At 36.7% G+C, this 137966-nt stretch overlaps 20 protein-coding genes and 1 long non-coding RNA gene across 29 annotated transcripts in view; 6 read left to right on the top strand and 15 right to left on the bottom strand.

The window, feature by feature from the left end:
- Positions 1 to 13036: 13036 nt before the first annotated feature.
- Positions 13037 to 18467, bottom strand: LOC131790575 (QRFP-like peptide receptor). 3 transcript variants are annotated; one of them, XM_059107795.2, is made up of 6 exons: positions 18318 to 18467; positions 17328 to 17407; positions 15557 to 15694; positions 15184 to 15454; positions 14685 to 14942; positions 13037 to 14420 (listed from the first exon to the last, which is right to left on the bottom strand). In XM_059107795.2, exons 3-6 carry the CDS (start codon positions 15667 to 15669, stop codon positions 14097 to 14099), a joined length of 966 nt encoding a protein of 321 aa, XP_058963778.2. In that variant the 5' UTR covers positions 15670 to 15694; positions 17328 to 17407; positions 18318 to 18467; the 3' UTR covers positions 13037 to 14096. The 3 variants fall into 3 exon arrangements, with proteins under 3 accessions (XP_058963778.2, XP_066026791.1, XP_058963786.2); XM_066170694.1 differs by lacking the exon at positions 18318 to 18467 and adding an exon at positions 17768 to 17966; XM_059107803.2 differs by lacking the exon at positions 18318 to 18467 and adding an exon at positions 17611 to 17675.
- A 3019-nt stretch (positions 18468 to 21486) lies between these two features.
- On the bottom strand, positions 21487 to 25747 carry LOC131789330 (QRFP-like peptide receptor). Of its 3 annotated transcripts, XM_066170695.1 has the most exons (7): positions 25463 to 25747; positions 24425 to 24591; positions 23657 to 23731; positions 23269 to 23405; positions 22895 to 23165; positions 22412 to 22669; positions 21487 to 22135 (listed from the first exon to the last, which is right to left on the bottom strand). In XM_066170695.1, exons 4-7 carry the CDS (start codon positions 23379 to 23381, stop codon positions 21812 to 21814), a joined length of 966 nt encoding a protein of 321 aa, XP_066026792.1. In that variant the 5' UTR covers positions 23382 to 23405; positions 23657 to 23731; positions 24425 to 24591; positions 25463 to 25747; the 3' UTR covers positions 21487 to 21811. The 3 variants fall into 3 exon arrangements, with proteins under 3 accessions (XP_066026792.1, XP_058962413.1, XP_066026793.1); XM_059106430.2 differs by lacking the exon at positions 24425 to 24591; XM_066170696.1 differs by lacking the exon at positions 25463 to 25747 and having other exon boundaries at positions 24425 to 24618.
- Positions 25748 to 26875: 1128 nt separating this feature from the next.
- Positions 26876 to 29823, bottom strand: LOC131790566 (tachykinin-like peptides receptor 86C). Of its 2 annotated transcripts, none has more exons than XM_066170693.1 (5): positions 29803 to 29823; positions 28886 to 29023; positions 28512 to 28782; positions 28030 to 28293; positions 26876 to 27757 (listed from the first exon to the last, which is right to left on the bottom strand). In XM_066170693.1, exons 2-5 carry the CDS (start codon positions 28996 to 28998, stop codon positions 27434 to 27436), a joined length of 972 nt encoding a protein of 323 aa, XP_066026790.1. In that variant the 5' UTR covers positions 28999 to 29023; positions 29803 to 29823; the 3' UTR covers positions 26876 to 27433. The 2 variants fall into 2 exon arrangements, with proteins under 2 accessions (XP_066026790.1, XP_058963767.1); XM_059107784.2 differs by lacking the exon at positions 29803 to 29823 and adding an exon at positions 29271 to 29390.
- On the top strand, positions 29757 to 42622 carry LOC136282786 (uncharacterized). The gene is made up of 3 exons (XR_010718453.1): positions 29757 to 30022; positions 41129 to 41269; positions 42126 to 42622. It is a non-coding gene; the product is annotated as an uncharacterized lncRNA (long non-coding RNA).
- LOC131789341 (substance-K receptor-like) lies at positions 32389 to 35107 on the bottom strand. The gene is made up of 4 exons (XM_059106439.2): positions 34983 to 35107; positions 34219 to 34483; positions 33723 to 33959; positions 32389 to 33033 (listed from the first exon to the last, which is right to left on the bottom strand). The coding sequence occupies exons 1-4, from the start codon at positions 35096 to 35098 to the stop codon at positions 32734 to 32736; spliced, it is 918 nt and encodes a 305-aa protein (XP_058962422.2). The 5' UTR covers positions 35099 to 35107; the 3' UTR covers positions 32389 to 32733.
- Positions 37524 to 41207, bottom strand: LOC131791190 (pyroglutamylated RF-amide peptide receptor). Of its 3 annotated transcripts, none has more exons than XM_059108532.2 (5): positions 40565 to 40664; positions 39997 to 40122; positions 39471 to 39744; positions 38839 to 39093; positions 37524 to 38158 (listed from the first exon to the last, which is right to left on the bottom strand). In XM_059108532.2, exons 2-5 carry the CDS (start codon positions 40107 to 40109, stop codon positions 37859 to 37861), a joined length of 942 nt encoding a protein of 313 aa, XP_058964515.1. In that variant the 5' UTR covers positions 40110 to 40122; positions 40565 to 40664; the 3' UTR covers positions 37524 to 37858. The 3 variants fall into 3 exon arrangements, with proteins under 3 accessions (XP_058964515.1, XP_066026797.1, XP_058964507.1); XM_066170700.1 differs by lacking the exon at positions 40565 to 40664 and adding an exon at positions 41104 to 41207 and having other exon boundaries at positions 37623 to 38158; positions 38839 to 39087; XM_059108524.2 differs by lacking the exon at positions 40565 to 40664 and adding an exon at positions 41104 to 41207 and having other exon boundaries at positions 37624 to 38158.
- A 4288-nt stretch (positions 42623 to 46910) lies between the features above and the next one.
- Positions 46911 to 48112, bottom strand: LOC131790402 (histamine H2 receptor-like). Its single transcript, XM_059107615.2, has one exon. It carries the CDS (start codon positions 48012 to 48014, stop codon positions 47103 to 47105), a length of 912 nt encoding a protein of 303 aa, XP_058963598.1. The 5' UTR covers positions 48015 to 48112; the 3' UTR covers positions 46911 to 47102.
- Positions 48113 to 52249: 4137 nt separating this feature from the next.
- Positions 52250 to 55582, bottom strand: LOC136282855 (uncharacterized). The gene is made up of 2 exons (XM_066170811.1): positions 54512 to 55582; positions 52250 to 54241 (listed from the first exon to the last, which is right to left on the bottom strand). Exons 1-2 carry the CDS (start codon positions 55580 to 55582, stop codon positions 52250 to 52252), a joined length of 3063 nt encoding a protein of 1020 aa, XP_066026908.1.
- Positions 55583 to 58980: 3398 nt separating this feature from the next.
- LOC131789361 (uncharacterized) lies at positions 58981 to 59670 on the bottom strand. The gene has a single exon (XM_059106461.2). The coding sequence runs from the start codon at positions 59668 to 59670 to the stop codon at positions 58981 to 58983; it is 690 nt and encodes a 229-aa protein (XP_058962444.2).
- Positions 59671 to 63391: 3721 nt separating this feature from the next.
- Positions 63392 to 66946, bottom strand: LOC131789368 (QRFP-like peptide receptor). Its single transcript, XM_059106471.2, has 4 exons — positions 66831 to 66946; positions 65972 to 66242; positions 65010 to 65258; positions 63392 to 64228 (listed from the first exon to the last, which is right to left on the bottom strand). Exons 1-4 carry the CDS (start codon positions 66944 to 66946, stop codon positions 63809 to 63811), a joined length of 1056 nt encoding a protein of 351 aa, XP_058962454.2. The 3' UTR covers positions 63392 to 63808.
- Positions 66947 to 72654: 5708 nt separating this feature from the next.
- Positions 72655 to 76273, bottom strand: LOC131789377 (QRFP-like peptide receptor). Its single transcript, XM_059106482.2, has 5 exons — positions 76138 to 76273; positions 75786 to 75976; positions 74919 to 75189; positions 73936 to 74184; positions 72655 to 73337 (listed from the first exon to the last, which is right to left on the bottom strand). The coding sequence occupies exons 2-5, from the start codon at positions 75899 to 75901 to the stop codon at positions 72915 to 72917; spliced, it is 1059 nt and encodes a 352-aa protein (XP_058962465.2). The 5' UTR covers positions 75902 to 75976; positions 76138 to 76273; the 3' UTR covers positions 72655 to 72914.
- A 2030-nt stretch (positions 76274 to 78303) lies between these two features.
- LOC131789385 (QRFP-like peptide receptor) lies at positions 78304 to 81315 on the bottom strand. The gene is made up of 4 exons (XM_059106495.2): positions 81200 to 81315; positions 80371 to 80641; positions 79328 to 79576; positions 78304 to 78726 (listed from the first exon to the last, which is right to left on the bottom strand). Exons 1-4 carry the CDS (start codon positions 81313 to 81315, stop codon positions 78304 to 78306), a joined length of 1059 nt encoding a protein of 352 aa, XP_058962478.2.
- A 4287-nt stretch (positions 81316 to 85602) lies between these two features.
- On the bottom strand, positions 85603 to 90185 carry LOC131790413 (pyroglutamylated RF-amide peptide receptor). 2 transcript variants are annotated; one of them, XM_059107625.2, is made up of 5 exons: positions 90088 to 90185; positions 88534 to 88676; positions 87924 to 88194; positions 87134 to 87400; positions 85603 to 86526 (listed from the first exon to the last, which is right to left on the bottom strand). In XM_059107625.2, exons 2-5 carry the CDS (start codon positions 88659 to 88661, stop codon positions 86101 to 86103), a joined length of 1092 nt encoding a protein of 363 aa, XP_058963608.2. In that variant the 5' UTR covers positions 88662 to 88676; positions 90088 to 90185; the 3' UTR covers positions 85603 to 86100. The 2 variants fall into 2 exon arrangements, with proteins under 2 accessions (XP_058963608.2, XP_058963616.2); XM_059107633.2 differs by lacking the exon at positions 90088 to 90185 and adding an exon at positions 89558 to 89644.
- Positions 90186 to 93868: 3683 nt separating this feature from the next.
- On the bottom strand, positions 93869 to 98562 carry LOC131790429 (tachykinin-like peptides receptor 86C). The gene is made up of 3 exons (XM_059107645.2): positions 98268 to 98562; positions 95096 to 95682; positions 93869 to 94577 (listed from the first exon to the last, which is right to left on the bottom strand). The coding sequence occupies exons 1-3, from the start codon at positions 98293 to 98295 to the stop codon at positions 94236 to 94238; spliced, it is 957 nt and encodes a 318-aa protein (XP_058963628.1). The 5' UTR covers positions 98296 to 98562; the 3' UTR covers positions 93869 to 94235.
- A 788-nt stretch (positions 98563 to 99350) lies between these two features.
- Positions 99351 to 101421, bottom strand: LOC131789401 (galanin receptor 2a-like). Its single transcript, XM_059106513.2, has 2 exons — positions 101199 to 101421; positions 99351 to 100847 (listed from the first exon to the last, which is right to left on the bottom strand). The coding sequence occupies exons 1-2, from the start codon at positions 101419 to 101421 to the stop codon at positions 100033 to 100035; spliced, it is 1038 nt and encodes a 345-aa protein (XP_058962496.2). The 3' UTR covers positions 99351 to 100032.
- A 2628-nt stretch (positions 101422 to 104049) lies between these two features.
- On the top strand, positions 104050 to 106060 carry LOC131791250 (melanocyte-stimulating hormone receptor-like). Its single transcript, XM_059108600.2, has one exon. The coding sequence runs from the start codon at positions 104109 to 104111 to the stop codon at positions 105117 to 105119; it is 1011 nt and encodes a 336-aa protein (XP_058964583.1). The 5' UTR covers positions 104050 to 104108; the 3' UTR covers positions 105120 to 106060.
- A 2986-nt stretch (positions 106061 to 109046) lies between these two features.
- On the top strand, positions 109047 to 111184 carry LOC136282780 (adenosine receptor A3-like). The gene has a single exon (XM_066170689.1). The coding sequence runs from the start codon at positions 109181 to 109183 to the stop codon at positions 110189 to 110191; it is 1011 nt and encodes a 336-aa protein (XP_066026786.1). The 5' UTR covers positions 109047 to 109180; the 3' UTR covers positions 110192 to 111184.
- A 992-nt stretch (positions 111185 to 112176) lies between these two features.
- LOC131789532 (uncharacterized) lies at positions 112177 to 113172 on the top strand. Its single transcript, XM_059106683.2, has one exon. The coding sequence runs from the start codon at positions 112178 to 112180 to the stop codon at positions 112874 to 112876; it is 699 nt and encodes a 232-aa protein (XP_058962666.1). The 5' UTR covers position 112177; the 3' UTR covers positions 112877 to 113172.
- Positions 113173 to 113723: 551 nt separating this feature from the next.
- On the bottom strand, positions 113724 to 126076 carry LOC131789515 (UNC93-like protein MFSD11). The gene is made up of 19 exons (XM_059106673.2): positions 126023 to 126076; positions 125264 to 125393; positions 124250 to 124301; positions 123890 to 123911; positions 123514 to 123621; positions 122919 to 122998; positions 122608 to 122704; positions 122077 to 122135; positions 121392 to 121486; positions 121084 to 121139; positions 120770 to 120813; positions 120077 to 120142; positions 119834 to 119878; positions 118993 to 119070; positions 118483 to 118666; positions 117689 to 117752; positions 117116 to 117187; positions 116356 to 116424; positions 113724 to 114496 (listed from the first exon to the last, which is right to left on the bottom strand). Exons 1-19 carry the CDS (start codon positions 126040 to 126042, stop codon positions 114401 to 114403), a joined length of 1437 nt encoding a protein of 478 aa, XP_058962656.1. The 5' UTR covers positions 126043 to 126076; the 3' UTR covers positions 113724 to 114400.
- LOC131789540 (membrane protein BRI3) lies at positions 125529 to 129880 on the top strand. Its single transcript, XM_059106696.2, has 3 exons — positions 125529 to 125667; positions 126886 to 127032; positions 128592 to 129880. Exons 2-3 carry the CDS (start codon positions 126909 to 126911, stop codon positions 128819 to 128821), a joined length of 354 nt encoding a protein of 117 aa, XP_058962679.2. The 5' UTR covers positions 125529 to 125667; positions 126886 to 126908; the 3' UTR covers positions 128822 to 129880.
- Positions 129881 to 131740: 1860 nt separating this feature from the next.
- Positions 131741 to 137966, top strand: part of LOC131789990 (BAR/IMD domain-containing adapter protein 2-like 1) — an 11675-nt gene continuing 5449 nt past the window's right edge. The window contains exons 1-8 of the mRNA XM_059107169.2: positions 131741 to 131907; positions 131981 to 132053; positions 132158 to 132247; positions 134742 to 134803; positions 136329 to 136400; positions 136690 to 136734; positions 137352 to 137444; positions 137925 to 137966. The exon at positions 137925 to 137966 is cut by the window's right edge and continues 24 nt beyond it. Of these exons, the coding sequence (XP_058963152.2) occupies positions 131848 to 131907; positions 131981 to 132053; positions 132158 to 132247; positions 134742 to 134803; positions 136329 to 136400; positions 136690 to 136734; positions 137352 to 137444; positions 137925 to 137966 (537 nt within the window). The 5' untranslated portion in view covers positions 131741 to 131847. The remainder of the gene's footprint in view (positions 131908 to 131980; positions 132054 to 132157; positions 132248 to 134741; positions 134804 to 136328; positions 136401 to 136689; positions 136735 to 137351; positions 137445 to 137924) is intronic.

The raw sequence follows: 137966 nt of genomic DNA on the forward strand, positions 1-137966 counted from the left end.
TTTCTTCTTCTCTAATATTTAAGTCGCGATCTCTGTAAGTGCAGTCCAAGGCGTTTCGCATCGGAAAACGTTTTGCCTCAAACTTTGCTCATTAAACTACACAAAGAGTTCTTGAAATACGTTGAAAAAAATTTTTGACAGCTCTCAACAATCAAAGCCGCAAAAAGCCCTTTTTTGTCCTCTTGAGACATCGACAATTTCAAAAGTTGACAAGCTCACACACTACATGCAGCAAGAAATCGTTTGCATTCCTAAATTGTGTGATATGTAAGGGATTTGGATAGCGTTTCAATTTTGACATGTGTTTATTCAGAGGTTCACCATAATTTTATTTAAAAACACCCTTTAGACGGCTTTCTGAAATTGGTCATAAGTACTCGTTCTTTCTTGGGGTGATATTTCTCAAGTCCAGAGCAGACCATTGAAAAATTCCGCTTGGTTTCTTCTGATAAGAGGTTTGAAAGCATAGAAATGTAAAAACATGCACTTATTAGTTTTCTTCTCCTTAGTGACTTCAAACTTTAGGTGATTTTGCTAGTGTGACAGCAGAATTATGCAAATTATCTGTTGAGAAGACTCCGACCGTTTATATTGGTAGCCTTATAAATCTTAGATTTTAACGGTTTTAAAAAGAAGGGCTGAGCTTTTAGAATGATAAAATTAGAGAGCTAAATTCTGGCAAATGATTCTGTCTCGTGACAAAAAAGGTGAACAAAACGTATCGAATATCATTTTGATCAGCGTTCGGTCAACGTGTTGATGAGAAACTTTTTCAAAAAATTGGTTTGTGTTCTTTTTATATTTGAATTTAGGCAGCTTAAGCAATTTAAACCTGTATGAACATTTCAGAACCAAACTACAGGATTTAATTAAGTTTAACCAGCGATAACAGCATTACCACTACGAGCAGTATCTTCTTTAGTGCCTTACTCCAAGAGCTTCCGGCGGCGCACCAACATCTATTTTTCTTTTTTCAGCTCTGATCTTTTTTTTACTCGCGCGAAGGACTTAGCCCAAAAGGAGGGACTGCACGTAATCTATAACAGTACATACAGAAATTCACCGTGACCAGAGGCTTAGTCACATAACTCAATTATGTACTTTCCCATTTCAAGAAGGCAGCGATAACGTGATTTTTTGCTAGGAATTTTAGCCTAGTCACACCTTGAGAGCAAAGTTGGAACCATGGAAACTTTTTCTGTCGCTTTTTTGTTGCTCTAATGACTTTGTTCAGTGCGTCATCTGGTGAGTTTATCCTCCTGAACTTTGTGTCTTCTTAAGAATTTTCCATTGACATCTTTTGGCTCCTTATATCCGACTCTAAAGCATAAATGTATATATGCATGTCAGGAGCTCATTAAGTAATGGGCTTCTGTGCATGTTGAGTCACTGCGGAACTACAAACGCTCTGCTCCTATGCGTTCTAGTTCATCTATAGTTCGGAAAAAAAATCTCTAAAGCCATCCGCACCCTCACTATTTTTTAGACTCCACAATGATTTCCTCTGTGTGGCATCTTGAGCTTCTAGTACTCTCCACATGGTGGATTTACTTATCGGTTGAAATTCAGTTTCTTTGCAATTGGCCATGTATACACGTGGCTACTGTGCGCACCACGTTAGACAAGACAAACCTCTCACCGCCTTTAAGTTTGATGGTGCAAGTGCCTTACGCTACGTCTTGATAGTAATATGGCCTCTTTGTGAACTCTAAGAAGTGGTTCAGCTGACGCTGTTCCACACGGATTGTGTGCCGCGGGATTTTTTCCGAGCCCCTCACTCTTTGCTTGTGTTCAGTGCCTTCTTTATTTGTCTATCAAAGAGGTTGTATGTGTTTAAGCGCGTTGGCTAAGAATCAGTATTACCATAAAGGCCAACATAGAAAGCTATCTTACACTCTCGCTCATTATCTGCGACCGCTTGGAAGAACGCTTTACCATCTCTTAGCGCCATGACATCGCACACCAGCTGGCAAGCTTCTCCAGCTTTTTGAACAAACTCAGAAAGGGGCATTTTTCCCATCAATCTCCTTGGGATCCTGGGCTTTTGTACAGCGTCGACGATGCCATCATTGCACGCCTTGAAACCTTGCACTGGATCTTGGACATTTCTTCTGGCTGATCTGAAGTCCTGTTTTTCTCTGCTTCCTTCAAGCGCAAGTATACAAAGTATACTTGCTTTTAATCCAGTGTAATAAGGAGTGCCTTTGGGCTAAAATGATTGATTTCATTCACTCAACAAAACTCGCCGATTCCGCCGTTGACGACAAAGTTTGTATCGAGCAGATGTAGCTAACGTGTAGGCCGTACCCTTCCCCTCCCCCCCCCCCAGTAAAACAGGGGAACGTCTACGCAACCCTGACACTAATCGTGTTCCGTGAAGTTACTTTAATTTATGCAAAATAATATCACTTGATAATAGCGGAGCTCGCAGCACGCGCAGCGTAGCCCCATAAATATACAGAAAAGTAGTAACCCATCAAGCCGAAAGGATTTGGAGTTATGACCGTACGACCGACCGTACAATGTGTTACTTATACCATGCGCGGCCAAGTGCATTGCAGGCACGTTTTTAGTCATTACGTAATGGAAGGGCAATGGAGAAGGATATCCTTGGATACCCCATTAGTGATCTGCCAGAAGACACTGGCAGATCACGATGAGGTGTGCATACTCAAGAGCTGAGCTTAAGTGCAGCGTATCGCGGGCATACGGCTAGGCATTACACGAGGGCTTCACGTGAACTAGTAGATGTGAATAAAGGGGGTAAGTTTCTAAAGAAACTGTGGCGCTGCGTCGGTGAGAGAGTATAGCAGGTAATTTAGTGTTAACAACTGAGTTGAAAACGTAAATTGGCCACCGTAAAGGGTAGCTGACGTTTCGAGCGTTAGCCCCTCGTCCTCGCTCTGACGAAGGGCTAACGCTCTAATAGATGTGAAGCCGCGTAAGCAAATAATTTGCAACACGCGTTTTGAGCCGGAGATCAAACTGGTGGGGTTGTGGTTGAACAGTGATATTCAGTATTTTGCAATTTTTAATCAACTCACAGAGCAACAATACCGGCAGAGCTAAAGCCTTGTCAACCAGAAGAAATTGTTATAATACAAGTTCGTGGAGAGAGGGTTTTGAGTGAAAATAGGCCGGAAAGATAGAGACAGAGCGACCAAAGAAAGAAAGAGGTAAAAAGCGTAGAGCGAGTCGAGAAAAACGTCTAAGGAAGTTAGAAAGGACGCTAAAATAGGCAGAATATGGCGAGAGGAACGCGAAAGAGAACAAAAAAAGGCATAAGTAAAAAGGCGAATATCTAGCGAAGAGCAACGTGAGCAGGAAATACAAAGAGCTCCAAAATACAGGCTGAAAAGGGGTCATCAACAAAGAGAAGGAAACCACAAAGGATCCGAGAAAGAAGAGGAGGTAAGTCGTGTCATATCTGGGTTTTCTCTTACGCTAAGGCCTAGAAAAATTTAAACCTTTTTTTCCCAATCTTCGTTTGATACTAGCTTTAGTTTATAATTCAAATCACGTTTCGCTAAAACAATGACTTTTGCATTCAATTTGCGTTCACCGCTTTAAGACCCTCGCGCCCGTTCATCGCTTGAATAAAATTTCAAAGTGTTCGTATTCTTCAAATTTTTTCTTGTCCCACCTTTTAGAATGTTTAATACAGTCGTGGTGTTTAGGGAAAAGAAGTTATCTTACGGATTATGTTTTGCCTAGAAAGTTTTAAAATGATAGCGAACGGCGTGAGCAGTTTTTTATCATTCTCTCGTCAGTTGGCTATCACAAGGTTTACATTATTAATTTTAAAAAAAAATCGCGCTTTGTCGAAGGTTTGTTGTTTTGTGCTAGGACAACGTTAAATTTTTTTCACTTTCTAGAAGCGCTTGAGGATTCTAAATGAAGATAAAATATTTCCAATAGAAACTGGTATTTTTCAAAGAGAAATATGGAAAAATATCAGACTGCTGGACACTTAGTTATTCGAAGACCGTATCCGGTGAAAATTTTCTTAGTGTCACGGTTGAATCTCTTCGCACTCTGTGTACATGGCCAGCGAAACGGACAACGTTAGAATTTTTTCACTTTCTAGAAGCGCTTGAGGATTGTAAATGAAAGTAGAATATTTTCCAACGAAAAATTGGTATATTTCAGAGAGGAATATGGAGTTATTTGAGAACCATGTCCAGCCGTGTCATTGAAAAGTTTTTAAGTGTCAAGCTTTTGGATGGCTTCTTACTCTGTATACAGGGTCAGCGAAAAACATCAAGTTCGAAATTTTAGGCTGCCTGGAAGTGCTTGAGGATTATAAATAAAGGTAGAACATTTTCGTACAAATTTTTTTGGATTTCAAAGAGAAATATGGAAAAATATCGGACTGCCGGATGTTTAATTATTTAAGTTTAGTCACCTCATTGCAGGAACGTCAGCGACACTGACAGTTTGCGTTACAATATTCTTATTTGCTGCTTTGCATGGACAACAACCTCGACCACTCTTTCGAGCGCAAGCTCCTCTCCACGGGCAGGAAACTTCAATTGACCCTTGGTCCTATTTAACAAGGATGGCAAACTTCAATTAAAAAAATTGATGAATGGATGAAAACGTGGTGGATCAACATTTTCACCTTCTTCGAAATACTCGCAAGGATTTTCGTGTTCCTCTTTAGCAACAACCGATCCATAAGCGTTTACTGCCTGGGAATCTACAAAATCAATGGATTCATCTGATTCCATTTTGACAAGCTCTTCAAATTCATCGGGGAAAACGCAGAAGATATTTAGAGACAACGTGACAGGGTAAAAATAACTGACCAATCAGAGGTGCTATTTAAACAAAAGCGGTGGTTCAAAACAAAACAAATGACCTCGTTGCATAAAGGTTGGAAATGGGCCTCTAAATTACCGAGCGCAAATGTGGTTTGTATTTCAATTCAGAGGGAGGAGTGAATTTCATTGTTTGGTCATGGTATTTTTCAGCGCTATGTTTTCATGCTTTCTACTCGTCTACTCGATTTGTTCGAACTTGAAGAAATGGTTTATCTCACAAAACATGGAGCCACTTCTCTTCGCTCAACATCTCGAGGCGTACCTAATGCTCGGGTTATGATGAACATGCCTGCGATACGATAATTTTTTCCTTATGCCGGAAACTGAAGAATCAATCTCTAAAATTGATAGTCATCACATTTTGCAAGAAGCTTCCGACCTGTGATCGTGTAATTAAACGGGGCCTTAGCAATTTGAGCTCACTAGCACGCTGGTAAGCACGTGGTTAGCGTAAATAGTTGTTTGCAGTTTTCGAATTCGAGAGCAGTTTTTGAGAGTTCGTATCTGTAACCTTCCCGGATATTTTCTGCTGAATTCATTGAGGTACAATCTAGGAATTTCATAAGTGATTATGAACGAAAATTCGTATCGGCACCATAATTTTGGGGAGTTTTGTTAACACATTATTTGTTTACAATTCGTAAACCATTTCTGAAACCTGCTTGGATATTTTCTTGTGGATTAATTGAGTCACACTCTCGGAATTTCATCAGGAATTAAGAACGATAAATCCTTATATGTAGTACAAGTGAAGCACATTTTAAACTTTCCATACCATTTTAGGGAACTATACTTGATTGACTCTCGATAAATTGGCCTGGCATAACTCGTTGATTATTTTATTATTTTGTAGCCCCAAAAGCCCGGCTTATGACTCTGGAGGTACTGAACTTGATATATTTGATACATAGGGTACTCTTCAAGGAGGAAGGTTCGAATAAAATTGCTTTTACGACCGTCTATTGCACCCGGTTTACATATGTAGATAACTGCTTAAATTTACCTATTGTAACTGTATTCAGGAGCAATTAGACATTTAGGTAATATGCTTCTGCTTTATTTATTACAAACAAAACAAAACAAATAAAAACCTTATTTGTTTGCCTACAAACAAATAAATTTTATGTTTGATTCAAGTGTGAGAAGATAAAACAGACATGTTGCAGAGTTCTCTTTTTTTAGGTTGAATTCAGGTGAGAACATTAGTATTTTCATATGCTTCTTCTGAATCTTAAATTTTATTGCCCTGGTTTTTTTTACAATCCCTCTTTTTATCTCTGTTTGCCAGCTAATGATTAAAATCTTAGTAAATAGATATGCTATATTTTAGTAGTTTTTTTTAATTCCATCTTTAAGTTTTTGGCATTTATTGTTTAAAAATTCACAAATAGCATTCCCTTTCTAACCTTGTAAAGAAATATTACACATTTCTTTAACTGAAATCTGAATCATGAAGTCAACTTAATTTCAATGAGTTTGAAAGTTCATTCTACTTATATAAGAACACTTAACTCTTTAACTCCCAAGATCTCATTAGTAATTCTCCTTACTATCTCCCATACAGTTCTTGTGATGTTAGTTTGAAGGATTTGGTATTGGATTATCTTATAATCCCCTAACTGATATTTTTCTTTATTCTCATAACTTGTCTGCTTGATGTTGTATTGATATTGTAAGGATAAATTCTGTCTTGGTCACTCATGGGAGTTAAAGGGTTAACTGGAGTATGATGTTACATTTATTCACTGTCTTTCTGATCACCACATGTGTCTTAACCCTTTAACTCCCAAGATTTCATTAGTAATTCTCCTTACTGTCTGCCATACAATTTCTGTGATGTTAGTTTTGAGAATTTAGAATTGGATCAACCAATACTCCCCAAATTGATATCTTTCTTTATTCTCATTAGTTGTCTGCTTGATATCATATTGAAAGTGTGAGGAGAAATTCTGTGTAGGTCTCTAGTAGGACTTCTTAGGATTAAAATTAGGGACTTAATTATATTGCAATGATTAAAATATTCTTATGCTTTCAAATGTAACAAAAAAAGTGATGAGAATGTGATGTTATGAAACACTTACAATGGGAAAACCTGTTGCTGGTAGCTTATGTCTTCAATGTTTCAATTTTCATGGGAAATGCTTTTCTTTGAAAGCGGGGATACCAGAGTTTTCAAAGATGATAGAAATAAGCTGTTTGCAAGTAATGAAAAGCAAATTGACAACCATACTTTAATGCTTGACATACTCTACAAATACATGTCAGTTGTGTGTACCTGCTATGGTAGAGGTGTCTCTAAGGGCCTATTTACACGGTACGACTTTGTCGCATGCGACAAGCTTACGACAGGCTTACGACACGAATTGTTTCATGTAAATCAAACCTACAACTCGCTTACGATTCTTAAGTCATGTCGTAGGCCTGTCGTAAGCTTGTCGCATGCGACAAAGTCGTGCCGTGTAAATAGGCCTTAAAAAGACTTTTTGGTGCGGTTGTTGTTCTCTGTGGATCTTTGTAGCCAAAAAAGCTACTAAAGGCACTGAACTTCAATTTTTATGTACCAAGACACCCTCCAAGGTGGAAGAATAGAAGTCACTATGGAATGATGTTTACTAGGCACTTGCACTTACGGCAATCACATATTCAAGCAAAACTCTACATATATAAAACTGATTACATGATGTCCCTTTACACCCCAACATCAGTATGCATATTTTCCATACTGTTCTCTATACAATTCCTGATTTGCTGGCAAGGAGAATTTGTTTAACAATCAAAAGGTTCTTCACTTGTTTATCATTTCCTTTATTCTCATAACTTAATATTTGATTCAGGTTGATATTGAAAGGAGAAGTTAGATGCTAGTCACTCTCAGGGATTAAAGGGTTAATAACTGTGCACATTTTACATGCTGCTCCTTGCATTTGTTAGCAGCAATACAGTGTAGCTGAGATTGTTAGGAAAGCAAACAAACAAATGAACAGAAGACAGTGAAATGAGGGAAACTGTAAACTTTACCATATGATAGAAAAAACATCACAATACTTAAGAAGGAAAATTTAAATTGTGCTAGCTAATTTCCTCTTTCTCCCTTCATGTTTTTGATCAAAGAAAATTTAATCAGTTGTAGGGTTTGCCTGCAATGTGTTAATTAAATTACCCTTGTGACCTTGATTCTTCTTGTATATCAGCTGGTAAAAGATAGATACTAAAATTAGATGTCCATAAGAAAAAGTACACATCATCAGAAAATTCACAGTTAATCCTTTACACCCTAACATCATTATGCATATCCTCCATACTGTTCTCCATACATCTCCCATGGTGCTAACAAGGAGAATTTGTTTAACAGTCAAGAGCTTCTTTAGTTGGTGATCATTTCCTTTATTGACCTTAATGTATGATTCAGAGGTCATATTGTAGGAAGATATTAGATGCTAGTTACTCTTAGGGGTTAAAAGGTTAAGTGGTGGCGAGATTGATTTGTAATACTTAGAATGACAGAAGCAGTAAAAACACATTGAGCTTTTTCCTATTCACTAGTAAGCTAATTAGATTTTGGATTCTACATTCAAACTGGGTGAGATTAAATTTATTCATATCATGCTTCATTATGGTTTGTTTACATGGAAAGGTAATTGTTATGATAGCTTCACAGATGCTTTGGTTGCCATTGCAATGAATATTCGTAACAAAGTTTCATGTAACAGAATGTTTCAAGAACTTTCTTCTTCTCTCTTCAATACCATTTACTATTTCTGGAACACAATTAAAGGAAACAGATTACTCAAAAATTTATAAATTTTGATTCAGGTAATTATATGAATATGTGAGTAACATTTGATTTTTTCACATGTAACAGGGTGAGCGAGCTGAAGATACCCTCAAAAAGGAGTGAACTCCCCTGTAACAATTAGCTGACTAATTTGGAAACTGGAGCACTAGGTAAATACACCTTGACTTGCAATTCTGATGATTAAAGTTTGCTGAGGTAATTAAAATGTCAGTCCCCATGTAGGAACTTTCCACATGACCTGTACAATAATATGCTATGAGATAACTTTAGAAAAATGTATTTGTGTTGGTAGAACTATTGTAAGTACAGTACCACCTAGTGACAAGAATTAATGATTTCTTGTAAGCAGGAACATCTGGGAGAAGGTATAGTTGTAATTGACCCTTTCTTTGCTAGGATGCATAGGGTCTGCTGATTGTAATGTATATCTAAGCTTTCAAACTTTCAACTTTGTGTTAATTGTAACTGTTTACCAATTATCTATTTCTCTGTACCTTAAGCCCTCAAAGTTGAAGCAGGTGAGTCAATAACCTGACTTCCTTTGTTTGGAATTGTGTGATTATATAATTTTTCTGTGTAAGTTACCACATTGTAAAATGTAACATTATTATTTAGATTGCATTAAATACTCTTGCTCAAGCTTTCATTAATGTACGGTGTTTCTTATTAATGCTCATTCCCAACCTAAACATTGATATATAGAATTAATCACAAGATATGTGAGTTTTGAAGGGTTGGAATCTGGAAAGGCAAGGATCCTCCTTTAATTAGGACTGAAATTATTGGGGGACCCTCCTTTTTTAATTCATGTTTTTACTTTTACCTGCCTCCTTCCCCATAATGTTTAGGGCACATAGATGAAGAGAATGTTGTTTGTATTTTAACACACGAAAGTTAAATTAATTGGCATCCATATAGTGCAGAAAGCAAGAATATAAATGCCTTAGCTTTATAGGTTAAAAAATAAAAATAGGATAGTTATGCAGAGTATATCTTACTTTTTAGCCTCCACTGTATATTTATTCAAATAACACAGTCAATATCAGTCTCATTCACTCTCACTTTCCACTGAGCTTGTGGAAAGATGATAACCTCAGTCTTTCTTTAAATGAAGAGAGGAGAGCATGCCCTCTTACCACAGATAGCTCTTTTGTGCATTATCATTACAAACCTGGCCTTGGTTGTTTGAAGGTTGGCTAGCACTATCCACTGGATAAAGCTCTATCCCATGGATAACACTATACATTTTGCTATCACTTATCCACTGGATAGCAATTTATTGGTTGGATAGTGTTATTGGCCCTTTATACAACTGTGCCCTGGTCTAATTTGTACACGAAGGTGATTGTTCAGGGTAGGCTAACCTGATAAATTAGTTTCTTAGCCTGTCGTTGTTTGAATATTTGACTCAATTTTACCACACTAACCTAAACTGAATAAATAGATACTTGAAATTTGTTTGTTATCCTTTTGAGGTGTGCATCAAATTTTGAATTCATCAGAGGTTTACAGGAAATCTGCATGTGGCTGTTTTTTCAACATATAAAACTGGGATTGACTCCTTTGAATGACTTTACTACCTGTTGTACAGGTACAGGCAGGTGTTGTAAAAATGTTTGGTTCGCTTTTTCATTAGTACACATTTCTTTTTCTAGGAATCTTAATTATTCTGCCTATGCTAAATTCTAATTTTTCAACCAAATTTTCTTTTCTTTTGAATATTCTTAGATTTCCTAGCATCAGTTAATATTCATGTAATTAAAATAATTACATGGATTGAACTCTTACAGATGTATGGCACATTATTTTTTTCCCCTGATCCTACTGATATTTTGTTGTGTAGGGATTGGTATTGGCTATAAAAGTATAGTCATAGTAAGGTTTTGTGCACAGCCTATGCATCAAATTTTTGAAATAAAATATTATATCTCTTCATCTAGTTTCTGGGTTTGAAAAAAGTCACTGTCCATTAAAATCCTCTGTTCCTTTGTCCTGACAGCCCAACCTCAGCAAAACATTGCCAACAGGAGTGGACAAGAGAGCCTATTCCCATATACACCCTCCTCAATCCTGTTAGCTTATTATGGACATGGCATGTCAAACATGGTGTATATGCCACAAATTTTCCATTATTAATTATTAATAAATGTAATAGTGTTTACAACTTGTGGAAAATGGTTGGGTTGAAATGTAATACAAAGACTTGCCAGAAGATAGTGAAATGAAAACTTTTTACATACCAATAACATTTATTGTTGTGTTTCATGTTAACATGTTGCAACAACTCTACCTTCCAGTAAATTCAATTAATGGCAAACATGACAAAATACCATCTAAAACTTTTCAACCTATTTAATATAGCCAATAACAACATCAACTCAACTTTTAAACTAAAGAGAAAACTTGATTGAAGTTTGGAATTGACTTCTGTGATGGAAAAATGAAATCCAGGTAGTACCTCAAGTTTTCTTAAAGACACCCACATTGTATGCAGTTACAGCAGAGATTAACGAAACGCTAGGGAAAATCGGTTGGGCAGGCAGTCATACCTGGCAACATCAAGAGAAGATGTAAGAGAAGCCCATACGATTCTGGCGTATTGTTTTACTGACTCACTGTTCTCACTCCTCAATAGACCAGTAATGTCTCAATGCAAAGTAGTTTACCGTCGTTTCTTTCGTTTTTGGCTCAATTTCCCAAACCGAAATTATAAGTAATGCTCAAAAGAATGTAACTTTAACTGATAATGACATCATACACTTCATCTGAAGAAGAAAACATTCCCTATCTTCGAAAATTTGCTCAAAACATCAGGAACTACAACAAGCTTCCTGAGCTGTTTGAAGATAACGCTGACTAGTATGCGTGTTTATCGCCTTCAAGTTGTGTGAACATCGTCACCAGGTTCCAGACCTCCTCAATTGTTCCCCCTTCCCCACCCCCCGGACTGGTCTCTAGATCCCTTGGAAGAAACCCTTCTACAGCCAGTGCTGAAGAGCTTTATTTCAGTTGTTATTCGGAATAATGAAGGGCTAAAAATAAATTAACACGAGCTCCGCTTTTAGGCTTGGCTAATTCTATATATTGTAAGTGATAGAGATAAACAACAACATCGAAGTGAATTCATTCTCCATTTTTCGGGTAAATTTGCAATTTAGCGTCCGAGTTCAAATGTATACTCTGCTTTAAAGATATAGGAAAAGACTGTGAGCGGTTTTTGGATAGGGTTAGAAAAGGACGATGTTCGATTACCATCGCGCTTACGAAACTTCATTTCAACGTCCACGCGGTTTCTTCCTGCATTTATAACCAGTGTCACGGTCGTCTAAAAATGTTGGATCATTTGCAGCAGAATCTCAAGTTTTTACAGATTTTTTTAAGAGGTGGTTACGCTGCAAGGGTGAAGAAAGAGCGACTCTTTTCTCAGTTGAAAGAATCGCTGCAAGAAGCAACTAACTTTACCACGGGTACGGTAACGCTTTCGTGATTCGCCGAATACATCCCTACCTTCGTTTCCATTTTTCATAAACATATCTCGTTTTTCCAGCTGGGCAGTATTTTTAAGCAAAGACGTCAATTAGTACCTCAAGCCGATGAATGACTTACAAATCCTCTTTTTTACCTCTCTCTCTCAAATCACTTTGGTTGACAGAAAATTATTTGTTTTGAAATGAATTTGTATACGCTAAAGTGTCATTCAACTGGTTGACAAGCTGCCCAAAAACCGTCTGTAATTAATTTTAATCCTAGACAAAAAGTACCTTGAAAGTTAAAACGTGAGGTATTTGACTACAATTGAAATAATAGACGGAACTTTCATTCATTTAATATCTGTATTCTCTCAAACAATTTATTCGTAATAAAAGGGCGAGCGAAGTTTTCAGTTCTCCTATAAAGATACTTTCGGTCAGTCTTTCCAGGCCCGTTCAATTTGGACATTTGCACCAGTAATTGCACGACAGAAACTGAAGGAATTCATAAAGAAAAAGCCGCATTAAATTCCCTTGTGTCTAGTTGAAGTGTCTCATTCGAATTTAGTTTTAGTGAAGGAAAGACCAGATTTACATACGCCATTGCTGTAAACAAACAAGCAAATTCTCACAACTTCAAAATAAAAAATTTGTTTTTACTTACAATTACTTTCCTTGTCATTTACTTACTGAACAAAGGTAGATCTTCGTACATTAATTAATCGTCTACTAGAGTGAATAATACTTTCCGAAAGATCATTGACTATTTTTGAAGAAAACATTATTGTGATAGTCCTTGCCGAACTAGTTCCGTTGTTTTTTCAAAAGTGTACTTGCCCTTTTTTTTTCTTACGCTCTCTCTAATTGACAGATACTTGTAAAAACAATGTTTCAAAGTTTGTCGGAAACCTTTTAAATCACTACCATATATTATACAACTGAAAATGTTTCGATGAACCTCTCTCTTTAATTTGTATTACCTCTATTTTAACAACCATTAACTCACTCAAAAAATTGTTCAGGTTATGGGAGATCTTGCCGTAATTACAGCCCTAAATCATTCGGGTTCATTTGGAGAGAATTTCGTTGAGTTTAAGAAATAAAATTTTTTTTTTCTGCTTACATTTGTAAACAGTGCCACGGTCGTCGAAAATATTTTAATCATTGCAGCAGAATCTCAAGTTTTTACAAATTTCTTTAAGAAATAGTTACGCTGCAAGCAACAAAAGAAAGAGCTACCCTTCTCTCAATCGAAGGAATCGCTGCAAGAATCTACTAACTTCAATTTAATAGCTTTGCAGCGCTGTTCGCAAAGAAACCGAAAGTTGAAGGCCTCTTGGCCCAAGTACATTAAGATAGTGCACCTGGTCTCCTGTGAGAGCTTTAACGGGCGGCACAGTAAATATAGTAACCGGTTTCATCTAAAAAAGAAAGGCGATCGATTACCGGCGCTGCTTGATATATTGAAGATTTTCCAAAGCCAGTCAAACGGAGACATTGTAACCTTTCGAAAAACATATCTACGGCTTTCTGCTGTTCTTCTTGAAATGTTTCTATCCCAAAAGTCGAGCAAACTTGCCTTAAAAACCTCGTCATGGATACCTGTTGTCTGAAAAGTTGACCATGAAAGCGTTTTGTTCACCAGTTCGTTAGTATGGAAATAAATTACCAAGCAAAAGAGGTTAACCAATAAAAAGTCATTATATATTTTCTTGAAAAAGAGTGACGTCACGGAACATGAGTAGTGTCAGGTTTGCGTAGACGTTGCCTCGCTTTCGCTTCACCTTAGGGGGGAAGGGTATGGCTACACGTAGGCAAGCAGATACTGTTTTTTGTCCCCTTCATTTCACTGCTTGACTAAGCTCCCTTTTTAAGTAAACGTGTTGTTGAAATTCTCTTTCCACCCTTCTTCTTCTCTAATATTTAAGTGAGTTTATTTTACTTTTAAGACCTTTAACATATCGATGGTGGGACTCATCTGCCATATAATAAGCAATGTTTTAAGAATCACATTTCAGTAGTGCGTTCATGATCAGTACTTCGGCTTGTGTTTTCCTTTCCTCCAGTCCTGGGTTCCGGTGTATCATTACACCAAATCACTCTCTTGATGTTCTGTCTGAACTGATGGTTCAAGAGGGCATACACGAATGGGTTGACTGCTGAATTGAACAACACCATCATATCAACAGCTGCAATATGTTCAAAGCTGATTTTGAGAGTCGAAAGAGTCCTCAAGACGTATTCAATTGATTCTGCTCCCCAGGAAACTGCAAAGATGATACTGACTGCTATAGCCATCAAGGTAACACGTTTCCGAACCTTTAAGACGCCCTGTGAATTGTGAGAAGGAGAAGGATCCCAATGAACTAAGATATTGTAATGAAGTATGTCGTTAAATTCATTATGAGAAAAGCGACACTTCTTCACTACAAGGATATATACCCCTTTCTTAAAGATATTCTTTGAGAGGAGACTTTTTCAACTAAAGGTTCACTTGTCATTTAGATAGGATTCTTTCTAATTTTAGCCATAGTGACAGCAAAATTGTTTCCCTAAGTCTTCCTGTGTTTAATTTTCCCCTATTTAAACACTAACTTTTTGCTGATAGTTGATTCCTTTGTTTCCATTGCGTTTGAACCACAATGTGCACGCAACAATAGAATAAAGGAAAACCATAATTCCCACGGAAACGACAACCAAAACCAACCACGCCAAACAATAAGCCGTGGACATCCACCTCTCAGGCCAATTCTGAACACAGTTTTTGCTGGTCTTCTCCTTGTCGAAGGTCCTAGCTAAGAACAATGGTATGTTGAAAAATGCTGAGAACACCCAAGCGCCAAGAACTATTATCTGAAAAAGAAAGTTAAAGGAGAGGTTACTAAATTTGGTGAAATTTTATGCGCACAATGACTATCGTGAGTTCAGAGTTCTTCTAAGCTCTTTAGCAAGTGATTGGCAGTTAGATGGACCGGTGGCTAAATTGATGGATGACTGCGCCTTGTCGGACAAATTGCGCATTTTGAATAGGATTGGGAGATTTTGGGCATTTGGAAGAGTCCGTTGGTTTTTTAGGGTTGATGCATAGACTTGCCTTCAGTTTGCGCCGTGAAAGATTCTTTTCTCTGGCAATGGGATATAATACTGAGTAATATCTTTCAAAGGCAATTGCAACCAAAGTGACAACTGACGAAACTCCTGCAACCCAGGCTATATTTCCACCTGTCAAAAGCTTGCAAAGTACCACACCTGCCAATCCGTCCGGGTGACTCATGTTGAAGCTGACGATAATCTTTGGTGCGATGAACAATGCGAATAGGATATCAGATATGGCCAGATTCAGAAGTAAATAATTTATGGGATTTCTGTATTTAGAGATGAAAAATCCAAATTATAAATGATCTAAAGCAGAACTCAGAAACACTCGGACGAGGAAGAAACAAATCAGTAAAGAATGTTTCTCATACTTTGTGCGAAGGTATCGTTTTATGATTAAACAAACAAGTGTATTGCCCACAACGTCCACAACAATAAGTATCAATAGCACAGCCGTTATTGCAACACCAGACGAATCAGGCATGATTGGTTACCGCTGATCACCAGAACTGAGGAGACAAAGAGAAAGGTATTTAAACGGAGTCAAAGCAACAATTTTCAAATGTGGCTCGCCCACTTTTAATCCTGTAAGCTTCGTATTTATTTATAACTCCACAGAGCTTTAGATGTAAAGGAAATCATTATTTTGTATATCATATATACTTTTTCAGTTTTTCAGCAATTCATACAGTTAAATTTGAGAAATAACTTTTTAGACTAAATAATGATTTTAATGAAAAGTCGGTCTTTTTTAGCACTGTTCGTTTTGTGATCACTTCAATATAATATTGATTCCTATATAGAAATAAAGCTGATTAAATAACAAACAGCGGAAGTCGAAACAGTACTTTATATATCTTAACGTTTCAGTTAATTACTGAAATAATATTACTTTTGTAATCATGGTGAGCATGACGTAAAAAGAAAAACAGAATATAATCAAAACAAAGTAAGTGTTGTATCAATGAATTGTTCTTCCTCTAGCATTTACGTATATCCGCCAACTTTTGTTCAACAATAGCTACATCATTCCAAGTCGCTTTAAGAGTTCTCTCAAACTTTGACGACGTCCTTGTCCCCCCCCCCTCCTGATCACAGCGTATGACCAGCTGTTAACTCTCCCAACTGATGACACGACACATCACAAGACGAAAGAATGTCCAATTATCTTCTCTTGTACATTAGTAATGTAAAAATTATTATTAATATATTCTATTCTTTGTTTTGCTATACGTTTTGATCTGACTTTTGAAAGCCAATTGAAATAGGCCAAGAACAAACCTCGGTCCGCTTGCCACCACAAAGATCATTCTTTGTAAGACCATAAACAAATTAAATACGTTATCAATTCCTGCTTTTGTCTTGCCAGCGCATTTTTAATTTGAGGTCAATTGTGGTTTGACTTCAGGAGTAATGCGACAGAGCTTGTTTAGTATTCCTGTATAAATAATTAAACTAATTCGATGGATTTTGTTCAAAGACTTTGGGATTTGTTGAAAAAAAAACCTAAACCGCCTTATCTTTCAAAAGAAAAAAAACAAAAATCTTGTCTCGTGACGGACAAGTCTCGAAAGTTCCGGTGAGTTGTTGCACGTAGATCAAGTTTTATATCAAAATAGTTATCCATTATAACGAATTAATGCTTCGTTGAGTTTTTTTTGGAGTGAAGTAGAAAGCGTAACTACCCTCACTGGAAACACAGAGTCGCCCTTCCTTATGGTATACACTAAGAAATTATTTAAATATCTTCAAATAAGCAGATTCCTTGAGTTAATTCCTTGCTCTTTCTACTGCTACAAACCAAACAAAACTTTTTTCCTAAAATTGTCACGAGCTGTATAAGGATTAATCAGAGCCATCCTGCAGGATTCAAATTCTAGCCTAGTTATGTAACTTAAAGAATTCGCAGTCGATTGCTTTCTCGAAGAAGAAACAGAAAGTTCTGTGCGGAGTAAGAAAGATGATAAGGGTATTTCAGTTAAAAGCGTTTCCTGTCCATTGTCTTCTCAGCCTGAACATAAATAACATGATTTCAGACAGTGTGTATTGGCCACGGATGGACCTGAGTGGTTTAATTCCAATAATATCTTGGGGAGAATAACTGAGCTCGAAAGACGACCTAAATCTACGTTACAATCTTACCTTTCTGCGGCTTTGGTTTATATGAGAGGTGGTCTCCGGTGCGGCGTGACAGTTCTATGAATCCTTAGGCTTTGGATTGGCTATTAATAGAAATAGAATTTAACAGTATAACGTGCCTATGCAAGTCACTCAAAGGGAATGTAGTAACGGAAGATCAAAAGGCTGCAGTTATTTTCTGTTTCAGCGTACATAAACTTTTCAGCTAAAAAGGGAAGTGCTGCCTCTTGCAGGAAAAAAATTAAGCGGAGGTTTATTAACAGTTTCAGCTTAAAATAGAACTTACGCAGACGCCTACTTTGTGACCTCGAAAACGTGATCACAGTCGATGGAATTTCCGTATGAAATTTAGCTCTTGCCCGTCAGAAAACTCCGCAATTTTGTTGATGCTGTCCGGGATTGTAACAGATACGATCCAAATTCGTTAAATTTTCATATCGCACCTCATTAATGAAGCTTTTAAGCCAGCACGTCATCGGCCCTTGTACCATTGCTAAAAATCGGACATTGAAATTTCAAATTCTAGCTGTAAACAGGAAGTTTGACGTACCGAACTAGCCATGTAATTACGCGCTTATCACGAACAGTTGCAGAATACATTGTCATGCTTTAACTAAATCCATCCTTCACAGTCAGAACCAATAGCAAACAATCCAAAAGAATGTTAGAAAAAAAATTAAGAAAAGCAATCGCTCTCGATGAAAATTAACTCTTGAGAAAGTTTCTACGCGATTTTTTAAGACATGAAATTGATAACCGATTATGCTGCTTTGTAAATCCACAGACTGACTCAAAAACTTCCTTTTCCTTGTTGACAATAAGACGAACCTAGCTAGCGCGCTCACCAACAAGTTTTGTAATTATAGAAGCCTACTGCATGCAATAAACAATAATATTATTGCTTCTAAAACAGAAAACAAATGAATGAATTCTCAACGTTGATTCTCCATTGGCACTGATAAGTATTAAGATATTTATCAATATACCACTTACCGAACCTTGCTTTCAAGTTCACTGACAAACCTGCTCAGCAATCGCGTTTACTTCTTTGGTAGGGCTTTAGCAGGTCTATGCAATATGACACCGGAAATTTAGATATCTAGACACCGTTTTGACAAGCTTAATATTTGGCACTTCCCTTCTTCAAGGAATTACTTATTGACTTAATGAAATGATCTATATCAACTTAAATTAGAGAAAAACAAAAGGCAATTAAAGAAAATAAATAAGAAAGAAGGAAAAACGTAGAAATCTTAATGTCGTCGTAAATACTGAGAGCGGGAAAGAGATAGCGTCGGGACGAAATTAATTAGCTGTTGCGATAAATTATTTTGAAAGATTATCACAAAAAAGTTCAAACCTTTCCAAGAACGGAATTTCAAAGATTTATTTCACAAAGATGTCTAGCCGAAGGAAGTTGTTGGGCAACAGTTTTATATAATGAAAAATTATTCCATCTGGCTGTAAATCTGAATTCTTATTATTGTTTTTGTGTTTTTTCCCAACTCCTAATGCGGATTTTCGGCTTTGTCAGTCTTGTTGTTTGAACAGAGTCGGCGATGTTTGATAGTTATTCTACACAGTTTGATTCACACTGCTCATGTATGTGCATCGACTCCATTTTTAAGCACTTAAAGTTGCGTGAACGGTAGTTCACAATTTCGTTACTTGTAACGCATTTTCTTTATTTGAGTAAATCGCCCTTTTGAAGTAATTATAGGGTTTGTTTTTTTTGCCTTCAAATAACAATTAATGTCGCTATTAACTCACTGAAGCAGTTTCTATGGTTTGGTCGACCCGGTTTCTCGAGCGTTTGAAGAAGCACATCATTTCTTTAGTTTTCTCTCTGATCTGTCTGTTTAACAATGCATACACAAACGGATTGACAGCGGAGTTGAACGACACCATTATGAAAGAAACGGAGATTAAGACAGGGCTTTAGGATGTAAATTTCCTTGAAAACAGAGATAACTGACATGAGTCCATAGCAGATCTCAAAAATGACAGTGACAATCATGACCATAAAAGTTATTCGTTTCCGCACCCTGTATCGAAAAAAAAAGAAAGAAACCTAATATTTCCTACTCAGTCCCTAATATTTACCTTTCCTCCAGTCCTGGGTTCTAATGTATCACTGCACCAATCACTCTTTTAATGTTCTGTCTGAACCGGTGGTTAAGGAGGGCATGCACAAATGGGTTGACTGCTGAATTGAACAACACCATCATATCGACAGCTGCAATATATGGGTGGGCGTGATCGAGAAAGTCTTGAGAAGACATATCCTTCCTATTCGAGAAGCAAAGGGAAAAAAGACAAATGAAGTACGTTTTTTAAAGGATGAATAAATACGAGCAGCTGTAGTCGAGCGCAGCAAAAAGAAGAATTAGTGGCGATACTGTTTCACGGTCAGAAACACTTACTTCTCTTCGAATTTGACAAATGTAGCAAGCAGAACTTGTCTGGCTTTGACTTTTAACAAACTTCAACTTTTCTCAGTTTCATAATATCTGTTTCCACAGATTGGTGTCACTACAGAAAGGAGCACAAACGCCGCTGTTCAAATGAATACAAAATCTTAGACCAAAACCTTGCAAAGTTTATTGTCGCACCAAAAACACAATAGCCGAAGATCACAGCGGCTTAACTCTTTTAGTTCTTTGCAATTTTAAGAGAGATGACCTGAAGAAAACCACTGTACACTTGTATCACTTTGTTTAGAGTTACAAAACGACAACAAAGTTATCGACGTTGCACTGAAAATTATCCGCGTTACTGACGATGAGAATATTTAGAATAAAATTTGCAAAATTTTTGGCAAGCCCGAGTTAGATAGAACTCAGCTTAGTTTAACATCAAAGTAGAAGAAAAAAAGGTGAAGAGAGGAGCATTCAACCCCTTCTTGGTTTTTGCAATCAGCAAAAGTCGATAACACACAAAAAAAGGTAAAAAAAACAAAGCAGCTCCGAAAATAAAATCAGAATCTTCCGCCGAGCTGGCAACATAAACCAGTGATTGTATCTTTTCACCTTGTAAAATTTGAGTCAGCACAAGCTGAATGTATATTAACATTTATCCAAGTTTAAGACAAAGCAACAAAAAAGCTCAAGATTGCACAGCTGAGATCTAGCTTTGCTTGGTTTCCGCAATTCATCACAAGTAGCCAAAACGAATGTACTCTTGGATATCAAAAAAGGTCAGTGTTACAAAGCAATACCAGGCACATAACTTCTCAGCTTCATTGACGCTAAATAAAATGGCTTTAAATTAAAGAAGTTTGAACCATAGCTCTGTTGTACTTTCGTCGTAATATTCTCTTCTGCCATGATCGAAGTTCGATTCAAGTTAAGTCGGAAGTGGGCGTGATTTCTCTGAGTCAGTTACAATTCATAGCTAAGAATAGCGACAATGAGCCTTACTAGGACCATAGCCTACGTCAAATCAAATTTCCGCGTTTGTAAAGAGGGTAAAGAACTCGCATTTGAATTATTTGGAAGTAAATAAGCTTTCAATTCTTATAAACTTTGTTGCTTTACAAAATCAAAAATCAGACATTCCAGCCGAGAAACAAACTCGGTTGCAACACGTGTGCCACTGTTTGTTTTGGTCACACTGTTTCACTACTACTGCGATCTTTCACTACACTTGCATGTGTGCTCTCGCTGGGATGAGATTGCTATAAATAGTAACTGCGCTAATAATTTAATGAATTCTTATATTATATTCTTGACCCAACCATGCATGTACATCCAATTGACGATGTGTCCCCTAATTTTGCTAAAAATTCCTTTTCATGGTTTCATATCTCTACTCATGTTTTTCAGTCATTCACTTTGCTTTCGTGTCAAATCGAGATTACTACAGTTGTGTTGGAGCAAAGATGGGAATGTTTGGAGATACATTATGTAATACTAGAAATCTATTCGCCTTTCAGTGATTTTTAAAATGCACTGAGCCATTTAAAACCATACCGGCACGTAGAAAGCTTGAGAAAGTTGTGTGACCCATCCGTTATTCTGGTAATTTATGCCGAAAGGATGCTTGCAGGGAATTATTGTCTAACTCCTTAAGTACGATTACGAATGATACAACGATGAAAATTGAAAATTATTCGAAATTTTTTATTCTTAAATCTTTTAGATCTACTTTCATTTAACCTGGTTCTTGTATTATGTATTGTAGTGGCGGTCAGTGATCCAGACCTTGTGCTGAGGGGGAGGGCCGGTTTTTTGTGGCTTGCCCTGTCGGCTCTTCTTCCTTCTGCGGTTCTTTTTCTTCTTTTTTTCACCCAAAATAAGGAGGGGGGCCTCCCCTAGATCCGCTACAGTATTACTTTCCTTTGTGGTGTTGTTAAATTTCTTTTTCCACCTGTCTTCTTCTCTAATATTTAAATTATTTTAATGTGAAGTGATTTTATTTTATCTAAAAAATATGTAACATATTGATGGTGGGGCTCATGTACGAGAAAATAAGCAATGTTTCAAGAATCATATTTCAGTAGTGCGTTCATGATCAGAACTTCGGCTTGTGATTTCCTTTTCCCCAGTCCTGGGTTCTGGTGTACCACTACACCAAATCACTCTCTTGATGTTGTTTCTGAACTGATGGTTCAGGAGGGCATACACGAACGGGTTGACTGCTGAATTGAACAATACCATCATATCAACAGCTACAATATGAACAAAGCTGATTTCGAGAGTTGTAAGAGTCCTCAACGCGTATTCAACTGATTCTGCTCCCCAGGAAACCGCAAAGATGAAACTGACTGCTATAGCCATCAAGGTAACACGTTTCCGAACCTTTATGACGCCCTGTGAATCGAGAGAAGGAAAAGGATCCCAATCAGTTAAGGTGGCGGATGATGAAGTGAAGTATGCCGTTAAATCTGTCATAAGAAAAGCGACTCGTCTTCATTAGAAGTACATTTACTCCCTTGAATTATCAAAAATCTTTCTTAAAGATATTAACTTAAAAGAGAATTTTTCAACCAAATGTTCAATTGTCATTTAGAAAGAATTTTTTCTAATTTTAGCCTCAATGACAGCAGAGTCTTCCTGTATTTAATTTTCCCCTATTTAAACACTAACTTTTTGCTGATAGTTGATTCTTTTGTTTTCATTACGTTTGAACCACAATGTGTACACGACAGTAGAATAGAGGACAACCATTATTCCCACAGAAACGACGACCAAAACCAAACACGCCAAACAATAAGTCGTGGACATCCACTTCTCAGGCCAACTCTGAACACAGTTTTTGCTGCTTTTCTCCTTGTCGAAAGTCCTAGCCAAGAATAATGGTATGTTCAAAAATGCTGCGAACACCCAAGCGCCAAGAACTATTATCTGGAAAAGAAAGTGAAAAGAGGGGTTACGACATTGTGCAGATTTTGTTTTTTTGCACAATGACTATCGTGAGTCGTGAGTCATTCTAAGCTCTTTACCAGGTGATTGACAGTTAGATGGACCGGTGGCAAAATTGACGGACGTGCATTTTGAATAGGACTGGAACTGAGATTTTGGACATTTTTAATAGTCCGTTGGATTTTTAGGGTTGATGCATAGACTTGCCTTCAGTTTGCGCCGTGAAAGATTCTTTTCTCTGGCAATGGGATATAATACTGAGTAATATCTTTCAAAGGCAATTGCAACCAAAGTGACAACTGACGAAACTCCTGCAACCCAGGCTATATTTCCACCCGTCAAAAGCTTACAAAGTACCACACCTGCCAATCCGTCCGGGTGACTCATGTTGAAGCTGACGATAATCTTTGGTGCGATGAACAATGCGAATAGGATATCAGATATGGCCAGATTCAGAAGTAAATAATTTATGGGATTTCTGTATTTAGAGATGAAAAATCCAAATTATAAATGATCAAAAGTCAAACTCAGAAACACTCGGACAAGGAAGAAACAAATCAGTAAAAAATGTTCTCTCATACTTTGTGCGAAGATATCGTTTTATGATTAAACAAACAAGTGTATTGCCCACGACGTCCACAACAACAAGTATTAATAGCACAGCTGTTATTACAACACTAGACGCATCAGGCATGATGGTTACCACTGATCACCAGAACTGAAAAGGCAAAGAAAAAAAAGATATTTAAACAAGGTCAAAGCAACAATTTTCAAAAGTGGCTTGCCTACTTTAATCCTGTAAGCTTCAAGTTTATTTACAACTCCACAGGGATTTGGATGTAAAGAAAAACGTGATTTGGTATATCATATATACTTTTTCAGTTTTTCAGCAATTCATACAGTTAAATTTGATAAATAACTTTTTACACTAAACAATGATTTTAATGAAAAATGTTAAAGAAAACTTACTTCTTTAGGTTTGCCGGTCTTCTTAGCACTGTTTGTTTTGTGATCACCTCAATATTGATTCATATAGAAATCAAGCTGGTTTAAATAATAAACAGCGGAAGTTTAAAAGATCGCCGAGTTAGTCATAAACAGTTTTACATTGTTATACACAAACCATTGATCGCAATCTTTCAGTTTCTGGACCATTTTCCATTTCACTGAATAATAATATCGAACACTACCAAAAAACAGATCCTCAAAAATGGAGAATATCGTATCTTGAGCACTACGTCAACAGTACTTTATATATCTTTACGTTTCAGTTAATTACTGAAATGATATTACTTTTGTAATCATCATGAGCATAATGACGTAGAAAAAAGACCGCAGAAAATAATTAAGACAACAGAAGTGTTGTACCAAAGGATTGTTCTTCCTATAGCATTTACGTATATCCGCCAACTTTTGTTCAACAATAGCAACATCAACCCAAGTCGCGTTAAGAGTTCTCTCAAACCTTGACGACCATGCCCCCCCCCATCTCTGATCACCGCGTGTGACCAGCTGTTAACTCTCCCCACTGACACATCACAAGACGAAAGAATGTCCCATTATCATCCCTTGTACATCAGTAATTTAAAATTATTATTATTAACATATTCCGTTCTTTGTTTAGCTATAATTTTTGATTTGACTTTCGAAAGCAAATTGAAATAGACTAGGAACAAACTCTGCTCCACTTGCAACCACAAAGACATTTCATTATAAGACCATAAACAAATTAATTACGTTATCAATTCCTGGTTTGTCTTGCCAGAGCATTTTTAATTTGAGTTCAGTTGTGTTTTGACTTCAGGAGCATTGGGACAGAGCTTGTTTGGTGTTCCTGTTCAAAGAATTAAACAACTTCGATGGATTCTGTTTGGATATGTCGAAAACGACTAAATTACATCATCCTTCAGAAGAAAAAAAACAAAAAACATTAATTGTCTTGTAAGGGACAAGTCTCGAAGGGGCCGGTGAGCTGTTACACAAAGATCAATTATTATGTCGAAAGAGTTATCCTTTAGAACGAATTAATCTTCGGTGAGTTTCTTTGGAGTGAATCAGAAAGCGTAACTACTATCACTGAAAACAAAGAGTCGCCCTTCCTTATGGTATACACTATGAAATTGTTTAAGTATCTTCAAACAAACAGATTCCTTGAGTTAATTGGTTACTTTATCTACGGCTGCAAACCAAACAAAACTTTGTCTAAAATTGTCACGAGTTGTATACGGATTAATCAGAGCCATCCTATAGGATTTGAATTCTAGCCTAGTTTTGCATGAATTCGCGGTTCATTGCTTTCCGAAAAAGAAACAGAAAATTCTGTGCGGAATAAGATGTATCAATATAATTACGCGCTTATCACGAACAGCTGCAGAATATATTTTCATGCTTCAACTAAATCCATCCTTTGCAGTCAGAACCAACAGCAAAGAGTACAAAAGAATATTGGAAAATTAAATTAACAAATGATATAAACCAATCTTTCTCGATGAATTTAACTCTTGAGAGAGTTAAGACCTTTTAACTGATAATCGATTAGGCCGCTCTGTAAATCCACAGACTGACTCAAAAACTTCATTCTCTTTATTAACAATAAGACGAACCTGGTTAGCGAGGTTATCGACGATTTAATTTAACACCACTATAGAAGCCTACTGCCGGCAATAAACAATTGTATTACTGCTTCTCGAAAAGAAAAACAATTGAATGAGTTCTATACGTTGATTCCCAACCGGCACTGATAAGAATTAAGATATTTATAAATATACCACTTACCGAACCTTGCTTTCTGCGCCACTGACTAACGTGCGCAGCAATCGCGTTTACTCCTCTGGTAAGGCTTCAGCAGGTCTATGCAATATGACACCAGAAACTGAAGTATCTGGACAACGTAATGACAAGCTCAATATTTCGCATTTCCCTTTTCCAGGGAACAACTAATTGACTTAACGAAATGATCGAAGTGAGACTACTATAGTTATCGATGTCAAGGTAAATTAGAGAAAAACAAAAGACATTTGAAGAAAATAAACAAGAAAGAAGAAAATTTTAGAAATCCTACTGTCGTCGTAAATGCTGAGAGCGAGGAAGAGATAGCGTCGGAACGAAACTAATTCGCTATTCCGATACATTATTTAAAGGATTATCATAACAAAACGGTTAAACCATTCCAAGAGCGGAACTTCAAAGATTTATTTTCTTTATGCATACTACACGCGAAGGTGGCTAGGCGGAGGGAGCTGTTTGGTAACAATTATATGATGAAAATTATTCCATCTGGCTGTAAATCTGAATTCTTGTTATTGTTGTTGTGTTTTTTTTTTCCAACTCCTAGTGTGGATTTCGACTTTGTCAGTCTTACAGTTCCAACAGAGTCGGCGATGTTTGATGGTTACACTACACCGTTTCATTCATATTGCTCATGTATGTGCATCGACTCCATCTTTAAGCACTTAAAGTTGAGTGAGCAGTAGTTCACAATTTCGTTACTTGTAATGCATTTTCGTTCTTTGAGTAAATCGCCGTTTTGAAGTAATTATAGTGTTTTTTATTTTTAGCCTTCGACTCATGTCGCCATTATGCCACTGAAGCAATTTCTATGGTTTTGTCAACGGTTTCTCAAGCATTTGGAGAAGCACATCATGTCTTAAATTTTCTCTCTGAACTGTCTGTTTAACAATGCATACACAAACGGATTGACAGCAGAGTTGCACAACACCATCATGAAAGAAACGAAGACTAAGACAGGGCCAATGTTGTAGGATGTAAATTTCCTTAAAACATAGATAACTGATATGAGTTCATAGAAGATCCCAAAAATGACAGTGACAATGACCATCAAAGTTACTCGTTTCTGTACTCTGTTATCATCCTGTATCAAAAAAACGAAAAAAAGAAAGAAAAATGAGTCAATTCTGTTAACTACTTGTCTGAACCGTGAGTAATTGTCATCCATATTAACGATAATGAGCAGTTCCAGTAATATATCCAGAGGTCCTTTGACTGAACACGCCAAAGAACAAACAAATTTAAGCAAGGCAAATTATCACAAAGTATACTTAGTTTTAATCCAGTGTAACAAGTCCCCTAATTTTGCTAAAAATTCCTTTTCATGGTGTTGGAGCAAAGATGGGAATGTTTGGAGATACATGATGTAATACTAGAAATCTATTCCCCTTTCAGTGATTTTCAAAATGCCTTGAGCCATTTAAAACCATACCGGCACGTAGAGAGGTTGAGAAAGTTGTGTGACCCATCCGTTATTCTGATAATTTATGCCGAAGGGACGCTTTCAGGGAATTATTGTCTAACTCAGTAAACTAGATACGATTACGAATGATGCAACGATGAAAATTGAAAATTATTCGGAATTTTTTATTCTTAAATCTTTTACATCTTCCTTTATTTAACCTGGTTCTTGTATTATGTATTGCAGTGGCGGTCAGTGATCCAGACCTTGTGCTAAGGGGGAGGGCCCGGTTTTTTGTGACTTCCCCTGTCGGCTCTTCTTCCTTCTACGGCTCTTTTCCTTCTTTTTTTCACCCAAAATAAAGAGGAGGGGTCTCCCTAGATCCGTTACAGTATTACTTTCCTTTGTGGTGTTGTCAAATTTCTCTTTCCACCTGTCTTCCTCTCTAATATTTAAGTTCTTTTAATGTGAAGTGATTTTACTTTATCTAAAAAATATGTAACATATTGATAGTGGGGCTCATGTGCGATAAAATAAGCAATGTTTCGTTTCAAGAATCATATTTCAGTAGTGTGTTCATGATCAGAACTTCGGTTTGTAATTTCCTTTCCTCCAGTCCTGGGTGCTAGTGTATGACTACACCAAATCAATCTCTTGATGTTCTGTCTGAACTGATGGTTCAAGAGGGCATACACGAATGGGTTGACTGCTGAATTGAACAACACCATCATATCAACAGCTGCAATATGTTCAAAGGTAATGTTGAGAGTTGTAACAGTCCTCAAGACGTATTCAACTGATTCTGCTCCCCAGGAAACTGCAAAGATGAAACTGACTGCCATAGCCATCAAGGTAACACGTTTCCGAACCTTTATGACGCCCTGTGAGTTGAGAGAAGGAAAAGGATCCCAATCAGCTAGGAGAATGTAGTGAAGTATGCTGTTAAATTTATTATGAAAAAATTGACTCTTCTTCACTACAAGGATATATACCACGTTGAATTACCAAAAACCTTTTTAAGATATTACCTTAGAGGAGACTTTTTCAACTAAAGGTTCAGTTGTCATTTAGAAAGAATACTTTCTAATTTTAGCCACAAGAATTGTTTCCCTAAGTCTTCCTGTGTTTAATTTTCCCTTATTTAAACGCTTACTTTTTGCTGATAGTTGATTCCTTTGTTTCCATCGCATTTGAACCACAATGTGCACATGATAATAGAATAAAGGACAACCATTATTCCCACAGAAACGACAACCAAAGCCAACCACGCCAAACAATAAGCCGTGGACATCCACTTCTCATGATCAGGCCAACTCAGAACACAGTTTTTGCTGGTTTTCTCCTTGTCGAAAGTCCTAGCCAAGAACAATGGTATGTTGAAAAATGCAGAGAACACCCAAGCGCCAAGAACTATAATCTGAAAAAGAAAGTTTAAAAAGGGGTTTCGAAATTTTGTGAAATTTTATTTTCACAATGACTATGGTGAGTTCAGAGTTATTCTAAGCTCTTTACCAAGTGATTGGCAGTTAGATGGACCGGTGGCTAAATTGATGGATGCGCATTTTGAATAGGACTGGAAGATTTTCGACATTTTTAGGTGTCCGTTGGTTTTTCAGGGTTGACGAAAAGACTTACCTTCAGTTTGCGTCGTGAAAGATTCTTTTCTCTGGCAATGGGATATAATACTGCGTAGTATCTTTCAAAGGCAATTGCAACCAAAGTGACAACTGACGAAACTCCTGCAACCCAGGCTATATTTCCACCTGTCAAAAGCTTGCAAAGTACCACACCTGCCAATCCGTCCGGGTGACTCATGTTGAAGCTGACGATAATCTTTGGTGCGATGAACAATGCGAATAGGATATCAGATATGGCCAGATTCAGAAGTAAATAATTTATGGGATGTCTGTATTTGAAAATGAAAAATCCAAATTATAAATGATCAAAAGTCAAACTCAGAAACGCTCGGACAAGGAAGAAACAAATCAATAAAGAACATTTTCTCATACTTTGTGCGAAGATATCGTTTTATGATTAAACAAACAAGTGTATTGCCCACAACGTCCATAACAATAAGTATCAATAGCACAGCCGTTATTGCAACAGCAGACGAATCAGTCATGATTAGTTACCGCTGATCACCGGAACTGAAGAGGCAAAAAAAAAAGGTATTTAAACAGAGTTAAAGCAACAATTTTCAAAAGTGGCTTGCCCACTTTAATCCTGTAAGCTTCGTATTTATTTACAACTCCACAGAGGTTTAGATGTATTGAAAAACGTGATTTGGTATATTATATATATTTTTCAATTTTCAGCAATTCATAAAGTTAAATTTTTAAAGTAACCTTTGAAACTAAAAAATGATTTTAATGAAAAATGTTAAAGAAAACTTACTTGTTTAGGTTTTCCGGTCTTTTTCGCACTGTTCGTTTTGTGGTCACTTCAATATTGACTCAGTTATAAAAATATAGCTGGTTTAAATAATAAACAGCGGAAGTCTCAAAAAATTGCGAAAATGAAACAAAGCTTTGTCATAACCAGTATAACATTGCTATACACAAACCATTGATCGTAATCTTTCAGTTTGTGAGCCATTTTTCGTTTCACTGAACAATAATGTCGAACACTAAAAACAGATCTTTAAAAATTGAGAATATGGTGTCTAGAGCACTACGTCAACATTACTTTATATATCTTTATGTTTCAATTAATTGCTGAAATACTGTCATATTAGTTTAGTAATCATGGTGAGCGTAAAAAAAAAAAATAGAAGATAATTAAGACAACGGAAGTGTTGTATCAATTATTGACCTTCCTCTAGCATTTAATTCAATCACTCGGATGGCCCCGGGTGGTTTAATTCCAATAGCGTCTAGGAGACTGACTGAGCTCGAAAGGGAACCTAAATCTTATGTTACAATCTTACCTTTCTGCGGCTTTGGTCTATAATAGCTTGTCTCCGTTGCGTTGTGACAATTCTGTGAATCCTTGGGCTTTGGATTGGCTGTTATTAACGGTATAACGTGCCAATGCAAGTCAATCAAAGAGAATGTAGTCACGGAATATCAGAATGCCGCAAATATTTTCTGTTTCAGCGTACACAAACTTTTCAACAAAAGGAAAATGCTTCCTCTTACAGGGAAAAGGTAAGACAGAGGTTTATTAACAGTTTAAGCATAAAATAGATATTACACAGACACCTACATCATGACCTCGAAAACGTGACCACAGTCAGTGGAGTTTCCGCGTGAAATTCTCGCCCGTCAGACAACTCCGAAATTTTGTTGATACTGTCCGGGAATGTAACAGATACGATCGAAATTCGTTAAATTTTCTTATCGCTTTTCATAATTGAAGCTTTTAAGCCGGCACACCATCGGCCTTAATACCGTTGCTAAAAATCGGACATAGAATTTTGGAATTCAATCTGTAAACAGTAAGTTTGACATACGAAACTAACCATGTAATTACGTGCTTATCACGAAACAGCTGCTGAATATATTTTCATGCTTCAACTAAATCCATCCTTAGCAGTCAGAACCAACAGCAAACAGTACAAAAGAACATTACAAAACAAATTATAAAAACTAATCGTTCTCGATGAAATTAAAATTAGTTCTCGAAAAAGTTTGCTACGCGACCTTTAAAGACCTGCAATTGATAACCGATTAAGCCGCTCTGTAAAACCACAGAGACTGACTCAAAAGCTTCCTTTCCCTTATTGACAAACAGACGAACCTAGGGAGCTTATCAACAATTTTTGTAATTCAACACCACTATAGAAGCCCACTGCGTGAAATTAACAATAATATAATTGCTTCTCAAAGAGAAAACAAATGAATAAATTCTCAACGTTGATTCTCCACTGGCACTAATAAATATTGAGACATTTATCAATATACCGCTTACTGAGCCTTGCTTTCTGGGTCATTGACAAACCTACACAGCAATCGCGTTTACTCCCCTGGTAGGGCTTCAGCAGGTCTATGCAATATGACACCGGAAATTGAGTTATCTAGACAACGTAATGACAAGCTAAATATTTGGCATTTCCCTTGTTCAAGAAATTACTAATTGACCTAACGAAATAACCGTAGTGACACTATTATAGTTTTATATTTATATTATATAGACAAAGAAAATAAATAAGAAAGAAGGCAAAACGTATAAATCTTACCGTCGTCGTAAATGCTCAAGCAAGGAAGAGATAGCATCGGAACGAAACTAACTAGCCGCTGCAATATTATTTTAAAAGATTATCATAACAAAACGGTCCAAGAACAAAACTTCAAAGATTTATTTCCTTTATGCGTACGACACACAAAGATGTCTAACCGGAGGAAGTTGTTGGGTAACAGTTATGCAATGAAAATTATCCCATCTAGCTGTATATCTGAATTCATATTATTGTTGTTGTTTTTTTCCCAACTCTTAATCCAGATTTTCGACTTTGTCAGTTTGCAGTTTCAACAGAGTCAGCGATGTTTGATAGTTACACTACACCGTTTCATTCACACGCTCATGTATGTACATTAATTGCATCGACTCCATTTTTAACTCGTGAATTGCGCGCATGCGCAAGAGCGAGTTATAGATACGATGTGGGGAATAGCATTCGCTCGCTCGATTGGTAGATTCCTGTAAACTTTTTTTTTATTTTAGGCTTTTGAGTGCATTTGATAGTTTTTGGCGAGCAATAAACAAACAAAATGGCGACCTTTGTTGCTAAGAATAGTGGTGGGGTGAAAAAGAAGCCAATGATAATCTTAAAAGAGTTTTTTTTTCGTTTTAGTTTCAACAAGCAGCGCCAGCGACTGGCAGGCATGCAAGGATTCACACTGAAATAACAGAACAACCTTCGTTTTTCATAAAATTGTAATTCACAATCCTTGAACTGGAAAACAATCGGAAGATTCATTGAAAATATCACTTACTGCGAAGCGCACGTAGTTTACAGATGTTCAAAAGCTTTTTCTGTTATAGCGTGAGATTGAGGACAAAATCGATCATTACGTTTCGTATCGTGTGTTTTTCCTGTGTGAAGCAACAAAAGATGCCGGGGACTGACGAAATTACAAGTTAACACGAAAATCATAGCTAGCGATTTTCAGTGATTTTTAACGAACAATCTTCTTGTAAGTTTCAAGACAATTTGAAGATTCAAAATACGTATTACGTACTAAAATGTGGAAGTTAGACACCACAAAATTGGTAAATAGGCCTGAAATGAAATTCTATCTTGTTATTGATTATACGTTGCCTAGCACGTGACTAAAATCTACCCAGGCGGAGATCCAAAATGACGGTGGCAGTCTTGGCTTAGTTATATCACTCAAAACTCGTTCTCGTTTGTCTCATTTGATAAAGAGGGAATCGTTAATGTTTTCATTAAGACGTTATTGCCTTGATTTTCTAATTTTTACAATGATAGACAGTAAATTTCACTTTTCACCCAATTTACTTCCAACCTTTTCTTTTGAACCAGAAACAAAAATGATATACGTTTAAAACACATGACATCATCCACCCTTGTCAAATGTAATAGCATGATCATTTCAATTTCAATTCTTTTGTTTCTTTGCTACATTAGCGAACACTGAACTATTGCTTGTACTCTAGATACGACAATCAACCAAAAAATTCCCTAAACCAGTTAACATTAAACATAATCCAAAAAATCATGTGTCAATTCACGAGTTTGCTCATAGAGCACTTTGATTAAGTTCTTCGAGTTGAGTGGAAAGTAGTTCACAATTTCGTTACTTGTAATGCATTTTCTTTATTTGAGTAAATTTCCGTTTTGAAGTAATTATAGGGTTTGTTATTTTTTGCCTTCAAATAACAATTCATGTCGCCATTATGCCACTGAAGCAATTTCTATAGTTTGGTTGACCCGGTTTCTCGAGGATTTGGAGAAGGACATCATTTCCTTAATTTTCTCTCTGAACTGTCTGTTTAACAATGCATACACAAACGGATTGACAGCAGAGTTGAACAACACCATTACGAAAGAAACGGAGACTAAGACAGGGCCAATGTTGTAGGATGCAAATTTCCTTAAAACGTAGATGACTGACATGAATCCATAGCAGATCCCAAAAATGACAGTGACAATCATGACCATCAAAGTTACTCGTTTCCGCACTCTGTTAACACCCTGTATCAAAAAAACAAAAAGGAAGAAAAATGAGTCAATTCTGTTAACTACTTGTCTGAACCGTGAGTAATTGTCATCCATATTAATGATAATGGGTAGTTCCATTATTATATACAGAGGTCCTTTGATTGAGCACGCCAAAGAACAAACAATTTTAAACAAGGCAAATTATCACAAAGTATACTTAGTTTTAATCCAGTGTAACAAGATGTGTCTATGGGATAAAATGATTGATTTCATTCGCTCAACAAAACTCGCCGTTTCCGCCATCTTGCTGACGACAAAGTTTCCATCGAGCAAATATTGTTTTTTGTCCTCTTCATTCCACTGCTTGACTAAGCTTCCTTTTAAGTTAGCGAAGGATTTATTGTTTAGAAAAGATTTTTGAGTGTGTGTGTGTATTTTTTTTTGATGAAGAAAATGGCCTTACTTCTGCAGACCCATCCACCCTCTGTCCTCGCTGGCCGCTTTACACTTTCTCAATATCTCTAATCACAGGAGGAAATAGGACAAAGATGTCCTTGCTGATCGTAATCTACTCTCGAATCTCCAACATTATATCTCATTGCTAAAAAATTCTTTAAAAAAATCAGGAAACCAAGAAAAATTTAACAAAGAGCAAAGAAAGGAGATCACTGGTTGAAGTGAGCTGATATGAAAGACCTGCTAACTAATTTCTTAACTCTTACCCTCTGTTGACGAGAAAGAGGTTTGAACCACAAAGTGCTTACAACATTGCAGTATAACCCGGCCATGACAATCAGAGGAAGGACAACCACAAGTAACCAAGCCACACTGTAAGCCTTTGACATCCACTTCTGTGGCCAATTCCATACGCAGAACTGCTTTTTGTTGTCGAAGGTTGCAGTGAGAAACATGGGAATATTGAATGCAACTGAGAAGATCCAAGAAACCAGGACGATCACCTGAAACAGTTAGCCCGGCATATTTGAACACGACTGAGAAAATTTCACCGGTGAAGAAATGGCTGATCAAATCAACCATTTCACTTCAAAAAAATTATTTCCATATTGATGATTGATTCTTTGAAATTAAGTTAAATTGTGTATCAATGACCTTCAGATACCTATAAGAATCTTAGCCAAGATAACAAACAATCTTATCAAAGTCACAAGGAAGTTGTGCAGGTTTGATATGAACGCAATAACATTAACCTTTACACACCTTCAACTTAGGCTTCGTCAAGTTCCACCTAAAAGGATAAATCACTGAATAATATCGTTCAACAGCAATTGCGATCAAACTGAATATTGAAGAAACTGCTCCAATCCACCCGACGTTTCCACCTGTTACGAATTTGCATAAACCTGCAGCAATCACTCCTTCTGGGTGGAAGGAAGTAAGTCTGAGAAGAACGGAAGGTGCGATGAAAATGGCGAATATCATGTCTGCAATTGCCAGGTTCACGAGTAGATAGCTTATGAGAGTCCTATAGAAATGATAATAGATAAAACAGTCAATAGCGAGACTCAATTGCCACATAACAAAATCCGTTTTAAAGTCGCAAAATTGTCGCTTTTTAAAAACCGTAGGAAATTCATCCATTTTATTTTGCCTTCTTTGTCTTTCATTTTCTAGCAATTTCATTACTTTTAAGCCTTGAAATCTGATTAGTTTCTCAGTTAATTTTTCCTTTTTCAATTACAGGGGAAAAGCTGCGATTTAGAACAAAAATAATACGATCCGTAACTATATCGCATTGTCGAGAGCAAATCCGATTGCAAGGACGGAATGGAATAAATATTGTTATTTCCTTTCGTACAGGAATCAACCTAGGTATCTGTCAAGATATCTGGCGAGCAATTAAACTTTTTCTCTTGTCGCTTACATCGATGAACTTAAGTTCCTTCCTTTAGCGAGTTATTGTTCATCAAATGCAAAATTATCACATAATATCGTTAACATCATAAATTGGTAATCGTAATAACCTCATGTGTAGGTTTCTCTTAATGATCAAACACACAACAGAATTTCCTGCGATGTTTACGGAAATGAGTGTGAAAAGTACCGCGTTTATGGCAATGTTAGTCACTGATTCACTCATGCTTGTATGAAACCTGGTAAAAAGATTTAAAGTAAACAAAAAGGCATTTAGAATGTACTCAAATAGTGATGAAAACGTGGGACAGGTGCGTGCTAAATATGTAAAATCAAGACAAATTAACATCCCCACAAAGTCTTGATGGGAATTCATTCAAGCCGGAACTACTTTTGCAACTCACTGACGTGACATGGAATATCCAGGGTAGGCTTGGAGTTGCTCAGTAAGAACTAAGACTACTCTATTATTCTCCAAGGTTTTATTTCAATAGCAAACAAATAATATACCTCTTAACTATCAGCAATGATTTACCCATACAAGAAAAGAAACGTTACGAAATAAACAAAAATGGTGAACTTATGTTCACCTAACGTCAAAAGGTTGTTAAATGAAGTTAACTGATGGTTAATAGTGAAAGATGCTCTTGATATCTTTCCAGCTCTGTTTTATATTGAAATAATTTCCATTTTAAAAAAATCATTAGCGCTATAATTTAAAAAAAAAACATGGAAAATGAAATAAGGCAATATGTATCGATGCATTGGATATCCTCCGCCAAAAATTTTTTTACATTACTTGCAGCAATCCAGACCACTCTAAGAGTTCTCTCAAGCTTTGACAATTACCTCGATATTAGTCAAGCTCCACTGATGATAACGCAGGATAACCTTTTACCCTTGGTTTCTTTTCCTAATACATCCGTAATTTTGACATTATTACCCTCAACCTTGGAAGGTATGAATTCGTGTGAAAACCATGGAGAAAAATAAGTCCACAAGCAATTACTACGGGAATCCATTTCGACCTCAACTAAACAGTCCTCATTTAACTGTTGTTTACCCTCCATGTTTACCTTGTAAAAGTATAATTATTGTGTGATTTCTTTCAATTTCACCTCAAGCATATTGTGGCAAAGCTGGTTTAGCGTAAATGTATAAATTATTGTACAACAGCGATAGATTTTGTTAAGAAAGTAATCAGTACTAGTTTTAACGTAGGGAAATCAGCAGAAATCGCGCCGTCTCGATCTCTTTCTGAGTGGCAAGTTTCGACCGGAAATTTGTCTTTTGTCATGATCGAAACATTTCCCGTGAACTGTTGCACAAATCAGACATAGTTTGAAGCTACACTGGTTTGCAGATTTAATGAATGTAAAAAGGACCTCTTGTTGCAGCGTTTAGATCACCCCTGATGAAGGCACTAGACAGGAGTGTCGAAACGTTGGGTCTATGAATTGTAACTTCTTCGGTTACATTCATTAAATCTGCAAACCAGTGTAGCTTCAAACTATGTCTGATTGTCCACCTGGTTGCCGTGTGAACTTTAATATATTTTGTTGCACAAATATTAAATTTCCAATCAAAAGAATTATTCATCATAACAACTTCTACGTGAAGCAGGCAGTGTAGCCTACAATTACTGTAAACAAAGAATCGTCCTTCTATACCGTATAGAACGTGAAATTCTTTTAAGATTTTCGTTATGTATACTGATACAAATTAAAGCAAAGGAAACTTTACTAAATTTGTCATAAGTTGTGTGAGAGAGGATAATTTACAGTGCAATCTTACCTTTTTGCGGCTTTGAGTTTTCAGGGTCTATCTTGCCTCGGGGTGGGCGTGATAGCTTTTTGAATTGAACGGTATAGTGTGCCAATACCAGACTAAGGAAATGTAGTCATGGAATATTAATAGGCTACAGGTTTTTTTCCGTTTCATGGTAAAAAAAAATTAATATAGGAGTTTCTGGCCAACTTTCCGACTGGCACCAAAAATGACAAACGCAATATTTAATTTCTTTTTTTCAAGAAAGGGTAAAATGACCCCTAAGAAGAAGTTGTAGTTTTGCCATGATTCTAAGAGAAAAGGAGAGAGAAGAATCATTTGATGACGAGAACGAAATTTTTTCAAACAAAAAAATCCTACGTAAATGCTCGAACTGAAACGAAATAGACGACTTTCCTTGTGAAAAGGACATTCAAAAATTTTTTACCGAAGGAATTTTCTGGTTAAGAACTACTTAAAGATAATATTGCAATTTATTTCAATCTAAGATACAATTTTTGTTGCTGCTTAGATCCCTGCTCCAAATCTGGGCTTTTAAGTTGGTCAGTTTTGTTCTTTTAACAAAGTCGGCAAATGCAGCTCTCCAATGATTTTCTCTTCTCCTACCGATCATTGATATTAATCCAAAGATGTCCAGAAGTAAAACTGAAACCAAAAGGCGCAAACCGAACTGCACTAGATCATGAATTGTTTGCTCTTTCCAAAGAAATAATATCAAAGATATCTGCGTCCACGATAATTGGATTCAACGAATGACTAAAGCCGAGGGGCGCACTTGAATTTTTACTTTAGCTTATTTGGCACAGTTGTGTAAAGTTATTTTCTTCAGAAATTGTGTACACTAATGATGACTATCGATCGATGAAAACGCGACATTTACGAAAGTTATTGTTGTTATTGTTTTTACATACCACACGTTCTGAATAAAAGAAACACAAAAGGAATAACGCATAATTCAACCTTCATGCCATTTCAAAATTGGCTTAAAACAATAATTAAACGAAAAACAAGTATTCAAGTGACGGTATTATTTCAGTTGAAGACTAAATATTCAAGCCAGAACACTATAAAGCTGACAGGGAACTTGAGTTCTACATGAGTGATCTCAAAAGCCGTTGCAAAAGGATTGTTCCAAGGGTCCTGGAAAGAAACAAGTTAAGAAAAGGGAGATGATAAACTCTATATCTCCATAACTCTATCATGCCAAAGACGCAAACTCTGTGGTCTCCTCGACCTTGCTTCCTGAGCAGTCGGAGAAGCACATCATTTCTTTAGTCTTCTCTCTGAACTGACTGTTTAACAATGCATACACAAACGGATTGACAGCAGAGTTGCACAACACCATTATGAAAGAAACGGAGACTAAGACAGGGCTAATGTTGTAGGATGTAAATTTCCTTAAAACGTAAATAACTGACATGAATCCATAGCAGATCCCAAAAATGGCAGTGACAGACATGACCATTAAAGTGACACGTTTCCGCACTCGGATAACACCCTGAGAAAAGAAAAGAAATTAAAAAAATTATGTTTAGGATTGATCTGAACAGTAACAAGTTATTATCCACTTCGATCACGATAAGAGGAAAAGAAAAGAAGAACACTTGATAAAATTATTTTTATCAGTGAGTTGTTCCATTATTTTTCACAGCGATCCTCGAAACGAGTAACCCAATAAAGTAATTATCAATGACCATACTTAGCCTTCACCCAGTTTAACAACGATTCTCTATTTATTAATTTGCATGATCTTATCTACCCAATAGAACTCGAAGAATCTGCCCTCTTGCATGGAAGCCATATTTCTGAAACATTGGCTTTCTCACATGCTTCCTATTTCCCCCTTTTTAAGTTGACGAAAGATTTAATTTATACAGATGGTTTGTGTTTGTTAGTTGTCGTTAACCCTCGGAGAAGATGAAGAAACTGGCATGAATTCTGTAACTCAAACTGCCCCCAGTTCTTGTGCTTCTTTAATTGCTCTATTAGAAGCAATTGAGGGAATGACAATCAGAATTATCCTAATCTACTCTTGAATATCCCACGATATTCTTCCCGCTAGAAAATTATCTTACAGACTCATGGAATAAAGTAAAATTAATCAATAGAAAAGAAATGGTATTATAGGTTGAAATGAGTCAAGGGGAAATATCTGGAAACATATATTTTTACTCCCACCCGCTGTTCACGAGAAAGGTGAATGCTGTGGTGCTTAAACCATAAAGTTCTTGCAACACGGGAGTATAACCCGGCCATGACGATCAGAGGAAGGACAACCACAAGCAACCAAGCCACACTATAAACCTTTGACATCCACTCCTGTGGCCAATTCCATACGCAGAACTGCTTTTTGTCGTCGAAGGTTGCAATGAGAAACATGGGAGTATTGAATGCAACTGAGAAGATCCAAGAAACCAGGACGATCACCTGAAACTATATTTGAGCATGATTAAGATCATCTCTGTGAGAAGACGTAGTTAACCAAATTAAATTAACCGTTAAATACCATGAAAACATAAATACATTAATTTTCGTTTTGATCATTGATTTCTAAACCAGTTTTAGTTAGAGGAAGTTTCCTTGGTGAAGATTTTGTAATTAAAATTGGCGATTAAAAGGAACGAAGTTTCGATTTCTTGGAGGTCATTTTCAAGTTATTGTAGAATATTCAAAAATGAACGTATAAATATAATATTCTAAAACAAGTGTTTTGTTATTCTAACTAATGACTTTAGCAAAGCTGTAGGAACGTGTACGCGGTTCATTCTATTTTTATTGATAAGTTTGCAATAACATTAACCTTTACGCACCTTGAACTTAAGCTTAGTAAAATTTCTCCTGTTACTAAAGGGATGCATCACAGCGTAATACCGCTCAATAGCAATTGCAACCAGACTGAAAATGGAGGAAACCGCTCCAATCCACGCAACATTGCCGCCTGTCACAAATTTGCACAGACCTGTAGCAGTCATGCCTTCTGGGTGGAAGGAAGTAATTAGTCTGAGAAGAACCGCGGGGGCAATAAATATGGCAAATATTATGTCTCCAACTGCCAAGTTCACGAGTAGATAATTTACGATATTTCTGTAGAAATGATAATACAAAATACAGTTAATAGCGTGTACGGTACCTTTTGTAATTTTGCGAATTTTTAAATAATAGTATTTCCGTTCGCCCGGGAATGAACTTGATATCTATCTATGGTTTGTGGTTAAATTGCGTTTTTTTTGTCACTTAAACAACAAACTTATGTCCCACCCTTGGCGAGTGGCTGTTTATCGAATGAAAAATTATCGCAAAATGTCACTAACATCATAAATTGGTATTCATAACAACCTCATGTCTCGGTTTCTCTTTATGATCAAGCAGACAATAGAATTTCCCGCGACGTCTACGATAATTAGTGTGAAGAGTACTGTGCTTATGGCAATGTTAGCTGATTCACTCATGCCTCTCGGAGACCTGGTTTAAAAAAAAATGAGACATAATTCAATAAAATGACATTAAGCAATGACAATGCGAGAAGATTTTAACAAAACATAAGCGTATGGTAGGTAATTTAGTGTTAACAACTGGGTTGAAAACGTAAATTAGCCACCGTAAAGGGTAAAAAAGCTGACGTTTCGAGCGTTAACCCTTCGTCAGAGCGATTGAATCGATTCAATCGCTCTGACGAAGGGCTAACGCTCGAAACGTCAGCTTTTTTACCCTTTACGGTGGCTAATTTACGTTTTCAACCCAGTTGTTAACACTAAATTACCTGCTATACTCTCCCACCGACGCAGCACCACAGTTTCTTTAGAAACTTACCCCTTTATTCATAAGCGTATGGTAAATGCGTAACATAAAAACGAATAAACATCCCCACAACCTCTTAGTGCGATTTAATTTAAGCCAGAAGTACCTTTAGAACGCTCTCATATGAAACGATGGAGTTGCTGCGATAAACGTAGATACGTGAGCATTGTCGATAAAACTTTATAGAATAAATGTCAAACACGTATCACTAAACCGAACCAGAGGAAAGTCGGAGCATGGTTTTTCAATAATTAAAATCCATGAGAATCTAACATAATATGACGAAAAAAAGTAAACCATAGGCTCTAATTAACACATGCGAAGGTGTCGATTTTAGACGCGTACGGGCACGTAACACTGAATAGAATCACGTTTGCCACGGTAGCGAACTTTAGACTTTGTAAACATTAAGCCGGTCTCGATGACTTACATTCTAATCTACATGAAAATCTCACAGAAATATGGAAAAATATATCACATCTACAACAGCGGCTAATATATTTTCGCTTGAAAGGCAAACAGCAAACGTTCAGTTTATATTATTGTGCGTCACTTATGTAAACGAGGATGCCAATGTCCCTCAATTTTACAATACAGCGTTTTTATCTTCACCAGGCAAAGGCATTGTCATTTAAGTATCCTTACCTCAGGTTTTTCTTTTGTTTTGCAGAAAAAGCAGAGAGCTTCCTCAACTCCTACGATTAAACGACGTATTCAGACTAGTTTGCAGGTCTCAGTCTATATTCAGAAAGAGGTTACAACAGCTTATTAACACTGATTCAGCAGGGGAATACGATTTGAAACATATGAGGTAGACAGTCGTCTTCTTTCCTCTGTACTAGCAAAGTTATACACGACTAAACCGAATTAACTTTTTGAATTTTGTCTTCGCCTCAGGATGAGTAGGAGGGTTCTAGAAATAATAAGAAACTATTTTTTGTAATCGGATATCAACACATTTGTGACAACTAATTTCCGATTTAACAATGCTAGTTGTGCGTGCTCTGGGATTTTTTTTTTTTTTATCTTTTTTTGTTAGTAACTCAGTGCTTTGTAAAATGATTAGAATCGTCTGATTTGATTAGAAATCGCTCAGAAGCAAATTATTACTGATCTATACAATCTCTTTTCCAATTTGTTTTTGGCTTTCCATGTTAGGACAGGTGTTTGAATTTATAAATACCGCAATTGACATGTTCCTTCACGAGGTTTCAGGTCCTTCTTCACAAATTTCTGATTCTAATCATTTCAAACAAAAATTGTTTTCAAAAGCATATGATGCCGATTTTTTTCTTTTTCTTCCCTTTCAAAAGGGCAAGAAATTTCCATGGATAGATTTGTAATATTAACCTTCATTAATTTTCTTCGCAGGCAAACTAGTCAACTAGTTTGAGTTGTCAGTGCAGTTTAATTGATATATTTACGTTTTAAAATGACACATGAACCGAACCTAATTATATCGGCGATGTGCTATAAAAATGTTCAGTTGCAACCGCAAATTGCGCTTTGAGACGACAATAACCGACGAAGACGGTAGATAGTTATAAAAGTATAAATATGATGAACAATTAGACTGCACAAGGATATCCTCAAGTTGGCAATAATGGAAATGTATTTATTTTCTCTTTGCTTTTCTTTTCGTTTTTTTTTTCCTTTGCATGACATAGGTATCATGATACACTGATGGATTGACTGCTAATAAATTCCAAGGCACCAAAAACAGATATAATTTTAGCCATGCATGCCGTACTGGTGAGGCATCATGAGGCGGAAACAAATATCTATGGCTGCAACATGTACATTATTGGTGGCATTAAAAAATTTAACAGAGTGCCTGTCACTCCCTTCCTCTCTCTCCTATCTAAACACTGAAGTTGACGAGGTCTCCACTTTGTTATTACTATTGTACGCGACCTTTTGGTTTTTTTTTTTTTTTCTCGGCCTATCCTTTTTCTTTTCTCTCGTTTTCGGGAAGGAAATGTAATAAAAAAAATTTGCATTGGCGAGAAGAAACTTGACAGTCATGAACAGAATTTGCTCATTTTTCGTGGTGTATGTTGCCTAAAAAAAAAAACACCTGCCAAGGGATTACTCAAAAACACTTCAAGTCGTGACGTTTTCACTTTACTTGATGGTTCTCAAGAAGTTTCAGCATCAAGTACAGCGTGTGCACCTGCCAAGGAGAACTTACTAATTTCAATAAAACATTATTATTTTGCAGTATATTATAGTGGACTTCATTTTAACAGGGATCGTGCGTGGCATTGATGGACTGATAGCCATTTGACCCTTGACATTATAGGTATAGGAAATCGCATGAGCGAAAGTACATTATATCTCTTCTTGCAATATAAATTACTACAGTGGACTTAATTTAACAAGGATCGTACGTGACAGGGATAGACCTGATGGCTCTGTGGCCCTCGATAAAATTATAGGAAATCGCATGAACGAAGGTGCATTCTAACTCTTCTTGCAATATATTACAGTGGATCATTTTAACAGGGATCGCGCGTGACAGTGATAGACCTGATAGCTTCGTGGCTCTTAATATAAGCATAGTAAATCGCATGAGCAAAGGTGTATTCTAACTCTTCTTGCAATACATTACAATGGATCATTTTAACAGGGGTCGTGCGTGACAGTGATAGACCTGATAGCTTCGTGGCCCTGAATATAAGTATAGGAAATTACATGAACGAAGGTGCATTATAACTCTGATCGCCGTATATTACAGTGGACTTCATTTTAACAGGAATCGTACGTTAAAGTGTTAGAACTGATAGCTCTGTGGCCCTTAAAACAAGTAATGAACAAAGGTGCATAATAATTCTTCTTGCCACTTCATTTTAACAGGGATCGTATATGACAGTGATGGAGATGATAGCTCTGTGGCCCTTAATATAAGTACAGGAAATCGCATGAACGAAGGCGCATTCTACCTCTAGTGTCCTTTGATTCCTACAACACCTCAGTCATGTTTCTCAAAGTCTTTAATGGTTCAGTTTTTGAAAGTTCGTTCCTCCCCCGTCGGCGAGGTTCTTGCACAAAGAGCAACGTAAAACTACCTTTTTTTCTTCTTAAAAACGACTTCGAAGCTTCATCCGAAATAAATAAGTTCTAGTGAGTTCCAAAAATATCAAATCAGTTATACGTTCTACGTGTAAGGAAACTATACAATTTATTTCGGAACACAAAGTTTCAACGACATCGCAACAACGCTTCACTCAAACACGTGTAGTACTTGCACCACTCCATTTCACCTAAAAGTGAGTACAGGATCAACCAAATATATGTGTATAGAGATATAAATGAAGAAGAAACAATGAATCACAATCTGATTTCTGAGTGAAAATAAGTTTACACATGCAAGCTCTGGTGAGGTATATTAAAAATTTCTGAAGTAGTTTAGTAAAGTATTCTTCAAAAATAGTCTAGGTATGCACGTTATACGAAATGTTTTTCAAAGTACACCCTTGCAGTATCTATTCTCTTATCATGTTGAGTTAGTTGAGATTAAAACACTTTAATAAGATTCATGTCCTCTGTTGTCTTAACGCTTTGAAGTTTTCTCCCGCTATAGTGTGGTGTCGGGTTAGTCACACTGTTTGTCCCGCCTAGTTTCTGGGGCTCTGTTTCAGGGTAAATCCTGTTATTTGGGCGGCAGGGGAAAGAGATAGTACCTTTGATCTTCTCCCTAAATCTCTGGTTGACCGGAGCGTATACAAGGGGATTGATGACAGAATAAAGCATTATCATTATAGACGCTGCGGCATATGTTACATCGCCTAAGGAGTGACTAGGACTCAAAGAAGACGATCGAGTCTGTAAGCCAATAGACTCCGAAAATAATACTGACAAGGATCGCCATCAAAGCGCTCGTTTGCGAACTTTCGTCACTCCCTAAATACAGAGATCAGTCAAATTCAGTCCTAGTAGTATTTGCAGAGTGTTCGCAAAGGGATTATAAGACAAATACTCTCCATTTTGGTTATTGATGGACTCAAACGCTAAGGAATTATGTAAAATCTACCTTAATAAGTCATATTGGTGCTTACTTTGGATCATAGCTAGCAATATATTTACGCTTTAGATGTTAATTATGCACTGTGGAAGTGAGTGGAGGGATGTGAGTAGAGGGATGTGAGTAGAGGGATGTGAGTAGAGGGATGTGAGTAGAGGGATGTGAGTAGAGGGATGTGAGTAGAGGGATGTGAGTAGAGGGATGTGAGTAGAGTATGTAAGCAGAGGGCAACGTTGAGTTTCTTTAATTCATTTCATTTTAGGCAAATTAAAAAAGCAAGCAGATAAATGACAGATTTTAATAAAATGGAGGTTCCCCTTCAATATAATTCTCTTTAAAGAATTTTGATACATTTTACCAACCTGTTGCCAGTTGGTGTGATCGATAGGCGTTTGATCCACAATCTGTACACCACTCTGTCTGGAAGATAGTATAATCATTACTGGCGCTGGGAAAACTCCAAGAGCAAACCACCAAGTTATAGCATAAGTATAATTATAAGCTGGATGATAAGTAGCTGAAGTCTTCACCTCAGCAACACGAGGATCTAAGCTCTTCCAATTTTGAAGCACTTACCTTGGAATATACTTCAACGATATGAGCTACGGTCTGTGTTGTTCCATCACGCGCCATGGTAACAAGTACAAATAATGACAGTTCATTGGGATACGTATGTATCCTACCGTAGATTAGCTTTTTGCGCCTGTATTATTTATATGTCAAACGATTTCAAATTTCATAAAAAAGGAAACCAATAGATACAGAGCAAATAAATTACTTTTGCTACATGATCACTCACACGATCAAAGTTTGCTTTATGACTTCAAGTTCGACTTGGACGTGTGTCAAAGAAAACAATTGTCAATTGTCGAACTGTCAATTCTAAATAAACCGAAGGGCCTTAGCGTATTTTTTTGTGAATCGCACTCTCGTTTAAGGGATTCTTGTACTTCCAAATTCAGTAGTCGTTTGTAGTCATCTCACAAGTATGCCTTCGTTCTTTACATTCAGGCTACTCTTACTTTACTCCCGCCGCAGTTTCTAACTCAGTATTCTCAATTCTCATTATTCTCCCAACCAATTTTACATGAATGCGTTGTAAAGCAAAATTGTTTTTACTTTGTTGTTTTTTTATCCGGTTTTATGATCGTTTTGATTATTTGATATGTTTGGTTTACCTTGAGAATCTATAACGACCTTAGCCGAGTAAAAACGTGCTTTTCATAAATTCGATACAGGTGGCTGTATTTGAAGAGAGCGGAAGGTGTAAAAGAGACTTCAAGATAACATCGTTTTTGAAACAAAGCATCGACACAAGCTATAGCGTTCGTTTTTTTCTAGCTTAGACGTGCTGGTGCACGGAAGACTAGTTTTAGCTTTTAATCATATCACATGTTATAGTATCCTCTATGCATTATTACCATTTCATATTGTTTGTCTCCAGCTCTTGGTCTGTGTTATTCAGTTTTTTTCTTGTAATTCAGAAAACTTGTGAGCAAAACAAAAAGCAGATACGGAATGAAACAGAGATGAAAATAGAGATGTAACTTGTAAATCCTCCTTATTTTCATTATTGCCCTCTAGTTAATCATAAATATAGAAAGCCTGCCGCAAGAGTGGATACAAACGTGAATTAGAGAGATCTTAGGTGAAGTCTTCTCAAAGTGAACGTACGATACATTGGATTTATTGAGAAGAGACTGCGAAATGTGCTATTGTCTTTTTTATCCCTTACAACTGCTGGTAGAGGCGAAAATTGTGAACAAAATGTCCTTCACTGTAGCAAAATATAAATTTCGCCTTAAAACGCTCTTTCGAGCTGAGTGTTATCCATGCATTGTATTAAAAGCGGTTGGCAAAAATCGCAAATTAAAATGTCCTGTAGATCTTTAGAAAAGCAGTCGGTCAAAATACTCTACGCCCCAGAATAAGTCGTGTATTATACGAAAAAAAATACCTTATTACGTTTTCAAGACATGATGTTTGGCCGGAACAAACATCTCAAATGAAAACTCTCGAAATGATCAAATGCTTTTATTCAGTCCGGTGGTATCCGTCTGTTTTAAGGACCAATGTATTAAGAAGAGTAATTAGACTCGAAAGCTAAGCCTCACATCCTTTTTTCAAAGAAAGTGAGACTTAATTTTAATTTCAACACACAAAGGAAGCCCTTGCCAAATGCAATACAACGCAATGTTAGAAACTGAAACACTGAAAGATACACCTTGGTCAGTTTGTGTTTTCACAATCTGTTTGATTCCCACGCAAGCAGCATGCGACCGCGTAAACTGCTACCGTGGCCTGCTAATTAACTGCCAGAAAATAATATTGACAAATGAAGCAGTACAAGTGTTAACCGGCAATACAAGTAAATAGATAATAGCACACGTTCATTAAGTCAAGTGTTTATTATGAAATCTTTCCTTGCTAGGCTGAGAATATTGAAACATTACGAAGAATTCTCCAGTATGAAAATTTACCAGAAAATCAGCTTTGCCAAATAAATGCATTTGGGGCTGTTACCTTTTTTCTGTTTTAGAACTGAGAAGTGAATAAGCTGTCACCCAGGATGAAAAATTGATCATAACCCTAGCTGAAAAATTCTTTTTCAGGCTGATGTTTAGTGTACGGGCAATTTTCTCATCATTAACATCACTTTAGAACGGATTTCTCTAATTCGCCAACAGTAGACGAAAGGATTTATAGAAGAATTAAGAAAAATTACAAAAGATGTTAGATTTGTTGATAACACTACTGGGGAGCTATATCCCAACAATGCTACCCCAACTATGGCACAGAAATAAGGAGTGTAACATGCTACAAGAAATCCGAAAACTGTCAGCATACTGTTTACAGATTTACGGTACAGAATCATGTTAAAAGTCTTTCGAGGTTGCCTTGTGGCAGCCTCGTTTGTTACTCTTGTCTTTGAAGCCCTCAGAGTTTGATATATTCTAAAATAGCACGAAGACGTTATGACAATGGAGGAAAAGCCAAGAATAATGGCACTAATTTTATTGATTCGAATATTCCACATTCGGGAGACTGCCCAGATAGAGCTGCAAATCCACAGAAGTACTACAACCAAAGTGACTTTTTTCACGGTTGTAATCAGTCCGTATCGTATTCTGAGTCTCAACGCCAGATATCTTTCAATGCTTATTGCTGTCGTGGTTGAAAAAGACACGGCACAGAAGAAGTAAGCCACTACAGCATAAAACGGCTGAATCGAACAAAACAATTCAAGATTACCGTGGAGAGCCCCCAAAGCTGTGGCAACTTGTAACGGTTGAGCGACCATACCAACTCCAAAATCAGACAGAGCTAAGCTGTAAAAAAGAGCTTTGGACGACGAAGAAATCGTGCGGCACTGGAAGAGGGCGAGTAAAATTATCGAATTTTCAACAGTTGCAGAAATTGAAAAAACCACATTCACAACGCACAAGAACACGTACCAGTGACGAGGCGATTTGCGTATAAACTGGTACTCACGAAAATCTTGATCAGAGCAAGAAGTATTGTATACTTCCATTTAAAAACTGTTTGTAAAATTGCTTGATCGCCTTACGTCTCCGGAGAATTACTAAAAGTTTTAGAGGCTCAGAGAGATTGTCAGCTTATCCCCATAAAGATGTTGTGCCTGATGTTTCGAGGTTTAATTAAAAGTCTTTATACACCTATTGATGGTTTTTCCATGTCAACATGAACAAAGGAGATGTCAATGGCGCCAATCAGATTCAAGCTTTTGACTTTCAACTAAAAGGAAAATATTCATCAAGCCAGCGTTGTTTTATTTTCCTCTAGAGATCCGGGAAGAAATTAGTTAATTGACGACAATGAAAACGAGGGGTATGTAATTGCGATTGTACTAAAGAGATGCACAAATGTTTGCGACTTCGCAAGTATGATTACTCTGAATTGCAAAATGCTGTACCTCTTGCTAAGTACCGTATGAATTAAGTCTAACTGTGTTCATGAGAAAATGAAAAAATGATCGTCAATCAATAAAATTATCGTACTTTTCTAAATTGCTCACGAAATGGCCCTATTTTTTTACAGCACGTGTAAAAGCCAGATCTGATTACGCTGTTCTGACGCATTTCATTGAAGATTCAATGTCGTTAGTTGTGCAGTAGTCGGCGGTTGGAGCCCAATTTCACAAATTGTGCTCAAACTCGCCAACCACTATTCTACTTACCATATTATGGTTATTATTTGATAAAATTATACTATAATAAAGACATAGAACTTCGAGAACCCAAGGATGTTTTCATTTCTCAGAAATTGACGAACTACTCACGCACGACGTCATTGAATAAACAGGAACTTGCTGACTCATCCATGGGACTTTCCTGAGGAAGTTGTTCGTCGCATTTATATAGTCCAGCTGGCATCGACCAAAAAAAAAATTCGTTCAAATTAATGATAAAAGCATGAAACTTTGCTACAACACTTATGACCCTAAGACTGACATTTTCTGATATGGGGTCGATTCAAAATAACTTCTGGAGACGAGAACCACGCATGGGAATTCTGTTATTGGTATGCTGGAAGCTTCATCTTTGAACTTACTAATTACTTCCTTGTTTGTTTTATCGAAATATCATGAGTATTCTGGATATTCGCTGTCGAATTTATTTTCATCGCTTCAGAGGTCTTTTTAAACGTCTTCGATTTCGATTTCATAAGTTAGACTGTCTGTATCAGTAAAGAGTAATTTTCTTCGCTGTTGTGTTTGTTTTGATGTCATTTGCAATGGAAATCGTACATTAATGTTCTAGAAAGATCTAGAATGCTCATTCCTACGTGTAATGACACGGGGAACAACCAGGATAAGAAACTGAGACGTTGAGCCTTGCCGCAGTTTTACTCGCAATTTTATATTTAATAATCTATATACACTCATCGATGGTTTTTCTATGTCAACATGAACAAAGGAGATGTTAATGGCGCTAATCAGATTCAAGCTTTTGACTTTCGACTGAAAGGAAAATAAACATTAAGCCAGCGTTGTTTTATTTTACTTTGACGATCCGGATCACAATCGGAAAGAAGTAAGTTAATTGGCGACAATGAAAACAGGGGGATGTATAATTGTAATTGTGGGTGTTTTTTTTACCACGCAGACACCTGTTTCTTTGGACTCGATGATTAAATGTGTGCGACTTCGCATGAATGTATATTCTGTGTATTGCAAAACGCTGTACCTCTTGCTAAGTACCGTATGAATTAAGTCTGACTGTATTCATGAGAAAATGAAGAAAATGATCGTCAATTAATAACTTTATTATACTTTTCTAAATTGCTCTCGTCATTGTCCTCTTTGTATTTTACAGGTCGAAATGAAGTTTTCGTTAGTAGTACAGTAGTTGGCGGTTGGAGCCCAATTTCACAAGTTGTGTTCAAATTCGCCAACCACTGTTCTACTTACCATATTATGGTTATTAATTGGTAAAATCGTACTAAAATAAAGACAAAGAATTCGAGAAATCCAGGATGTTTTCATTTCTAAGGAATTGACGAACTACCCACGCATTGACGTCATTGAATGACAGGAACTTGATGCCTTACCAATAGAACTTTCCTGAGGAAATTGCTCGTGACATTTAAATAGTCCAGCTGTTATCAACCAAAACACTAAATCGTTCAAATAAGTATAGGCAATAGAAGCAAAGCGCGCGCATCAACTGCAAAAATAATTTACTCAAAGCCTGCAAGTGACTTTGTGCGTTCGGTCAAAACAACCGTGTACGATCAAAACAATAATATACAATAGTATTTTGACATCTTCAAGGCGCAAAAAAGTTCAAAGTCCGGCTAAACAGTATAAGGAATTGTTCAGTCTGCGTCAGAATCACTTTCGATGAAATGGAATCATCGTTTCCGCGGTTTCACCATGTTTGTTTTTAATTTCAGCGTAGTATCGCTCGAACAGAGTGTTAAGCTGGGTCGGCTCGTAATTTTCGATTTCCTTGGCAATTCCCTTCTCTGAACACCACTTTTTCCAAACCGAAAACCAAAGAGCAATGCTTTTTACAATGGTTTCGTTGTTAGAGCTGTTTTTCAGCTGCTGTATTGTTGTTGAGGTAGCGAAATAAACCTAAATAAATGCCGGCCATTGTTTTGCTCGCAAATTTTCAGCGCATCCAAATGTTGCGATATCCAAGGCCCGCACTCAATTGGCTATCTGTGAGTTTCTTTGTTTATTGACCAATCAGAATGTCTGGTTTGTTACATCTTTGCACTGAATTAACTCTCTTCTGCACTGAATTACCTGAAAACTGCATTTATCCTAACCAATCAGAATTGAGTGATTTTTTTATATTCATTATTAATGATAGAGGCATGAAACGTTTTACAGCACTTATGACCCTACGACTAACATTTTTTCATATAGGTCCAATCCAAGTAAACTTCTGGAGACGAGAACCACACATGTCAGAAATTCACTAACATGGCTAAGAATGAAAATCCTCTTAAATGACAAATGCTTTCCAACATAGCCCATGAGTCATTTTCTAACCATTTGTATTCATCTTATCCCATCATGAGACTATCTTTGATATTTATCACAATATTTGGGTACCCTGTGGTCAAATATCGATGATGAATGGTGTGTGAAATATAAGAAAACAATTGTAGCGATACGAAACAACATGGCTCTGAAGTCCCGCTCATGGGTCACAAAGCTTAAGAGTAAATGTCAATAAAAATCACAGATTATCGAAAAAGTCGCGGACACGGTCGAAAATCGATTTGGTTCATTTTTTGCCTGTGGGTAGTCTTATCTAGTAAACAAAAGGAAATGGGGTTAGATTTTTGAAATATGCACTTTAGCGGGAATAATTTGCTTTAACATTTCCGGGGTTAAATAGCTCAAATTTCACCAAGCGCGATCCTGAAATTATGCACTTTTCGAGCACTTGTCGTGCTAACAAAAATGTAACGGAAGAACTTTTCTAGTTATAGAAATATTGAGTTGGACTTGCATTATCGAGGCAAAGTGACAGTTTTTGTCACATGTTATTCTTGGCGGAGCTACGTCCCTATTAAGAGACGACATCTTCGGCCTTTTGAAATTAAGGCAAAGGTGGCCTAGAATAGCTTGGCAAAAATACATGTGGTAGTGTCTCAAAGTTTACAATAACACTACCAAGAAGCCTTGAAAGATAGTTCTTTACGATTTGGGTTTTATTTCTTTGGGACCTTTGACTATCAAAAGATGACCACCAGCCGAATTTCGGTTAAATTACTATGACGCCATAATGAGATGCATAATAACAAAATTAAATGCGTTGGACACAAATAACTGTTTTGGTCAGTTATGTCTTCACACTAAATGACTAGAAACATATTAAAATGTCTATAACTACACTTATCTACGGAGACAGGAGAAACAATTTTCGACTTTGCTACCCTGAGAATCACGCCATAATTCTGCATAATCTATCACACAACAGGTTAAACAGTTGAATTGCACTCAACAGGTTAAATGTGGCTCAAAGCCGTTAGTTTACGTTTACTTCTCATCCGGTGAACATGGATTCGAGCATTTGCATCCCCTCTGCGCCTTCTACACTCGCCAGTTTCGAATATACTGAAAATCGTCCAACACAAAGGTAAGAAGGTTTCACAAGCAGTGGTGGGCTCGAGTGACTGAAATCCGATATGTAGGACTCTGCTGTCACGCAACGCCTTCTTGTAAATAATACACGCACCGCTTTTATGATCAGCGGATCAGTTACTCGTAAAACGTTCAGTGCTCAGTTACTTGGAAGAGCAGGTACACTCTTGGACTAATTGTGTGAGTCGTGCGATGAATGGCTTTTTCCTCTTTTGAGGTGAAATGTCAGAAATATCCAGCCCAAGGTCGACGCACGTGTCTCTTAGCCTATCCACTCTTAAAGTTGTGATTGTACGTTTTTGTACAAGTTCGCAGATGTTAAGATCGAAAGATACAATCGGATGCTGAATAGCCACATCTCTCATCACATTTGCACACACTGCAGATAGATGCTTCTCAGCTTCGGCGGAGATTTCGTCCTCGTCGACGCTCCCCATATCCACTTCTGAGACTTCACTAGCTTTTGCTTCGTTATCGGCGGCTGTAACTTCTAATCGCTTCTTTCCTGAAAGACGGCTGAAGAAGCCACTAATCTGCTGCGACGTAAGGACTTCATAAGGTTGAAATCGGCGTTCCCCCGCTTGGTCTCTTGCTAGGCTCATGGTTTTCGAAACTTCCTGTGGATCGCTTTTCCGTCCACTATACTCCCCTTTTTGAAATTGGTCAGTTAAGAATTCGGTCTGTTCCTTTGTAAAACGCACCTTTTTCTTAATTTTCTTCAGGGCCCAACCCATTGGAAGAGGAGGCAAGCCGTCACGCTTTGATTGTGCAGCAATTTGAACGCTTGGTATTCGACTGCGTCCCTCCGTCAGCTTGGAAGAATATTCTCTTTTAGCTTTATCGTAGAGAGTTTCCTGTTCGAGCATCATTTGGTGTTTTCCAGTATCTAGGTGTGTCTGGAGGTTTGCAAAGCGACTGTATGCTTTTACACATCCTTCTTCTGGACACGGGAAAAGCATGTCATCTGGCTTATATTCCCCAATACAGCGTCGATCTTGGTTTTCGCTTTCAGTTGAGAAATCTGTTTTGACAGAGCTTTTCTTAATATGTCGGTGTCCCACAATCTTGAACGTCGGTGAACCACTTGGATTTGGCGATAGCGGGTCTAGGATTTCCAATTTTTCGGGCTGCTTCATGACTCCTTCGAACTTGGCCCATGGCACTACTTTACCGGAACCCACATTGAATGCTCTCCACACTCGTACGCCACTTTCATCGTACTCAAAATTGTTGAGTAAGCTTATGCCATCCCATTTGATATTAAAGGTGCATGACGGTTTGGCAGTAACATAACTTGCTTTCACTCCTGTGGTTCCTTGGCCAGATTCAATGGCTGTTTTGAACTGTAGAGCGTTGATGACATCATTGCCTTCGTTTACGTACCTTCCAACGTCTCCCTTGATTGTTGCCGCTTTGCGATCACATACCCCCTTTCCACCTTGAGGGTCCGAAAAGTCGTTTCTTACAACAGCCACTCCCACGGCATCACCGGCCAGCTTAGCTGAGATGATTGAATTTCCGCTGTGATAACAGCCAGCGTTATCTTGTTTGTAATAAGCCATTTCCAGCTCTGGAATTTCCTTTTTCAGGGTAGTGAGGCAGTCAAGCATTATCAAAGCCACAGTCACACTGTCTTGGGCGCAGCTTTGGAATACGTGAACAAGTGTTTGCGATTCAAAGTGCTCAGAATCCTCTGACCGTCTTATGGCAACGCTAATGTGCCATGGCAATCCTCGCTTCGCAAACCAATCTGACTGTGCCTCTCGATATTTTCGGGGCATATATTTCATTGCCCAGTCCTGGACTAACAGCACCGATCGGCTGTCGAGTTTGGCTAAAACTGAATGCTTTGCCTCAGCTTGGTGGACTGAACGTAGCTGATGGGCTTTCCAGCTGATGATATCATCCCTTGCCTGTTTAATGGTATGCAGCATGTCAGCTTGATCTTCTGCTGACGAGAGCGCACTTGAACACTCATCTTCTATGGTACACAATACTTCTTGTAAGTCATAACACTGTTCACATGACTCATTGTGGAGATGGTCGCAGGAGCCCCGAAATTCAGCATTGCTTGGGTCACTTAGCGCGAAAATTCGACAATGATCGGGAACCTCACAGGCCTCCACTGCATGTACCTAAAATAAAAAGTAAAATGACGAGCGCGTGATGCAGTGTATAGTTGCAAAGCAACGCATGCGCATATGATCGACATTTCAAAAAGATTACTTAACCGATTCTCAGCGTTGTATACATGTGTGTAAGCGTATTACAGTGAATTTTAAACTGTTGTTTCATAAATTAAGCATAAAGAAGACTTGGAGGGAAAGAAAGAGGTAGCCGTGAATCATAGTAAGAAGTTTACTGCATTTGCAAAGGCAACGCATAATTATAAAATATGCACCCACTTTGTAGTCGCCCTTTAGGTACTGCTTCGACAAACGAAGTTGCTGCTTAATTTCCCTCGCCCATTGCTGAGTCTTGCCACAGTCAACAAGCTTATCTACGAGTTTTTCTAAAGCATCAAATGCTTCCACCCCTGATGCTGAAAAGTTATCAAGTCCTTGCAGAGACTTCCGAACAGATGAAGAACACACGGCCAAAACTCTCTGTAGCGTTCTCTTACTCATAGGCTCAAAGTTGGTTTCACAGCAGTATTGTTGATACTGCTGAACAATACGCTCTGGTATCATTGTTCTGATAACATTGGGTGTTTTTATGATCTCGCCAGTCGACAATTTCAGAAGTTTTTTCCCGAAAGGAACATCTTGAATAACGTGTGGACTTGTTATAAAAGAAACAAAATGTTCTAATTTTACAGGTTCAATTCTCATTCTCCTTTTCTCCTGGTTTGGAAGAGGAGCAGCTCTTCCATGTATCAGCCTGTGGCGTCGGGCAATGTTGTAGCGATAGCTAGTAACGGTTGGAATAAACTCCCTCATCTCCTTAAGGGATAACTTGTCTGCCATCAAAGAATGTATTTGCCGTCTGGTGCTCCAATGTTGTGCGTTCAAGTAGCTTTCAGCAAATGCATTAAGAAGGTCCGTCTCTTTTTCACTTCTGCCCTCGACCACAACCTGACTCTCGTTACATACAGCGTAACGATCACAAAGCTCCGTCCACAGTTCTTGCGAATTTTCAGGTGCCAGGACATCCAGCATTGCAGAAATACATTGTTGAGCTTTCCGTAGGTATCTACGTTTAGTACGCTCGTGCGCTGTATTCCACGGCACTGATAACGTGTGACGTACTGGACTGACGTCTCGAAGGTGTAAGAAGCGATTTAGCTGCACCTGGGACTCGTTGTCTAGACTCGAGCTTTCATCACTCTCTTCGCAATCTTCTTGCGGAACAAATAGGCTCTGCCGTTTGGATGTGAAACCTTCTGGTAATGTTTCATCACCAACAGTGACAGCACAAGTGGCAGGAATATCAGAGTCACTCCCTTGTTCATCAACCTGACGAAAAAGTGAACACATTGCTTTGGATGGCTTCAAAATGAGATCAACCGTATACACGCGCGGGGTGTCGCATGCAAGGCGGAAGTTTATAGTCGATGATTATTTTCACCTTATAATATAACTGACTAATAACCTATTCTGATATCTTTATCCAATTACTTCTCAGTATTATTTTCCATTTGGAGCATTTCGAAAAAAAAATGTGGAGAAGCCATATAATAATTTAAAACCTTTATTATTTGGACATATCCTGGAGTGTGAAATGCTATCTGGGTAGGGCACGCCTATCCAATTCTTGTGCCATGTATGGTTTTGCCAAGTCGTTGACGGGCGCAATGGCGGCGTTTGAGCATGCGCATGCAAGTTAGCCTGGACACGCCCTTCTCCCACCTGGGTTGAATCCCTAGGCATGAAAAGGGCGGAGAAGGGAGAATTCAGAGAATGCGTTAAGGTTTTCCATTTTTATTAATTATATTGGATGGAAATTCTTCATAACACTTTGAAGAAACTCACCAAGGTTAGACCACTTAGACCTTCTGTGATGTTTTCCACACCTCCTGTGGCCTCCAAGCTCTGCGACTGTAACTGATTTTTTATTTTTGCTAGGGACTGTCGACATCGCACACAAATTCCTTTAATATTTTGAGAGAAAGAATTAATTTATACTTTTAACCTTGCACATCCTCCTTGAACAAATAGCTCTGCATGTGGCAAAGAAAAAAACTAGGCAAAAGCCCCACAAATCCCAAACTGATGACGCATTCTGTAGTTAACCTTGTCACGAGTCAGTATTTTACATTCCGTTCCTTTTTTGTCGGCATTTTTAAAAGGAATTCTAATATCTGTGAAGATTTCAATTAGAGCGTTCTCCACGCCACTAATTAATTTTGACAGGAGCCATCACTGGTTTTGAACAAATTTTGAAAGAGACGAAAATGTTGAGTGAACGCCAGTGTTTTCCGACGTAAAAATATTTGCAAAAATCCTGAAAAGACATGAAAATAAATTTCCTGTCAAACTTGGCGACTGTTTTACGCGACAGTGAAGTGGTTTGAGTGGTAGTTCATGCAAAGACGGCCTGAAAACTGCATAATTTAGAGCTCGCACGCACTCATTTTCGATCATGCAATTAGTAACGGTTTATTTTCGTTAAAATGAATATTTACACAAACTAACCTCACATCACTTTAAGTAATACCTATAGCTACCTGTAAACAAAAAAATGAGACAAAACGATTTTTGACCGTGTCCGTGATTTTAAAATTTTTCTTTGATTTTTAGAGACATTCACTCTTAAGTTTTAACATCAGGGCCGATGAATCGTACAGCTTTCAAGATGGAACACTGTCTTTTATTCATTCATTCAGAATGTTCAGAGACATGTGTGTCCTTCTATTCACGCATCCAGGTTGTCAAAACTGTTCACAATGTTACAAAAATCGGTGAGGAACAGCACAACTCGTTTAATTGTCAATCAGCGGTTCGTCGAGAGAAGCAAGCCTGTTACACAACCTCTCAAGAAGAATAATCTTCCCACTTTCACTTCGACGAACAAGAAGACAGTTTCAAAAAAAAAGGCGAAAATAGGAGTTTTGAAGGAAGACTGTGCTTTATTTTTGCGGCTTTACATAGCAAAGGAGTCAAATATAATCTTAAATCGTAACAAGAAAATCGCAGAGGAAGTTTTACCAGAAAGCCAGTGTGGCTTCAGGGCAGGCAGATCTACTATCTATGTGATATTCACATTACGACAATTACAAGAAAAAGCAATTGAAAAAATCAGCCCCCCTACATGATTTTTGTTGACAATTCCAAGGCCTTCGACACGGTTGATCGGAAGACACTTTGGAAAGTTCGGAAGCTATATGGTCGCCCTTAGAAAGTAGTGCAGATCATCAAGCCCTTCCATGAGGGAATGGCAGGTGCTGTTAGGATCGCCGGAGACACAGGTGAACCCCTTCACTATCAATCACGGTGTCAAGCAAGGCTGTGTACTGACACCAACCCTCTTTTCTCTCTATCTTGCGGCTGTCCTAGAATCAATGTGTACCAACCTCAATTCAGGAGTGTTCATCAAGACAAGAACAGATGGTAAACTTTTCAACCTTGCCAGACTCAGAGCTTCTGCTAAAACAAGGGAAATCTGTGTAAGGGAGTTATTATTTGCCGATGATTCTGCCCTTGTTGCAACAAATCCTACTGTCATCCAAGAAATTGCAGACAGGCTCTCCTGTGCCGCTCGCCACTTTGGCATGAAAATAAATGTGTCTAAAACAGGACTGCTCTATCAACCGGTCATGTGTGTCGTATGTCTGACAACAGAATCCCCAAATATGTGTTTTATGGAGAATTCAGCTCTGGAGGGAGAAAACGCGGTGGACAAAAACTGCGCTTCAAAGATGCATTGAAGAGATACACGAAGAATGTGGGAGGAAGAAGCAATGGACAAAAAGAAGTGGTGATCAATGGTCCATTAAAGCATTGCCGCTGTCGAACGGAATCGTTTCAAGAAATATCAAGCAGCTCACAACAGGAGGCTCACACCAACAACTGATGGTCTTAAATGCAACCGTTGCACGCTGGATTTGTAGCGCATCAACGCTCCTACAGCACGTAACCGTTTCTCAGTCAACATCGCCTGCAGTGGACTGCCGCCGCCGATGAAATAGCGTGTCAATTCATGATGGAAACTTGAAAGACTTCTTCAAGTATGAGAACCAACCATGGCCGCCATCACTTTCGCATCTTGGACAGCTTAGAGGAGGACAGAAGGCAGACTTGGTGAAGTGTTTGCCCAACGCATCAGCACAGATCGCAACTCAACCAGTAGCTGATGCAGTTATTCTTGATGGAGCTGTTGATGTGCATATGCTACAGCCAAGAACAGCATGCACCTTTGACTAATAGTCACGTAATGGTATAAGATGAATACGATTGGATAGAAAATGACTCAGTGGTTATGTTTGAAAGCTTTTGTCGCAAATTTCCCCAAGCAATGTCTTTTAAGAGGATTATTTTTTCCTAGCCTTGTTGTCATGTTAGCAAATTTCTGCCATGCCTGGCTCTCGTCTCCAGAAGTTAATTTGGATCGGCCCTGTATCAGGAAATGTTAGTCTTATGGTAATAAGTGTTGTGGCAAAGATTCAGGCTCTTATCGTTAATTTGAACAGTTTTGGTCGACAACCTTTAGACTATAAAGGAAGTGGGAGAGTAAAGCAGGTAATTTAGTGTTAACAAATGATTTGAAAACGTAAATTGGCCACCGTAATGAGTTCAAAGGCTGACGTTTCGACCGTTAGCCCCTCTTCTCATTATTATTCCGGTTGTCAAGTGGTGTTCCCTCATAGGTCCTCATTGATCGGCTGTTGTGTTGTTTGATCGTGGGTATCCAAGCTACAGGAATTGATCTCCCTGTTTCACCGGTATACACATTGTCGCATTCGCATGGGATCTTGTAAACGACACCGTCTCCTTTTGTTGCCTTGATGTTGTAGGCAGCGGCGAAAAACCTCTGATACACCATTTATGTTAGGGAGAACGGCAATAGATTCAAATTCCTGCGCGGGTTCTTTGCTGGCTGTTACCCTCGCTGTCTTTACGAGTTTTCGTACAAATGAAGAAGGATAACCATTAGAAATAAGTACAGATGACAAGTGTCTCTTTTTCTCAGAGATAACTGACGCTTTCGTTGTGAGGCGTTTGGCACGGTCATATAGACACTTAACAGTAGCACGCTTTACTGACTGAGGGTGGTGTGAATCATAGGCTATGTACTGGTTAATGTGGGTGGGTTTTCTGTAGACAGTAGTAGTGACAAGACCGTTTGAGTCCCTTGTAACTGTTATGTCGAGAAAAGGAATGGTGTTATCTTTCTTGATTTCCATGGTAAAACGAATAGTAGACTGTTGACAGTTTAGATGTTGTAAAAAGTCGTCGACATGGTCCCGGTCTGAGACTGGGAAAGTGTCATCTACATATCGTTTCCAGATCTTAGGTTTGCAAGTCGCATTTGTTATCGCATGTTCCTCAAATTCTTCCATGTAGATGTTAGCTATTACTGCGGAAACAAGCAGGGCTTCCCATAGCTGTTCCGTCTTGCTGTTCATAAATTGACCCGTTGTATTGGAAATATGTCGATCTTCAGACGAAATTCAAATGGTGGGCAATTTGTGTGGGTGTTAAGTTTGTGCGGTGAGCAAGATCGTCGTTGTTCTCTACTTCTCGCAATGCAGGTTGAACTGCACCCTCGATAGTGCATTTTTAAACAAAGATTCCACGTCAAAAGGTACCATGAGCTCGTTATCGTGTACTTTCTCATGACTGATAGTTGACACGAAGTGCATAGAGTTAATAACTGAGTAGTCTGACTTGCCTGTCAAGGGGGACAGGATATTGGCTATGAAGACGCACAGTATTGCAGTCGAAACGTCGCGATCAACATCCAAAGTGACTCCATAGTGAGACAAACGAATAAAGTTTATCTACTATCCTGCACCACGATGAACAATAAACACATATTTTATTAAAAAGAAAGTCGTTCGCCAGATGTTTTTAAAAGTAAATTTTACTGTTAAAGTTTACCAAAAGCCAAATTGACCAGCAAATAGACTATAGGTGTTCTAGAAATAAAAGGGATTCTTTATCTTACTTCAAAGTTTCAAATTCATCTGTCTCTTAATTTCACATGTCACAAATTATATTTTCAAATCCTAAAATAAAACAACGGAACCTAACATATCTTCCATCTTTTCAAACAGATATAGAAACTATTTTGCAGTTGGTTTTAACAGCGCTTAGAACTAATGCCTCTCTTACAATTCTGATATATATTCGATCCTTCAGAAGTTATTTATAATCAAGATAAACGTATATTGGATATCACCGCTTTCTATTGTAGTGATTCCCTTCTTCGAGACTTGATAGCAATAAAGAGATAAAACAAATAGGCTGAGAAGACGGCTTCTTCTTACAGCACTTTTTTGCAAGACGACAAGAAACATGTTGTAGGCGTGGTTTTTGTAGACTTTCGTAAGGCGTTTGACGCAATTCCCCACTCCATTCTGCTCCGAAAACTTCAAAGTCTTGGTGTAGCTGGGGACTTGTGGTGTTGGATAAGAGATTACCTCTCTGGAAGAACGCAAGTAACGACGATTAATGGGTGTCAATCTCAAGCTATGCCAGTTACTTTTGGTGTACCTTAAGGGTCGGTGCTGGGCCCTACCCTGTTTTCCATCTTCTGTAATGATCTGCCCAATATCACTGAGGGAATAGATGGTGACCCACAGCTTCACATGTACGCAGACGATACCACCGTCTATGTCTCAGCTCCGACCTATGATCTGGTGGCCTCCAAGTTGAATGAAGTACTAGCAAGGCTATATACATGGTGTTGCGAGAACTGTCTCACTCCACATCCCACCAAGACGGAATATATATTGCTTGGTGGACGCGGAAAATTTACTGGGCCAAAACAAGCTATTAAGATAGGTGATTATGTTGTCGGGGAGGTTGTTTCTGCAAGATGCCTAGGTGTTCAGATAGATAATGCTCTTAAATGGGATCATCATGTATCGGAATTAGCTAAGTCATATACGCAGAAGTTGAATTTACTTAAATCCTTGTATTTCCTTCCTATACAGGCAAGAATTGATTTCTATTTTAAGGTTATTCTGCCGTCTGTGACATATGGTATGTTAGTTTGGGGCTCTTGTGGTCGAGTATTTTTCTCAAGCTTAGAATCTATACATGTTAGAGCGGCGAAAATAATATTTAACTTGGATTGGTGTACTCCAAGCAAGGAGGTTCTTGCCACAGTAAAATGGAATACCTTAGAGATTATGTATGAGAAACGATTACTAATCTTAGCGCATCAGGCTTATTATAATCTTTTGCCACGTCCTATGAGCCGTCACTTTGAAAAGTATGTAAGTAGCTACGACTTCAGGAGGAAAATGACATTTAAGTTACCTAGACCTAAGACCGATATGGTCAAGAAATCATGCTCATACAAGTCAATTACTCGGTGGAACGCTCTGGAAAATCAAATGAGATCAATTCAAGACGTTGACGCTTTTAAAAAGTCACTCAAGTGTATTTTTAAGCCACGTATGTTATAATGATGTACTATGTAGAATTTTTATTGTTGAAAATATGTAGAAATCTTACATTAGTCTTCTTATAATTAGTTAGGAATTTAGTTTTATTGGATTTAGTTAGGAATTTAGTTTTTATTGTCCGTACACGACCACATCAGCTTTTGCTGAATTTTTTATCGTGTTTAAATAAATGCTGTTGTTGTTGTTGTTTTATGTTTAACTCGAGAATAAATATATTTGTAAGTTATCAATAATATACAAACAGAAGTGTTTTTTCTTTCTCGTTCGCTGCTTCAATCGTCTAAAACATATGTAACAGGATCTACCCAGGGTAATAAAACACAGCTTGGTCTCTAAGAAGTTCGATTGATCGCAAAGAAATGTATTTCAAAGAAAATTGCTGTAAGTTCGAAGGAGAGAAAAGAAGCTCAAACTCCTCCTTACTGGCCCACTTCATTTCTTGGTTTTTAATCAGAACAACACAAACCAGGGTGTTTCCCACGATGTCTGTGATTACCAGCTCAGAAAACATAAAAGCGATCACGGTCTGGGCTGAATCGGTCAACATGATGGATTTTCCTTCTCTTTGCCGCTGCAATTTTCACCAAAACGTCATTGTCCTACGGGCATAAAATTCATGCTTTTGGATGTTAAGTTCCAAAAAGAAAAATTGTAATTACAATTTGCAATCTACGTACTTCAATTTGTAGGAACAAACCGTTGCTTATGGTTTAAAGACTTGATTGTAAACAGACATCCAAAATATACCATAAACATAAAATTTAATTTTGAATTGCACTTTACCTTATCGTCCAAGTAGGTCCTTACTCAGGATTCACGAATTCAATACATTTGTGACAACATCGCGTTTCTCGGAAGATTGGAAATAATTGATTTAATAGTACGCACTTCAACAAGCTGTAAATATAGCGATTGTCAGCGTAAAACCTTTTCATAATGAACGCCCTGGAAAATTATAATCTCAATACACGAAATCTCTTGACCAATGAGAATTGCGTTGATATATCTCTACTTTTTATGCAGACCTGATAGTATTTAATATAATTTTTAATGGCAAGCTCTTTGTTTTCAAGAAAATGCAGTGCCAGGGGTTTAATTGACTCAGAATGTTTTTATTCAGAATTCAAATACTAGAATGGCATCTCTGGATTTTTATATTGCAAAATTAAAGTCCAGTTGGAATTTCAAATCTTAACTGAACGGTCTAACAGAATATAATAACAAAAAAATTTTCTTTAAATAATTTTCATGAGTCATTTTTCCAGCCTGTTGCGAGTTGGTCTGTAAGTCAAATTTATACAAAAAATATCCCTGCTTCTTATCTTACCGCCGGTGAACGGTAAACTTAGTACTATCGGTCTAATGGTAATCTTCATATGTCAAAGAAAATGAGATAATCCACATCCTGTAAAAATTGAGATGGATTCTTCTTTGCCAAAACTATCAGTCAAGCACATTTATCACAAAAAAGCTAAGAAACGAGCTGTCAGTTCTAAACAGACCAAAGAACCTTAGCGCATGTTTTTTTGAATCGCACTTCATTTTGGGGATTCTTTAGTCGTGCACTTCCAACGTCAGGAGTCGTTTGTAATCATCTCACAAGTATGCCTTCGTTCTTTACATTCAGGCTACTCGTACTTTTCTCCCGCCGCAGTTTCTAACTCAGTATTCTCTTCATCTAAGCCCTCTCAACCGATTTTACATGAATACGTTGTAAAGAAAAACTGTTTTTTATTATGCTGTTTATTTATCCAGTCTTGCAATCGTTTTATTTATTTGATATATTTGGTTTACCTTGAGAATCTAATGACCTTAACCGAGTAAATACGTGCTTTTTATAAGTTCCATACAGGTGGCCGTATTTTAGGAGAGCACAAGGTGTAAAAGAGACTTAAAGACAAAATCGTTATTGAAATAAAACATCGACAAAAGTGATAGCGTTCGTTTTATCCGGGTCGGACGTGCGGGTGAACGGAAGACTAGTTTTAGCTGTTAATTATATCACATGTTACAGTATGCATCATTATCATTTAACCTTGTTTATTTCCAGCTCTAGGTCTGTGTTACTGGACATGGACTTGATTCAGTGTTTTATCGTAGGTTTATTCTGGTTCCATGGCGTGTAATCTTATTCCGGATCTCCCGGTTCCACAGAATCTCGGATAATTTTAAGAGTAACTCCGTGTCGGCTCAGAGGCTGAATATCTCCCTGGATGGTCAAAAGATTAATCCCTCTTGTTCTCGAGGTATCATTGCCTCTTCCCATGGCATAAACTCTGTTTTTGTCAGCACCACTACCATGGCAACTCAACAAAGCCTTAATATGCTTCCTGAAGCGACTGTTCACATGGGCGTAAATAAAAGGATTAACCATTGAGTTACACACCACTAAAACAACGGAAATGACGTCAGCCGCGTCACCAAGGCTATGCTTGGAGCCGAAGTGTATCATGGCATAGATGACGAGGTCTGGAGTCCAACAGAGTCCGTAAATGATGCTAACTGCAACAACCATTTTTGTGACGTGCTTACGCACTCTTATGACACCCTAAAGCAAAAAATTGCAAAACATCATTTCAAATTCAATTTATGCTTTGATTTTGACAATAGAATCCAGTTTCGCTTTGAGGAGCTTCTGGGAAGATTACTTGCTAAAAACCAGTCTTTCTCTTCAGTAGTTATCACCCCCAGAGAAGATTTTAGATATATGAAAATTCACATATTTGCACTGCGGTGGAGAGATGAAATTAAGAGATCCTCGCAGCTAAGAACACTACTGAAACGAGTAGTTGTAAATAGGACCTGAAAAAAAAAATTCAGGCCCGTACGGGATTTGAACCCATGACCTCTGCGATACCGGTGCAGCGCTCTACCAGAGAACTTAGGCAATCCTAATAGTTTTCATAACTATGTATGGTTACCATTCCTGGCGGCGCCAGACTTTCTCCTGATCATAACATATTCGTAATTGGTTTTCGGTTTTCCTCTCAAGACTACTCGTGGGCGCTTTCAGGCTATTGTTAACCATTACAAACGAGTAGCTAATGTGAAGAGTTTTCAAAGCACGTTCAAAGTTATTGCTCCGCAACTTTTCGCGAAGTAATCGTGTTTTTCCTTTATCTTCCCCCATCAAGTAAGCACGGCCAATTTTTAAATGGCACTTGATTTAAAAATCTTATGACCTTGGTCTACTGAATCTAGTTCGTCGGAAAAAAAAGAAAAAAGAAAACATTTTGTTCAAGTAACTTCACTCACAGACCGGCTTTGAGTAATGACATTTGGAGAAAAGCTTGATACGGTATCAATTCAATGCGTTGTATTTTAGTTACCTGTTGAGTTCCACTAACACGTTCTTCGTCTTTGATCCACAGAGAATAGACAACTTTAGAGTACAGCCCTATCATGATCAACATCGGCAAAGCTCCAAGCAGCACAAACCAAGCTACACTAAAAGTCTTGGGCATCCATTCCTCGGGCCAGTGCTCCGCACAATATTGGTTTTCTTCATCGAAGTAGGACGTCAAAAAGAGAGGTGTGTTTAAAATCAAAACAAAAATCCAAAGAACAGGGATTATAACCTGTAGAAAGGTTTCAAACCAAGCTTTATTGAGCGTTTTACAGTGGTAGCACCAGCAACTTGTGCTTTTTTACTACTTGTCGGACACCAAAACTCTTGCAACGACAGGTGGTTTATTACCTCTTAATAAGAGTTATGAAAATAGTACTTGTCTTGAATATTTCTCACCTTATTTAGGCTCTGACATGAAGAACAAAATCTGCTCTTTTTACTGAGACAAATCTAGGAGCTCTGAGATCCATAGGAGCAGATCCAGGAATATTTTAAGGGGAGGTGGGCCACCTCCCTTAAAAATATTCTCGGATCTGCTCTTGTTTTTTTGAAGAATATCAACTTTCTCTTTTTTAGCTCAAGAAACATGGCGCTGAATTTTTATGGGCGCTAACTGATTGATTTTGAGCCTCTTATCAGACAAACAACGGATCAAACAGAGTTCGAGGACCTCTATGACTAGGTGCAAAGTTCTATATCGTCAATCGTTTCGTCATTAGCTGCAAGAGTGATAGCGGAAATTAAGTTTAGTTTTTCCTACGCCTTTTTGAGTGGCTTAGCTCTTTCTTTGTTTTATTTGAACATTGAACACAAAGAAACAGAGTAAACGGATTTGAATTTGTCTTCCTTTTCAAAACAGAAATCTGAAAGCTGAAGTTTTTTCTTAGTGCAGCAAATGAATCGCTCTTAATTATATAGCTTTTCAGAAAACAGCATACTCACCTTAAGTTTTCTATGTGTTAGTTTCCTTGTGTTACTGTAAGGGGGCATTACAGCAAAGTAACGCTCAAATGCAATAGCGACCAGACTAAACGCAGATGCAGTTGCTCCTGTCCACATCAAGTTTCCCCCAGTCAAGAATTTACACAGGAATGATCCTACAATTCCGTCAGGATGCTGGAAAGTGTGGATCAGAACAAACTGTGGCGCTATAAACAGCGCTACCATGATATCAGCAAAAGCCAAATTGACCAGCAAATAGTTTATAGGTGTCCTAGAAATAAAAGTGTGTTTTTAATCTTACTTCAAAGTTTCAAGTTCCTCTCTTTCTCTAAACTTCACATGTCACAAATTATATTTTCAAATCCTAAAATAAAACAACGGAACACAACATATCTTCCATCTTTTCAAACAGATAAATAGACTATTTTACAGTTGGTTTTAAAAGTGTTTAGAACAAATGCCTCTCTTACAATACAGATATATACTTGATCCTTCAGAGGTAATTTATAATCAAGATAAACATATATTGGATATCACCACTTCCTCTAATAGTGATTCCCTACTTCGAGACTTGATAGCAATAAAGAGATGAAACAAACAAGCTGAGAAGACGGCTTTTATGTTAAACTCGAGCGTAAATATATTTGTAAGTTATCAATAGTGCACAGACAGAAGTTATTTGAAATGTTTTTTTCTTACTCGCTCACTGCTTTAATGTTCTAAAACACATTTGACAGGACCTACCAAGGGTAATGAAAAACAGCTTGGTCTCTGAGAAGTTCGACTGATTGCAAAGAAACGCATTCAAAGAAAATTGCTGTAAGTTCGAAGGAGCTGAAACGTCCTCGTACTGACTCACCTCATGTCTTGGTTTTTAATCAGAACAACACAAACCAGAGTGTTCCCGACGATATCTGTGATTATCAGCACAGTAAACACCACAGCGATCACAGTCTGGGCTGAATCGGTCAACATAATGAATTTTCCTTCTCTTTGCCGCTGAAATTTTCACCAAAACGTCAATGTCCTACGGGCATAAAATTCATGCTTTTGGAAATTAAGTTCCAGAAAGAAAATTGTGATTGCAATTTGCAATTTCCGTACTTCAAATTGTTGGAACAAACCGTTATTTATAGTTTAAAGACTTGATTGTAAACAGACGTCCAAAATATACCCCAGACATAAAATGTAATTTTGAATTGCACTTTACCCTATCGTCCAAGTAGGTCCTTACTCAGGATTTACGAATTCAATAAATTTATGACAACATCGCGTATCTCGGAAGATCGGAAATAATTGATTCACTAGCTACGCACTTCAACAAGCTGTAAATTTAGTGATTGTCAGAGTAAAACCCTATTCATAAAGAACGCCATGGAAAATTATGATCTTAATCCACATAATAGGCGTCATATCCCTTTCGAAATCTCTAGACCAATTAGAGTTGCGTTGATATATCTCCACTCCTTTATGCAGACCTAACAGTACTTAATGTAATTTTGAATGGAAAACTCTTTGTTTTCAAGAAAATGCAGTGCCAAGGGCTTTATTGACTCAGAATATTTTAATAACAAAATAATTTTCTTTAAGGAATTTTGATGAATCATTTTTCCAACTTGTTGCAAGTTGGTTTGTTCAAGAGGAGTATTTTGTATGGACCACAAGGTGTACACCACTCTGTCTCGAGGATAGTATAATCATTACTGACACTGGGAAAACTCCAAAAACAAACTACCAAGATATAGCATAAGTATAGGCTGGATGATAAGTAACTGAAGTCTACACCTCAGAAACGCAAGAGGATGTAAATGCTTTATAAATTTTGAAGCACTAATGGTCTGTGCTGTTCCATCACGCGCCAGGGTAACCAAAGGCTGCCCAAGCTCCAGCTGTGAGATGATCATCTTACGAAATAACAGCCATGGCGAAATTATAAGAGTTTGTATGGGAATATTTACGACCGCTCTAACGAATAAAAAAATATGTCAAATTCTCACAAAAAATACCCCACCTTAATTCCACAGTGCATTGCTTGACCGCTTACTACGTGTAAGGGTAACCATTTTAGCGGGTTATCTCATTCGAGGTTTTCTACGATATTTTTTGTGAGAATTTGACTTAATTTTTCATCCCTTAAGGCGGTCGTAAATATTCCCATACAAACTCATATAATTTCACCATGACTGTTATTTCGTAAGATAATCATCTTACAGCTGGAGCTTGAGCCGCCTGTGGAGTAACATTTACAAATAATGACAGTTCATTAGGATACGTATGTTTCCTACCGTTGATTAGCTTTTTGCACCTGTATTATTTCGATATCACTCGACTTCAAATTTCGTAAAAAAAAGGAAACCAATAGATACAGAGCAAGGATATTACTTTTGCTACATGATTACTCACACGATCAAAGTTTGCTTTACGACTTCAAGTTCGACTTGTATATCGGAAAACTCGCACCATCAGTCTAATGGTAATCTTCATGTGTCAAAGAAAACAAGATCCTCCACATCCTGTAAAAATTTAGATGGATTCTTCTCCGCCAAAACTCTCAGCCAGACACATTTATTACAAAAAACCAAAAAACCAAATGTCAATTCTAAATACACCGAAGGACTTTAGCGAATTTTTTGTGAATCGCACCTTTGTTCGGGGGATTCTTTACACGTGTACTTCCAACTTCAATAGTCGTTTGCAATCATCTCACAAGTATGCCTTCGTTATTTACCTTCAGGCTACTAGTACTTTTCTCTCGCCGCAGTTTCTAAGTTAGTATTCTCTTCATCTAAGCCCTCCAAACCGATTTTACATGAATACGTTGTAAAGCAAAATTGTTTTTATTATGTCTTTTATTTATCCAGTTTTATAATCGTTTTGATTATTTGATATGTTTGGTTTACCTTGAGAATGTAATGACCTTAGGCGAATGAAAACGTGTTTTCATAAGTTCGGTACTGGTGGCTGTATTTGAAGAGAGTGGAAGGTGTAAAAGAGACTTCAATACAACATCGTTTTTGAAACAAAAAATCGACACAAGCTATAGCGTTCGTTTTTTTCTAGCTTAGACGTGCAGGTGCACGGAAGACGAGTTTTAGCTGTTTATCAATCACATGTTACAGTATCCTCTATGCATCATCACCATTTCATATTGTTTGTCTCCAGCTCTTGGTCTGTGTTATTCAGTTTTTTTCTTGTCATTCAGAAAACTTGTGAGCAAAATACAAAGCACATACGGAATGAAACAGAGATGAAAACAGAGATATAAGGTGTAAATCCTCCTGATTTTCCATTATTGCCCTCCAATTAATCAATGTCTACTCAATGACTCATCCATGGAACTTTCCCGAGGAAGTTGCTCGTCACATTTAAGAGCTGATGTCATTTTCATCAGGCAAACAGCGGCAAGTCACCCAAAATTTGCCTTCACTCCTACTTTCAATTTTTGTAGCCCGATATGTTCTTATAACTGAGTTGTAGTTTTTTCGTGAAAATATATTTTAGTTTTCGAAATTTTAATTTTTTTTTGTTCGACCGCTCAAATATGCAAATTTTCACCGTGAATATTACTCGAGTTGTGTGACGTCATGTAACGAATATAATTGACCTCTGGTATTTCTGACACCATAATCCTTTGTTTTATCATCTAACTTAATCCCTTGTCATTTTTGAAGCTGGCAAAGTAATATTTATTTTTTGGTGAATATTTTTGTCCGACGTACTTTTCCTGTGTCGAATAGTAGCATCAAAACAAAGACAATTTTTAGCAATGACAGATATGAGAGGATCTATTGAGCTTCAACCTTTAAAATATAGACAAAAGGATGGTTATAAATTTATTGTAAAAATTTCCTTGTGTATTTGTGTTGTTCTATCTTGAGACGAACTCAAAGTCCGGCAAAATTTACTTGCTAGCGATTATGAGATAAACATGGTGTGCCTACTTGTCGCCACCGTTTACTGGCATAAACCACTACAGTTTGTAGAATTTAATTTCATCGTTTGAAACCAACGGTTGGAAGATACTGACTCACAGCTCAACCATAGAGATTATTAGCTTCCAAATACATGACATACATTGACGGTGCCCTCTCATCGAAGTTTTTCATATATTTATAGTTTGCTTTCCATATCTGTCAAAAAATATATGAGATACCGCCTGACATTCCTTTTTCGATGAATTGAAACATGTCAATGTCAGTCATCAGTTCTAATTTTATATCAGTCATTTTTAACATAGCATCTCAAGACAGCCCAGGAGATGTGAAATAATGAAATGGATCAATATTATAATATCGCAAGCAGGTCGTCCTGAAATTCTCAAATGCATCAGCGAGTAAGAGAATATCAGATTTCAGATAAAGATCATGATACTGACCCATTGTCTTGAGATTAAATCTCTGCCACACATTTTGAGCATGTTTGTATTGCTCATCAGATATGTACTCATCTTAAAGAATGCTGTAAAAATTCATTTTTTCCTGGTAGTTTTTCATCAAACTTACCAAAACTATTCATATGGATAAACACCTTTTTGCTTCAGAAGTTTGAATTTTTCATCTTTTAAGAATTTTGATGTTTACTTGAATGCTTCATCAGGGAGACTGCTTGCTAATCTATGAAGACTTGAGCTTATGAATTGGAAGCTATCAAGAAATATCGAATGCTTGCCCAGCACGAAGGCCATGTATTTTTGCATATTATTTGGAATTGCCTTAATTTCCATCTGCTTGCCTTCACCTCTATTTTCTTGTATGTAAATTTTTTTGCTACTTCACTAACCTCCCGCATAATAAAACGACTGTCATAAACTCGTAAACTTTGGAAGATAACTGGTATTTTTATTTCATCAACCCATTGAACAGAATGCCTATTGTTCTCGCGACATTTACTTGCAGTGGCGAAAATATCATAGATCTGTAATATTGGCGGCAAAGCGTAAACGGGAAGGCTCTTATCGGTCGAGGATAACGCGCGCTTTCCTCCTGCCTTAGTTCATCAACGGGTCAATGTGAAGCTAAGAAACAACGGTCTCGTAACTTATTGTTTCAGCTCTTGTTTCTGATATCACACTTAGCGCGCGCATATTTGAACCTGGCTATTTCGAGCGTTGGATTTGTGATGGCCATATGGGTTCGATTTCTACCGTAGAAAATTACTTTTTCATGTCTCGCTAAAACTTAATCAAAATGCATTTCGCTTCATATCAAGTCTACCACAATTTGATAAACAGCAGGTATTTTCTATTTTTCCCCACTTAGGATTTGATTGTCTCATCATAAGTGAAGTATAAAATAAGGTCTCTTAGTCGCTCAAATGTAAGTTTTTTCGAATCGAAAAAGGAAATAGCGAACGAAGTAGAGCATACGAACTAACTCGCTATTTTAGGACCACAGTTTCTATCGAGCTTTTTATGCTCGTGCTATCCCTGGACTGGAACTGATCATCAGCTCCCGATCGCATACAGATTGCAGTGCGATTGGGGATTCAGTGAGCTCTGAAAAGGGCTCCCAATCACTAACAGCTTGCTGGTCGATGCACGCCGTCATGATCTGTAAAGCGAAGGTTTGACATCTGATTCACAGCAATTGTGAATAATTTTACAAGCGAAAAGTTTCAACAATGGGTATTGTTTAGTTTGACACGTTTATTGTTATTAAGGGCTAGGATGAAGACAATGGCTCGCTCGCTCAAAACGCGCCATTTTTGAACGCAACTTCGACATGAATCAAGTCCATGTCCAGTGATGGACTTGATCCAGTGTTTCATCGAAGGTTTATCCTGGTCCCGTGACATGTAAACATATTCCAGATATCCCGGTTCCACGAAATCTCGGATAATTTTAATGCTGACCCCAAGTGAAATTTCAATTGACTGGACTTCCCCGAGAAAGATCTTTGACTAAATCTTCAGTCTAAAATAGCTTTTCTCTTGTTAGATCCACGCTAGTGATCTGTTTTTGACATATAGAGCAGATCAGTGTAACTCCGTGTTGGCTCAAAGACTTAGCATCTCCCTAGATGGTCGAAGTATTTATCCCTTTTATTCTCGAGGTCTCATTGCCTCTTCCCATGGCATGAACTCTGTTTCTGTCAGCACCACTACCATGGCAACTCAACAGAGCCTTAATATGCTTCCCTGCTATACATCGACACTCGGAACACTATCTGTCTAAAGGTAATCTTCATGTGTCAAAGAAAACAATATAATCTACATTATGTAAAGATCAAGATGGACTCTTCTCTGCCAAACTATCAGTCAAGCATATTTATCACAAAAAAGCTAAGAAACGAGCTGTCAATTCTTAATAGACCAAAGAACCTTAATGCATATTTTTTGAATCGCACTTTCACTTTGGGGATTCTTTATTCGTGCACTTCCAACGTCAGGAGTCGTTTGTAATCGTCTCACAAGTATGCCTTCGTTCTTTACATTCAGGCTACTCGTACTTTTCTCCCGCCGCAGTTTCTAACTCAGTATTCTCTTCATCTAAACCCTCCCAACCGATTTTACATGAATACGTTGTAAAGCAAAACCGTTTTTTATTATGTTGTTTATTTATCCAATCTATAATCGTTTTGTTTATTTGATATGTTTGGTTTACCTTTAGAATCTAATGACCTTGGCTGAGTAAAAACGTGCTTTTTATAAGTTTGATGCAGGTGGCTTTATTTGAAGAGAACGGAAGGTGTAAAAGAGACTTCAAGACAACATTGTTTTTGACACAAAACATCGACACAAGCTATAGCGTTCATTTTTTTCTAGCTTAAACGTGCAGGTGCACGGAAGACTAGTTTTAGCTGTTAATCATATCACATGTTACAGTATCCTCTATGTATCATTATCATTTAATCTTGTTTATCTCCGGCTCTTGGTCTGTGTTACTGGACATGGACTTGATTCAGTGTTTTACCGTAGGTTCATCCTGGTTTAGTGTTATGTAAGCTTATTCCGAATCTCCCGGTTCCACGGAATCTCGGATAGTTTTAAGAGTAACTGTGTGTCGGCTCAAAGACTGAATATCTCCCTGGATGGTCGAAGCATTAATCCCTGAATTTGTTCTCGAGGTATCATTGCCTCTTCCCATGGCATGAACTCTGTTTCTGTCAGCACCACTACCATGGCAACTCAACAGAGCCTTAATATGCTTCCTGAAGCGACTGTTCACATAGGCGTAAATAAAAGGATTAACCGTTGAGTTACACACCACTAAAACAATGGAAATGACATCAGCTGCGTCACCAAGGCTATGCTTGGAGCCGAAGTGTATCATGGCATAGATGACGAGGTCTGGAGTCCAACAGAGTCCGTAAATGATGCTAACTGCAACGACCATTTTTGTGACGTGCTTACGCACTCTCATGACACCCTGAAGCAAAAAATTGCAAAACAATATTTCAAATTCGGTTGATGCTTTGATTTTGACAATAGGATTCAGTTTCACTTTGAGGAGCTTCTGGGAAGATTAGTCGCTAAAAAAAACAGTCGTTCTCTTCAGTAGTTATCCCCCCCAGGGAACTTACGCAATCATAATAGTTTTCATAACTATGTATGGTTACCATTCCTGGCGGCGCCATACTTCCTATTGATCATAACATGTTCGTAATTGGTTTCGGGTTTCCTCTCGAGGTTATTCGAGGGCGATTTCAGCCTATTGTTAAACATTACAAACGAGTAGCTAATATAAAGAGTTTTCAAAGCCTGTTCAGAGTAATTGCTCCGCAACCTTTCGCGAAGTAATCGTGTTTTTCTTTTATCTTCCTTCATCAAGTGAGCACTGCCAATTTTTAAATGGCACTTGATTTAAAAATCTTATTACCTTGGTCTACTGAATCTAGTTCGTCGACAAAAACAGAAAAAAAGAAAACATTTTGCTCAAATATCTTCACTCACAGACTAGCTTTGAGTAATGACATTTGGAGAAAAACTTGATACGGTATCAATTCAATGCGTTGTATTTTAGTTACCTGTTGAGTTCCACTAACACGCTCTTCACCTTTGATCCACAGAGAATAGATAACTTTAGAGTACAGGCCTATCATGATCAACATTGGCAGAGCTCCAAGCAGCACAAACCAAGCTACACTAAAAGCCTTGGGCATCCATTCCTCAGGCCAGTGCTCCGTACAAAATTCGTTTTCTTTATCGAAGTAGGACGTCAAAAAGAGAGGTGTGTTTAAAATCAAAACAGAAATCCAAAGAACAGGGATTATAACCTGTAGGAAGGTTTCAAACCAAGCTTTATTGAGCGTTTTACAGTGGTGGCACTACTGACTTGTGCTCTTTTTACTACTTGTCGGACACTAAAACTCTTAGAACGACAGATATAACCACTTGATAAGAATTACGAAAATTTACTTATCTTGAAATATTTTTCACCTTATTTAAGCTTTGACATGAAAAACAAAATATGCTTTTTTTTCTGAGACAAATCTTGGATCTCTGAGATCCATAGAAGCAGATCCAAGAATATTTTAAGGGGAGGTGGGCCACCTCCCTTTAAAATATTCTTGGTCTGCTCTTGTTTTTCACGAAAACAGAGACACAATTGAAGAATATCAACTTTCTCTTTTGTTAGCGTAACAAACATGGCGCTGAATAATTATGGGCGCTAACTGATTGATTTTGAGCCTCCTATCAGACAAACAATAGATCAAACAGAGTCTGACGACCTGTATGACTACGTGCAAAGTTCTTTATCGTCAAACTTTACGTCATTAGGTGCGAGAGTGATGGCGAAGATGAAGATTAGTTTTTCCTATGCCTCTTTGAGCGGCTTGACTCCTTTTTTTATTTTATTTGAAGGTTTAAAACAAAGAAACAGAGTAAACGGATTGGAATTTGCATTCTTTTTCAAAACAGGAATTTAAAAGCTGAAGGTTTTATCTTGGTGCAGGAAATGAATCGCTCTTAATTATAAATTTTCTTAAACAGAAAACAGCATACTCACCTTAAGTTTTCCATGTGTCAGTTTCCCTGCGTTACTGTAAGGATACATTACAGCGAAGTAACGCTCAAATGCAATAGCAACTAAGCTAAACGCAGATGCAGTTGCTCCTGTCCACATCAAGTTTCCCCCGGTCAAGAATTTACACAGGAATGATCCTACAATTCCGTCAGGATGCTGGAAAGTGTGGATCAGAACAAACTGTGGCGCTATAAACAGCGCTACCATGATATCAGCAAAAGCCAAATTGACCAGCAAATAGTTTATAGGTGTCCTAGAAATAAAAGTGCTTTTTTATCTTACTTCAAAGTTTCAAGTTCCTCTCTTTCTCTAAACTTCACATGTCACAAATTATATTTTCAAATCCCAAAATAAAACAAAAGAACATAACAAATCTTCCATTTTTTCAAAAAGACATAGAAACTATTTTGCAGTTGGTTTTAACAGCGCTTAGAACTAATGCCTCTCTTACAATTCTGATATATATTCGATCCTTCAGAGGTGATTTATAATCAAGATAAACGTATATTAGATATCACCTCATCCTCTAAAAGTGATTCCCTACTTCCAGACTTGATAGCAATACAGAAATGAAACAAACAAGCTGAGAAGACGGCTTTTATAGTCAACTCGAGAGTAAATATATTTTCAGGTTATCAATAGTACACAGACAGAAGTCGTTTGAAGTGTTTTTTCTTTCTCGTTCACTGCTTCAATCGTCTAAAACACCTGTAACTGGATCCATCCAGGGTATAAAACACAGCTTGGTCTGTAGGAAGTTCGATTGATCGCAAAGAAACGCATTTAAAAGAAAATTGGTCTGAGTTCGAAGGAGAGAAAAGAAGTTCAAACTTCCCCATACTGACTCACCTCATGTCTTGATTTTTAATCATAACAATACAAACCAGAGTGTTCCCAACGATATCTGTGATTACCAACACAGAAAACATCAAAACGATCACAGTCTGGGCTGAATCGGTCAACATGATGGATTTTCCTTTCTGTTTTCGGCTGCAATTTTCCCCAAAACGTCAGTTTCCACGGGCGTAAAATTCATGCTTCTGGACATTAAGTTCCAGAAAGAAAAATTGTAATTGCAATTTGCAATTTCCGTACTTCAATTTGTTAGAACAAACCGTTACTTATTGTTTAAAGACTTGATTGTCAACAGACATCCAAAATATACCACAAACATAAAATGTAATTTTGAATTGTACTTTACCTTAATGTCCAAGTAGGTCCTTATCGAGGATTTACGAATTCAATACATTTGTGACAACATCGCGTATCTCGGAAGGTCGGAAATAATTGATTTACTAGCCACGCACTTCAACAAGCTGTAAATTTAGCGATTGTCAGAGTAAAACCTTTTCATAATGAACGCCATGGAAAATTATAATCTCAATACACATAATGGACTGGCGTTATATCCCTTACGAAATCTTCAGACCAATTAGAGTTGCGTTGATATATCTCTACTCTTTTATGCAGACCTGACAGTATTTAATATAATTTTTAATGGAAAACTCTTTGTTTTCAAGAAAATGCAGTGCCAGGGGTTTAATTGACTCGGAGTGTTTTTATTCAGAATTTCAAATACTAGAACGGCATCTCTGAATTTTTATATTGCAAAATTAGCGTGTGGTTGGAATTTCAAATCTTAAGTGGACGGTCTAACAATATATAATAAGAAAAGAACTATCTATAAAAAAAAAAAAATTGGTAAATCATTTTCCCAACCTGTTGCAAGTTGGTTTGTAAGTCAAATTCTCACAAAAAATACTTCATCTTACTTCCACGGTGCATTGCTTGTTATCTGACCGCTTACTACGTTGAAAGGAACCCATTTCGGCGACTTATCTATTTCGAGGTTTTCTACAGTATCTTTTGTGAGAATTTGACATATTTTTTTATCCCTTAGGGCGGTCTTGAATATACCCATACAAACTCATATAATATCGCCATGACTGTTATTTCGTAAGATAATCATCTCACAGCCGGAGCTTGAGCCGCCTGTCGGGTAACATGTACAAATAATGACAGTTCATTAGGATACGTATGTTTCCTACTGTAGATTAGCCTTTGGCACTTGTATTATTTAGATGTCAAACGATTTCAAATTTCACAAACAAAAAAAAGGAAACCAATAGATACAGAGCAAGGATATTACTTTTGCTACATGATTACTCACACGATCAAAGTTTGCTTTACGATTTCAAGATCGACTTGTACGTCGGTAAACTTTTACGATTTGTTACAAAAAATTGTCTAAGTTAAGTCCTATAGAAAGTCTAAAACCCGAAGCCATCCAGACGCGACCTTCTTGTATAAGAACATTCTGGAACATTCTATTTCTTATGTAATTACTCAGATTTAGAAACCGTGTTAATCTACTAAATTTAGTTCTTTAGAGAAGTTTCTAGATCCTTGTGCTTTATGTATATAAGAGCGATAGTTTCATAAAAAAAAACAGAGAAGTGTAAAGAAGCTTGGCGCTGTATATTCGAGAAGTCAACTGCGTGAAAATAAATCAGTTTGTTGCTGTTACCGACGATCCTGAGTTTTGTCTGGGAACAACCCTGCTATACATCGACACTCGGAACACTATCTGTCTAAAGGTAATCTTCATGTGTCAAAGAAAACAATATAATCTACATTATGTAAAGATCAAGATGGACTCTTCTCTGCCAAACTATCAGTCAAGCATATTTATCACAAAAAAGCTAAGAAACGAGCTGTCAATTCTTAATAGACCAAAGAACCTTAATGCATATTTTTTTGAATCGCACTTTCACTTTGGGGATTCTTTATTCGTGCACTTCCAACGTCAGGAGTCGTTTGTAATCGTCTCACAAGTATGCCTTCGTTCTTTACATTCAGGCTACTCGTACTTTTCTCCCGCCGCAGTTTCTAACTCAGTATTCTCTTCATCTAAACCCTCCCAACCGATTTTACATGAATACGTTGTAAAGCAAAACCGTTTTTTATTATGTTGTTTATTTATCCAATCTATAATCGTTTTGTTTATTTGATATGTTTGGTTTACCTTTAGAATCTAATGACCTTGGCTGAGTAAAAACGTGCTTTTTATAAGTTTGATGCAGGTGGCTTTATTTGAAGAGAACGGAAGGTGTAAAAGAGACTTCAAGACAACATTGTTTTTGACACAAAACATCGACACAAGCTATAGCGTTCATTTTTTTCTAGCTTAAACGTGCAGGTGCACGGAAGACTAGTTTTAGCTGTTAATCATATCACATGTTACAGTATCCTCTATGTATCATTATCATTTAATCTTGTTTATCTCCGGCTCTTGGTCTGTGTTACTGGACATGGACTTGATTCAGTGTTTTACCGTAGGTTCATCCTGGTTTAGTGTTATGTAAGCTTATTCCGAATCTCCCGGTTCCACGGAATCTCGGATAGTTTTAAGAGTAACTGTGTGTCGGCTCAAAGACTGAATATCTCCCTGGATGGTCGAAGCATTAATCCCTGAATTTGTTCTCGAGGTATCATTGCCTCTTCCCATGGCATGAACTCTGTTTCTGTCAGCACCACTACCATGACAACTCAACAGAGCCTTAATATGCTTCCTGAAGCGACTGTTCACATAGGCGTAAATAAAAGGATTAACCGTTGAGTTACACACCACTAAAACAATGGAAATGACATCAGCTGCGTCACCAAGGCTATGCTTGGAGCCGAAGTGTATCATGGCATAGATGACGAGGTCTGGAGTCCAACAGAGTCCGTAAATGATGCTAACTGCAACGACCATTTTTGTGACGTGCTTACGCACTCTCATGACACCCTGAAGCAAAAAATTGCAAAACAATATTTCAAATTCGATTGATGCTTTGATTTTGACAATAGGATTCAGTTTCACTTTGAGGAGCTTCTGGGAAGATTAGTCGCTAAAAAAAACAGTCGTTCTCTTCAGTAGTTATCCCCCCCAGGGAACTTACGCAATCATAATAGTTTTCATAACTATGTATGGTTACCATTCCTGGCGGCGCCATACTTCCTATTGATCATAACATGTTCGTAATTGGTTTCGGGTTTCCTCTCGAGGTTAATCGAGGGCGCTTTCAGGCTATTGTTAACCATTACAAACGATTAGCTAATATAAAGAGTTTTCAAAGCCTGTTCAGAGTAATTGCTCCGCAACCTTTCGCGAAGTAATCGTGTTTTTCTTTTATCTTCCTTCATCAAGTGAGCACTGCCAATTTTTAAATGGCACTTGATTTAAAAATCTTATTACCTTGGTCTACTGAATCTAGTTCGTCGATACAAAAACAGAAAAAAAGGAAAAAATTTTGCTCAAATACCTTCACTCACAGACTAGCTTTGAGTAATGACATTTGGAGAAAAACTTGATACGGTATCAATTCGATGCGTTGTATTTTAGTTACCTGTTGAGTTCCACTGACACGCTCTTCACCTTTGATCCACAGAGAATAGACAACTTTAGAGTACAGGCCTATCATGATCAACATCGGCAGAGCTCCAAGCAGCACAAACCAAGCTACACTAAAAGCCTTGGGCATCCATTCCTCGGGCCAGTGCTCCGTACAAAACTCGTTTTCTTTATCGAAGTAGGACGTCAAAAAGAGAGGTGTGTTTAAAATCAAAACAGAAATCCAAAGAACAGGGATTATAACCTGTAGAAAGGTTTCAAACCAAGCTTTATTGAGCGTTTTACAGTGGTGGCACTAGTGACTTGTGCTTTTTTTATTACTTGTCGGACGCCAAAACTCTTGCAACGACAGGTATTACCACTTGATAAGAATTGCAAAAAATTTACTTGTCTTGAAATATTGAAATATTTCTCACCTTATTTAAGCTTTGTAATGAAAAAACAGAATCTACCTTTTTTTCTGAGACAAATCTTGGATCTCTGAGATCCATAGGAGCAGATCCAGGAATATTTTAAGGGGAAGTGGGCCACCTCCCTTAAAAGTGTTCTTGGATCTGCTCTTGTTTTTCACGACAACAGAGACACAATTGAAGAATATCAACTGTCTCTTTTTTAGCGCACTTATGGGCGCTAAATGATTGATTTTGAGCCACTTATCAGACAAGTAATAGATCAAACAGACTTCGACGACCTCTATGACTACCTGTAAGTTCTTTATTGTCATTCGTTACGTCATTAGTTGCAAAAGTGATAGCGAAAATTAAGTTAAGTTTTTCCTACGCCTTTTAAAATGGCTTGGCCCTTTGTTTGTTGTTTGTTGGCGAAGATGAAGATTAGTTTTTCCTATGCCTCTTTGAGCGGCTTGACTCCTTTTTTTTATTTTATTTGAAGGTTTAAAACAAAGAAACAGAGTAAACGGATTTGAATTTGTCTTCCTTTTCAAAACAGTGATCTGAAAGCTGAAGGTTTTATCTTGGTGCAGCGAATGAATCGCCCTTAATCATATAGGTTTTCTTAAACAGAAAATAGCATACTTACCTTAAGTTTTCCATGTGTTAGTTTCCTTGTGTTATTGTAAGGGGGCATTACAGCGAAGTAACGCTCAAATGCAATAGCGACCAGACTAAACGCAGATGCAGTTGCTCCTGTCCACATCAAGTTTCCCCCGGTCAAGAATTTGCACAGGAATGATCCTACAACTCCGTCAGGATGCTGGAAAGTGTGGATCAGAACAAACTGTGGCGCTATAAACAGCGCTACCATGATATCAGCAAAAGCCAAATTGACCAGCAAATAGTTTATAGGTGTCCTAGAAATAAAAGTGTTTTTTTTATCTTACTTCAAAGTTTCAAGTTCCTCTCTTTCTCTAAACTTCACATGTCACAAATTATATTTTCAAATCCAAACAGATATAGAAACTATTTTGCAGTTGGTTTTAACAGTGCTTAGAACTAATGCCTCCCTTACAATTCTGGTATATATTCGATCCTTCAGAGGTGATTTTTTAATCAAGATAAACGTGTAGTGGATATCAGCACTTCCTCTAATAGTGATTCCCTTCTTCGAGACTTGATAGCAATAAAGAGATGAAACAAACAAGCTGAGAAGACGGCTTTTATGTTTAACTCGAGAGAAAATATATTTGTAAGTTATCGATAGTACACAGACAGAAGTTGTTTGAAGTGTTTTTTCTTTCTCGTTCACTTCTTCGATGTTCTAAAACACCTGTAACTGGATCTACCCAGGATAATGAAACACAGCTTGGTCTCTAGGAAGTTCGATTGATCGCAAAGAAACGCATTTCAAAGAAAATTGCTGTAAGTTCGAAGGAGTGAGAAGCAGCTCCAACTTCTTCATACGGACTCACCTCATGTCTTGGTTTTTAATCATAACAAAACAAACCAGAGTGTTCCCCACGATATCTGTGATTATTAGCACAGAAAACACCACAGCGATCACGGTCTGGGCTGAATCGGTCAACATGATGGATTTTCCTTCTCTTTTCGACTGCAATTTTCACCAAAACGTCAATTTTCTAAGGGAAAAAAAATCATGCCTCTAAAAATCATGAAAGAATGTCCCTGAGAGTAAAATTGTAATTGCAGTTTGCAATTTTGGCACTTTAATTTGTTGGAACAAACCGTTAGTTGTGGTTTAAAGACTTGATTGTAAACAGACGTCGAAAATATACCACAAACATAAAATGTAATTTGAATTGCACTCTACCTTGACGTCCAAGTAGGTCCTTACTCAGGATTTACGAACTCAATACGTATATGACAACATCGCGTATCTCGGAAGATCGGAAATGATTGATTTACTGGCCACACAATTCAACAAGCTGGAAATTTAGCGTTTTTCAGAGTAAAACCCTACTTATTATGAACGCCATGGAAAATTATAATCTCAATACACATAATGGACTGGCGTCATATCCCTTACGAAATCTTCAGACCAATGAGAGTTGCTTTGATATATCTCAAATCTTTTATGCAGACCGGACAGTATTTAATATAATTTTTAATGGAAAACTCTTTGTTTTCAAGGAAATGAAGTGCTATGGGTGCCATTGACTTTAATTATAGAATTTAATTATACAGAATTTCAAATACTTGAACGATATCTCTGGATTTTTATATTGCAAAATTAGCGTGTGGTTGGAATTTCAAATCTTAAACGAACGGTCTAACAATGTTTTCGAACTAATGTTACGAAACAGAGGCAAAGATACGGAACGAAGTCAGCTGTTGTTGTGTTTCATAGACAAGAGCTCACAAAGGCAGGAGGTATATCCGAAGAAAAAAATTTAAAGAAAGAATTTAAATTTCAGACTCGACTTATAATAATATATTTGCTCCACACACTTTTTATAGCCCTTAAAACCTAATCCAAGCCAAATTTTATCAATATAGGAACGATAACTAATTGTATTTTTCCATATATAAACTCGGGGTATAGCTTTATCACTCTGAGAAATGAGATCTATCAAAATTCGTAGTTATCCCTGAGGATCAATCTCGGAAACAAATTGCATGAACAGATCACGTTACCTTTAGATTTATCCAGCAGCATTCATTTCGCCCTTGGGTGAATCGATTATATCGCAAGAAAATGTTTTTCGGCCACAATCAGAACGAAAAGGTAAATGATGTCAACATTATAATTTCATTTCCTTGTTTCCATCGTTCTTCACTTCAAATAAAAGAGACACTGCGTATGGCCTTTATATAACATTTTAATGCCTGAAGTAACAACTGATTGAATAACGGTGAAGATTTTGAAGTCAACGTCTTTGTTCAAAAGAGGGTTAGGCAGGCTTTTAAATGTTCAACAATTGCAAGGTGCCAGTTAGGGCCAGTTCTATTCGAAAAATTGGACGATATCTTATATACTAGTTAACTTTTCACCTAGGTGTCGAAAGCAATCCAGTTTCGTTTTGGTTTTGCCGTTACTACACTACATAATTAGTCTTGGAAACTTGCACGCTTTACTCGGCCGATCACTCATGATGTAGCCACGAGCGTTTTTTCCGTTTATAGTTTTGTCGTTTGTAGTTCTAATAACATCGTCCCTAATAGATAAGTTGTGTTCAAACATCCAACTTGAATGACAAAAGTAAGATGGATAAATTTCCCTGCGAACGAACCGTTAAAAATACAAGATAATTTTGTTTTAACAGCTGAGTTGATAATGTAAATTGGCCACCGTAAAGAGTTTCAAGGCTGAAGTTTCGAGCGTTAGTCCTTCGTCAGAGCGAATGGAGGAATTGTGAGTTGTGCATGTGTTTATTTGAAGAAAATGGAGCTACGCTAGGTGTACATAGTAACGAGAAAAACAAGAATAAGTTGGTTGAATTAAAGGCATATGTTGATAACGTGGGGATTAAGAGTGCCGATTTGAAAGATAAATTTTTGTTCTAGAGCTTTGCAGCTTTCTAAAATTCCTAAATGTAGGGGAAGGACACAGACTATCATGTGCTCAGAATGATTAGGGATGTTAAAGAGTATAGCGACTGGTTTGGATGCGTCCTTGTCACTATCGTGTTTAACGTTTTTACGTGTCTTTTATTTTCCTCTATTTTGTTTCTCGTTTGTCAATTTCCCTTCGTATAATTGTAGTAACTTATCATTTATAATTTCATTTTGGCAACCGCTTCGATTGTTCAGTTCGCATCAATAATTTGATTTGTTTCGTTTGTTGGAATATGTTGTTGAAGAATATTAGAAATCGTGTTTTGGATTTGTAAGAGTAATTTTGGCCCTAAAAAAACGCTATTAACGATCTTGAAGTGCACCAAAACATTTTCAAAAACACTATTAACAATCTTATGACCACCAAAATATTGATCGTTAGAAACTCTTTATGGTGGGCCATTTACATTATCAACTCAGTTGATGAAAGCAAATTATCTTGTTATACTCCTCCACCGGAGTAGCACCTCAGTTTCTTAAGCAAGTTATCACTTTTATTGAAATAAACTAATTTGGCTTGCAGTCATTTTAGGGACATATCACTATGTTTCACAACCAGCAGGGAATTAAACTATTTTAACTTGACAGCTGTTTGAGTGTAAACCCTACAAAAAACCTTGAAATTTTTAGCAATTTTATGGGTATCACTTTGTTTTCTTTTTTTTTTTTTGAACCAACGTTTCAGAGTCTTCATGACGCCATTGTCCTAGTATGTGTTAGGATTATGAATTCTGCGAGTATTGATTAAAACCACTTTCAGGGTTGGTTTTAGTTCTCTGATGAATAGCATCTCGTGCACTAAGCAATGGAATTTATTTTTGCACTTCTTAAGAACATTGAAGCACCTCAGTGGGTCTTATCCTAGTTTTTCATGCAAAGTTATTGCAGTTGTTGATACTCCCAGAATTCATTATCCTCACATTTACCTTGACAATGGCGTCATGAAGACTCCAAAATGTCGGTTCATATCGCTAGTTTTTATGTGTTTATGTATAATTTAGCTTCTAAGAGGAGTAGCCATGTTTATAATGTTTCAAACGTTTGCACCAGAACAAAACTTCCTCAGAAAAGACTATTTCGGTATGCAAATTCTATGTCATACCCTGTTTAGTGCACTGGCAAAAGATTTCTATTATCTCTAGCCTTAACTCGTTCTCTGACTGATCCTTCGGAATACTAACCGTTTTCTTGTCGAAAAATATCCATGCAAAATATACCTAACACCATATATACCGACTTGAGAATAGGATTGTACACATTATTATGCTCCATGTTTCACACTATTACATGTCGTTTAAATCACAAGCGGCCCAAGCTCCAGCTGTGAGATGATCATCTTGCGAAATAAGAGTCATGGCGAATTATAAGAGTTTTATCCATTTTTGTACGTAGTAAACTTCGAAATGGATAACTCGCTAAAATGAGTTCTTTTTAGCATAGTAAGCGGTCAAATAGCAAGCGATGCACCGTGGAAATAAGGTGAGGTATTTCCATTGAGAATTTGATCGTGTTTTTTTAATCCTAAGAGCGGTCGTAAATTTTCCCATACAAACTCTTAAAATTTTGACATGACTCATTTCGCAAGATGACCATCTCACAGCCGCCTGTGCTCATATAACATCACTAATACGCTCCGTTATAATTACCGGTATCATAAAAATAGCTAATATGAAGTCGAAGTGTACCATGAAACTCGCAGATTCAAATTATCAAGCTTTCTCCGGTTCTTAAAAAATAAAACGAGTGATACAACAAATGGATAATTACTCAAGGGGCTGGGACTCCTTGTTTCTTTTAAGTCCAAAATTATTCCTCCATTTCTAACAAGTTCTTTGATGTAACGACCGTATTCTTTGATGTAACGACAGGCTTCTTGCATCCTTCACAAATAACATCGTCTACATCGATCGCCCAAACAATCACAAGACTCGAAGTCGTTTGTACAGTCTTTGCTTTTTGAAAATAACTTCCTTCCACACATTACACAACAATTTTAAGACTTTGCCGCTTCCATCTAAGTTCCAGAGGGGAAAAATGACAAGAAAGGTTGTCTCAAATACACGACCCATTGCTGTTTTTCGACGTATTTTCCTCCTTCTTTTCTTTCGCGATTCTCGAGCGGGAAACCGTTGCAAACGCATACCAGCGGTTTCTCGCATCAAACTAAAATTTACAGAACATGTGCAACAAAATGCCTCTCTACTGGTTTGCGTATATTTTTTATAAAACACAATTGAAAAGTCAAAGAATGTTTATTTTATCTCATTGTTTCTTATTTTTTGTTTATCTATGTATTTCATTTATTTTTCTGCACAATTATTCCAGCATAATGCCTAATTCTCAAAATTATGCCGGCATAATGTGGACAACGATACAGAAGGGTCTGGCATGTTAAATGTCAATACACACTACGGTTCAAATTGATTCGCAACCACATACCAAAGTTACTGTGCTCGAAAAACAATTGCATGTACTCTAATTGAGCGAATACAACCATTTCTTCTAATCACGATAACCTTGCAAGTCCGCCCACATTATCCCTGCGACACGAGCTGCAGATCCTGCGAGATTCAAGACGGCGAACAAGTCAGGCGTGTGAGAGGTTTCCAAGGAGTCCAGCACTCTTATTTTGGAGGCAGATCCCTGACGGACCTCTCGCGCGCTCACACCTTCTCAAAGCGAGCGTCTCGCCGCTCGTGACGCAGGGGCCAAGTTGAACCTAATCGCGGGATGAGTTCAATCCAAATTCGAATCGCTTGAGCATCTTAGTTCCGCTTGTTCATTGGCATAATATAACTCATTGCTTTAAGTTTTTTCTGTCCTCTTGCATGCCATCTGCGGTGGACTCTAAACTTCCCGTTCGCGGTTTGACTCGTATGTTGGATACCACGGTAGGTTGTGTGACAGCGTCAGTGGGATCGTAGGTATTATTGGTTGACTCAATGAAGGCCCCAATTCGGTTTCCGCAGGTCTTTTCACAACATAACAAACTTCTGACTTTTCTTTGAAATTTCTGGTTTACAAAGACGTAAATAAAAGGATTGACAGTAGAATTGCACGTAACTAGAACGATACTGGTGATGTAGGTAACATCTCCATAGTTCTGCGAAGGACTGAAGTAGTTGAGCGCGTAAGTAGTCAGGTTTGGCAACCAGCATACGCCATAAATTACACTCACTACAAGTACCATTCTGGTGACACGCTTTCGCACCCTTAACACACCCTGAAATAACGAAAAAAATAAAGTTTAACATTCTCATCTACATCATATGTAAAGAGCATCGATATAAAACAACTTGTGCCCTGTAAACTTCGCAGGTGTCAAAATTTCGAACAGGCATTTCTTTATGTTTTGCATGCTAAAACGTCAGTTGTTTAAAATGACTAGGGCTAATAATTTCAGAGTGTAATGATCTGTTCAAGGAATCAGCAAGAAGCCTAATAATTTCAAATGCTCTGACTTTCCGAGTCGTTCAGAGCTGGAGGGGCACCACAAGGTTGGATCATTCGAATGAGTCCTTAGCAAACTGATATTTGTTCGCCTTGAGTAGGAACCTATCTTAAAAATCCGCAAGAGTTAATGAACCAAGAAAATATGAATTCTACAGGGTATAACCACTTGAGACTCTGTGTCATTATTTGCCTTTGGTTTCAGTATCAAACCCGTGATGAAAACAAATCCTGAATCACCTTTGGGTTACAATTGGCTGAGACACACAACAATAACTGACAAATGCAGAAAGAGATATACGTTTAAAGTACAATGTCATATGCTGGAAATTTACACTTAAAGGATTAAGTCATTATATAGTCGATAGTGTGTGGGATACCTGCCGGGTATTTTGCGTGATGTTTTCAACAGTGCCATCCTCTTTTTGGAACCAGAGCACATATACTACCCTGGAATACAACATGATCATCAACAGTATCGGAATGAGTCCAGCAACAAAGAACCATATGGAGCTATATGCCTTCGGAAGCCAGTCAGGTGGGGGCCAGTACTCCATGCAAAAGTTTTTCTTCTTGTCAAAATATATTGTCAGGAATAGGGGAATGTTGAGGATACCTGCACCAATCCAAGATGCAGGAATGATGATCTGTTAAAAAAGTATGATTAATGAAATAACTGTGTACACTTTATTCAAAAACCGTAAGACGTCGGAAGCAAAAAAGGCGCGAAAGATGAACGTCAATCAATAAAACCATAAATACTTTTTAATACTGAATGATAAAAATTATAAATTGAAGGATTTATCTTGGCTTTAATTTTGTTTCTTAGATAAATTAATCGCACCTGTCCTGATGTTTCTGGGAGAAGTAACCTTAATTTTTCCTTTATAACGGTATAGGTCAGTAATAAACTTATCCGCACCATCTACGCCTCTCTTTCGTTTTAAAGTAGCTATAGAACGTTCGCAGATCAATTCAGAGAAGTAGCTCAATTGAGGTCGTAGCTTTATTTTCTCGTCATTTAACGCGGGCTTGAAACGCGCCTCGTAGAATTATAGGCTTCGTAAACCGCTGGCAAAAAAGAGCGTTTCATAATTGTTAGTTTGTTACTTGTCTTGCTGTTACCGTGGTCGTTTTTAAAACAGCGCCTACTTATGTATATACTTCTACCTTTAGCTTGTCGTATGTAAGTTTCCCTTTGTTGCCGTAAGGATACATCACGGCATAATATCGCTCAAACGCAATTGCCACAAGGGTAAAGACTGATGCAGCACCGCCAGTCCAAGTAAGGTTTCCCCCAGTCAGAAGCTTGCAGACCCATGTCCCTGCCTGTCCATCTGGATGTTCGAAGGTGTGGATCAAAATAAAGCGCGGAGCGATGAACAACGCCACCATGGCATCTGCTACAGCCAAGTTTAGAAGTAGAACGTTCATGGGAGTTCTGAATAATCATAAATAATAACATCAATACCGGTTCATTGTTAACACAATAAACCGGACACAAGACTCGAACGAGATTCAATTCCTTGACCCATTTTTTAGTTATTTAACTAACAGACTCAAATCATGTTTTTGTTTCCTTTGTAAGTTCAAGTTAGCAGGGTTCTACAGTAGCAGTCTACCTTTTTCAAAATAGGTATTAGTTGAGACCAGTGTAAAGAAATCTGAGCATTTTAATTAATGCAGTGTGATATTCCTTGTTTAAGTTGTGTGTTGTGAAAAGAGTTAAAATAACGATGAGTGCAAGCATTATAAATCCGTTGCAGTCTTGGTGAAATACCTCATATCTCGGTTCAGTATGATAACCAGACCCACGATTGTGTTGCCGATGAGATTCGTGCTGACCAGAATGGAGAACATGGTAGTGATCCCAATCTGTGCTGAATCTGAATCCGTGTAGAGCGACATGATAATTCTGATTTACTGCATGATAAATAAATCGTATAACAAAGGTCCTTAAGAAAAAGAACATTAAGTGTGTCTCTGAAGTGGCAGAAGATGACTGGGACTTAAGATTTCAAAGGAAATTTAAGGAAGAATTCCCATGGCACGCCGTGAACAAGGCTATTCGCTCTATTTGATCATCACAGCAGGTTACTTTTTTCTGCTTATTTGCAAATGCAAACAGGAAGGAGGACTTCTAAGTATTGATTAAAATATATGGTTATGTTTACCTAACCTTCTTTACAGCGAACCTTCTATTTTAAACCTAACTTGAAGTAGAAGTGTGTTTTCTGATAACGTGTTTTTTTGCTTCCTTTTTTTATAGTTTTCATTTTCATTGACATTTTTTTTGTTGTTTTTGCCAACTTTTGAAAACAAAAAATACTTCAACATAAAACAGAAGTCGAACATACGCAGAGAAGAACACAATTTTCTGACTAGATCTAAGAAATTGCCTCAAGAAATTTATTTTACTTAGATGACGCATGCGCAAAGACAGTTCTTACGGAAGAAATACATTAGAATCTCGTGCAACCACGTTGCAGAGCCGAAGAAAACGAAAATTCGGATAATTGTTGCCTGAATTCCCCAGCGCCAGTCCTCATTTGACTTGCGTCAAAGACAATAACTGTTTTCTTGAAGAACTGATTTTAACACATGCCATTCACTGTGCCGATTGTTTAGACCCGAAATAGATCTAGAAACAATTTTTTCAGGTCTCATAAACGTGCAGAGTCTCTCAGGGAAAGTCTGATATTTTACAATTATGACTGTTCATATAAGACAAAAGTGCGGAAAAACTTGTAATAAAAATATCTTAATTTTCAGCTTTTAACGTTACGTTATGATAATGAACTCACCCAGTTTTATCAAAGGCATGGAAAAGCTTATTCTCAAACGTTATTGATGTACATTCACCTATTTTATCACTGAAAAGTTTCAATACACGTAGCCCGTTTTTCATTCTCAATCAGTAAATATGTTGCTTGTAATTTTAATTCATTATTATTAGAACTCTGCGTTAATTGCAAAAACTTAGGGTGCCTTTTTATTTGTTTATTTATTTTGTGCTATTTTCTTTTCTGCTATATTTCAAGCTACGAAAGTATAAATTTTCATTTTTTTTTTGTTTTACAACTTTTTGATCAATTTGAGCATTCGAAGAAAGCAAAATAACGTCAATTTTAAGACAAAAAAAAGTATTTTAATTGCCGACATCGCACAATTTACATTCATTATGACAACAGATAATCTACCCAGCAAAGAAATGGCGAATAAAATAAACAGCAAAGTGAAAACAGCGATCATATTTCACAAATGCATGAAGACATATTAGAAGAATTGCTATTTCTTGGCCTAAGCAATGTTATTATGTGAGTTCCATGCTTACCTGTCCTTAGATCAGTAAAAATTTAATTCAACAGACTTCTTATTAAACAACTCTTCCGCCAACTGCCAGGATGTGTTTTTTGACGTTATATCTCTACCCGTGTTAAACAACTGATGAAACAATCAGGAACCCTTCGACAAAAATTCATATCAGTCAACGCTTAGATAACATATCACTCTTGCGTGCAGATAAGTAATTATAATAAATATTGACAAAGTATCTTTTGTATCCTGGGTCCACGCGGCTTCATAGATATGAGAGGGGAGAAGATTATGTTAATTTTGTAAACCAATTAATTAAAGTTTCTGTCCGAGCAAATGTTGTGACAAGTAATAAAGAAAGTAATTTCCTTAATCCCTTTTGGACTAAAATAGCAACCACCTCCTTCTCTTTTTTTATCACAATTTTTTTCAAAGGGTATTTAGGATTGACTCTGAAGATTCACAAAAGGAACAAATTCACCCGTGACCATCATCGTTAAAAGTTAAATGAAAATTGGACGATATCATTTAAAGATATTTCAGGGAGAAGTAAGGAATTATCTTGAATATCTTTGGGACATAAAACATCATAAAATCCTGAAAATATCCGATTTTTTAAAGTGAATTGACGAAAAAAGTTAAATTCAACCATTGTTTTATATTTGTGAAGAATTTCACAGTATTTGTAGAGCGAATAATACATTTTGAGACAAATTTATTGACTCTCGGTAAGATCCACCGTCTGAGATTGATTTCCAGCTGAGATAAATCCACAATTTACGATAATAATGGCTGGCTTTATTTTATCCATAGTTTTAGCGAAAAAATCTAAGCGGATCAACAATTTACAGGTTTAGTTACAACTTGTGGTGTTAGCGTAGAGAAATTTTATTTCGTAATTTTGCGCATCAGTAAATGAACGAATATGCCAATGATAAATTATGTAGAATTCAAAAAATGACGTGTTAGTGCAAATACACCAGAAATTTACAATAAAAGAAGAACAAGAGATAAGATGTATTTTATCGTCGCCACTTTTTTCAGACCTTACTTTGTCACAACTTTTTACTTGTAATTTAATTGTTCAAATTAAGGGTCAGTGAAACAAAAGTTATCTTTAGGGCGTACGTTCCTTCTCCGGAAATGTGCAAGAAATATCTCATACTACCTGTTTTCAAATTTGGAAACCCGTAGCTTTTAACTCATCTACTAGATTACGTAACAGAGTGTTTGATGGTAATGAAATGGTTTGAAACTTTTGAAGCACAGGAAAAAACACTGCCAGACTAGGTTCTCCCCCAAACCCCTCTCCTTTACCCCAACTGGCCCTTGTATGATAAATGCTGTCAGTGAACTTTCAGATAATAAAAGAAGGTTAAGGAGTTTCTGAAAGACTCATTTTTCACCATCTTGGTTGAAAATGAAATTCGTGCCTGTACCTAAATGAATTATTTATGTAATTATGGTGTTATTAACATATTTGCATGCAAAGAGTCTCAAACTGATTTCTTCTGAAATGATTCCCATATCATTTTCAAAAAATAAAACTACAAAAACTGAAAATTTTACGAGAATGTTCTTCACTTTGTTAAATGTATCATGTTATTTAAGATCTCCGCAAACTGCTATTTCTTATCCCAATTTACCAAACAATGCTTGAGGAAAAGAATTACGTAATTTTACTTCAAGATGAAGGTATCGATGACAAAGTAATCCTCTCGGAAGGTGTCCCCAATTTGTTTTACAAACACCTGATATTTGTGTATTTTGAATGTATATTCTGGCCTGTTTTTCAGTATAAAAATCGTCTGCTAAATATATCTAAGCTGAGTTGAAATCAACAACCAAAGCAATATAAGCAAGCTTTAAGTTAGTGAAATATGTAGCGTTACTGATTTGGTTATTTCTGGTAGAAATTCCTGCTGAGAAATATGAAGTACAAGTTTAATTAAAAATGATTTCTGCTCTGACTGACTATTCAGGCAGCGACAAAATTGAATTAAGACTTTTACTTCCTATCAGAAAATTGAACAATGCAAATTCATAAAAAGGAGGAAACACAGCATGACTTGTTTCTTTAAATGCATCAGTAATTTAACTTGACGTTTTTATATGGAACATATTCTGTCATTAATGATACTTTTCCTAAATTTGTTTCTTTGGGATCTTCTGTAACTTACCTGCTACAGAGTTGTTGGGACAATTGAGATGTTTACTTACCGCTCTCCCTGTCGGCAACCCGTAAAATAGCTGTTATCAGCGTTATCAAAACGATGCAGTTTTGGTTTAAACTGTGCTATGAGATGTTGAGTAAACAGGTGTACAACATCTATGAAGAAAAAGAAGTCTTTCGACTTGTTGACCCCATAGCAACAGTGGAAATAGATACTTCATTAATAAGGGATTTCTACTGCACCTTTCTTCTTTCATTTTATTTCAAAATGGATAGCCTCATATCCCTTGCGAAATCTTCATACTAGTAAGAATACCGTTCAATATATCTTTTTTTTTAAGCAACAATGGAAATGGATATTTCATTAATAAGGGATCTCTACTGCACCATTCTTCTTTCATTATATTTCAAAATGGACAGGGTCATATCCCTTGCGAAATCTTTAAACCAATAAAAATAGTGTCCAATAGATCTTTTTCCTTTAATGCAGACCGAACAATACTCAATATATACTTTTCAATAAAAAAATTATTTGTTTGCGAGAAATGAAGTGCAAGTGGCTGTGTTAATTCAAAGCGATTCATGATTCAGAATTCATTTTAAAATCTCGAATAAATTTTTTGGATTTTTAAACCAAGGATTACAATGAAGCTGTCATTTCAAATCTTATGTGGTTATACAATGATTTAGAATCATCAGTTGTGTAATAGCTGCAAAGTAACGGTAGGGAAATAAACTTTGTTTATTGGTGCATTTGTTTGGGGAGATAAATTATCCCAAAGATATTTTTATTTTAATTTTAACTTCGGAATTGATTTGATTGTCTCATGAATTCCTTTAGCCCTTGAAACCTACTCCAGGCTAACATTTTTCAATGATAGAGAGGGATTTTGCGGCAAAAATTAATTGACACTTCCCAAAACTCGCTAAATGACTTTATCATCATGAACAATCACAACTTGTAGTGTTTCCTGCGGATGCATGTTGAAACAGACTACTTTGAAAGGGAATTTTCAATTTATACAAGTTAACTTTAAGTTTTAACTTTAACCAGCAGGAATCCTTCACTCTCTTCGAATCAATGGCATCTCTAGTTTATCTGGCCATGATCATGCAGACCAGAAAGAACTTGCTTTTTTGGCATTCTTCCTTTTCGTAGCACACTTGTCAAGAGTCGAAAGAAGAATTGAAACACTTACCGTGTTCCCATTTCGTAACAAGAATAATTCTTGCCAGAAAATATCTTCTACTGGCCTGATCAAGGCGATGCAGTGTTGGCTAAAGTCTTTTTCCGAGGTATAGCGCTCGTAAGCGCATAGCATCGTAAAAGAAGTCTTACGACTAACTGGCACCATGGCAACAGTGTAAATGGAATTTTCACCTAGGCGCTTTTAAAAAAATGCATCAAGCTAAGTCTCCAGTGATTCGTGTCTGATAAAAATTCACCGTGTTCCCATTCAGTAACAAGAATATATCTCGCAAGAAAATATCTTCTTCTAGCCTGATCAAAGCGAAGCAGAAATGGCTAAATTTTTTCTCCGAGGTATACAGCTAACACGTGTGTAGCGCCGTAAAAGAAGTCTTACGAAACATTGACACCATAGCAACAGTGTAAATGGAAATTTTACTTCAAAAAATGCCTTAGGCTAAGCCGTCTCCAATGATTAATATCTGATGAAAATTCACTTTAATGTATTTTCTTAAGTCACGCAATGGCAGAAGTAATAATGATGCAGAATTTTCCAAAAGCGATGAGGTATGGGCAGAAAGGAATAAAGATACATGGGCCAAAGTTTTAAGTCATTTGAGTAAACAAACACTCCTGGTAAATGCAAAGAAAAGACTGCAATTTACTTTTCGGTAACGATTGGTTATCATTGGTCATGAATAAACAATAGGCGCCAATACAACAAACATAAACAAAAAACATCATCACAAAAAATTCACTATCAGTTAACGTATGGATAAATCCAAGCTAATCACAGCGGACATTGTCATAGGAAAGGCGCAATCTTAGTTGTAATTGTCGTCCAACGGCACCTAACCAACTTGTATAGATTTTGACGAAACTGTTGACTTCGGAGACTGTACACCACAGGGTTGATAGAAGAGTTGATGGTCGCGAGTACTATAGTTGTCTTGTGCGGAACAGAATACATAGACTCTGATGGAATAACATTGGCTAAAAAGTAGATTATTAACGTGGGTACCCAGCACACGACGTATATAGCACTCACTAGTAAGACCATGGTGGTAATTCTTTTCCTGGATCGGATGAAAGCCATTTGAGAGAGGTTTTTACCAACAGTGCTATTGAACCAAAGGTGACGTGCCACCTGGAAGAAAGTTTTATGCTGTTAGCTTTCTCTTGATAGATAAATTCACGTTGAATCCTTCCGCTTGGACGTAATCTTTTGTTATTAAGTTAGACAGTCAGTCAGTCAGTCTCAATAAAATAGTCAGTCTCTCTCATAGTCCATCAGTCAGTCAGTAAGCCTGTCAGTCAGAAAGCCAGTCATTTAGTCAGTCTGTCAGTCAGTCAGTCCGTCCGTCCGTCCGTCAGACAGTCAGTCAGTAAGTCAGTCCGTTGGAGAGTCCGTCGGTCAGTACATCAGTCAATCAGTCAGTCTGTAAATTAGTTACTTACAAGTTATTAGTTAGTTAATTGGTCAGTTAGTTAATCGCTTAGTTTGTTAGTCAATTAGCTATATATTTAGTTTATAAATTAATCAATTCTTATAGGCGGATTTAAGCTGTGTGTATTGATTGACATGTGCATAACAACCCATGGAAGTCCCTCAGCCCCCTTCTCTGGGATTTAATGAAAATGAACCTGATTCACTTGATATCTCACCTTGAAGTAAATAACGCTCATGACAACAATAGGAATTACACCTCCCACAATGATCCATCCAAAGCTATAAATCTTTGGTAGTATAGAATGAGGCCATTGTTCTGCACACGTCTTCATTTCATCGTTGTATGTGACTGAAAGGTATAGTGGAAGGCCCCATAACACTGCTATAATCCAAATGACCACAACAGTCGCTCGAAGGCTTCTCCCCTTACCCACTCGTCTCTTAAAGGGTTGAAAAGTGGCATAGAAAACTTCAACAGCGATAGCAACCAGGCTGTAAATTGACGCAACTGCTGCAGTCCATGCAGTGGTTCCCCCAGAAATGAATCTACAAAGATATTCCCCTATTTGTCCCGCTGGATGGGTAAACGTTGGGCCAATCACAAACTTGATCCCCATAAAGATGGCTACCAAGATATCAGCGATCGCCAAATTGATCAAAAGGTAGTTCATAGCTGTCTTCATGCTTTTGTTCTTGAGGATAACTAAGATGACCAGAGTATTGCCAAGAAGGTCTGTTATAATCATGAAGGAAAATGCCACAGCGAACCCAATGTATTCTGAGGATACATTCTCTGGGTCTCCTGTGCGCATAAGAAACTTCATTTAAAATTAAGTATCTATCTAGAAATACCAAATTATTTTATGCTAAGAATATGCTTATTTCATGTCTTTTAATCAAAATATTTGGGGTGCGGGTAGGCTTTCATGATTAGCTCAGCAGGACGCACGTTTTTCCGCCCGTAGGAAGATTCGAGACAGAACAGGAAGAAGTTTGCAAGGTTTGGTACTAAACATACGTGGGCGGCATGATAATACATTTTTGGACCGCCAGAGCTTATACAGTTAACATTATGGTGATTCACTTTTGAGTCATTAAGAACAAATTTTTACATAGACAGATGTGTACGGCTTCCAAATACGACTCTGATTTTGCTTTATTTTTATCCTCATTCTCCAATCCATTAACAATAAAGAAATTATTTCTCGTCAATATTTGAAGAAAATGCAAATATAATTCATTTTTGCCAAGAATTATTTATGAGCTGATGGAAAAAATTGGGTCATTGCCGTTTTCTTTCGTCATTTGTCGCACTTTGTTGGTCATTAACTCTCACGTTAGATTAATTGAAGGTAAAAACAGCGCACACCAATTAAAAAAGGAAGCGGACTAAGCAAGTATTTTTTAGCTACGCAAACGGAAAAATGTCTTGAGGGACATCAATTTGCTCTGCGTAGATTGTAGAAAGACACATTCGTTTTATGATGATAATTTTACGTTATTGTCGCTTTTGATAGCTTTAGAATCATGCCCTCTTCACTGCGATTTTCTATACATGGCCAAAAAAATTTTCACTTTATTAATGCGATCTGATCAGTTTCAAACGGACGACAACAAAAACATGGATGCAGCGATCTATATAAACATGAGCACTCAGACATGTCTGGTTTCCTGTTTTCATTTACCCTAAACCTTAAATTGCAAGACGCTTTTCCAAAAAAAAAAAGAACTGTTTCCGTTGCATTTGCACTTTGAAACCGTATTAAACCTTGCGTACAAGCATATAGAACATTTTTCAAATTTCTTCCATATCATGTTCTGTTTATAGACTGTACTCACCTAAAAGTCTGCTGCACCCTAACAGTGAGATGTGAACGACAAAATAATAAAAAGTAACTCAACGTAAAACTTTTCCAAAATTAGAGGGTGCAATGTTTCGTTAAGGTGATTAACATCTGCTGTGTTGAAAAAGATAAATCGATTTTGGTTCGCTTTTTTTCTTTTCCTTTTTTTCAATATGAAGAGCTTGGCGGCGATTTAATGAAAATGTAAAAAAGTATACAAAAGATTGGGGAAAAAAAGTTAAATAAGTAATTTTTCTTCAGTGAATTGGAAGATATAATATTTCCCTTCAAACTTATGTGATACCGTTCTTAAAGATCGCGAGGGCATATCAGCTGTCTTATAATTAATCTTTCCAAGATTGCACCAGGGAAAATTTTAAGCTTAATCTGTATTACTGACAATGATATCATTAAGCTTAGGCCAAAATAGATTGTGGAATGAATTCTTAAAATATTCAGAAAATAAATTGATTTTTATTTTCTTTTTCAACTTCACGGCATGCCTTATTTTACGATTTGGGCAGAAAGGAAACTCAGACCTCAAATACATTATTTCACGAAGAAAGAAAAACTCCCAATGTTTGCTCTTTTTCATACGCGATTCGTTTAAAATGCTACTGTTGATAGATATAGCTAAGCTTTCCTCAGCCTCCAGTGAAATATCACATAAAGATGTAATCATTAACACCAGCAAACATTTTGATGGAGGTACCCTCTTTCAGAGAATCGAAAATAAATAATTACCTCCAAAAGGTATATGATAAAAGCACGTGAAGGCCATTAATGAATCATGCTCTGGGAGGTAGTAGATCAGCTTAATTAATGCTCTGAGAGATTTCATTTGGGAAAGTTTCAAAATTAAGCTGCATTTTATAGCAATATACTCCACAAAGTTAGGCAAAATAAAACTTAAGATGAATCAAATATGTCAACAAATTACGAAATTATTCACCTTCCAGACGCACTATATTTTTACCTGTGGTCAAAGCGGAAATAAGTTTGCCACTAAACAAAGGAGAATCCTATTTAAAGGTTTTCCGCCATTATCTCTGTTTTGATCGTAGATGTCAATAGCAGTCTGTCAGTTTTTTTTTCTTTTTTCCATGTTAAGAGATGATTTTTTTCTCCTGAACTCGATTTTGTTTGAAACAACGTATGTTAAGCTCAAAAAAACCATCTGCCGTTTTTTTTCGTTGAAATAATGAGAAGATTAAAACTACAAGCACGACTCCCCTCAGCCTACCATGTTTTTCAAGATAAATTGATCAATCTAGGTTCGCCATACTCGAGTGCGTTGCTCAAATAGAACTTTGGAGGCTTTGGAAAAGGTTTGGAATCAATTTTAAATGAAGAACGGCTACATCGATATCTGTATTCTTGACTTAGAGAACAGGCGCACCCCGCGACCATCATAATTTTTAATTTTCCATGTTGAATTTTAAATGTTTTGTTCTAAAGAAGAGAGAAACGAGAATGTTGCTTAGTTTAAAATATGTTTCCTTAAATCACTATTAATAAACGTAAGCTATTAAACTCCACTAACCTGCTGAAGTTGTTTCGTTCCATTTCATTGTTAGACGCCTTTACAACCAACTCAACATCACATCAAACTGAAACAGTGTGGTTTATAATTTTATGAGCTCTACAGCCAGACCACTGAGAACGTCACGCTGTAGAGCCAAAAACCTTCCAAATGTGTAATTTCCCTCAAGAAAAACCACAATCTGCTTGTTGGTTTTCAATCGAATGTTTTCCGTTCTAAATAGCCTTGACCATCAATAAAATGGATATATTTTTACGGCCTTTGATGTAAATGTCTAGATTAATATCCTTCTTAATTTGCGACGTAAGTCTTCTCGAAAGAACGCAGACTAAAATTCAAATATTTGTTTTCTCACACACTCAGTGTATTTTTTAATTTAAGACATTACGCTTCCCATGAATAACCAACAGCTTATATCTATTATGCAATATGAAACTAAAAATTTGATTTGTCACCAACAAATTTCAACTTTTGCCTATAAGAACCGTGACACAGTTCGAAATTTAATGACCTTAAAAAGACACACGATGTCCTTCGCATGTGTGCCTATTGGGTAATAGAGAATCATCCCACCGACTTGCTTCATAATTGTTTTAAAGCGCCAGAGAAAAATGAGTTTTAATTGTTACGTTAGTGGCGTGCATCTAAAGAGAGCAGTTTTGACAAACTCATTAAAAAGGTATTGCGATCCAGTCTCGTTATGATCCTTTAACAACTCCAAAATACAGCATTACCATATTTCGTGCGAGCGCAAACGTTCAATGATCAACAAAAAAAAAAAAAGGTAGCCGACGGGGAGGAAGGAAGAGTAATAAATTTTAGAGATGTAAGTAGCCACTAAAAAAAAAAATGTTACACATCAGTTCGACGTTCCCACTACTTGCGAAGCTTATGAAAAAAGAATTAATTTTCTTTCGCATTTAAAAACGAAGAAAACAATCTTATATTTTCCGTTGTTTCATCTTTTATTATTCATCTATTCTTGCCTAAATTAATTCAAGTAGGAATGAATGGTTAAGAACCAGCTGAAGCTATCCCGTCAATTGTATTGTCATAATAAGAAATATGGAAACTATCGCGCTCGTTGGTTGAGAGTCTTATCAAATAAGAGTACTAGAGTACTTGTTTTTCCCATGTCTCTCTTGATTCAAAGATGATGTTAAGAAAAAGTTTATGATTTCTTTAAAACTTCATTTTTGGTATACGTCTTTCCTACCCTACCAATCTATTGCAACACAAATATGCTTGGAAGATTAGCCAAGGTGAACTGATAAGAGAATGCTTTTCATTTTTTTTTATAATGGTAACAGCAATTAAGCTGTCTATCTTTGTCCATCGGTCATCAAGTCATGCGTAGCTTACGAATCATATTGAATTACGTAAAATGGATCTTGTATTTCGCAACGTTGACTCTTGACAAGATGAATTTCTACCTCAATTTTTAATGCAGCCCTACTTAAGATTCGGCAAAACAAGAAAAAAATCAGCGATATCAAAATTGTATGGGACCCACAGATGAAATAAGAATTACACTTCATGGGAAATTCACAAAGAAAAAGAGTGTCTTAAGACTGTTACATAACAGTTAGATAAACCAAGCCTCCCGCCTTCTTCATAATTTAACGAGGTACATGTTCTTCGAACCAATAACCTAGTCATTAATCCAGGGCGAAGATGAAAAGTAGAGAGCAACATCAAATAGCAGAGCAAGTAAGTGGTGTACAGACGCTAAGAAATGAAATTTGAGTGCGCTAAATTGGGATAATCAAACGGTGTTGTCTAAAACCATTTCTAAGTCTTTCACGATATCTTTGCTCCTCAAGCAGTACGAGAAACTTTTGAAAGGAATCTTGGCGCTGCAGCAAATTCTAAAGGAAAACAATTTTCGAAATTCTTTGCGAAACTCCTCGTTTGCCAAACAGTATATCCATGGATTTATACACGAGTTCGACAAAGCCAAAACCAAAAAGTAGTCGCTTATTGGACTCGATAGAGACGTCACTTTAAATATACTAAGGATATAGTTCAGTTGATCTGGAAGCCAACACAGTGTTAAGAAGAGTGCTGTCAAAACACACACGTGTAAAAGTCTAGTTTTTGTCTGGATACCGCTGGCTGTATTCATTGCGGGTGATTTCCTCACGCTTATCCAAATATGGAGGAAGGAAACCCATGTTACAAAGCCTGGAATAACAAATGTGACGAACATGTATGATATTACCATTGCTTTCAGACTGATTGGCCTAAGCGTTTCCTCTGCCCAACGACATCCATCTTCGCTTGGAATTCTCCGAGACAGACGGTACAATTGTAAGACACAATTTGAAATCCAAATTGTAGTGATATAACACGCCAAACGTCTACTCGAAAACTGTATTCTGTACTGTAGAGGTTTAACAGACGCGAACCATCGCTCAATTGCCAGGCACATCACCATTAGAACAGAAGCTTTGCCCATGGTGAAGATAAGGAACTTTGTGTCAATCAGATGACAGAATAAGCTTAATCCAGTCATACCTGTAGGATATGGGAATTTATCTACCGGTACTATAAAACACGGTGTAACTACGATAACAGCACCTGGGAATAAAGAAACAAATGACCGTGAATAAGACATTATATATATATATATAAATTCTAGGTAACGGTATCTAGATCATAACAATGTGCATTTTAGGAAATGAAAATGACATCAGCATCAAACGACAACAACATAAAAACATAGGGGCAGCTTCAGCACAACCATTAGATTCTCAGCGTACCACCCACATTAATGGATGACTTGTGGTGAAAAGTTGTATTGTCAAATTGTTGATCAAATAGCAGAAATAAAGATTACATGTCTATTTCAAGGTGATTAAAAAATTGGATACCAATATTCACCAAGAGTACAGGGATTACTGTAACAATTTTACTTTCCAAAATTCGTACCTGTAACCATATCCGTCATTGCCAAAACAATCAGGAGGATGTTGTAAGCCTTTTTTAGAAGATATCGCTTTCTAAGTAGAACCACACAGAAAAATAAGTTACCAAAAATTGAGAGAAAGGCGATTAATCCAAAAACAGCTTGCAGGAAAACTCCAGAACAGTTCCCAGGAGTCAAGAACAGAGAGGGCGTCACGTTGATGAAAGTCGTTGGCAGAGTTTTCATTTTATAACTAGAGCCCTGTTAAGGTAAGAACTATAGCATTCTTCAGTCCAACATTACGGCTGGACTTTTCTTAGCGACAACTACTAAATTTCAAATGAATCTGGCAGCTTTTAATTATGTACTGCTTTACAAACACAAGCGTAATTGAAATTAATCAAACATTCTTATTCGGTTTCCAAAGGCTGTAAAGTAGGTTTTCAAACGCCCTAGCTGTGGTTGGTCCATATCGTGTTTTTCTTGGTTTTCAATTTGACCTGTCATAATTTATTTATTCAATCTTTTTGACTATGTTTCTATTTCTGTTATTTTACGTAAATGAAGGTAAACATGCCACAAATTCAATGTTTCTTTTTCTTTCTCTTTTTTTGGTTTGCTTGTTGTTTTTCCTATTCTCTTTTCCTATTGTCTTTTTCCATTGTCTTTTCTGTGATTTTGTCCTCTGAGAATATTCAGTTATTACTCGCGCCGAAAAAATTCTAAACATGAATTAATGCTAAATTTACTGCCATTTGCACATGCACTGAAGGCTTTTTAGCGCATTGGCCATTGAAATAGTATAAAGTATTTAAACAAAAGTTTCCATTTGACGCTCTGAAATTGTTCAGCGTCACACATTCAGAGAGGCATTTTTTAAAAACCGGAGAATAAGAGCCTCAGACCCTCATACTTTGGCACTAATGATTCATTCCCGGATATATCTGGAAGCGATGCATGAAACTCAGTATATACACGCCAGTATCAATGTCTTTCTGGGCACCAGGAGGGAGAGAAAGCCTAATAACGAGAAAGGAAACTAAGCTGGTACAAATACCGCGTCCGGAAAATAATCAAGGCATCTTTTCCCTAGATTGACCATGAATGGGATTAGAACCAGTAACAAATATTTACTAAAGCACGTTTTCTAATGCTTCAATTGCTGACTAAGTATCATTTTTATATCGCGCGACACAAAATCAGGATTTATTCAAGAAGGAGAGCTATTTAAGATATTTAGCAGAACTTGTATGGCTAAAATTTCTGTGAATAACTTATTCGTGAGTAAGCTGATTCTTGAAATGAAAACATGAATAAAAATAGATACAGGTAATATTTTGCGATATATGATGTACTGATTCCATAAAAGGTCAAATAGACTTTGTTGGGGGCTTCAAGCCGGAAATTGACGAAAAGCTTATTATGAAAAAACAATTATAAGAGGAGGTATTGGCAACACTTATGATAGCCATTTAAAACTGGATGAATGTTTCCATTAGAAGACCTCCAACAGATGAACCTTATCTGTCATACATTTGATAATATCTTGAGATGACATGATAATCACAGACTTTTCCTGCCTTAAAAAGGCATTTCAATTTTTGCTCGGAAATTTAAACGTCATCATCTGACTTGAAACAGGTCTTTACTTTTCAATAAATTTCCTTTTCTGTTTTTTACCAAAACAACGATCGTTGAATTACGTCCGCTTAAAAATGTTGGTTTTATAGATTTCCAGATCAAATTATCATTTTATATGCGAGCTTTTGATTTTAAGAAAGCATCATTTTGACTATTACTTCCGAATAACTTCCTAAATCAAATTGTTTTCCTTGGTGTTTTTGTTTTTACACAAAACAAATTCTAGATATGCTTTTCATTTTACGGTATTCTTCTAAGTAACTGAAATCGTATCTTTGAATCGATTTTCCTCCCAAGATTCTTGTGATCAATTGGAAGCAAGATATAGCATCTAAAAGACAATTTTTTGATCTCTGAACACGCTAACTAAAAAATAGCTAATGATCTGACTATGGGGGAATACAGAGTGAAGCGTTTTGATCGTGGACAAGATAGTTTTCTAGAAGGGCTTTTTCTTTTCTGTTTTATTCAATCCATGGTAGAAATCAAAGAGAGCAAATAATGGCGAATACATTTAAAACTTATGCAGTTTATCTCAGACAGGAGATAAGTCTTCTTCTTTCCTTTCCTTTTAGATCTTCTTCTATTTTAGTTTTACCTCTCACAGGTGAAGTCCTTCCCTGCATTCTAGTTAAGGAGAAGTTTACCTCACTGTCTAGCTATTGCTTTCTTTTGAATCTTTCTTAGACAATTTTCCAACACTCCTAGGCAGACAAACGAAACCGTCATTAGTAGTTGTACCTTGGGGGTAAGATGAGGAATTCATATCTTTATATATCAAGCTGATTTATGATTGACGAAATGGAATAAAAATTCATACAAGCCCTTTCGATTCGCCATTGTCAAAGAGAATTTCAAAACTGCTTGAATCATGCAATAATACGAAATCAGAGGTAAAGGCGTCTAGCTCGCTGCTTCAACTCCGAAGAACAAAAAATGTTCTTTCTCATGTTAATGTCTTTTACGCAGAAACCACAATAATTTGTACGTGCTTTATTATATTTTTCCCCTTTTTTTCCTCAGGGTTGTCATGGGTGACGATGCACTTAATCTCAAAGTACGCAGTACTCTTCGCGTGCGGTTTGTTTATGTCCATTCTTGCAAAGTGAACCGGAAAAATTGTATGCAATATTGCCTCAGTATAAATTACCCAAAAACAATTTTAGCCATTTTCCTTCTCGGCAGCTGCAAGAATAATACATGCGTACACAGAAAGTACAGAGTATATATTCCTGGTTATTTGGAAAACGAGTCAGTAAGCAAGAAGGGTCTTATGAGTTCAACATCACTTCATGATGCTGAACATATCATACCAAGGTGGTAACCAGAGCTTTGAAGAGGCAACGCTTTGTTGCAGGCATTTAGACGTATTTTTCAGCAAAGCCGATAGCGATGTCATCCTGTTGTCAGACACAATTGTCTGTGTGATTAATTCTGTGTTTAGCGTAATCGCCGTGTTCGCCAACATACTCATCTTGTACGCTTTGTACAAAGCCTCGTCGCTGCACTCTCCATCTAAAGCGTTACTATGCAGTCTCGCTTTGTCAGATCTGGGAGTCGGTGCTATAGTACAGCCATTATTCGTGGTCTACAGATGGGCACAGATCAACGGAATTCTTCACAAATATTGCAAGGAAGGAATTTTCTCTCATATCGAAGGAAGTCACTTCTCGGCTGTTTCATTTCTTACAATGGCAGCTATTAGTATCGACCGGCTCCTTTCGCTGGTCCTTCGCGTACAATATCATTCCACTGTCACCCTAAGAAGAGTTATTTTCCTGCTAGCTTTAATTTGGATAAGCGGAGGCTTATGGTCGTCATTTTGGACCAGAAAACAGGATTTATACTCGCTTATAGGCATGATACAAATTCCAGTCTTTTTTTCCATAACATTCTGCGCTTACTTAAAAATCTACCTCTGCCTTCGCAAGCAAGCTTGTAGGATGGGAAGGCACGTGAACCCACTGAAATGCATCAGAAAAACACATGGTATGAATTTCGCTCGCTACAAGAAGTCTGTAGTGAGCATGTTTTACCTATTTTGCGCTTCAGTGGTCTCATTTCTGCCATATCTTTGTCACAAAGTTGCAGTAGCCATTTCTGGATGGAATACTTCAACTTCGGTTTTGTTTAGCTTTGCTCTCACCATGGTTTACGTGAACAGTTCTGTGAATCCTTTGATATACTGCTGGCGGATTTCAGAGCTGAAGCAAATTGTACTTAATGTTCTCTGTCGTAACCGTTCAGTAGTGAAAGAAGTCAAGTTCGTAACCTCTAGAGACCAAGTAAAAATTCGGTCTTAGAGTAGCTCAAAGTGATGATTTCCCGCACTTGAAGACAATTCTGGGATATGGATCAACATACCAGAGATTATTCTCCCAGCGTTACCTCCGTGATGTCACAGAAAGAGATGTAATTGCAAACTACTTTACTAACTGATTTTAACAACCCGGTGCCTCAGGTTAGCCGTAAAAATCTTGGATCTACAAACACGGCTTTTTAGGAAAAGTATTCTTTATGTTGGTCTTTCTCTAAAGTAGCCCTCTTAAAATAAAAACAGAAACTTTTAGCGCGAGAAAATTTTAACCAATTTAAGATTGCAGTACCGCGGGATCGCTGCTACTGAACTTGGACTGTATAACAACCCCAGTTCATGTTTATTCCAAAAGTTGCAGAGTCATTGCTATAAATTCCGAAACATCAGAAATTGTTTTCGATAAATTTAGTCAAAACGTCAAAGCGCTCGCTCATTTTCAGTCTGAAAGGTAATTGCTGAAACTTTGTAGGTCAGTTTTCAAAGCTAAAACTGAACTTTAATAAATCAGCTTGAATAAGCCTACAGAGGTTACCATCTGTTATTTCAGCGACATTATTGAACTTTGTGGACGTAAGGCTCAAATAGAATTTTAGCGATCGAAAGATATTGGTCTTCCAGAATTGTTTACACTGTTTGATGCATTTCCTGTTGACCATATATGCTTTATGACTTTCATAGAATTACGTGATGATTCGTGATTTTGTGTAGTTTCCTTGTTTGTGATCACCAGGCTTGCGCAGCCGGCAGATCCTACGGAAAATGAAAGGGCGCGAAATCAAGCATTTGTTCTCTGCTCGAAGCTCGCGGCTCGCTGCTCTTTGTTCTCTGCTCGAGCAAGAAGCTCGTAGCTCCGCTTCTTGATTCTTGCTAACGAAAACGGGTTGCAAAGCTTCAAGTTGAGAAGTAGGTTTCTCTTATTATTGCGTTCCACGCCTTTCGCCGCTTCGCTGCTTAACGTTTCAAAGCGCACATTAACTAGTAATTATATTATTACGTAAGTATATTTGAATAAAGAAACTATAAGCGTGGATCTTAGGTATATCTTGAGGTCTCCTTCAGGCAAAAAGTAGTTTGGTTTATTAGCGGGCTTAGAATATCATAATGTATTTCGTATGACATTTACCTGAGACAAACTTGGTCATCACTGAATCCGCCAAATGTGAGCTTTATTTCAGGTGCAAACAAAACTATTGTTTCAAAAACAATGCGTCATCCTTCAGTAATATTGGCTCTCTCTTATTCATTTGGTGAATATTCAGAGAGTTCTAAGGAGGATCCATGTATGTGTATCACTAAGTTGGAAGTGATTCAAGAAATCAAAAGCCTAGATGTCCCCAACGATAGATCACAAGTACGGCAACCTTACAGAGTATGTTTCGAGAATGAAATAAAATGAATTTTACGGAGCTAACACTTGCTGATGTCGTTTGTGGTCAGTTAACAATGCTAACCTGTCAATATTTTGAAAATCCAGAACGATAAAAAATACCATATAATCATATATACAATCTCCCGTAACAAACGATTATAATCGAAAAGAGCAGAATCAATATTTCATATTAAGCCGAATAATGATGCGTCAGCACGCACGAGCTTAGTAGAGATGTATGAACTGACTCTTTGGTCTCTAACATCAGTATACGTAGTCCCTAAAGTCCTTGGTGTAATTTACCCAAAAACCGGTCTTCTCTGAAAACCCCCGAAACCAAATGATTGTGTCAGGGACTCATTTTAACTCTTTTCAAAATATTACTTTTTTATATCGTTTTAAAATAAACTTTTATTCATTGCCAGCGTTGATTAACTCTTTGACTCCCAAAAGTGATAATCGTGTAACCTCTCCTTATAATAGAAGTACATTATCCAGGAACCAGGTAATGAGAATACCTAAACTTATCAGGTAGAAGTTGTTGTCTTGATCTAACACCTAATTCTCATTACTTACTTACACGGAAATGCGTAGCAGCTACAATCAGATCTTGGGAGTTTAAAGGTGAAACAAATGGCGGCTTTTAGTTTTCGTATTACCAAGATATATAATATTCCTTTCTCAACAGTTCTAATTAAAAAATGGCAGGCTATATTAAAGTATGACTAAACAGACACATTACGTTTATATACCTGAAAGACAAGTTTTCTATTACATGTCGACCTTGGAGATGACTGAAACTTATCCACTGGCTCTTTTGTTTTGTTTTAAATTTTGAGTGCTTTTTGACAACTTTCTTTAATCCAAATAATTATTTCTTTTTTTCTTAATGATTATGGTTTGATTGTAATGATTTGCGTTTTAACTCATTCTCGCCTGAAGGGAAGCTTTAATCAAAAGACGAATCATTTGAATATCATGAATGACGATGTTGATCAAAACTGCAGGAATAATTGCGTAACTAACACGAAAGCAAATAATAAATTTATGAATTAGAAACATTGAAAAGAAAAGTTTTTGAGGCATGCAATTCAGTGATGCGAGCATTCTCAACTTAGAACATGACTTTACGCATACAAAATTGTTATGCGCCGCGGAATAAGCCTCCAGGGAAGATCATTCAGTGATAATTTTATAGAGTACAAAAGCAGCTGTGGATTCAGAAAATTCTAGTCAGTGACATCGATCAACAATCGGCCTCTAGCTAAGTGCGCAAAAACACATACTACTCCAGAGCTAATGGATTTTTATCCTGCCGACTATTATCTTACGTTAGCGTGATAATATATCTCAAGTTTCCTTCGCCTAATTTAGTGTTTTCCCTTTTTTTAGTAGTAGGATTTATTTTTATATATATTTCCTGAAAATCTGAGCGGGTAGGATTCGCTAAATCCTGTAACCTGATCACCTTATTTCGACAACAGACCCGACACAAGGACTTTCTCTTCAAATTCGCGAAAACAGAGCGGAAATTTCGTTTTCGCGATTTGAAACAACTCTTGCGAGCTACAGGCCGTTGTTAAGTCTCTAAATTTCTCGTTTCGAAGATTTCAGGAAAAGATTTTACGCATAAATTTTTAGCCGCAAGTCATCCGATTCAGAAATACATTTACTTTTAGCGATTGCAAACTATTCCCAACGGGTAACATTATTCTTTTAAAGATATGGATCACCTGCTGGGTAAATAACTTAAATATTAAGAGCATAATATATAACTTAGTTCCAAAATACAAACAGAGTTCGTTGCCTTAATAAGATATTACATGATATAATCCGTTTTTAGATTTTAATTATAGTTTATTCTAGGTGGGACTTCCTCGATAGAGAATTTTTTGTAATGATTATACCAGGTTTGAATTGAAGCAGAAAACTGTTTATTCTTATTTCCAATCATCCCTTTTTTCAGGAAGAGAGAATTTACCAATCAATTTCGGCATTTTTCAACCATTTGTTAACTGTTGTCATATTTCATCATTTCCACTTTTTCATGTCGTTCTGATCGTAAGTCCATAGGATTGTAGAATTGTCGCTAATACAATCTAACAAAAAACAAGAAGAACTAGACATCAGTGACATTGTTTATTCCACTGGTCAATATAACCATGAGTAACCATGCTTTTGAGTTATTTCCGTCGATTCGCTTCAATCGCAGAATTCGAGGAGATACATCTATTTCAAGGACATACTTAAATGTCCAAAGGACGGGGAAAAATTTAGGTTTTTCAGCATTTAACAAAGCCTGGGTCAGTTCTCCACCTAACTTTTGTCATTATCGGTGCATGCATGTTTGCATAGAAGATTCTACTTTGACGAATATCAGATAATCTGTTTATTGTAGACATTATCGGCTGCGATTTCATTGGCCGGAGACATCATTTTATATGCTTTGTGCAGAGAGTCAGAATTAAATCAGCCGAGGATCATATTCCTGTCCGTCAATTCTAAACAGGTGAAAACAAATTTACGTCAATTTTAATTGCAAATAGCCAAGTTAAGGTTCGTTATAACCAGAAAACTAGATGCATATGCATCATTGTCAATTGAGGATAAAAGACTAACGTTCGGACCGCAAATTGATAGTTGTTACATAAAGAAGAGCGAAGAGCTACAGAGCGAGGATGGTCGTCAACGCATCCCCTGCTAATTCGAGCGCTGATCTTTTTACCTGTTACGATCCGTCCATTTTCATTCGAGCGCCAAGCGCACTTCACACGAACTACATTATAGCTGCTGTTTTCAACGCTATCCTCTCAGTAACAGCCACTTTGGGTAATACTTTGATTCTGTTCGCGCTTAAGAAAGCTACCACCCTGAATCGTACTTCAAATTACCTCCTGTGCTGTCTCGCTGTTTCTGATTTGATGGTCGGTCTTGTTGTACAGCCATTACACGTTATTTACTGTATATACGGAATCATCGGTGGTTCTAAAGTACGCTGTTACTCGCGAATCCTCTTCCAGTGGACATCTGATTATTTTTTTGCAGTTTCCTTTCTTACGATTGTGGCTATTAGTGTGGATCGCTATTTCACCTTATGTAAGCGTCACGCCTATCGGTCAACCCTTACAGCCAACAAAACAAGAGCAGTGATTGCATTTGTTTGGATAACTTGCCTGAGTTTCCCTCTTGGTCGTCTTGTGAGTTCTTCCATTTCAATGATTCTGTCTTCCATTATTTTTATCATTTTTCTCCTGATCCCATCATTCACGATTTTCAAGATTTACCGCTTTCTCAAACAACACGAGATTCAGATTTCTTCTAGTATGAAAAAATCTTCTGCGGCGGGCGTTAAAACCGGAGGATTCGATGTTTTGCAGTACAAACGCTCCATAGCAACATTGATCTGCGTCTACCTTACTCTCCTTGTTTGTTTTCTACCATCAATCGCTGTCACTGCGGCCTGGATAACTGCGGATCGACCTGGGAAATTACGACTCATCAAAGTGGGAAATTTCTCACTGACTTTTATAATGTTTAATTCAACCCTTAACCCACCCCTGTATTGTTGGAGGATCAGAGAGGTTCGTCAGCTAATAATCAACTTGTTGAATAAATTTTTTTGTTGTAAGATCGATCGAAATCACAGAAATAGTGTTTCTTCTAAGACTTCTGAAGATACCCGTTTGTAACTTGGATTCCGTGCGGAACAAACGCCGACTGAACGTTCAAATTCAGGAACATTAACTATGACATTATGCCCACGAAACATTAATTAGTCTCGCGCTTTTTCTTATTTGTACTATCACCAAGAATAGAGGAGCCTGTAGCAGTAGAAGACAGGTTTCAGAATTGAAAAACATCTCTGTAATTTTTAAAATATATATCCTCAAAATGTATGGTTTAAGCATATGGACGAGACGAATTTCTACGCTTTCTAATGGTTATGGCACTTAAGGAAATTGAAGATAATGAGTGCACGTTCATAAGCAAACCTTAGGAAGTAGGTGGGCGTTGAGGATTTTCCTATTTTTGGATGAATGTGTTATTATTAAATTGTCCTTCCTGTGTAACATTTACCGAAAGCGATATAGTGCCCACGAAATGTTGAAAAATGAAGAGTTTAATTGTTTTCCCTCAGTTTTGCATTATCGTCATACATAATGATGTATTTAATAATAACTGAAGAGTAGGGAACAATATTTAATTTTCAAATGCTGTCAAAAGACTAAATCATCATTTTTTCAAAATGTCAAAACGCACTAAAAAGATATTGTAAAGATGAATTCAAATAGATTAATTATAGAGGTCAAAATATCAGGCAATGTTGTTCTAATTTCGTCTTCCTATTTTGGCCAAAGTTCTTTCTGGACATTTTTTGTTTTCTCTTTTTGTTTTGTTTTGTTTTGTTTTGTTGTTGTTGTGGTTTTTTCTTTTTTTCATTCCAATTTTTCGTTTTCAATTGGATTTTCCGTTTAGCCGTTTTAGTGATTTATAAAACGCCGTATTCAGCAGGCTAAACCGGTTCTCTCGGGACTCAAGATATTTCTAAGTGTAGCGCGGTATCATGCCACAGTCACATTTTTTAATTCTGATCTAGTCAATATCTGATATATTGCAAGTAAAAAGTATTAGTTAATTATTATTTGAACACCTGGCTATTATGAATATAGTGCATATTTATCTCGCTTTGTGTTGATATAAAAGAATTGTTATGTGATGAATGACTATAAGAATATTAAAGCTTTCGTTCCCATGATCCTTAAAGTAAACTTCTTAAGTGATGATCGCTTCTTTTGCTGGCTGATCAATCTCTTTCTTCTCGTTACCTCTTTTCTTGGCAGTGAGTGAATATTACAAGGTGAGAATTTACGAATGATGAAATATGCAAAACTGTTCAAATCGAAGTCTCGTTTACCGAGATGAAATCCATGAAAATCCTTGTCCCTTCTTGCTCTATAAGGTGCAGTTTCGATAAGTTTGAAACGTCATTTAACCGAAAGAGTGATTGATTTCCCTAGCCATGTTTTTTTCCGTAAGCATTCGATGTTCATTCTGATGATGTTCATGATGTTCATTCTAATGTAATGTACTGTCGCAAACTTCCCATTGTTAGATGGGGTAAAAGTCCAGGGCGGGTGATTAGAGTTGGAAACGAAATGCTAGATAAATAGGCATATACTTGAAAGTATTTTGGGCTTAAGATTTTTTTTTTTTTTTTTTCACCGCTTTTTTGCATCGGAAGGAATGCTTTACTAAGGAAATCTACAATCCAAATCTCCTTCCTAGAGTCTTCACAACGTTAAAGGGGTAAGTTTCTAAAGAAACTGTGGTGCTGCGTCGGTGGGAGAGTATAGCAGGTAAACCTGCTCTTACCTGCTCTTCACAACGTTGTCCAGCAGAAAAATGGTTTGTTTGAGCTAATGTTAAAATCATTGTTTGGGTACTGGTCCACAACCGTTCAGGGCCCAACTAGGCAAGCAAGTGAAACTTTCTTTAAAATTTCTTTTCCAACGAATGGACATTTGGTCAAATTCTAGTTGGTCTATAATATAACACAAAGTTTTGTGCAAATACTCCTTTTTCCGCGTCGTTTGATGGGGGACACTGGAGACGAGAATATTGCTCAACAGACACCTCATGACTTATTACACAGAAGGAAAAAGCAATAATTCAAGATGGCTGTCATTAGCTGCCTCAAATGGGTCATTCTTTCGAGGTTAGATATATCAAGATTGCTTCGGATTTGCTGCGTTTTTGGAGTTTCAGTACAAACAGTCTATATCTTTGTAATAATTGTGAGAGAAGCGTTAAAATCTTCTTCCGAAAAGACAAATAGTCATCAATCTGCAACTCAAGTTTTGTTCTTTCCGGACAAAGTTTTCGCATGCCAGCAGTTTCTATTCAATGGAGGCTGTAGTAGGAAAAACTGTCAGTTTTCTCACGAAGAGACCTCATTAAGTAAGCTTGTGAGAGTTTTATCTGAAGCTAAACAAAGCTTGGACGTTTGTGTTTTTACAATTAACTGTCGCGAGCTTGCAGATGCAGTCATTCGACAACACAAGAACGGTGTCGTTGTCCGAGTGCTGACAGATGATGAACAGATGGGTTCGACTGGTTCTCAGATTGAAAAGTTTCGACGCGAAGGAATCCAAGTTCGCCACGATCTTTCTTCGTTCTTCATGCATCACAAATTTGCCGTCATTGATCGAAAAACACTTGTTAATGGATCCTTTAACTGGACAAGGCAAGCGGTGACTGGAAATAGAGAGAACGTAGTTATTTCAAGTGAAGAATTCGTTGTCAGATCGTTTGCAGAGGAATTTGAAAAACTATGGGAAGAGTACGATCCTTCTAAAAGATTTGGGGTCTCGTGAAAGATTTTCACATCTAGGACTACGAGACTGACATTTTACTCTAGTTATTATCATGAGTATCCCAACTTGTGATTACACCTCACTGCTCGCCGACACCCACTCAGGATATTCCTCGCTTATTTCGCGAATGAAAAAGTTTCTATGTAAACTAGTATTTGTTTTTTTAGGAACTCGTTACTAAGTCTCTCTCAGATGCCTTAATACCTAACGTTCTTACCTGAAGTTTTTATTCTTTACGCATTATCTTAGCATCCTTAATGATATTATTTTTTAACTCACTACTACAACTGGTTACCAATTTCTCTTTATTGTTTTCCTTTTTCTCGACACGTCTTTCTAATGCCAAATTACTTAGACCTAGCTAGGTAATACAAACAAGTAGCTTGAATACATGTGACCTTCCCTACTCCTTGTTGAGAAAAATTGCCTAGTTTTATAAATGATGTGCATGATTCCCTGATCTCCTCTCAAGTTCTGTGTTCTCATGATGTACTTTTTTCCTTACATGGGGAAGAGAATGCATTGGTAGTGAAGCAAAACAGTGGCTATGAACAAAACAAACAATCTTCCTTGTAAGAGAATAATTTTTTTTTATTTGTTGCCTTTATGAAAATTAAGATTTTTAATACTTGTGAGTAATTAGAATTGTTCTGCATTGCAAACTTTATAAGATATTAAATTTCATTAACACACTTTTGTTTCTAGAAGTAACTCTACACATAGAGAAAATAATGAAGTATGATCAATCTTGTATTAGTGTTAGTTATTTCATCACTTCAGTGGCAATCATTATACTTAAATTAAATTTTAGTGCCACAAGGTCTCCTGTACTATACTATATTCTTGACATTGCCATTACTGACATCAAGAAATTAATATTTAAGTTGAGCAGTCTCTAAATCAACATGTCTCTTCCAGGTATACTACACTATACTATACTATAAGAAAGATGATTCAATTGTTTGTTTTTCAACAAAAAGCAAAACATTGACCAAAGTTAATGATCTTGTGACCTAAACAAACTCTAATTATACCAACTTTTCAGTGAATTCCCAAATGTTTCCATTTCAAAATTGACATTATTTGTGTACAAAATTTTGCAAAACTTATGTATCACTATATTGAAAAACTTTCAAAACTTACCAAAAGCCAGCATTTTCAACTAATTTACAAAGTTTTTCGTTCACATAAACTGTTTTACATTCAGTGCTACTTTTTATCCTCTACAACTGGTCTAAAAAAGCCACAGCATCTCCAGTCCACAAGTCATTTGTATTTTCTTGACTTCAGTCAGGATTCTCATTTTGCCTTGAGTCGTCATCTACCCTTATATTAAGTACTTTTTAAATGATAACTTTGATTTCAGTTAGATGATGCTCAATTGAAATGTACTCTGATGTTACTATTTCTTAACCTCTTTTGAATTCCTCTTCCCTCCCCCCTTCCCCTACCCCCCACCCCAAAACAACAACCTACATGGGTTCACCATGCTGAAAATAATTATTAGTATTCATCTTCCACACATCAACTTGATATAGGAGCATAACCCTGATTAGCCACTCTTCTTGCTTTCCACTCTACTTGAAAGAAACCAAGAGTTCCAAAAAGTGAAGAAACCACCTGAAATGGAAGAGCAAGAGGAATACATTTCTTGTGTCAAATTGTTACAGATACAGAAGCACACCTATTTGAAGAGGATAAAGGGGTAAGTTTCTAAAGAAACTGTGGTGCTGTGTCGGTGGGAGAGTATAGCAGGTAATTTAGTGTTAACAACTGGATTACCTATGGAAGAAAAATAACAATATTGGCAGATAATACCTGATGACCACTTCATCATGTTAATGCAAAAAAACAGTGCTACTTAAGCTCTGATTGCCACAATCTTAAAACAAGCCCAGAGAATAAGCTAAGAACAAACTGTAAGCGATAATTTTTATCCCTGGAAAGCGTATCTATTACATTTACTAAAACCTTTTGGTGGAGAATTTTTTCTTCATTGTGATTATAATATTAATGACTATAACATTTCCCCAATATTTTATAAGGAGATGTTACACTGGTGGTCAGATTTTCGTTCTAAATTTGATCTTGTAAGTCTACGTGAAACAATCATCTGGAACAATCATAACATTAGAGTAAACGGCAAACCTTTATTCTATTATAATTATAATAGCGCAAATATTATTCTTTTAAGCGACTTAAAATTTGATTTGAGTAACACAGAGTCCTTTAACCTTGCAAAACGTAATGGTTTAAAAGATTCCAACTTTCTGACCTGGACTGGTGTTCGTTGCGCAGTACCAAGTCATCTAAGAATTCGATGCCACGAAATTAAGAAAGATCATGTCAGATCACTGCAATTTAAAATCGGTGATAAAATCTTTGATCCAGCACTTAGCAAGTCTAGGGATTTCTACGGTTTGCTTATATCCAGTAAGGCGACAGAGTCCAGAGGCTTCACAAAGTTGAAATCTAAATTTTCTATTGATGATGCGGAAACAAAAAAGGCCTTCTCATTAATAAGGTCCTGTATCTGTGAGACATATGTGCAATGCTTTCAATTTAAAATACTAAATGACATTTTATTCACAAATTCCCGCTTAGCTAAGATAGGTTTAATACAAAGCGATCTTTGCACTTTTTGCAATACTAGTGCGGAAACAATTGATCACTTATTCTTTTACTGTGTTTACTCACATGCATTTTGGGAAGAATTTGAATCTTATTGGATCGCTATAGCCAAAGAACAAAGGAAACTTGAGTTAAAGACTATTTTAATTGGTGTCACAGATACTAATTGTTCTTTATTTAATTACTTAATCGTTTTAGGTAAGCTACATTTATGGAATTGCCGTAGGAATAATAGTCTTCCTTTTTTCCCTTCGTATAAGGAACTAGTTAAAAGAAAATATGAAACTGAATGTCACATTGCGGCTAAGTTTAATGATAGGAAGATGCTAGAGGCTAAATGGAAACCCATTTTGAATTATAATTTAATAGATACATAGGTGTGTAAGCGAAAAAAAAAAACTGTAAAAAGTAGGGTAAGAATTGCAGTCTAAGGAAGTATTATATAGTAAGTAGAATAAGTAACGTCTTGTAGGTGGTATTGTAAGTAGTGTTCGTATTGTTTTGTAAAGTAGTGTTCTTCGTGTTGCAATTAAAAAAAAAGTTATCTAAAAAAAAAAAAAAAAAAAAAAAAGGAAAAAAAAAAAAAAAAAAAAAAAAAAAAAAAAAAAAAAGAACAAACTGTTCCAGAGAAAGGAAGGTCTTCAATCTTGAATAATGATCCTTTCCCAAGAACCTTCAATTATTCTAAAAGGAAAGTACTAGGAGAGGAGGTAAGGTTAGACCACTTTAAATCGTCTTGAATTTTTACAAATTTTCAGAACTGATTCTGTGACCTTAAGGTACTCTAGATATAACTGGGTCCTTGACCAAAAAGAATCTCAAGCCTGTAACACCAAACACTGACTCACCAGAATTAGCAGTTGCCATGGTAAATTTAACCTTAGACTGTAGAAGAATCCAATGGCTGCTGTAAGGGACTGAAACGAAAATTTCGATTTCATTTGAATAAGAATACAATTTACTAGTAGTTTTATTGTTACAAATGGCTAAATTCTTGTACTTCTTGATACTCAATGTCACAAATGAGTACAAGCAAAGTTATTTATGATGGTCAACCCATGAACCAAAGCAAAAAATTGTTTGAGCAAATGTTTGATTGCTAAAGGAGGTATAACTTACTGGTTGTAACTTCATAAGGTCTGCCACTGATATGATAGCCACTAGTTCTTTTATCAGTCTAAAACCTTTGACCTCTAAGAGTGACTAGAATCTAATTTCTCCTCAAAATAACACCCCTAAATCACACACTAAGGTCTAAAAGAATGAAGGAAATAATCACCAAATAGAGAAGCTCTTAATTGTTAAAGAAATTCTGCTTGTTAGCACCTTAGAAAATGTATGGTACAGAACAGCATAGAGAAGATGCAAACTTCTACTAGAGTGTAAAGGTTTAATCCATGTACTAGAAAAATGCACAAAAATACTCAATTTTCAATTCGTAAGCAGTGTCACAACAATACTGGACAAGCTAATACTCATTCACAAAGAGCAAAGCTTAACCCATCATTTTCTGGTCATCTCCAATAAAAAACCTTGGTCCATTTGACTCCCATACAAATGTACAGTGTGAACAATACTTGTTACAGATAATTATTTATGTGAACCAACCTGTACAAATTTAAACAATGCAAAAGCTGGAGCACTATCTTTTTCATACAGAGAACCCAAAATTGCATAAATCTGGGAGGAAAAAGGGAAAAAAAATTTAATGTAAGATCATATTGAAATATTTGACAAAAGCCTAACACACTAGCCTGAGACAGTGGCCCAAACTAAATGTATCAATATAGTAAATCTATCCCAGTTTATGAAGCTGCTTGAACATTTCAACTCTACAAAATTTCTTGCCACATACTGTATAAATGTCATCCAACAGAAAGTTGCTCCCTAACAATATTGGTCAGGCTTCTTGGACAGTTTACCGAAATTCAGTTACACTCCTAGGCAGAGAGAGTCACTGCAAGAGGAATCTAATGTGTCCATGAACACAACACAGCAGACATTTAGACCAAATGCAAGTCCACTGCAGTTACCATTTAACCTTGGGACCTCTTTAAAAACTGGAATTGATTGTATATTGCCCTTTGACACGGGCAAGCTGCGCCAAAATGTCAAGATCACCACTGCTTGCCAAATAAATAGCTGTCTGTGTTTAGTCTGAAACATCAAACAAGACAGTACCTGTGTATTAAAGCTACTGTCTCCTAACCCCAGAAGGAAACCACAAAGCAAAGCAACAGGTAAGCTGCAGAAATAATAAAACATCAGTGCATTTATGACTTTTATACACTATAAGTCAACTTTTATTGCTATCAATGGAATCGAACCCCTTAAGAACGGTATGCAATTAAAAATTCTATGTAGAACCCATGTAGCCATGTACTGTTCAGTAATAGATCACAGATGACTTCAAAATGTGGAAAAAACAAAAAAGGTGACATGCAAGGTGCAGCCAAGTGTGTCAGCCATGGTCTTACCACATTTCAACATTTTCTGCAACCTATTACTGAACAGTCCCACACCAACATGGAATCTATTAATGTTATAAAATAAAGTAGCAAAATATGTTAACAGAGACATTGTCTGTGTGTCTGTTCTCTAATAGATCAAACAAACCCATCAAAATGCATGCATAATTCAACTTATGATATAATGCTTAATTTTGAGTATTGAAATGCATAACTGACAGTACGCAGTTGCAGTGTTGCAATTGAGCCACATGTCAAAACCCAAAACAAGCTTGTGGTTGGTTTACTTAGTCAAAGGTTACTTGTAGTTGTTTCCCCACAGTATTACAGAGCAAAACAAAAGCTTGTTTGCAGACAGTGGTTTCTCTCTTTCTGAGCATTAGAGAAACCAACTCTTTACAGAATAGAAAGGTGTGAATTGATTACAGTGAGCTCAGTTCACAGGGGAAGACAGAAGATTAAAAAATATGAGAACACTATTGAAGCCTCTCTGAAAGATGTTCTTACTTGGGCCCTTTTGGAAATACATGGTAATTCTCTCCTCCTGATACTGGTCCGCTAGGAGCTTCCTCAGGAATGTTGAAAAAGATAAGAAGAAAACAAATCCAGTGAACAAGTGCTCCAAAAAGGACAATGGGTTCTCTGCCAAACTTGTTACTTCTTTTGCCAAAGATTCCAAATATAAGGCCACCTAACAATGAGACAATCAAAGACAAAATAAGGAGTTTAAAACATCATTCAGTCATACAATAATATTGAAGAATTATTACAGGCACATGCATATATTGATAACAAATCCTTTCTACTGACTTACTTTGAGGGCCAAAAAGAAAAATTGTCACATATGACCAGTACATTGCATGGAATTTACTTTAAATATTTTCAATTTTCGTAGTACAGAAAATGTAATTGAACTAAAATTAGAAGATGCTTTAAAAGGGCTTTATATATTACATAAAAAAATTCAAGATTGCTGAAGTATATCAAAATAACAGACAAAAATCTTGAGCCTCTTACCAGTTATCTCACCACAACCAATGAGCATTCCCACCAATCCAATTTGACGTTTAGAATTGGGGAAGAGAAGTGTGTTTCCTTTCAGCATAAAAAAAATTAACTTACAGTTGTATCCAATTGCCTTAACATAATTGTAATTAATAATATGTGACCCTCCACGGGAAAACGGACACTAACGCTTTTCCGTTAAACGGTCTCGAAAAACGGTTGTAAACGGATAGTAAACGGTTAACTCGAGCGTTTAAACGGATGCCATAACCGCTTAAACGGATGGCAAAAAATTTAAATGGTTAACCAAAGTCCAAAAACGGATAGCTTAGGCCTTCAAACGGTTGACCAAAAATAAAAACGGATAGCACGAAACGTTAAATGGTTGACCAAAGTTCAAAAACGGATGGCTCACACTGTTAAACGGTTGACCAAAAATAAAAACGGTCAGCCCGAAATGATAAACAGTTGACCAAAGTCCAAAAACGGATAGCTTAAACCGAGAAACGGTTGACCAAAATCGACAAACAATGAGCTTAAAATTAATGTTTAACGGCTGTGGTTGAGCCGGCGAGATCTTCTGCGGAAAAGCAATAAGCATCAATTAATTGTAAATTATCCTATGAACAAGTATAGATAAACGTGAACTGTAAATTAGTGGCACATTATTCACAAAATACATACACATTCTCCACCCAAAAATATAATTGATCCACTTTACATTGCAGAATTATATACAACCAACAAATACTACTCTGATCAGTCATCTAATAATATGGAAAATTTTGCACTCCAGTCACAGGAACAGAAAATAATTACTGTACCAATAGGGCCAGAGGTTTGTTAGACTTACCAACACAAGTGCCATACACACCACTAAAAAATGTGAGCTCAAGACCTGCAACATAAACTCACTATTACTTCAAAGAACTGTAAATGTTGCAATTACACATAATCCAAGGTTAAAATTGAATCTGTTCTACTGATATTCTGCTCCCCAATTTGAGTTTACAGTTTTAAACTTACAGAATTTTAAAAGCTAGCAACATTTTAATGCATTATTTTATGGCTGTAACAAAAAGACAGGTAAACAAACCTGTGTATGCAAAGCACAAGCTGAGGAAAAACATATCCTTTGTGAAAAACAGTCTTACAGCAACCTCTACAAAAAAAAAAAAAGGCAAAAGAAAACCTTCAGAGATGCAGAATTTTGCATAAAAAGCACACAAAATCCATAAGGGAAACATTTACTGTTAGTTATTCAAACACCTATTTTTAATAAGCTGTGTATCCAACTCCATGAAATAATTTCATGCCATATTAAACTTTTAACCCATGGGAGTGATAAGCATGTAATTTCTCCCAACTATATCATTCCTGAAGCAAAAATTAGGGTCCTGAGAATAAAGGATATAATCATGAACTCAAGAAATTCTTGATTGTGGGACAAATTCTCCTGGTACATGTTATTACCTCTGATAGGAAATATATAGTTCTGAAACAGTGTGAAGACCTTGCAAACTGACATATTGATGTAAAGAGTTATTAACCCTTTAACTCCCAGATCAAAGTTTTAATTCTCCTTACTGTCAACCATACAATTCTTATAAAGTTAGTTCAGAGAATTTGGTATTGGATCAACTAGTTATCCCTAAATTGATATTTTTCTTTATTCTCATCACTTATCTGGTTGATATTGTATTGATATTGTAAGGAGAAATTCTGTCTTGGTCACTCATGGGAGTTAAAGGATTAAAAGGAAGAGTATTCATCAGAAGTAAAAGCTTACTGAGTGACTCCAGGGCACCTCTTCTCTCAGTGCTGGGACGTTGCCTGAAAATATTTCAGTCAATAAATTCAGAAGAATATAGTACTTGGTAGTCAAGTCATGCCACAATGCATGTTTAGAATGCAGTGTAATTCATTAACCTATAAACACCCACAGATAATAGAAAATAAAACTCTTCATTGCCATGATGTAAAACAACAGTTATTGTATGAATTAAACCACATTTTGTTTACAAACTGGAAGCTGCTTGTAAAGAGTTAATAAACAACTTAGTGTTTAAGGATGGAAATTACTCACTAAAGCAATGCTCTCACCTGATATTTTGACTTAATTCTCTTTCATCATTGTCATTCTCATTTACCTCTAATGGCTTTGAGGGAACACAAAATATCAATTAAACTTAAGATTTATGTCACAAGACAAAATAGTCAAATGACTGATGAACTGCATGAAGAGTTGTCCAAGTTTGAATCAGTAAGAGCAAAAATGATACCCTTATGACAATTTTGGGTTCTAGCAAATATATTCAGAAATGGCTCTAGTCTTAAACATTTTAATATGAATTCAAATTTCTAATTGACTGTTAATGAATGTCACTATGAGCAAATTATTGCTTTCTTACCAAACTTGATGGTCTCCGAAGAAGGAACAACAGACATATTCCTAAACCACACACAGTGGTGAATACTGTATACACTGTCCTCCTAACAGTGTCACCTACAAGAAAAAGAAAAGCACATCAAATTTAATTTTTTCACAAGACAAAAAAAAATTTAAAAGTTTAATGGTAAGAAAAATCAGGCTACAAAGAAAGCATTTCAACTTCATTTTTTCAACTCAATTCCAACAGATTGCTGCAAGAGAAGGAGTAAATTACAAGAATGAAGGTAATCAGCAGAAAAAAAATTCCAAATTAAGACAGGATACTGATTGATTTACATGTCAAACCAGTTTCTTAGAGCTTAAATAATAGGTAATGGAGAATCAAGAGAGAGAATGACCGTAAAGCTGGAGTAAATGTGTTAAAAAGGTTAGGGTGTTAGGTAGTTTATAATTGCAATCATTCTCATTTTTATAAAAAAGGAATTTCTTACAATTTACATTTAAGAAGAATGATCTGCAACTGTCACAGGTTGGAGTAACAATTAATTTGTACACTTGCTGGGAGTGTTCACGAAAAGCCAGCAGTGAAGGCCTCTGCAGGGTTAAACACTCACACACATGTTGACACCACGTATACATGATCAATGCAATGTACTTGTATAGGAATTGGAATCTTGAGCAAATGAAAAAGGAAGCTGACTTACTGATTCCTCCCACTTGAGTCTTAAACTGAAAGTAAACATACATGTTCCCAAAGAGCAAGCTGCAACAACAGAAACAGAATAGATTAGTTTTGACTTTTGCTCATTCCTTCAATCATGAGTTTTGAAATCAACCAAGGTTATCAACCTGAAAAAAAAGGGAATAAGGAGGAAAACTTAATTTACACAAGTATTGCGGAAAAAACCAAACCAAACTTTCATGTACAGCTTTTGACTATGACGATGCCTCTCATATCAGCTATTTAGACATCAAAAGGCCTGTAAACAACCCAACCCCTGACCTCAATTGAAATCTTTTCTACTAAGCCTTGCCTAGATTTAACCAGAAACAAATGAGAACAATTTTTGAGCAGTCTTCAATAGATCAGAAAGCTTCAGTCTACTGTATATGATTACCAAAATAACTTTCTGTACCTTACTGTAGACCTCACTGCCAGCTATTTCCACAGTGCATTCTTATCTGTGTTCGTACCAACCATTTAATCAATGAGAGTCTTGCAGTAAAACACTTACCTACACTGGAGCAACGCCCAGAAAATGCCACTGTTTCTTGAGATTGTTTCAGGAGTGGAATTCATTGTAAGAAAGGTACCTTGACCCGTCCATATTACTATCAATAGAGAAATTATGCTTTTTAGAGATGATTTGTGATAATCATTTTAACCTATGAAAGTATAACACTCTACCATGTAAACACCTTCTGGATTGAAAAAGTAAGCTAGAATTAAATTTGACTAGTAAAACAGACAATAAACACACATCATTGCACTAAGCATGCAGTACTGGTACACATCAGTCAAAAAGAAGATGAAGAAGCAACTTACCGCTTGCTCCATATCCAATAATAACTGATCCTGTGTATACACTCCATGCCATTGGTTCAATGAGGCTTGCTATAAACAGGCTGAAAGATAGTAAGATGCATCCTCATAAAAAAAATAGATTTTATCTGTCAAGCTCATGCTATCTCTCAGGGCATGGTTGTTCAAAGGTTGAATAATGTTACCCAAGGGACAAATCTTTATCTAATGGATGGCACAGTGCATTTTCTTAGCACTCATCAGCTGCTGCAGGATAGTGATTTGTCCATTTGGTAGTATTACCAGCCTTTCAAACAAGTAGGGTTGGGTTAAAATTTCTTTCAGTAAGATCTAGCACCTGCTAGAGCTACACTGGATACTCTTTCCCAAATAACTGCCAAAGGGTGTGATGAAATTTCTTCCACTTTGAAACTCAGTCTAAGGTAACTGACTAATTAATGAAACTTTGAGTTGATTGACGTATTATGTTGGATAACCTCACCAGGATCAGTTAATATTGCATTACATAAAAAGTATTTACAGCTGTACCCCTAAAATTATACAGGTCAGTGGTACTTAATATCCTAATTAAGATAAAAATATAGCAATTATTTCTTACGCATAGCAGATCCCTCCAACAATCATTGAAACTCTTGGTCCAAATATCCCCACAAAAGAAGGTGCCAGCCAGTTAGCCAATGCAAAAACTGCATAGATGATACCCTGGCTATAAATAGAACATTTTTCATAAATCAATTTTGACCCTTTAACCCCTAAGGGTGACTAGTGTCTAATTTCTCCTTACAATATCACCCCTGCATTACACATTAGGGTCATGAGAATAAAGAAAATGATCACCAGCCAATGAAGACCTTGACTGTTGAACAAATTCTCCTTGTCAGCACCTTGATAAATGTATAGAGAACAATACAGAGAATAAGCAAACTGATGTAAGGGTGCCAGAAGTGTTACTATACATGCAAGTATCTTCCTACCTTATATAGCCATTGATATGTTCTGAAACAAAAATAAAAACAGTTCTAAATATCAGAACATGTCTTGATTTATGACTGGTACAGTACATGCATAACATGGAATGTTATTTCAGTCACACTTCTGCCAATGATTATGAATTCAGTCACAATTTTGTACTTTGATTGATTGATAATTATAAACAGCAAAAAAGTTCCTATCTCCCTACATGTATATTAAACATAAATCAAAGGTTAGTTTTACCAATGTAGTCTGTTTTTGTCAGTTTTTTAGTTCATAAAGAAAAAGAGAGAATTTTTTTTACACATAAATGTGACCGTGTATATTCACTTCACATAGCATATCACTAGGTTTTTACTTACTTTCAGGTTTTTCAGGGTATTCTTTGCTGGTGAAATTCTGTAGTACAGTTGGCTGGTGAAGTAAAAAGATTTTGTTGACTTTAGCAGCCCAACACCAAGACCAGAATGTTTGTCAGATATTGGTGCACACTAGTGTGTGAAGCTTTCACAAAGCTCACAGTGTTCCACAGCATGAAACCAACTGAAAGTTTTTCTTTTGTCCAACTTAAAACTAGATTTTCCCAGGAACCAATTGGAATATCAAAAACGCCTTACACACTTTGTTAGCCTATTATCTGCTGAGTGGTACTGTCCAGTTTGTTTTGAGGTCTGCGGTACTGCAGAGGTTGGTTATATTCAGTAAAGCAAACACTGTCATTGTTGTGTTTGGAGGTTAGTGCGTGCCTATCAGAAAAACTGTGATAATTTTATGAGCTTAACAGTGATATCTAGTTTCAAATGGTTTCTTCAAAAGCAGAGCACATAAGACGATTTTTCCGGAATGCAGTCTATTTTGTTGTCAGGTTAAAAAATTTGGAAAGATTTCCTTACAACCCTAACTTTTAAAATACAGAGCCTTCATCCTATAGGTAAACTATCGCATTTCACCATAGTTTTATAAAATTTAACTGTGTGCATAATAAAGTATGGGGTAACGACGAAATCTTGTCAGAAACTGTTAACTTATGATAGTTCTACAACTTCCCTAAAAATAGGGTGTTACATACCGATGAAAGTGAAAACTACATCATAAATTTCCTTAGTCACAAATTTGGGTCCTTTAAACCGAAGAAAGCGCGTAAGTCCATTCGATCCTCTTAATCCATATCGTTTCTCACGTAAAGCTTCTGATCATGGCCACATGAATGGAACAAATAAGGGCTTTAAATGAGGTCATTTCAATGATTACAGACCATGTGCAATTCACTTCCTTCGTGCATCACGTGAATTTACCGCCAAAAAAAACTCCCTCTCTTGGAATACTGTGTCAATTTCATGCGAGAGTGGATGCAGATAAATTATAAATGGACTTACCTCGATCATGCTCGTCGTTTGAAAGGCTGTGAACATAAACATAAAGGAAAAGCCCATGACAAGGACATTCCACATCCCTACATCGTTCGCCATCTTGTTGAAGAAGTGACAATTTTTATCGCATGCTACCCTAGAAAGGTTGAAGTTATGATATCAAGCACTAGCTTTTAGCCCTTTAAAAATCACGAAAATATTCACAAAGTATAAAATAACAGGTATCAATGAATTATAAGTTGCATTATGGCATTTCTCTTTTTAGGTTTAAGGATCAGACGACGTAGAAAAATATTGAAAATCAAAAATCTCTCGGGTGCCCACGGGATAAGTGTGCCCGGGCATAAGGCTAGTCACATGACAATATTTACGTGTCATGTCACTGTGAGATAGGTTTCGCAGCGATTGAGGTAAGTGTAAAACTTTTCGTTTCAAATTTTCATGAAGAAAGTAAAACTTCTGTCCTAGAAATATTGCTTTAAACTTGATTCGTAAATTACATAGGAATGAGTAGTCATTTTTGCATGGTTTTTGATGATCTGTTACGGCAGTTAAGAGATGTATAATCGATAAGAAAAATTCGATGTTAATTCTCAAAAAACGTCTCCAGAGCAACGTTCATCTGCCTCTTTAAAATTTTCCTTTCAAGTTAGCTCAAGGCGTGAAAATTGTGAAAATAATCGATGAAGTTCCTTTTCTTTTTCTTTATTTTCCTTTGCATTAGCAAATTGTTTTCATTGTAATTATAAAAATCAGAAGACTCACTCCGCACAGCTGATCTGCATTTTTACTTGGATGCTCGATTCTTACCCGGAAAGGGAAGATTTCCGTATAATTCCATACTATTCTCTAACAAAGCCTTGGTCTTAAAGGTGATCTATTATTGTCGCCATTGCTTTAGTTTATCCTGGAACTGTAAGTACAATGAAGTATAGGGTGCAGAATTCTTGCCCTCGAAAATTCCACACAATGGAAATCTGCTAAAAGAATAAAAAAAATTAAAAAGCAAGGGCTGGTTCACACACATGTAAGTTGGAAAAATCCCAGTCAGTTGGCATTTTGCTCTTTCCCAAACACCCCAGCCTTTAAACCATTATATTGGGAGATTGCTAGGCATTTGTCATAATGGGTTACAGGAACCATTTTATTTGTGACTTGGGGGTACTGGAGGAACTAGAGGATTGATAGCAAGCTAAAACTATGGCAAGATCCCCTCCATTTAAAACAGGAGTATGTATATATCTTCAATGACTGCTGATCATTGCAGAAATCTATGTTGGATCAGAAAAAAAAAAGGAATACCTCCCCACTCCTTCCGATTTTCTCAAATTGTTGCCAACCATCCCAGATCATTGGGGTTGTCTTCAATTTTGAGTTTCAGTTGTTGTAAAACTCTGGGACAGTCAGGAAACAGTATAACAGATTGCAAGCAAGTACACAATGTTGAAAGATTTTTTTTTATCATAATGGTAAATTTTTCAGACATCGATAAGTTTGTATTGGCTACTATAATTAGGAAATACCTGTTAATAAGGTTTTTTACTATGACTAAATAAGTAAATTGGGAGATACTCTTTCCAGTTTTGCCTTTTAAAAGCTCCTTACTCTTACATTACTTCAATCTGTAGTGGTTGAAAAGTACAGGATTACAATGTCAGCTCCACCACCATACTACCCTCCAGGCCCCGGACACCAGGGAGGTTATCAGGTACCACAGGCTTACCAGCAAGGTCCTTATCCAATCACAACTCCTCCTCAACCAGGATATGCACCCAGTAAGTTAAAATTATATACAGTGTCAGTTGAAGGACTTTTAAATGTTAGCTCGAAAATCCTTCTAGATTAGATTAGTGATGTATCAGGCTACAAAGAAACTGATTTAGGGATGAAGATATGCTTGTAATGAAACAACTGGAGTGATAGAATGGACAAATGGAAGTGATCATTTGACAAACAAATGTCATATAACAACTAGCCAGGTCCAGCATATGGTCTGGGGCTAAGTTAGTCATTCCCCTTAAGAATATGAACCATGTAACTTTTCCCTGTAATATCCATATTATCCAGCAATCAGGTAATAAGAATACTCAAACTCATCATATCAAAGTATTTATAAAGATATAACACCATATTCTTGCAACTAACTTACAAGGAAATATGTACCAGCTAGAAAAGAGAATTAACAGTTAGATCCTGGGATTATAAGGGTTAAAGCACAATCTTAAGCAGTCCCTTACTCCAGCCAGGTTATTGCATAAATTAATAGTGGATGCACTAGAACATAATCAGGAACACTTCAAAAATATTTCCCAGCTTGCTATGTAGAGATGAAGATTTAGTTACTGGGATCTTAGGCAGTTACAGATTTTCGTCTCTCTTTTTTTTTCTTATGACAGTAATTGGCACCTGTTCCCCTTGTTTTAAGAGATTGACTAAGCTTACTTGGATTATTCTTAGAGGATGATCAAACTGTACAAATTTAAGTGCAGCTTGCAATTGAACAGATCAAATTTAAAGTAGTTATAATATTTATCACAGCCATTACAAATTCCTCAAATATTATTGGTGCATTTGCAGCTTCATTTTTCACTAATCATTCTGTACAGTTGTAACTGGACAGAGTAATCGGACAGGTGGCTGTAACTGGACACCTGTTATTGGACAGTTGAAGCAGCCAATCATAATAAGTCCACTCAGCTAATCCACCAATCGCAGAAATGATCAAAATAAACATAAGATAGCAACAACCACATATCCAAAGAAAAACTGGGGAATTTCAAAAAATGGAGGAATTTTTAACCAAAGACATTGTCTCGACTGGAGATATTTGTTTTAGGTACCGATATATTTTTTTTTTGGAAATTGAAATCATTATGATTAATTGGTAACAGGACTTCTTGTCACTCAATTCTGTCTACAGGTAATCATATTGTTATTTTGTTAATCACACATATGATTACAGACCAAATTGAACTCCACTTGGTCCTATTATTGTAATTATAAATAGCCATTCAGAACAAAGGAGGTAGTGTGGCAAGTTTAAGTATTGTGTTAAGTAGCATGAAGGAATGGAAGTCCTGAGAGGTATTAAATTTCTCTGATTGGTTGAGAGGGTGGCAAGAGATTTACAGACCAGTCACAGAGAACATTTAAGAAAAAACCAGGGTGCAATCATAGATTACTCAGTAAAATGCTGTGACTGTTATTTTTCGTATTCATTTGATGCAAGGCTACAATGACTCACACAAGTCTGAGATGTCATCCTGTTTGAAAGTTACCAGACACCACATTTTCTATTATGTAATGATGAAGATCTTTATTGATCTCTGCACAGGTTATCATGAAGGAGCTCCACCAGGTTACCAACCTTTGCCAGCAAATGTGCCTCCAACAGCGTATGTCTATATTCGAGGGAACTGCCCAGCATGCCACACAGGGACACTTGAGGACAGTTGCACTGCTCTTGGAGTTTGCTTAGCCATCTGCTTCTTCCCTATTGGTATTGTCTGTTGCTTGATGCTCACTGAAAAGAGATGTAACCACTGTGGAATGAGTTTCTCATAAATCAGCCATGTGTACAGCAAAGCACACTTTTAGATTGGTATAAAGCCAAAAATATTGTCTTATTTGTATTTATGATTATAGCCAAGGGTATACCTTTGATAGTAGCTATGATTGTTCCTTATCTCAACACATTTTCCAGGACTTGACAGCAGCTCCAGAGAAGAGTGCTGGGAAATGATAATAATTTTAAGGGATTATATTCTGTAGTTCCCAGGTAGAGTTGAAACAGTATACGAGGAAGCAAGTTCACATGCACAGTATACTGACTCCATTTTTCAGTAACATCAGAAAAAGCAATTGTCCTTAGAAGGACAAGATTTTTTTCAAAAAAACAAGAAGGTGGTAATGGGTTTATATGTGATGTGTGATTAACTCTTTAACTCCTAGGATCTGATTGATAATTCTCCCCTCTAGCTGCTACACATTTCCTTGTAAAATAGCTGCAAGAATTTGGTGTTAGATCAAGATAACAGCTTAACTTGATAAGTTTGTGTATTCTTATTACCTGCTTGTTGGATAATGTATGGTTATTAGAGGGAGAAGTCACATTTTAATCACTTCTGGGTCACACTTTAATCACTTTTGGGAGTTAAAGGGCTAATTACGACCAAAATTAATATTTGACTTGGGAATTTTACATAAAGGTGAGAGGGATTTGTGAATTTTGTAAACCAGTATGAGGCATGATTTGCCTCTTTAAATTAAAGTCATGTGTGAATTTTTTCTTTCATTTTTTTGATATTTAATCTTAAGATTTCTGTGAAACCTAGGACAATTAAGAAGAGCAAGTTTTAACTTGAAATTTCTATGCATGCTACCCTCAAACAACTAGTTGTTCATGCTGATGAACATGTAATTTAAATGTTTTTGGCAGGAATTGATACAATGGCAGTTCAAATTAATGTAACTAACTTCGGAGTGAGTGTCACTTTCCTTCATGAACTTAAGTTATAATAAGTAAAATGTACAGTTATTGAGCAGAATTTAACTCCATCATGGGAGTAATTTTACAATGTTATAGTTTGTGAAACTATAAAATAAAAATATATCGTAACAGTGTCTAACAAATCCAATGTAAAAAAGAGTTCCAAATACACAAAGTAAATACTAATGCATTTATCAATTTGAAGCTTCAAAATCTCCTTTTTCCTTGGAAATTGAACTTTTGAAGATTGGTTCGTTCAAATTCTTGCCCTCCTGGACCAAAATCTAGCTCAAATGCCCCACCTCATCTCAATAACAACAAGCAGAAAATTGAATTTCATACCTAACTGAATTTCAAACACTCCTTATAGGTGTTTCTAATGAGGAAAAGCATGGCAATAGCTTCCAGTTCAGTCAAATTGTTCTTTGATTATTTACTTGTTGGTTGTTCATTTATTTTTGTTTTTACCAAGTTATTTTGATTTGAAAGAGGATGAGCATTTCAAGAAACATACAGGATACCCCAAGCACAACGCTAAGCAAGGTGCAGTGAAGCATTTTTTTTTTTTTTATGGGCCTTGGACAAAGAAAAAAGACTGATGAGAATCCCTAGTGGTGATTCGAACCTCGTGCAGTCAGTACCAGCTGGGTGTCGATGGGTGGGAAATTTCGTGCGCTCCTCGGTCCAAATAGAAATGTTAAACTCACTTCTCCATCTGTCGCCATTTTGTAACGTGCAAGCATATTTTATAACCAGTCTACCATGGCAGAAAATATTTCTGGTACCACTTTTCGATCTAGCTTGGCTTTCGTCCACAATTGTGACAGTCGCCAAGGGTTCCTGTTCACTTCCTCTTCTTAAAGTAATTTCGACACTCGAAGTCAAAGCTTGAAGAAGGTTTTAAATCTGTCCTTAATACGTGATGCTATACTGCTTGTGTGTTCATGTTTCCCGATCCTTTGCACTCAAGCTCTGATCCTTCGATTAGGGTCCCCCTTTTTTCTTTCCAGTCTTCTATCCAGATAAACGTTGCGGATTTTCAGATGGTCAACCCTGAAGAATAAATATAAACGTCGAGCTTTTACGGCGAATTTTCAGCTACATATTGTCAGGCTTGGGGACATTACGAAACGTCCCTCCAACATTGCCCATGAGTGTTGCGTGACACATCTGAAAAAGTTTGTAGACTTTGAGCTTGCATTCTTTTCTGAATTTACTGATATTTGAGACGGTTGTAATTTCAATGATAAAAAGGTCTTGAAAAACTGAGATCTTTCTGAGATTTTTGGGGGGCAAAGAGCAGCTTTACATAGGCTATTTACTCTTATGTACAACTTTCTTGTGAATCATAAAGAGAATTTGGTAATTAATCGAGAAACTGTTCTCCAGCTGATAGATATCGATAAGTAAAATTATTTCTCCGATTTCTCTCTCTAGACCCTGTTTCACATTCAAGTATTTCAATTTTTATGAGAATTTTTACTTTAGGCACGGGTTAAATGGCTGATCAAGGAAAGAAATGAAAAGTAGAGAAAGACTAAACGAAACATCAAGGCCGGCTGTTCAAGTGGTTTTCAGGTAAACATGGACCTGCTAAATTTCTTGATTTTCATTATCGAACCCCTTTAGAACTGCAATTAGGTGTTTAATGTAAACAAAAACAAATTTTTTCTTCACAAACAAAAGGCCATCTACAAATGCAATAACGGCAGGTGATTCAATTGAAATCCGCTAAAATCCCATCTTTATCGGCTCATCTCAATTATAACACTTAAATTCGCTCGCACGTGAAAACTTTTATATATAGCGGATACGCTTAGAGTAAGCCGAATTAGAGAGGGTCTTTATGTTTGAAAACCAAATGCTGCACTTTGAGTTATAATCGTCTGAATCTTGACAATTTAAGCTTTTAAGTCCACCTTCCAAATTGCACTTTTACCTGTCCAAACAAAGGAATGCAATAAGATCCCGGGTGTAATTTTCTGCTGCTGACCAGTCGAAGGACCGATAGGTTTTCCCCGCATGAAATCGAGACAGCCGGTATACTTGTAAACTTTCGCAATATAATTGAAGCGAATCACTGCAAAAATAATTCTCGACGATGGATTTCGAGAGAAAAACTGAACAGGAGCTTCACGATATTACGATATTGACCTTCCAGGTAAGGCTGATAGCCTGTCTGTTCGTTGTCAAGCAGCTTTCGTGTTGACTGTCCCATTTGCTTACTGGTACAGAATGTCATCGACATGTCCGTGGTACTTAAAGAGCTTTCCATGAGCGCCAAGAATTATCTCAAATCGCTACAAAGTAAGCATTTCCTACAGCAATTTTATTCGAAACAGCAAATTTGCTAGCTTAGGTTTCTATAAGAGATCGTTGCCAAGTGTTACACCTTTAACTCTTGTTTTCAGATGTTCGACAGGCAGCGACTTCGTTCTACGATTCCTTGTCCAAGGTATCACACATGGCTGGGCAGTCGAAAGGAACCGCGCGTTCCCTCGGTAAATGTGAAAACATTTTTAGATACTTTTGAGATTCATAAAATGATTCATATATTTTAAGCTATTGTGATCGAAATTTTCTTTTGATTTGTTTATACTTTCGACAGAATAATTAAGTCCTCATTGTATTATAAACTCGCATGGGGGTTCAACTCCGAAGTCCGAAGAAAAACAGCTTTAATAATCTTTTCTCCAACAGTGTCAAAACACAGCATTTTAACGCTTGATCAGTCGATCGTAAACAAAAATTGCCCGGTCGAGCTTCAAACGTTGTAGTAAGAGTAATTATTGTTCACAGCCACAACTACCTTAGTTTATTGTTAAGGATTCAAGTTATATGAATTTACTAATTCGGTGCGTTGCTGAAACTTGTTACTGCCTCGTCATTACAACGTTAGATTTTAGATCAATGCCTTTTTATTTGGAAATTAAACGCCACCATGCTTAAGTGGTACTAAAACGTTTTTCAGGACGGTAGAAAATCTCTCTGACATTCAAGATTGTGGCTTCCAAATATCGATAATACCAGGTCGACGAAAATGCTTCTCTCAGCGATATTTATAGTGATGAATAAATTTTAATGGTGTTGTCTGTGTTTTTGGTAAATTCACTTGTTTGTATACTAAAAAGTCGATTGCAATGTCCTTGACACAATTGGGAAGTTTTGTTTAAATACTGTTGCGGTAAATGGCGAACTGAAGTTCGAATTGCTTGTCATCAATTTTTCATTCTTTCAAAAAAGAATGCTGAAGGTGGCAATGTAACCACTTTCTAATGTCAAAGTGTTTATTTCTGTTCAGTCTTTCTAAAATTTATTATAACATGAGGCAAGAGCTAATGTTACACCTTCTGGATTTATAAGCTAGACTAGAGCAGCACAGTAATGAAAAAATGATTCTCAAACTTTACATAACTTTTGAGTCTGAATATTTAAAATTGAACATGTGTCTCAACATGTCCCTATAAATGTATTCCACTTAATGTGGATTCGAGGAATTTGATTATTACGTCAGATTGTCAATGCAAAATTATTGAGATTTTAGTCATACCCTTGCATGAAGTAAGAATGGCTATTGATTGTGGTAAATTTCACGAGGGCTTTAGGAGAGGAGACCAGTCTGAGTCTGTTATTTGGCAAACTAGAAGTTATCTTGATTTAAGCGGCAAGACAATTCAAGGAAATAATCAATTGTACAGGCCTGGGTTGTTCAAAGCTGGGTTAAGGTAACCCAGGGTTAGTGTGAAATTTGATTTCAGGTCTGAAAGCTTCAAGAGGAAATTCAGTTCAAATCTTTTTGCTTGCAATTTGATCATTGGATGTTCTAAAAAGAATAGTGAAAATTTTCTCTAAAAGACTTTTGTACAAAAAAATAAAGAAATCTGAATTAAAATTTAACCCTGGGTTAGGGCTAATCGGCCTTTGAACAACTGGACCCAGGAAAACAAATTATTTGACGACATGGACTCATGCTCTATAATAAAGTTGAGAATTTGTCCTATTACCATCCAAGAAAGATTAGCAATGATATTGCAGTTGACAATAAGCCAATTGATACTGGAAAAAAAATAATTGTTGGTTTGATTCCCAAAATAGTGATGACCAGTTCTTTGTTGGAGAGGCAGACTATGCCCTCTTCAGAAAGATATTGTTTACGGAACACCCATTAGATTGGTATCACATATTTGTCTTTAATCTTTGTGTTATTTGGATTTGCCAATATCACTAAAGAAAAATATTATTATAGCAACCACAATGAAATTTGTGCGTGACAAATTGAACAGTTTGTATTAAAAACTCCATAGCTAAGGCAACCACATTTTTTTAATATTGCCAAATTACTGGAGTGTTGGTTGGCTCAATGTATGGAAAAGAAAGGTGTAATGTAGCTACCATATGTCTGGAGACTTAGAAAGTTTGAATTTACAATGCCATTTATCAATCAATGCCCTGTAAATGTAGAGACGATATTTCCTGAAAAGGAGGAGAAAAGGGGTGGAGGGTAAGGAATGGAGATTTGGCAAGTGTTGCATTTAACATGTTTCTAAACTTGAAATCATGTTTGCAATGAATGTAATCCCATTCTGCGTGATACATGCAGGGTTGTCATAGTGTGATTTGAACTGTTCATAATTTCAATAAATTGAATTATGCTTACGTAAAGGTAACAAACATGGCATGTGGCTATGCAACACTCTCTTATTGGAAAAAATGTGCAATTGATACTCTCTGGGACAAGAATTTCTAGCATTTTAAAACATTTGTCATGCATTACCCCTTTGAGCCAGACATTAATTTAGAATAATTATAAAATATTATTCTTATTTACTTTCTTTGATCACAATTCATTTAGTAGCTGGTGCAAAATGGCCTCACAACCTGCTGGTTTTCATTGCCTGTTGGCTGCTTATGATAACCCTGTACATGTATACTCTCTGAATGTGATGCACTTTCATGTAAATGGTTTACGTGACTTTTGTTGTTTGTTGAGCGCAGGACCCATCATTGCTGATCTGGTAATTGTCAAGAGGGAGGAGGAAAGTAGACAAAGTGATGTGGTAATGACAACTGTTTTATAAATGATTATTTATAGACATGTTAAAGGGTAACATAGTGTGCTCCCAATCCTGAGGACCTCTCTTGTGCAGGGTTATTTGCAGTTAGGTAGCATTAAGGGACTAGAAGTATTTCTACTCTTCCTGCATAGAATGCTACTCTGTTGCTGAGAGATGGGAGGGTGGTCCAACAAATTGAGGCCACTAGCTAGAGCTCAAACTTTATCGTAAGGTTGGAAGTCCAACACATTTACTACGAAGATACAGTATTTTTCTTAATTTTTTAATGAATTGTGGGAGAAAATGCCATGGAAGTACTAAAAATTAGGTAATATTGGATGTTAATTCTGTAAATGTTGTGGTTCAGATTTTCAACTGTTAAATCTTCATCTTGAGTTAGAATGCTGAAATTTGAAATAAGGGAAAAATAGGCAGAATAACTTGGTTTGTTTTCCTTTTTTTAATTAAGCAAATTCTTGAGAAATGTGTTAAGAATAACTGATTTGAAAACCTCTCCAGGTCATTAACATTTGCTATGAATAAAAGACTAGGATTAAATGAATTTGAAACCTCTAATCATCTCACACTTATCAAAGGGATAAATAGCTTTATTCATGTTTATATTGTTGTCCTTTTTTAGAATCCAGCTTTAGCTTAAAGCATGTACATGTGGATCTTGCCCTTTAGATAATCTTATCACCTTAATCATAGTTAACGCCTCATTAGACAAATATTGTTGACTTTACAAAACAATGAATTTATTGTTGTATATCAGATATCTTGCTTCAAATGAACTCCATTGACAAGAATTTGTTATTACAAACCTTGTAGTATCTGCAGAACAAACATCTTCTGTGTACAATGCCAAATAGTTTTTGCACTAAGGAAAAAAGTGTGTACATAAGAAATCCAAGTATTTTTTATTGCATGTATTGAAATTGAGTCAGAGATATAACCCACTGAGTTGCCTATTGTAAAGTCTATCAGGAAGGTTTTGAAATTAGCTTTCAACCAAAAAGGTCAACTAAAGCCTTCTTCCTTTTGTAGTAAAACTCTTCTATGGCTTCATGTGGTTGTGATTCTTAAAGTTTAGTTAACACAAGATCAATGTTCATTTTGACCCATAATTAATTTTTGATAACCCAAATGTTCTGCAATGATTATACTCTATACCAAGTTTATGTAAGCAAAGAACTTAATGATTCCCACATAATTACTATAATAAGTAACACTTGTTATCACAGAAATTTAATCCCAGACTATGTTTAAACAGAGAATGGGTGCCTCAAGTGGATAACCGTTGTCTTGTGGTGATTTTTGTAACTCTTCACAGCTTTGTAGTTGTAGCTCGTCCACTGCAAAATGATTCTAATCACCTTGTGTTGGGAGATTAGAACAAAGATTTAATGGCTAACCAGAATGCTTGGATCTCTGTTATCACAGCAAAATTGTGCTACTAAAGATAACCATTTTATTTGTATTTTCTGCCTTTTTTTTAAGTGATGATTTAACTTATTGATCCCTTTAGCTGAAATACCTGCAGAATGATTTAATAGCTCCATTAGACATCCTGGGGGATTCAGGTGTTCAGGAGGTGAAAGTATGTATTTCTAAAGTGCAAAGTAATTTTTGAAATTAATTGCCTTCAGAGATTGAATCAAACAGGTCACCACAACAAGCCTAGGATTAGGTACAATCAGATTCATCACATAAAATTCCCTATGGAAGATATGGGAGATTAATAGATATAAAGTTGTTACTGGAAGGGCAATCACTTTGTAATTTTCCAAAGTTTTAATATGTAGTAATTATACACCTGTGTGGTTATGAGCTGAACAAATGTAATTATGATATGTGATTTTCTTTCTGGTTATGTTTTGATATATTAGTCTTTGCAGAAAAGTTACATTCAAGAGAACAAAAGTAAGATGGAGGTTAGTTTTATAATCATGATAAATAATTTCATTCTGTTGTTGTGTGCTAATTCCTAGGCTTTCAAATCAAAATGAGGCTGTGGATGACCTTTTCACGAGAGAGTCAATAGACTAGTTCAGTAAACATGATAGCAGAGAAGTTTATGACACAAAAAAGTTATCCTCAGCCTTAATCTTGTTGAAAGGCTTCATACATATAGTACATGTCTTTATTCACAAGTCTGAAAGGGACCATTTTCACCAATTTTGTTTTTTAATAGCAACCATAAAATTAGTGGATATTTTCAGAATGGTCTAATTTTTTTTTCATACATTGGACACAGAATACACATACAGCTGCTGTAATACTTCTAGGTTTCTTCCTACACAACTATACCTAAGTTACAAGCAGTAATAATGAGCTACTTGTATATTTTTTTACAATTTTTTTATGTGATTTGATTGAATTACATGGTTTGCATTTTTTTCCATAATATCTGTGGCACTGATGATTATGCTTATCATCATATATTTAAAAAATATATTTTTGCAGAAATTAAATTGAATAGAACAGATATTCACCAAAAGCATTGTAGCTGACTAAAAGTAATGACACAATTATTTTGATACCTGTACAGCTTTTAGAAAGAGCGAAAGGGGAACTGTTGAGAGTTAGGAAAAAAAGTCAAAGAAATAAACCAACAGAGAAATATGAAGAGAAAGAAAAACAGGTACTTACATGTACATATGTAATGATTTTTTTCCTTAATGTTTTAGAGTGCATGTACATTTACCATTGAGAGAAGCTGACCATCTTTTATTACCAGATCATAGACTAATATGGCTCTTACAAAACAAGAATTTCTCTTAACTACAGAAAGTAACAAATGGAACTCATTCAATAACATGCCAACTCTGGAGTTGAGAGTGATATTATTTCTGATCAGCATGGTGTTTTTCATCATTGTAAAAATGCCCTTATATAGCAGAATTGAACCTATCATATGGAAAGGCTTCTGTTACAACTCAGGAGTGAAGTAAAGGGTGATTACATTTATGCAATCCTAGAGATCTGCAATAAAATTGAAAGCAGCATACAAAACAATGGGAATGATACACACCCATAATTTCATAACAACAATTTTTTTCTTTAGAATTGTTAATAGTTACTTCTTTTCAATTTTCAATTTCTATTTTGATCTTCTTTCAAGTGTGAGCAAAGATTGGAGTCATGCCAAAAAGGACTGAGAGAA

This window comes from Pocillopora verrucosa, chromosome 8 (assembly GCF_036669915.1).
Source record: "Pocillopora verrucosa isolate sample1 chromosome 8, ASM3666991v2, whole genome shotgun sequence".
Taxonomy (NCBI): Eukaryota; Metazoa; Cnidaria; class Anthozoa; order Scleractinia; family Pocilloporidae; genus Pocillopora; species Pocillopora verrucosa.

Bases quoted from the DNA above. Each gene is read 5' to 3' on its own strand.
- LOC131790413 (XM_059107625.2), bottom strand. From the start codon at position 88,661: ATGTCGCTCTACACGGATTCAGATTCAGCACAGATTGGGATCACTACC. The intron at 87,401-87,923 runs GTAGAAGTATAT...CTTTTTTAACAG, and splicing joins TTACATACGACAAGCTAAAG to ATCATCATTCCTGCATCTTG. The intron at 86,527-87,133 runs GTATCCCACACA...TCGTTATTTCAG, and splicing joins TCACGCAAAATACCCGGCAG to GGTGTGTTAAGGGTGCGAAA.
- LOC131789515 (XM_059106673.2), bottom strand. From the start codon at position 126,042: ATGCAGATCAGCTGTGCGGA. The intron at 121,487-122,076 runs GTAAGTCAGCTT...TTTTTCTTGTAG, and splicing joins GACTCAAGTGGGAGGAATCA to GTGACACTGTTAGGAGGACA. The intron at 120,143-120,769 runs GTAAGCTTTTAC...TTTTTTTTGTAG, and splicing joins AGGTGCCCTGGAGTCACTCA to AGGTTGCTGTAAGACTGTTT.
- LOC136282780 (XM_066170689.1), top strand. From the start codon at position 109,181: ATGGTCGTCAACGCATCCCCTGCTAATTCGAGCGCTGATCTTTTTACC.
- LOC131789330 (XM_059106430.2), bottom strand. From the start codon at position 23,381: ATGCCTGATGCGTCTAGTGTTGTAATAACAGCTGTGCTATTAATACTT. The intron at 22,670-22,894 runs GCAAGTCTATGC...TTTCTTTTCCAG, and splicing joins TTTCACGGCGCAAACTGAAG to ATAATAGTTCTTGGCGCTTG. The intron at 22,136-22,411 runs GTTAGTGTTTAA...CTCGATTCACAG, and splicing joins GAATCAACTATCAGCAAAAA to GGCGTCATAAAGGTTCGGAA.
- LOC131790575 (XM_059107795.2), bottom strand. From the start codon at position 15,669: ATGCCTGATTCGTCTGGTGTTGCAATAACGGCTGTGCTATTGATACTT. The intron at 15,455-15,556 runs GTATGAGAAACA...CTCTAAATACAG, and splicing joins AAACGATACCTTCGCACAAA to AAATCCCATAAATTATTTAC. The intron at 14,421-14,684 runs GTTAGTGTTTAA...CACAATTCACAG, and splicing joins GAATCAACTATCAGCAAAAA to GGCGTCTTAAAGGTTCGGAA.
- LOC131790402 (XM_059107615.2), bottom strand. From the start codon at position 48,014: ATGGAAGTATACAATACTTCTTGCTCTGATCAAGATTTTCGTGAGTAC.
- LOC131789377 (XM_059106482.2), bottom strand. From the start codon at position 75,901: ATGTTGACCGATTCAGCCCAGACTGTGATCGTTTTGATGTTTTCTGTG. The intron at 75,190-75,785 runs GTGAGTCAGTAT...TTTTATTTCTAG, and splicing joins ATTAAAAATCAAGACATGAG to GACACCTATAAACTATTTGC. The intron at 74,185-74,918 runs GTGAGTATGCTG...ACCTTCCTACAG, and splicing joins TGACACATGGAAAACTTAAG to GTTATAATCCCTGTTCTTTG.
- LOC131791190 (XM_059108532.2), bottom strand. From the start codon at position 40,109: ATGAGTGAATCAGCTAACATTGCCATAAGCACAGTACTCTTCACACTA. The intron at 39,745-39,996 runs GTTGTTATGAAT...TCATTTCTACAG, and splicing joins AAGAGAAACCGAGACATGAG to AAATATCGTAAATTATCTAC. The intron at 38,159-38,838 runs GTGGGAGTAAAA...TTCTTTTCTCAG, and splicing joins ACCTTTCTCGTGAACAGCGG to GGTGTTATCCGAGTGCGGAA.
- LOC131789368 (XM_059106471.2), bottom strand. From the start codon at position 66,946: ATGTTGACCGATTCAGCCCAGACTGTGATCGCTGTGGTGTTTACTGTG. The intron at 66,243-66,830 runs GTGAGTCAGTAC...TTTTATTTCTAG, and splicing joins ATTAAAAACCAAGACATGAG to GACACCTATAAACTATTTGC. The intron at 65,259-65,971 runs GTGAGTATGCTG...ACCTTTCTACAG, and splicing joins TAACACATAGAAAACTTAAG to GTTATAATCCCTGTTCTTTG.
- LOC131789341 (XM_059106439.2), bottom strand. From the start codon at position 35,098: ATGAGTGAATCAGTGACTAACATTGCCATAAACGCGGTACTTTTCACA. The intron at 33,960-34,218 runs GTGTGTAAAGGT...TAACTGTTTCAG, and splicing joins TGACGAAGCCTAAGTTGAAG to GTGATCGTCCTGGTTTCTTG. The intron at 33,034-33,722 runs GTAAGAGTTAAG...TTTTTGATACAG, and splicing joins CTCTTTCTCGTCAACAGAGG to GGTGTTAACAGAGTGCGGAA.
- LOC136282855 (XM_066170811.1), bottom strand. From the start codon at position 55,582: ATGTGTTCACTTTTTCGTCAGGTTGATGAACAAGGGAGTGACTCTGAT. The intron at 54,242-54,511 runs GTGGGTGCATAT...TTTTTATTTTAG, and splicing joins ACCTAAAGGGCGACTACAAA to GTACATGCAGTGGAGGCCTG.
- LOC131789385 (XM_059106495.2), bottom strand. From the start codon at position 81,315: ATGTTGACCGATTCAGCCCAGACCGTGATCGCTGTGGTGTTTTCTGTG. The intron at 79,577-80,370 runs GTAAGTATGCTA...ACCTTTCTACAG, and splicing joins TAACACATGGAAAACTTAAG to GTTATAATCCCTGTTCTTTG. The intron at 78,727-79,327 runs GTAACTAAAATA...TTTTTGCTTCAG, and splicing joins GTGTCAGTGGAACTCAACAG to GGTGTCATGAGAGTGCGTAA.
- LOC131789532 (XM_059106683.2), top strand. From the start codon at position 112,178: ATGGCTGTCATTAGCTGCCTCAAATGGGTCATTCTTTCGAGGTTAGAT.
- LOC131790566 (XM_066170693.1), bottom strand. From the start codon at position 28,998: ATGACTGATTCGTCTGCTGTTGCAATAACGGCTGTGCTATTGATACTT. The intron at 28,783-28,885 runs GTATGAGAAAAT...TTTCAAATACAG, and splicing joins AAACGATATCTTCGCACAAA to ACATCCCATAAATTATTTAC. The intron at 27,758-28,029 runs GTAAGCGTTTAA...CTCAACTCACAG, and splicing joins GAATCAACTATCAGCAAAAA to GGCGTCATAAAGGTTCGGAA.
- LOC131789401 (XM_059106513.2), bottom strand. From the start codon at position 101,421: ATGAAAACTCTGCCAACGACTTTCATCAACGTGACGCCCTCTCTGTTC. The intron at 100,848-101,198 runs GTACGAATTTTG...CTTTATTCCCAG, and splicing joins AATGACGGATATGGTTACAG to GTGCTGTTATCGTAGTTACA.
- LOC131790429 (XM_059107645.2), bottom strand. From the start codon at position 98,295: ATGAAATGGAACGAAACAACTTCAGCAG. The intron at 95,683-98,267 runs GTTAGTGGAGTT...TTATGCGCACAG, and splicing joins GAACGAAACAACTTCAGCAG to GAGACCCAGAGAATGTATCC. The intron at 94,578-95,095 runs GTGAGATATCAA...ACTTTCTTCCAG, and splicing joins TGAGCGTTATTTACTTCAAG to GTGGCACGTCACCTTTGGTT.
- LOC131789540 (XM_059106696.2), top strand. From the start codon at position 126,909: ATGTCAGCTCCACCACCATACTACCCTCCAGGCCCCGGACACCAGGGA. The intron at 127,033-128,591 runs GTAAGTTAAAAT...ATCTCTGCACAG, and splicing joins TCAACCAGGATATGCACCCA to GTTATCATGAAGGAGCTCCA.
- LOC131789361 (XM_059106461.2), bottom strand. From the start codon at position 59,670: ATGAACAGCAAGACGGAACAGCTATGGGAAGCCCTGCTTGTTTCCGCA.
- LOC131791250 (XM_059108600.2), top strand. From the start codon at position 104,109: ATGATGCTGAACATATCATACCAAGGTGGTAACCAGAGCTTTGAAGAG.